Source organism: Nannobrachium achirus (assembly GCF_963921795.1).
Source record: "Nannobrachium achirus genome assembly, chromosome: 10".
Lineage (NCBI taxonomy): Eukaryota > Metazoa > Chordata > Actinopteri > Myctophiformes > Myctophidae > Nannobrachium > Nannobrachium achirus.
The window spans coordinates 16,603,655-16,730,157 of NC_137819.1; the positions used below are offsets into that span (position 1 = coordinate 16,603,655).

The 126,503-nt window shown below is 42.2% G+C and overlaps 3 protein-coding genes across 3 annotated transcripts; 2 read left to right on the forward strand and 1 right to left on the reverse strand.

The window, feature by feature from the left end:
• Positions 1-35,440: 35,440 nt before the first annotated feature.
• Positions 35,441-36,163, forward strand: LOC308292859 (CD81 antigen-like; the record flags this gene model as incomplete). Its single annotated transcript, XM_080735283.1, has 1 exon — positions 35,441-36,163. The coding sequence occupies one exon, from the start codon at positions 35,441-35,443 to the stop codon at positions 36,161-36,163; it is 723 nt and encodes a 240-aa protein (XP_080591409.1).
• Positions 36,164-64,611: 28,448 nt separating this feature from the next.
• LOC308292722 (terminal nucleotidyltransferase 5A-like) lies at positions 64,612-85,162 on the forward strand (the record flags this gene model as incomplete). The annotated part of the gene is made up of 3 exons (XM_080735134.1): positions 64,612-64,788; positions 83,558-83,830; positions 84,410-85,162. The coding sequence occupies 3 exons, from the start codon at positions 64,612-64,614 to the stop codon at positions 85,160-85,162; spliced, it is 1,203 nt and encodes a 400-aa protein (XP_080591260.1).
• A 14,366-nt stretch (positions 85,163-99,528) lies between these two features.
• LOC308292860 (small COPII coat GTPase SAR1A-like) lies at positions 99,529-100,152 on the reverse strand (the record flags this gene model as incomplete). The annotated part of the gene is made up of 1 exon (XM_080735284.1): positions 99,529-100,152. The coding sequence occupies one exon, from the start codon at positions 100,150-100,152 to the stop codon at positions 99,529-99,531; it is 624 nt and encodes a 207-aa protein (XP_080591410.1).
• Between the last annotated feature and the right edge of the window lie 26,351 nt (positions 100,153-126,503).

Here is a 126,503-nt window from a genome sequence, read left to right on the forward strand (position 1 = left end):
TGGACCGATATCTAAAGATCTGTCAGATCGGATTTTTTTTAAATTGAAACATGCTTTTTTAATAAATTAAATCAATATTGCAGTTTTATGCAAATTATTCTTCTGCCTCTAAATCATCTATGCAAAGTAACATATTCATGTCATTTGGCAAAGATGTAGAGTGTTATTCCAAATATCACTAAAACCAATCTTACCCCAATTGGCCAAAGGGGGGGGCGCTATATCATTTTGAGCAGTTTGTGAAATGCTTAAACCCGTTAAGATTTTTTTTAGCAATTTGCATGAAACATTCTACACACAATCTAAGGACCTTTATCTAATATGCCTATGAAGTGCATAGCTGCAAGCAGCGATAAAGTGGCCAAGGCTAAAAACACCTCAAATCATGAACACAGCCTGCAATGTGCGTGAAATCATGCAAGCACATTCCCAGTAGGTCAAGGAACAGATACCACCCTTCTTACATCGGCCTGTTATAGCGCCACCAGCGGGTCAACTTTTGCACAACACATTTTTGGAACAAAATGGACCAATCTTTGACGTCAGTAACGTCAAAGAGAGCACTGCCTGCGATCTTGACATTTTGTACTTTTATAGCCATTGTTTTCTGGCTTGAAGCGAGCCCACAATTGTTTCGAAGGAACAATATTTTTCTAGTTTATTTATTTATTTATTTATATACTATATCAAGTTTTCCTCAATACTTTGGCACCTTTCTACTCCTACATACTTAGTGAGAAAATGAAAATAAAAACATCAATGTGTTCAGCTTACAGTGGCGACGTGTGCTATTACTTTATACAGCAATCGGCCAAATGGTGGCGCTGTAGGAAGCCTTCGAAAGTGCGATCTTTGAACAGGTATAGCTCATGCTCTGTTATACGTACAGCCATGAAACCTGTATACACTTATGCGTCTCCTCATGCCGAACAACTTTTACCCTCTAACTTTTGACCTCTGACCTTTAGGTCTCCCACAATTCGGAATTATATGAAAAACAGTAAAAATCTATCTCCTCCTGGGATTTTCGCGTCAAGTGCACAAAACGTTTTTCACATGAACTTTGGACCGATACGGTCAAACTAATCTCGGCGGATTTCTTTTAAAGTGAAATATAATTTTTTAATAATTCAATCAATATTGCAGTTTTATGCAAATTATTCTTCGGCCTCTAAATCATACATGCAAAGTTACACGTTCATGGCATTTGGCAAAGATGTGGAGGGTTAGTCAAAGTATCACTGAAACCAATTTTATTCCAATCGGCCAAAGGGGGGCGCTATACGAAGCGTTTGAAAATTCAAACTTCAAACGGGCATAAGTCATGACTCGTTTTGTTTGAAGACATGCAACTTGTTACACGCGTGCTTTGACTCGAGCGGAAGACATCTGTGTCGTTGTTAAGTAAGCTCCGCCCTTCGATTTTCCGCCATATTGAGCAGTTTGTAAAACGCGTAAACCCGCTTTTATTCTGGAATTTTCGCTCCACGTGCACAAAACTTTTTTTACGTGAACTTTGGACCGATATCTAAAGATCTGTCAGATCGGATTTCTTTAAAATTAAAACATGCTTTTTTAAATAAATTCAATGAATATTGCAGTTTTATGCAAATTATTCTTCTGCCTCTAAATCATACATGCAAAGTAACATGTTCATGGCATTTGGCAAAGATGTAGAGTGTTAGTCCAAATATCACTAAAACCAATCTTACCCCAATTGGCCAAAGGGGGGCGCTCTATCATTTTGAGCAGTTTGTGAAACGCTTAAACCCGTTAGGATTTTTTTTTTGCAATTTGCATGAAACATTCTACACACAATCTAAGGACCTTTATCTAATATGCCTATGAAGTGCACACACACAAAAAAATTATAATAATGAATATAGCTGCAAGCAGCGATAAAGTGTCCAAAGCCAAAAACACCTCAAATCATGAACACAGCCTGCAATGTGCGTGAAATCTTGCAAGCACATTCCCAATAGGTCAAGGAACAGATACCACCCTTCTTACATTGGCCTGTTATAGCGCCACCAGCGGGTCAACTTTTGCACAACACATTTTTGGAACAAAATGGACCAATCGTTGACGTCAGTAACGTCAAAGAGAGCACTGCCTGCGATCTTGACATTTTGTGCTTTTATAGCCATTGTTTTCCGGCTTGAAGCGAGCCCACAATTGTTTCGAAGGAACAATATTTTTCTAGTTGTGGGCTCGCCTATAAGGCGAGCACACTTTAGATATTGTCATTATTTCTATACTAGGCAGGCAGTCAGTGCAAGTATCAAAAAACTTCGGTTCCTTTCTACTCCTACATACTTAGTGAGAAAATGAAAATAAAAACATCAATGTGTTCAGCTTACTGTGGTGACGTGTGCTATTACTTTTTACAGCAATCGGCCAAATGGTGGCGCTGTAGGAAGCCTTCGAAAGTGCGAACTTTGAACAGGTATAGCTCATGCTGTGTTTGAGGTAAAGCCATGAAACCTGTATACACGTATGCGTCTCCTCATGCCGAACAACTTTTACGCTCTGACTTTTGACCTTTGACCTTTAGATCTCCCACAATTTGGAATTATATGAAAAACGGTAAAAATCTATCTCCTCCTGGGTTTTATTCGTTACGCGCACGAAACTTTTTTCACATGAACTTTGGACCAATACGGTGAGATTGATCAACCAGATTTCTTTTAAAGTGAAATATAATTTTTTAATAATTCAATCAATATTGCGGTTTTATGCAAATTATTCTTCGGCCTCTAAATCATACATGCACAGTTACACGTTCATGGCATTTGGCAAAGATGTAGAGGGTTAGTCAAAGTATCACTGAAACCAATTTTATTCCAATCGGCCAAAGGGGGGCGCTATACGAAGCGTTTGAAAATTCAAACTTCAAACGGGCATAAGTCATGACTCGTTTCGTTTTAAGACATGCAACTTGCTTACACGCGTGCTTTGACTCGAGCGGAAGACATCTGTGTCTTTGTTAAGTAAGCTCCGCCCTTCGATTTTCCGCCATTTTGAGCAGTTTGTAAAACGCGTAAACCCGCTTTTATTCTGGAATTTTCGCGTCACGTGCACAAAACTTTTTTTGCGTGAACTTTCGACCAATATCTAAAGATCTGTCAGATCGGATTTCTTTAAAATTGAAACATGCTTTTTTAAATAATTCAATGAATATTGCAGTTTTATGCAAATTATTCTTCTGCCTCTAAATCATACATGCAAAGTAACATGTTCATGGCATTTGGCAAAGATGTGGAGTGTTAGTCCAAATATCACTAAAACCAATCTTACTCCAATTGGCCAAAGGGGGGCGCTATATCATTTTGAGCAGTTTGTGAAACGCTTAAACCTGTTAGGATTTTTTTGGCAATTTGCATGAAACATTCTACACACAATCTAAGGACCTTTATCTAATATGCCTATGAAGTGCACACACACAAAAAAATAATAATAATAATAAATATAGCTGCAAGCAGCGATAAAGTGGCCAAAGCCAAAAACACCTCAAATCATGAACACAGCCTGCAATGTGCGTGAAATCTTGCAAGCACATTCCCAATAGGTCAAGGAACAGATACCACCCTTCTTACATTGGCCTGTTATAGCGCCACCAGCGGGTCAACTTTTGCACAACACATTTTTGGAACAAAATGGACCAATCTTTGACGTCAGTAACGTCAAAGAGAGCACTGCCTGCGATCTTGACATTTTGTACTTTTATAGCCATTGTTTTCTGGCTTGAAGCGAGCCCACAATTGTTTCGAAGGAACAATATTTTCTAGTTGTGGGCTCGCCTGTAAGGCGAGCACACTTTAGATATTGTCATTATTTCTATACTAGGCAGGCAGTCAGTGCAAGTATCAAAAAACTTCGGTTCCTTTCTACTCCTACATACTTAGTGAGAAAATGAAAATAAAAACATCAATGTGTTCATCTTACAGTGGCGACGTGTGCTATTACTTTATACAGCAATCGGCCAAATGGTGGCGCTGTAGGAAGCCTTCGAAAGTGCGAACTTTGAACAGGTATAGCTCATGCTGTGTTTGAGGTACAGCCATGAAACCTGTATACACGTATGCGTCTCCTCATGCCGAACAACTTTTACGCTCTGACTTTTGACCTCTGACCTTTAGGTCTCCCACAATTTGGAATTATATGAAAAACAGTAAAAATCTATCTCCTCCTGGGATTTTCGCGTTAAGCGCACAAAACTTTTTTCACATGAACTTTGGACCAATACGGTCAGATTGATCAACCAGATTCTTTTTAAAGTGAAACATTATTTTTTAATAATTCACTCAATATTGCAGTTTTATGCCAATAATTCTTTTGCCTCTAAATCATACATACAAAGTCACACGTTCATGGCATTTGGCAAAGATGTAGAGGGTTAGTCAAAATATCACTGAAACCAATTTTATTCCAATCGGCCAAAGGGGGGCGCTATACGAAGCGTTTGAAAATTCAAACTTCAAACGGGCATAAGTCATGACTCGTTTCGTTTGAAGACATGCAACTTGTTACACGCGTGCTTTGACTCAAGCGGAAGACATCTGTGTCGTTGTTAAGTAAGCTCCGCCCTTCGATTTTCCGCCATTTTGAGCAGTTTGTAAAACGCGTAAACCTGCTTTTATTCTGGAATTTTCGCTCCACGTGCACAAAACCTTTTTTACGTGAACTTTGGACCGATATCTAAAGATCTGTCAGATCGGATTTCTTTAAAATTGAAACATGCTTTTTAAAATAAATTCAATGAATATTGCAGTTTTATGCAAATTATTCTTCTGCCTCTAAATCATACATGCAAAGTAACATGTTCATGGCATTTGGCAAAGATGTAGAGTGTTAGTCCAAATATCACTAAAACCAATCTTACCCCAATTGGCCAAAGGGGGGCGCTATATCATTTTGAGCAGTTTGTGAAACGCTTAAACCTGTTAGGATTTTTTTTTGCAATTTGCATGAAACATTCTACACACAATCTAAGGACCTTTATCTAATATGCCTATGAAGTGCACACACACACACAAAAAAAAAATAATGAATATAGCTGCAAGCAGCGATAAAGTGGCCAAAGCCAAAAACACCTCAAATCATGAACACAGCCTGCAATGTGCGTGAAATCTTGCAAGCACATTTCCAATAGGTCAAGGAACAGATACCACCCTTCTTACATTGGCCTGTTATAGCGCCACCAGCGGGTCAACTTTTGCACAACACATTTTTGGAACAAAATGGACCAATCTTTGACGTCAGTAACGTCAAAGAGAGCACTGCCTGCGATCTTGACATTTTGTACTTTTATAGCCATTGTTTTCCGGCTTGAAGCGAGCCCACAATTGTTTCGAAGGAACAATATTTTTCTAGTGACAATATCTAACCGTCATATCAAGTTCTCCTCAAAACTTCGGTTCCTTTCTACTCCTACATACTTAGTGAGAAAATGAAAATAAAAACATCAATGTGTTCAGCTTACAGTGGCGAAGTGTGCTATTATTTTATACAGCAATCGGCCAAATGGTGGCGCTGTAGGAAGCCTTCGAAAGTGCGATCTTTGAACAGGTATAGCTCATGCTGTGTTATACGTACAGCCATGAAACCTGTATACACTTATGCGTCTCCTCATGCCGAACAACTTTTAGCCTCTAACTTTTGACCTCTGACCTTTAGGTCTCCCACAATTCGGAATAATATGAAAAACAGTAAAAATCTATCTCCTCCTGGGATTTTTGCATAACGCGCACAAAACTTTTTTCACATGAACTTTGGACCAATACGGTCAAACTAGTCTCGGCGGATTTCTTTTAAAGTGAAATATATTTTTTTAATAATTCAATCAATATTGCGGTTTTATGCAAATTATTCTTCGGCCTCTAAATCATACATGCAAAGTTACACGTTCATGGCATTTGGCAAAGATGTGGAGGGTTAGTCAAAGTATCACTGAAACCAATTTTATTCCAATCGGCCAAAGGGGGGCGCTATACGAAGCGTTTGAAAATTCAAACTTCAAACGGGCATAAGTCATGACTCGTTTTGTTTGAAGACATACAACTTGTTACACGCGTGCTTTGACTCGAGCGGAAGACATCTGTGTCGTTGTTAAGTAAGCTCCGCCCTTCGATTTTCCGCCATATTGAGCAGTTTGTAAAACGCGTAAACCCGCTTTTATTCTGGAATTTTCGCTCCACGTGCACAAAACTTTTTTTACGTGAACTTTGGACCGATATCTAAAGATCTGTCAGATCGGATTTCTTTAAAATTGAAACATGCTTTTTTAAATAAATTCAATGAATATTGCAGTTTTATGCAAATTATTCTTCTGCCTCTAAATCATACATGCAAAGTAACATGTTCATGGCATTTGGCAAAGATGTAGAGTGTTAGTCCAAATATCACTAAAACCAATCTTACCCCAATTGGCCAAAGGGGGGCGCTATATCATTTTGAGCAGTTTGTGAAACGCTTAAACCCGTTAGGATTTTTTTTTTGCAATTTGCATGAAACATTCTACACACAATCTAAGGACCTTTATCTAATATGCCTATGAAGTGCACACACACAAAAAAAATAAATAATGAATATAGCTGCAAGCAGCGATAAAGTGGCCAAAGCCAAAAACACCTCAAATCATGAACACAGCCTGCAATGTGCGTGAAATCTTGCAAGCACATTCCCAATAGGTCAAGGAACAGATACCACCCTTCTTACATTGGCCTGTTATAGCGCCACCAACGGGTCAACTTTTGCACAACACATTTTTGGAACAAAATGGACCAATCTTTGACGTCAGTAACGTCAAAGAGAGCACTGCCTGCGATCTTGACATTTTGTACATTTATAGCCATTGTTTTCTGGCTTGAAGCGAGCCCACAATTGTTTCGAAGGAACAATATTTTCTAGTGACAATATCTAACCGTCATATCAAGTTCTCCTCAAAACTTCGGTTCCTTTCTACTCCTACATACTTAGACAGAAAATGAAAATAAAAACATCAATGTGTTCAGCTTACAGTGGCGAAGTGTGCTATTATTTTTTACAGCAATCGGCCAAATGGTGGCGCTGTAGGAAGCCTTCGAAAGTGCGAACTTTGAACAGGTATAGCTCATGCTCTGATATACGTACAGCCATGAAACCTGTATACACGTATGCGTCTCCTCATGCCGAACAACTTTTACGCTCTGACTTTTGACCTTTGACCTTTAGATCTCCCACAATTTGGAATTATATGAAAAACAGTAAAAATCTATCTCCTCCTGGGATTTTCGCGTTACGCTCACAAAACCTTTTTCACATGAACTTTGGACCAATACGGTCAAACTAGTCTCGGCGGATTTCTTTTAAAGTGAAATATATTTTTTTAATAATTCAATCCATATTGCGGTTTTATGCAAATTATTCTTCGGCCTCTAAATCAAACATGCAAAGTTACACATTCATGGCATTTGGCAAAGATGTAGAGGGTTAGTCAAAGTATCACTGAAACCAATTTTATTCCAATCGGCCAAAGGGGGGCGCTATACAAAGCGTTTGAAAATTCAAACTTTAAACGGGTATAAGTCATGCCTCGTTTCGTTTGAAGACATGCAACTTGCTTACACGCGTGCTTTGACTCAAGCAGAAGACATCTGTGTCTTTTTTAAGTAAGCTCCGCCCTTAGATTTTCCGCCATATTGAGCAGTTTGTAAAACGCTTAAACCCGCTTTTAATCTGGAATTTTCGCGTCACGTCCACAAAACCTTTTTTTACATGAACTTTGGACCAATATCTAAAGATCTGTCAGATCGGATTTAAAAGAAAAATTGAAACATGCTTTTTTAATAATTCAATGAATATTGCAGTTTTATGCAAATTATTCTTCTGCCTCTAAATCATACATGCAAAGTAACATGTTCATGGCATTTGGCAAAGATGTAGAGTGTTAGTCCAAATATCACTAAAACCAATCTTACCCCAATTGGCCAAAGGGGGGCGCTATATCATTTTGAGCAGTTTGTGAAACGCTTAAACCCGTTAGGATTTTTTTTTGCAATTTGCATGAAACATTCTACACACAATCTAAGGACCTTTATCTAATATGCCTATGAAGTGCACACACACAAAAAAAATATAATAATAATGAATATAGCTGCAAGCAGCGATAAAGTGTCCAAAGCCAAAAACACCTCAAATCATGAACACAGCCTGCAATGTGCGTGAAATCTTGCAAACACATTCCCAATAGGTCAAGGAGCAGATACCACCCTTCTCACATTGGCCTGTTATAGCGCCACCAGCGGGTCAACTTTTGCACAACACATTTTTGGAACAAAATGGACCAATCTTTGACGTCAGTAACGTCAAAGAGAGCACTGCCTGCGATCTTGACATTTTGTACATTTATAGCTATTGTTTTCCGGCTTGAAGCGAGCCCACAATTGTTTCGAAGGAACAATATTTTCTAGTGACAATATCTAACCGTCATATCAAGTTCTCCTCAAAACTTCGGTTCCTTTCTACTCCTACATACTTAGTGAGAAAATGAAAATAAAAACATCAATGTGTTCAGCTTACTGTGGCGACGTGTGCTATTACTTTTTACAGCAATCGGCCAAATGGTGGCGCTGTAGGAAGCCTTCGAAAGTGCGAACTTTGAACAGGTATAGCTCATGCTCTGTTATACGTACAGTCATGAAACCTGTATACACATATGCGTCTCCTCATGCCGAACAACTTTTACCCTCTAACTTTTGACCTCTGACCTTTAGATCCCCCAGAATTTTGAATTATATAAAAAACAGTAAAAATCTATCTCCTCCTGGGATTTTTGCGTTACGCGCACAAAACTTTTTTCACATGAACTTTGGACCAATACGGTCAAACTAGTCTGGTCGGATTTCTTTTAAAGTGAAATATAATTTTTTTAATAATTCAATAAATATTGCGGTTTTATGCAAATTATTCTTCGGCCTCTAAATCATACATGCAAAGTTACACGTTCATGGCATTTGGCAAAGATGTGGAGGGTTAGTCAAAGTATCACTGAAACCAATTTTATTCCAATCGGCCAAAGGGGGGCGCTATACGAAGCGTCTGAAAATTCAAACTTCAAACGGGCATAAGTCATGACTCGTTTTGTTTGAAGACATGCAACTTGTTACACGCGTGCTTTGACTCAAGCGGAAGACATCTGTGTCATTGTTAAGTAAGCTCCGCCCTTCAATTTTCCGCCATTTTGAGCAGTTTGTAAAACGCGTAAACCCGCTTTTATTCTGGAATTTTCGCGTCACGTGCACAAAACTTTTTTTACGTGAACTTTGGACCGATATCTAAAGATCTGTCAGATCGGATTTCTTTAACATTGAAACATGCTTTTTTTAAATAATTCAAACAATATTGCATTTTTATGCAAATTATTCTTCTGCCTCTAAAACAGTATGCAAAGTCACATTTTCATGACAAAATAGTGTAGAGGGTTAGTTCAAATATCACTGAAACCAATCTTACCCCAAATGGCCAAAGGGGGGCGCTATATCATTTTGAGCAGTTTGTAAAACGCTTAAACCCGTTTTTATTCTAGGATTTTTTTTGCAATTTGCATGAAACATTCTACACGCAATCTAACCACCTTTATCTAACATGCCTATGAAGTGCACACAAAAAAATTATAAAATAATAATAATAAATATAGCTGCAAGCAGCGATAAAGTGGCCAAAGCCAAAAACACCTCAAATCATGAACACAGCCTGGGATGTGCGTGAAATCTTGCAAGCACATTCCCAATAGGTCAAGGAACAGATACCAACCTTCTCACATTGGCCTGTTATAGCGCCACCAGCGGGTCAACTTTTGCACAACACATTTTTGGAACAAAATGGACCAATCTTTGACGTCAGTAACGTCAAAGAGAGCACTGCCTGCGATCTTGACATTTTGTGCTTTTATAGCCATTGTTTTCTGGCTTGAAGCGAGCCCACAATTGTTTCGAAGGAACAATATTTTTCTAGTTATAATTTATATCATATCAATTATGGTTTTATATAAAGGCAAGCAAAGCTCAGAGCTTTGAGAATCAATGTCGGGGAATTTCCATTTGGAGCGCAACACTGCATGGAGAGCTGGTAGATGGCTATTTTCAAATGCCAACGTTTCAATATTTACAGATTTAATATTGACACAATACAGTCATTTGGTCATGCTGTGCTTTCCAAGGAACGAGGAGAATTTTTTTGTTTTGTTTAAATCGCTTCATGACCAACTTACTTGACCAAGAAGCCATGATTGAATAGACGGTATTGCTCCCTATGCGTAATGCACGGCGCGCCACACACACACACACACACACACACACACACACACACACACACACACACACACACACACACACACACACACACACACACACACACACACACACACACACACACACACACACACACACACACACAAAAAAACAGAGTTACAAGATATCAACGCATTGCGTCATGGCGTGTCGACAGCTTATACATCTGTTATTTTGGACACGTGGAGAGATTTGGAGACGGCAGCGCATCAACCCGACATTTCGGTGACTCCAGAACGCAAGTAGATTGCGGTTAATAATACCTATAGAATAAGGCTAAACACTTCATAGACCATTTGATTTATTTCTGAGCTAGTAAGACACTTCATAGATGTTTCCTGAATCTAAAGAACAATTAGGCAACGCAACAAATGCAAATGATCACGCATGGTTTAACCATATCCTATAAAATAGCCAAACATTTCATTATGAAATGTAACAGTAGGTAAAGAAAAATATAAGCTGACAATAAAAAAATATATAAAGGTGGGTTGGAGGTTAATGTTGATCGCCCGAGCTGCTTCAATTCCCAGACCCTATATGGTCATTTCTCAAACAAATTTGTATTTATTCTGTTGAACTCTCTACTTATTTTCTTGTATGACATGTGTTAGTAGGACGGGACCTATCTCCCTTTCTAAATGCTATCAATTAAACATCGCGCCTATGTGGCTGTGGACCCCGATTGCAATAACAGTGGTCAGTAGACCTACATGCAGGCTATAGTGTTGTCTGTCAAAATATCTTTTATTTCAAGACTATAAAAAGCTTAGGCTATATTGGTCACTGCATATCCTATACATGATTATGTGCCTATTCATATATTTTCAAACAAGCAAACACATCTAAGAAATTACATATAAAAAGAATAATAAGAAGTAGGCTAGGCCTAGTGAAAATAGCCAATCTACAAGCTCACAGCAAGTCGAGACGCGTTGTGAGCTTGTAGATCTGCTATTTTCACTAGTTTGGGGGGAAAATTTGTGTCGGATATAAATTGCGTCTGCTATCACGGTAACCGGACAATATTTAGGTGGTTGTCAGAAAGAAACATTCATGCACGCACCGTGGCGCATGCACTGTAGGTCACCCAGATACATCTCTTGTTCTTTTGATTGAATACTTTAATAGCAGTTTGCATATAAAAATCACAGGGACAGGGCAGTATTATGTGCACGTTCATGTTAATGTGTTATGGTTACGTTATGGTATAAAGGCTCTGTCTGGACTCGATCTTGATGTCCGGTGTGTGTGGTTTACTATGATTGGCGGAGCGTATCATTTTCTGTTGCTGCGACCTCGACAAACACGCGATCGCCTTGGCGCAGTTGGTAGCGCTGTCGCCTCACAGCTAGAAGGTCCTTGCTTCAATTCATGCCGGGCGACGTTGTGGGCGCTGGGGGCATGTTCTCTCCTCTGTGGGGAGTTTGCATGTTCTCCCTGTGTATCGTAGGGTAGGTACCATCAGAAGAAAACAAAAACAAAAAAACATGCATTAACCTGGTCTCTATAAAGTAACTGGTTGGAATAATGTGTTCCTTCCAACTGGACGTGCTACCTCCAGCAAGGAAACTCCCCCCTGTCAGATGAAAAGAAGTGGCTTGGAATCCACATGCATAGAAGGAAGCACAAGGTCAGTCTGTTGCTCTCGCCAGGTTGGCAGAGGGAGTGTAGCGCCCAGGACAACTTTAGACAATTGACACCGGGTGAAAAAAACAGGTTAAAACAATTGTGTGATTACATTTCAAGAAAAATAATAAGAAAGGCTCACAGGGAAGTTTCTGAAGTCACAATCCAACAGGCCATGTAATTGTTCCTCCTCAGACCTGTCGTCATCTAACTGTCCACCATACAGGGCCGGAAATCATGTACACCCACCCAGGCCACATTTGCTTGCCAGGCCACATTTGCTCGAGGGCGTGACAGTGTGCGCGAGCGAAGTTTGTTATTCCATATAGATTGACAGTCACACGACAGCACTCTTAAACTGAGTCACACAATAACACTATTAAAATGACAGTCACACAACAACACTATTACATGTAAACAACCACCATGACGACAGACTGCCCCACACAGTCCTACATTCCAGTACTTTTCTGTTCTCTAATCATTCTCTACCCTCACCATAGTGTGTCCTTCTGTCCTATATTCTGTCCTAACAATGTCCATGAATTGAATACCAAGGACCTCCGACGTAAACACGACTGTAAAAGGACTTATTTGGGGTGTTTTTAGAATGATAACATCCAGACTATAATACCTGAAGTGGCAGTCTCAAAGCTTTTGAGGCTGCCTACAAGGCTGCAACCCACCTGTGGAGGTATTTTTGGCCAGACCAACCAAATATGTTGTGCAGTAAGATTAGCAATACATTCTCATTACCAGTAAAAAAACAAAGGTTAAATCATTAGTTGATTAACTTCTCTATTAATTTTGGTCAGAGGTCATCAATAGTATTTCCCTTTACAGTCTACAGTCAAACATGCATAAATGAAACAGGAAAGGCAGGTCAACAAAACAATAATTAACACACAATCACAGCTTCAATAACATGCACATTGTAATAAAAATAATACAAAATAAAATGCAACGGTATGCACACACACACACACACACACACACACACACACACACACACACACACACACACACACACACACACACACACACACACACACACACATTTAACCCTAACAACAAGCTTATAAACAGCTGCAATCACTAAAACCACACACGTTGAGCGATTGTGTACAGTATATATTACTATTAGTGTGCAGAGTAGGCTTAGCCTATGGCAGCACCATCATGTAACAATTGTCATTAAAGTAGCAGCAGCACATGACATGATATATTTTATCTAGGCCTAGATAGTAGCTTAACTGGCTTTTATGATTGTTTGGACTGAGTGGTGACACAACTACAAAGACCACAGCACTGCAATATACTATACTCTGTTACAAGTAAAGGTCTGTAATTCAAAATGTACTGGAGTGTACTTAAAGTATCAAAAGTAAAAGTACAAAATGTTTGAAAATAGCAGATCTACAAGCTCACAGTGCTCACTCACACTGCCATCAAAAATTGTACTTAAAGGTGTAGTTCACCACTTTTCAACCTGTCTTCATATAATAGGTCCTCACCAATGTTCATAATAAAATAGCACAATTTTTTTCAATTCAGTCGGGGTCTCATAGGAGAGCTGTCAAATCCTTCCTACCGGTGACATCATCGTTTGACAAAAAAAATTAAATTATATTTTTGAAAAGAATATTTAGATTTTTATTATCACGAGAACAATGGCTTCCACTTTAACATTGCAACTTTTTCAGGAATAGAAAGCCTGCAGTTTCTATTAGCTTGCATTTCCCATTTATGATGTCACCGGTAGGAAGTATTTGACCCACCCACAGCTCTCCTATGAGACCCAAAACTGAGTAGAAATAAATTGTGATATTTTATCATGAACATTAGTGAGGACCTATTATATGAATATAGGTTGAAAAGTGGTGGAGTGCCCCTTTAAGTACTGTACTTGAGTACATCTACTTGGTTACTTTACACCAATATTGGAAAGGAAATGTCTAACTAACTGTGTGTAGAGGGTACAACATGGAACAAAGTGTTCTAATGTAACTGTGGTCATAGTCATCAATCCACATGTAGGCTATGTAGAGAACCTCGAGTTATTAAGTACTGTACTTGAGAAATCTACTTGGTTACTTTACACCACTATTGGAAAGGAAAAGGTCTCACTCTGGGTACAACATGGAACAAAGTGTTCTACTGTGGTCATGGCTCATGGTGGTCATCAATCCACATGTATGTAGAAAAACTTGAGTTGAGAACCAACCAGCAGTGTGTGTTTAAACAACAACTTACATACTTACATACTAATCAAGGGCCAAACATTAAAAAAAAAAGAAAAAAAAAAAACTTCAAAATCGGCCGTCGCTGACGTCAGCAACGGCAGCAAATCTGGACAGCCTGTTTTGAGAACCCGTGGGATGCTTTTAACCTCCGCCTTCCCAAAACCAGAGAAAGACACAATTGTCAGAAATGGGACTTTGTGAGGATAGGAGGTGCTAGTGGGACCCCAAAAAAAGGTTTTAAAATAGGAAAAGTGAAATTTCATGGTGTATCACCTTTAAGCAAGAACGTCATTCTGGAGAAGGTGGTTCCTGTTTGGTTCTGCAGCGAACAGCGATAGGTGCCCTCCTCTGCCATGCTCAAATTATTCAGCAACATATAGGAGTGATTGCTCATCGTCAGATGTTCAAAGTCGCTGTCAACTGGCTCATTCTGTTCAGGAGTCCACTCATAGAGGTACTGCGTGGGCCACTCAGGAATCATCAGGCTGTGCCAAGGCAAAGAACAGTTTAACAATGCATTACCACTCTCATTTGCCGATATGTTGAAATGCCCACAGTTCAACTGATGAGACGGGCAGTTGTAAAGTTCAGAGAGTTCGCAGGAGCGGCAATTTACCACATACTGGTACAATAAGCCACAATTGTTTGGACAAAGCCCATCATGAAAATGTTTTTTGAGATTCTGAATGCAACTTCTCATTAACTGTTCGAACCTTGAAACAACATCTCCTGTGTGCAACGTCTCCTTTAATTCGTCAAACCCTGTCTGGAATTGGCTGAACCACTTTGACAGGGTGCTCTGAACCATTATACCTCTGTGGTCTTCAACAAACTTTTTCATTTCGGATTCCGCTGTGCTAAGTATGTCATACATCAGATTTCCATCTTGCAGGCTAAAACCGGAATTATCGATGAAGTGATTAATTTGGGCCTTGAACCTGGTACACAGATTGCAGCCGCTGACCCCATGGATGCAGAAGAGTAGTGTCAGGAACAACCAAACATTTGGATGGACTCGCATCTTGAACAGTCCTCTACTTGACCTCTGTTCTTGCTTGTTCATCAGTGTTACCAAACTAATGATGATGGACCATGGATGAAGGATGTAACGGCCACAGAGATCATAATAGTCTTTCATCTTTGACTTGGTCATGCCCTGGGAATGGCGGTTTGCCAGACTCTCCTCTTTCGTGGCTTCCATTCCCAAGAGGGTTTCCTTCTTGCCATTTGGCCATTCTGCTCCTCCTCTCTGCTTCTGAGACTTGTCCCCTCCAGCCATCTTGTACTTTTGGTGCTTCGAGGCTGGAAGGGTATTCCCCACCTCGTCCACTTGGTCCTTGGAAGCCTGTTTTAGTCTCCTCACCAGCTCAACCTGTTGACTCACCTGAGAAAACATCCGGGCCGGAGGAGATAGACCAGAATGGTTAAGTGTGGGAGTTGACTGGCCAGGGCTGAGTGCAGCTTGGACTTGAAGTCCAGGTGTGCAGTCTTGCCCTCTAAGCTGCTTCGATTCTGCTTGGAGAGCAGGAGACTCTTTCGCTGCCACCTCAATGTGCTCCTCAAGGGCCTTCTCTGACTTCAGTCTCATCTTGCTCTTGTCACTGGAGCTGGCCATAGGCATCTGTCCACCTGGGATACAAAGCAGCACAGACAGACCCCCCTTAGGGCTGGTTGGCGCATAGGATTGGTCGCAAATGTAGAAGCCCAGTCTCTGCACCTGGATGATATCACTTTCCTTCACAAACGTCAGGCAGGGATCTCCATTGTTGTAGTCTTTGCAATCTTCATTTCCCTCCAGTAAAGGCATGGAGATGGTATGAATCTTGGTGGTTTTACAGTCCTTGTTGTCCAGGTTGAGACAAGACTCCATGGACAGCATTCCTTCTTCTTCTCTGGACCTTACGTTGGGGAAACGTAAGGTCCCTCTGTTCAGCTGTTGCTCAGACTAGTGAACTGCTTGAAAATGTTTCACACTGATGAAAACAAACTACAGTACAAAATATCTACTGATACTAACTTAACTGGACTATAGAACTTACTACAATGTTACATGATGTACCACTTGAAGTGATGACATCATTACGTAGAATAAACACTGCCTTATTCAAACTGACTGGCACTCTCTACCATCACATGATTTTGAAATATTTTCATAATTACATGCGTAAGTACTGCATTCAGTTGCATATCTGTCTCGTATCTGTTTGTGTTTTCGCCCGTAGCCAATCAGGGACCAGCATTCCAGGTGATGTCACCATCAACAGCCAATGAGGGACCAGCATTCTTGGTGACGTCACCATCAACAAGTCCGACCTGATATAAATAACGAGACGCGCTCTGCTGGGGCACAAGTAGGCCATACATGGCCACAAGTGTGCAAGTGCAAGTTGGCACCTCGACAGAGTGCAGTCTAGTTGTGTTTGTGTATATTGTATATAGTAGCTTTTAGGAGGCGAGTTGTCTGTCTGTCTCTCTGTAATCTCACAAACAAAACCAATCTGTGCCAGTTTATAGGCACTGTAGGCCGAGGAAGTAAATTATCCTACACCGCAGCCAGCTAGTGCAGTGCTTTTCAACTATTTTCACAATAGCCGGGGAGCCACTGTGCCAAAATGAGAGAAGACCTGTGATGTCATGACATACTCCAAATTTTAGTTTTTCCTATTCATTTGGTCAATAAGGTACACAGAATGAGATGCCTGCTCTGCCGGAAACACTGCGAAAACAAGTTTCCCATTGACTTCACTATACTGGAAAAAAAAAACACCAAAAAAAGTAGCATGTGAGGGGTCAAACTAAGGGTTCTTCATGATTCTGAATCCATTGCAAGCATTTGTTTTGCATGAAAAACATTCCTTAGGCTAGATTTCAGCCTCTCAAACCTGTGAAAAGTGATGAGTCATCACTTTTCACCGTTATTTTGGTCCGTTTTCTAGCCCGAGGAATGTTTTTCATGCAAAACAAATGCTTGCAATGGATTCAGAATCATGAAGAACCCCTAGTTTGACCCCTCGCATGCTACTTAAAGCAGATTTCTTTCTTTTTTTAATATTTTTCTTTTCCTGTGTAGTCACAGTGTAGTGGAGTCAATGGGACACTGAATATACAAATGGCGATAACTTTCTTTTGCGATTTTTCTGGTAGAGCAGGCCTCTCATTCTGTGGACCTTAATGACCAATCTAATAGATAAAACTGAAATAAAAAGTACGGCAGAAAATCACAGGTCATCTCACATCCTGTAGGGGTGGGTTCCTGACTAATGTCAATTTAAAGCATTAGAGTTGTATTATTAGCATGGTTGCAATAGGCAACCAGCCTATGTTTTATGTCACTTAAAGTAAACCATGTTTTCATTTAACTTGTATGTCACCTAAAGTACACCTCTTTTCATTCAACCTTTCTGTAATCCCAAATGTCCATTGATGGACATTAAATCCTTCAATTGACATTTTTGTAAACCTTTCTGTAACTCCAAAACCCCAGAGTTTAATTGACCTTTTCTGACCCTTTTCTGATTGGACACTAATGTCCAATTAGACAGGTTTGGTTCACTTCACTTCACATCACAATATCAAATACAAATGGTAAGAAGGAATTAATTTCCAGGGTCAGAGCAACCACACTTGCAATTTCCCAGAATTGCACCTTTCTAGTTACTGGCACCAGCAGAGCGCGCAAGTACTGCGTTCGGCTGCGTAGGTAGGTACCCCCTAAACATTTTTCGGTCTATTAGACGTCTAATATATACGTCTAAAAGGCTTGTCTAAAATATGTCTAATATACGTCTAGATTTGAAAGATTTTAATAGTTTTTTAGACGTCTAAGCTTAGACTAGACGTTGATTAGACGTCTAATAGGCGTCTATATATAGACAGTCTATATTTTAAATGTCTAATAGACCGTGCACTGGGGTGGCATTTTCCTTTTTTTCCCCAACAGAACTCATACTCGAGGCGAGTAGCCCTGCGTGTTCATGACTTGAGCCCCAGCACGTTCATAGCGGCAGTGTAGTTCATGACTTGAGCTGCAGCGTGTCCATTAACAAACTCGATGAGTCACTTAGGCCCTAGTCTGGGAAACCCAGGCTTATTTTGACGATCAGAAGAAAAATAAGCCTGAGCGATCAGGTTAAAATCACTGTTGGAGGAAGTATAATTTCCCTAACCAATCAGTGCAGATGGGCTGACGTCATGACGCAGCAGCGTTCTCTGACACAGATATATGAGCAGAGCAGGGTGGGGGGAGGAGAACACATGCTATTGGCCGGAGACTCCCGGAAATTTTTAAAATATGAACATATTTGAAATGTTATGCTATGACTGGGTAGATGGATAGATAAATGGACAATTAGAGAGAGAGAGAGAGAGAGAGAGAGAGAGAGACCCTCTAAAACAACATTACAGATATGCCACCAAGTGTGATGCTGTAGCCTAATGCAGCTGTAAGACCTGTTGTTTGTATTGTGCGGCAGTGTGCGGGTCTATCTGTATCTATTTACTCGTCAGATCTTCTAAATGTTTTGTTACCCACGCACCTGCTAGAGAGGAAGTGGGTGTGCGAAAGCCTTCTCTAAGTCTGCCAAAATGCTTAGTTTTCTATGCATTTTGGGTGTTTTAGGGGGTTTGTCCCCTATTGTTTTCCTGCCGTCACCCCTGTCATTTCTTCTTTCCCCACCTAGTGCTAAAGGCTTACTGTATACACAGCTTGTATACACAGATTTTAGGGCAAAATCTGTAGGAGCGGTGTCCAAAAATGTGTTTGAAAAAATTGGCCTGATGGTGGTGCTAAATGGGACAGGTTCATGTTGATGCCCCAGGACTCTAGACATTAGTACCGCTTCCTGTGATTTTAGAGCAAAATCTGTAGGAGCAGTGTCCAAAAAATGTGTTTTGCAAGAATCGGCCTCATGGTGGCGCTAGAAGAGAGTGAGAAATGAGGGTGGAGGCTGTGGTTTGGCAGCTAAGGAGTGTGTGTGCAAAGTGTGGTATGGATAGGGGCAACGGTGGCAGAGATATGAGTAGGGGAAAAGTGTGACATGTGACGTGTGACAGACAGACAGACAGACAGACAGACAGACAGACAGACAGACTGACAGACAGAAAGCAGGTGGAGGTTTCGATAGTAACTGCGACCTGGCAGTCGCAATCAATGTGACTGCTGCTTGCTAAGTCCAGCAGGTGGCATTAGTGCAGGATTATGGTTGAAAACCAAGGGGGAAGGAGAAGAAGAAGATGTTCCAGCAAAAACAAAAAAAAAATGTGTTTTTAAAAAATCGTCCAGATGGTGGCGCTAGATGGGACATATGTGTTTTTATTACATGACTGTAGAGATACTGTGTACCGGTTTGCGTGATTTTCGGGCAAAATATGTAGGAGCAGTGTCCAAAAATGTGTCTTGCTAGAATCGGCCTCATGGTGGTGCTAGATGGGACAGATGCATTTTAATGACATGACTGTGTAGAGATACTGCGTACCGGTTTGCGTGATTTTAGGGCAAAATCTGTAGGAGCTGGGTCCAAAAATGTGTCTTGCAAGAATCGGCCTCATGGTGGTGCTAGAAGAGGGCCATGTGAGAAATGAGGGGTTGTGCTTTGGCAGCCAAGGAGTGTGTGTGTGCAAAGTTTGGCATGGATCGGGGCAATGGTGGCGGAGATATGAGATGGGGAAAAGTGTGACGTGTGGCGTGACGTGACGGAGGGACTGACAGCCGGTGGAGGTTTACAGGCTAATATGAGAACTGACTGGGAAGGGAAAATGAAGGAATCTGAATTGACAATGATTATTCTGATAGCCTATTGTTGAACTTCCTAACAGCGGAGCTAGCTCATCAGACAAAGTAGAAGTGGAAAGACTATTGTTTACATACATTTGTTCTCTTAAAAATGTTATTAAAAGTGGTTTTCTGAATAGTATTTTCCTCTTCCTGGTTAATGACATCGCATTGGGAGAGCTTAGGGTAACCGGTAACATGTAACATGTAATCAATGCTAAAAAAGTAATAAAAAAGTACTTTTTTTTAACTCATAGAGTAGTTCTTAAATAGGCTACTTTACTTACTTACTTACTTACTTTACTTTACTCTTACTTTGAGTGATTCCCGGGACTAGTACTTTTACTTGTACTTTGAGTACTTTCACTCAAGTAACAGTACTACTTACTTTGAGTAGGATTTCCACCTCTAGTGATTTGTGAGATTATTATAGACAGACAGACAGAGCTATATACTATATATTTTATATAATAATAATATAATAATAATAACACAAACACAACTAGACTGCACTCTGTCGAGGTGCCAACTTATGCCTTGCACACTCGTGGCCATGTATGGCCTACTTGTGCACCAGCAGAGCGTGTCTTGTTATTTATATCAGGTCGCACTTGTTGACTGTGACGTCACCAAGAATGCTGGTCCTTCATTGGATGTTGATGGAATGCTGGTCCCTGATTGGCTATGGGCGGAAACACAAACAGATACGCAACAGATATGCAACCGAACGCGGTACTTGCGCACTCTGCTGGCACAAGTAATTATGAAAATCTTTCAAAATCATGCGATTGTAGAGATTGCCTGTCAGTTTGAATAAGGCAGTGTTTACGTAATGATGTCTTCAATGTGACGACATCATGTGCATAAAAAACAATCAGCCATCAAAATATTTTGTATATCAGTTACAATCTTCAGGTGTATTTGTGATGTACTTAGTTTAGTAATATGTCCTAGTAATTACTGTTTGTCGATATTTTATATTGTAGACTGCTGTGGGCATCAGGTGTAGCAAGGGAAGAGGCATTCCTGCCTCCAAGGACCAAAAGTACAAGATGCTGGCTGGAGGGGACAAGTTTCAGAAGCAGAGACGAGGAGCCGAATGTCCCAATGGCAAGAAGGTGCCCAAGGAGGAAACCCTATTGGGAATGGAAGCCAAGAGAGATGAAAGTCTGGCAAACCGTCAATTCGAGGGGATGTACAAGTCAAAGATGAAAGGATTCAAGAACAGGACCCTGTGCATTGTGACGGCCATCTTTTTCCTCGCATATGCCGCTTTCAAAGTGGATGTGTACCAAATTCAAGGCACTTTGAACAACCAAATTAGCCATCTGGTGAATTCCCTCATAAAGGGATTTTTGAGATTTGTTCAGCCCAATGATTTTCCAAAAAACTTGCTGATGAAAGTGGTCAATGACGCGACAGGTGTCCTGTCAGATGGAGCTACAATGAAGGAACTGGTATGGTATGAGGCTGGATTTCTGATGATAACAGGATTAGGTGTTCTGTACATCGTCCTATTGCCCTTTTTTGCTTTTGTGGTAAACTGCCACTACTATGGGAAACTGAACGCAAGTAGAGGCTTTAAGAAGAGGGCTCTCTGTGTTGTGACGGCTATGATCTTCGTCGCAAACATTGCAATGTTTGTGAGAAATGCAGCTTTCAAAGTGGATAAGGATGAAATTCAAGGTACTTTGATCAGTCTCAGTAGTTACCTAACTGCTGTACCGGAGCAGATTAGACATCTGGTGAATGAAAGCTACAAGGTGGTCGACGAGCTGACCGAAGACCTTAACGCTATTGGCCCCAAGCTTGGTAGGGAGATTCAGAAAAGCGTTGAGAGCGGAGTGGGTCCAGCCCTGCACTCGGCTGGAATTATGACCAATTTAAGTCATGACAACTTCACAAAATACCTGAATGAATTAAGTAGGACTCTGGTTCAACTGGCCTTACCAAGTAAACATTTCGGAAAAAAGATACAAGATGCTGCAGAGAGCATACAAACTGCCTTAGGGACGAGTGAGTGCCCCGACCAAACATGCAAGGATGTGTTGGATGAGTGTCTCAAAGAACTACAGTCAATCAATGTGAACATATTAGAGTTTGGGTATATTAGGGAGAGTCTTTGTAACTTCCAGACTGCAGTAAAGGCAGTTAAGTGGGACACTATTGTCAAGGGCTATTTGGAGAGAATTCCACACAATGTCACCAGTAACATCGAGGACGTGGTCCAGGACATGGAGAGCAATCTGGAGGACACCAAAACACAGATCTCCCAATTAACCAGTCAGGTTCCCATCTCTGTCTCAACCAACGTGATAGACACTTTTCAACAGCTACAGGCACACGTCAACACGATCACTCCAAAGGTTAACAGAGCAGAGCACATCACCAGGGCAGTAGGAGTGGTCCTGTGCTGTATGATTCTCCTGGTGGTTATATGTAATATCCTGGGTCTGGTTCTGGGGCCTAAAGTGGACCCCAAAGATAGGTCTTCCAGTACACACTATGGCAGAAACTTCCTGTTGATGGGTGCAGGTTTCATCTTCCTGTTCTCCTGGCTGCTCATGGCGGTGGCATTAATGCTGTTTGTACCAGCAGGGAACATGTATGCACTAGTGTGTAAGCCCTGGCACGACAGAGAGCTGTTAAACCTTATTGACTCTCCAAAACTGATTGGTTTTGATTTAGGTACGATGCTAGGACTGAAAAGCAACCTTACGCTCACTGATGTTTACAATGACTGCCATAATAACAAGTCTCTGTGGTCGGCACTGCATTTGCATGACCTTGTAAACCTGGAGGAACAGCTCAATGTGTCCCAATACACAGATATGATCCTGAGTAACGTTAACATTACTCCCATTAATTTCCTGAGCCACGTTGAAGACCATATCAGCACTCTCCATGAGCAGGCCAACAATATTAACTTCACTGCGTTTACACTGCAAATGGACATGATCCTAGAGCTCAAGGTCAACCTCAGAAATGTCAAACGTAACCTTCAAATATATGCAAATGATGAAAGACATATAATCCGAGCGGCTTCCATTGCCATGGGATATGCCATTGGCTGGTTTAGACATCTGGGCAGATATCTAAACGAGCTAAATTTGACAACAGAGAAACTTAAATCCAACGTGATTGAAATCAATGGAAATGTCAGTGAGGTGTTGAGCAAAATGGGAACAGCACAAGACTTCCTCAACAACTACACAATGCAGATCATTGAGACTGAAAACAGAGACTTTGTTGACCGTCAGTTGGGAAATGTCACTGTCACATATGCTGAGTGGGCTAAACAGACACAGCAAGTGGGCCGCTGTGGGCCGGTGGCTACAGCTGTCGACTCAGTGGAGAACATCATCTGTGTAGACATAGTGGGGTATCTGAACACTTTCTGGTTCAGTCTGGGCTTGTGTCTGATCTTTTTCATTCCCAGCATCATATTTTCTATCAACCTGGCCAAGGATACAGGACAATGGATGAATGGGATAGGGCTGCCGATGACTTAACCCATTTAGGCCTGACCTACGTTTTCTGAAAAACATCAAATATTATTAAATGTTGTTTTTAAACATACTGTACATGTACTGTATGTACTACACTAAAATGTGTTCCCGGCCTGAATCAGTTGATGATATACCTTGACATTCTGTTATAGTGATACATTATCACTATGATGAATCTGTTGTCTGCTCATCTCTTTATTAAATCACCCTGTCAGGTTGTCAGGTGTGAATTTGTAGTCGGGGGCGTTAGGGATATTTCACGCTATTCAGTCTAAGTGCAACATTTTGCACAGATGTAGCTCAGGGCATGCTCTAATGATAGCTAGGGCGCCTGAGTCGGCGACCTTCAGTGTCGCCACAGCGGCCAAATCAAGTTGGGCTCCCATTGACTTTCTATACAGGAGGAAAATACCCACAAAAAAAACATTTTTTTCTGGGTATTTAAGTAGGATCTGAGGGGTCTAACTAGGGGTTTGTCATGATGCTGAATCCATTGCAAGCATTTGTTTTGCACAAAAAACATTCCATGGGCTATAAATGGCCTCAGAAAACGATGCATGTATGGGTGTGCATTCATGTTAGTCGGAGGCTAATCAGTCTAAAAGCACCACATTTTGCACAGATGTAGCCCAGGGCATGCTCTAATGATTTAACTAGGGCGCCCAAGTTGACGACCTTCGGGGTCACCACAGCTCCAGAAAACACCCACAAAACTCTGAAAAGTGATGACTCATCACTTTTCATCACTAAACCATCGTTTTCTGGGGCCATTTAGAGCCCAAGGAATGTTTTTTTTGTGCAAAACAAATGCTTGCAATGGATTCAGCATCATGACCAACCCCTAGTTAGACCCCTCACATCCTACTTAAATACCCATTTAATTTTCCTTCTGTATTGAAAGTCAATGGGAGCCCAACTTGATTTGGCCGCTGTGGCGACCCCGAATGTCGCAGACTCGGGCGCCCTAGCTAAATCATTAGAGCATAGCCTACCCTGGGCAACATCTGTGCAACATTTTTAGACTAATTAGCACGAAATGACCATCTCCCTAACACCCCCGATTATTGGGGGTTATTTTGAATCGATTCATGCCCCTGCACGTGAGAGACTGAGACTGGTCAGAAAAAGATATGGGGCGGGCGCTTACGCACGTGACCGGACCATTGCATCACTGGTGGTAAGGTTGTGTCCTTACCTGTCCACATGTGGAGCAGGCAAGGAAGAAGGCAAAACTACTGTCTGGGCCTGGTTTCATCTATTTAATCAGGACAGGAGAGAGTGACAGCAACAGAGATGAGGAACAGAGGTCCAGGAAATCAGCTCTATTTAACCACAGAGAAACCTAAATGTGAATTAAATAAATGGAGAAGTCAGAGAGGTGTGAGCAACATGGGGACAGCACAAGACTTCCTCAGCAACTACACAAGTAAGAGACTTTAAGGCGAGAAGCGACTGCAGGTCGCGGGAATCAACAGACTTAAAAACATCAGTCAGTGTGAATCACACACACATAAATACACAGATACTAGGGCTGTCTTATATTCAGGATGATGCACCCAGGCAGAGGTCACAGCTGAGTGAAATCAGAGACTGTGTGTGTGTGTGTGTGTGTGTGTGTGTGTGTGTGTGTGTGTGTGTGTGTGTGTGTGTGTGTGTGTGTGTGTGTGTGTGTGTGTGCGTCTGTCCATGTGTGTGTAAGGGTCGCAGATGAGTACAATTAGTGTGGAGCAGGGAAAACGAGACTGTGTGTGTGTGTGTGTGTGTGTGTGTGCGTGTGCGTGTGCGCCGTTACAGGTAACAGCTCCCACAAGCGGTCGCAATAACGCAGATCATGAAGTCATTCCGTGCCAGGAACGTCTTTTGGACGTCTTTTTTTTTGTTTGAGCCAAAGACGTGTTTTTTTTCTTTTTTCCTAGTGAGCAGCTCTAAAACAAACTCAGTCCCACAGGAAACAGAATGTGACGTGATTCACCAGCTTCCTGTTTAATCTTTTCACAGAAACGCCCTTTTCTCCACTTCCTGTCTTTTGCTGCGTCTTTATCTTTTTTCCCCCATGAAGCACAGAGGCTGTGACCGATCAGGGGATCAATTGAAAAATATTCTGTGAATACTAAGGTTAAGACACTTTCTTTGTTTATTCTGAGTTTACTGTACTGATCTAGGCTTATGTGTAGCACATAGTTGCGACCGAAGGTTGCAGTATACCACGAGAAATGTTGCAGCTTGTCCGTATCGGTCGCAGTATACCATGAGAAATGTTGCAGCTTCTCCGTATCGGTCGCAGTATACCATGAGAAATGTTGCAGCTTGTCCGTACAGGAAGTTTGTCCGTACAGGAAGTGATGTCACCTCATCGATGTCTCTGTGACATCACAGGTGATCAAAGGTGACTTCACCTATATAAAAGTCCATATATCCCTTTTATGCCCATATATGAAGATCCCTGATGTCATCGATATATATTACTGGCCAGATGGCAAAGGCATGGCCCATATCTGTGTGGCTGGTTCAGATAGGGTCCGGGATCTCCATGTATGGGCATAAAATATATTGTATGTCTATGGATACATATTATTATTAATAAAGGATAAAATAAAATAAAAAGTCCATATATGGTCATTCCCAGAAACAAAAACAATCCCTCTTATGCCCATATAAGGAGACTTCTGATGTCATCAATCCCAGGCCCAAGAGCCTGCTTTACTCTGACTAAGACACAAAGTATCAATTCAAGTGCGCCCAAAGCGCATTTATTGGGGGGATTACAATATTGGGGTAGGGGAGAAAAGCAGCTTTACTCTGATTTACTCCCTACCTTCCTAGTCTGAAATGACGGTTCCTGGGTACCCAAAAATAATATTTACGTCTAGACGCACCAGTACAAAAAGATAAAAAAAAGACCAAAAAAAAAAAAAGGCAGCAATCCGTTCAAATAAAGGCTTCTCAAAGACGCATTTGACTATCCGTCAGGACCAGTCCCCGGTTCCCAAGGCTAAACTAACAAGAGTTACATGACAACTTGTATTACTCCAATACACACAAGCACACACACGTCACCGAGCTGTGTTCTTTTGTCAAGATTTCCAGACAGTGGTCGATTTCTTAATCTCTTCAGAATAAGAGTATCCCTGAAGACATTAAAATATGATTTCATTTGCATCATTCATTAAAACTGTAAATTAAAAATTTAAATTAAATTGAAACAAATTATGTTTTTGTGTAAAAACTAAACCATTTTGGAACCGAAATAGGGAACCGTTAGGAACCGGAACCGGACTCATAAAAATCCAAACGATACCCATCCCTAATCACAAGGCTCTCCACCAGGGGTGGGTCACCAGGGCTGATCAACAAGCTATGGGTGAGGCGCAGGAGTGTGGCTACCTGGGGCGGAGGTGGGAGCGTTGTTTGGATGGTCCAGTTGTGAAAGTGTTTTGCTCTCGCAGGTAGGCTGTACCCCTGGCTGGCGAGGATGGTAGCTTTCAGTCATCTAAAGTCTTGAACCTCCTAGGAGCCCTGGTAGCATTACGATTCGCGTCTTGGTCATCTTGCATTTTCTCAACAAGCTTTTGGACAGCCTGCTGTAAGTCAGTCTGGCTATGTTAGAGAGAGTTCAAGGCCGGGGCTTGGTCCATGTTAGTGTTGGTGCGGTTCAGGAACTGAACCACACTAAGACACAAAGAAGCAATTCAAGTGCGCCCAAAGCACATTTATTGGGGGATTAAACACATTATTGGGGTAGGGGAGAAAAGCAGCAAATAATAATGATGTTCAGGCATATAAACGTAACATAAATTCTTCCCAGGTTTTGGGCATCACACATCTGTCTCTTTCTCTTCACAGGTATGCAGTGTGTGGGGTCACTTACTTGAATGCGGACGTGAGTATTGCTCTCCTTTTTCAGGGGTAGGTGAGTATTGTTCATTTCTTTCCACAAGGACAGATAAGTACGAGTTCCACTCTTCCGCTCTTCTATTTTCCGTCCACAGGTTCCAGCAGTTGAGTATTAAAGCTCTTCCCGGAATCCAGGTAGATATGGTAAGTACGTCTCCATTTATTATAGTATTTGGGCTATTCAAGCCCGTAGGTTGCCTAAAAGGACAAATAGAACAAGTGTCACTATAAGGTTCAGTTTCACACAATACAATGTGGAATGGGAAATGTGGCAAAATCACTTACCGCCCAGCAGCCCGTTGTTCACATAGCAGATTCCCAGCAACGGACAGAGAGCGAGGTGGAATATTTATCCTACTTGGTTTGGAGGCTGGCACAGGTGTGAAGACTTCCAGTTTATGAAGCAGGTAGGATGGCACATATCTTCTGCTGATTACCTGGCCCAGCCTCCTCCCCTACTCTGCCGGGCCTCGCTCTGCAGTCAAGGGTGCGTTTCCCTGCTGCGCTGGGCCTACTGCGCGGGCGGTGCAGGCGATGTTTAAGCGAGATGCCACAGTATGCTTTCACCATCTTGTTCTTAAATAATTTGTAATTATGTTTGCTTGATGAAAGTTGATTTAATTATTCTGAGACTCTGCAAGTGTGCAGGACCACTTATTTTCTTCTCTACATCGGTACTCCTATTGTGAGTAGGTGTGCAAAAGGAGTTGATCAGAAAAGGGAAAGTTTAGGGAGCACGGTGGCGCAGTTGGTAGCGCTGTCGCCTCACAGCTAGAAGGTCCTGGGTTCAATTCATGCCGGGCGACGTTGTGGGCGCTGGGGGCATATTCTCTCCTCTGTGGGGAGTTTGCATGTTCTCCCTGTGTATCGTAGGGTAGGTACCATCAGAAGAAAACAAAAACAAAAAAACATCTGACCGGGAATCATATACACCCACCCAGGCCACATTTGCTTGCCAGGCCACATTTGCTCGAGGGCGTGACGGTGTGCGCGAGCGAAGTTTGTTATTCCATATAGATTGACAGTCACACGACAGCACTCTTAAACTGAGTCACACAATAACACTATTAAAATGACAGTCACACAACAACACTATTCAAATGACAGTCACACAACAACACTATTAAAATGACAGTCACACAACAACACTCTATTAAACAACCACCTGCCCCACACAGTCCTACATTCCAGTACTTTTCTGTTCTCTAATCATTCTCTACCCTCACTATAGTGTCTCCTTCTGTCCTATATTCTGTCCTAACAATGTCCATGAATTGAATACCAAGGACCTCCAACGTAAACACGACTGTAAAAAGACTTATTTGGGGTGTTTTTAGAATGATAACATCCAGACTATAATACCTGAAGTGGCAGTCTCAAAGCTTTTGAGGCTGCCTACAAGGCTGCAACCCACCTGTGGAGGTATTTTTGGCCAGACCAACCAAATATGTTGTGCAGTAAGATTAGCAATACATTCTCATTACCAGTAAAAACAAAGGTTAAATCATTAGTTGATTAACTTCTCTATTAATTTTGGTCAGAGGTCATCAATAGTATTTCCCTTTACAGTCTACAGTCAAACATGCATAAATGAAACAGGAAAGGCAGGTCAACAAAACAATAATTAACACACAATCACAGCTTCAATAACATGCACATAGGGGCACGGTGGCGCAGTGGTTAGTGCTTCGCCTCACAGCTAGAAGGTCCTGGGTTCGATTCCCGCCGGGGGATGCTGTGGGTGCTGGGGGGCGTGTTTCTCCCTCCGCGTCATCAGCGCCCACACCCTAGGTGGGGTCGGCGATGGGGCCTTTCTGTGTGGAGTTTGCATGTTCTCCCCGTGTCTCCTAGGGTTGATACCCTCACAAAAACATGCAGTAATCCTGGTCTCAATAATGCCTCCCCCTGGCCAGCCGGGGCGCTTGATGGAGGGGAAAGGAACTGGTTGGAATCACGTGTTCCTTCCACGCGCTACGTCCATCCCGGGGAAAATCCCCCCTGTCAGGTGAAAAGTAACAACTTGGACTACTCATGCATTGAAGGAAGCATGAGGTCAGTCCGTTGTCTCCCCAGGCGTGGCAGAGGGAGAGCAGAGCCCAGGATTACATAGGCAATTGGCACTGGGTGAAATGGGTTGCAAAAATCATGGGATAAAAATTATAAAAAAAAAAAAAAAAATGCACATTGTAATAGAAATAATACAAAATAAAATGCAAAGGTATGCAATGCAAAGGTATGCACACACACACACACACACACACACATTTAACCCTAACAACAAGCATATAAACAGCTGCAATCACTAAAACCACACACGTTGAGCGATTGTGTACATTATATATTACTATATATACAGTATATATTACTTGCCATAGGCTTAGCCTATGGCAGCACCATCATGTAACAATTGTCATTAAAGTAGCAGCAGCACATGACATGATATATTTTATCTAGGCCTAGATAGTAGCTTAACTGTTTTTTATGATTGTTTGGACTGAGTGGTGACACAACTACAAAGACCACAGCACTGCAATATACATACTCTGTTACAAGTAAAGGTCTGTAATTCAAAATGTACTGGAGTGTACTTAAAGTATCAAAAGTAAAAGTACAAAATGTTTGAAAATAGCAGATCTACAAGCTCACAGTGCTCACTCACACTGCCATCAAAAATTGTACTTAAGTACTGTACTTGAGTAAATCTACTTGGTTACTTTACACCACTATTGGAAAGGAAATGTCTAACTAACTGTGTGTAGAGGGTACAACATGGAACAAAGTGTTCTAATGTAACTGTGGTCATAGCCATCAATCCACATGTAGGCTATGTAGAGTAGTGTTGTCACGATACTGGATTTTCAACTTCGATACGATATTTAAAAAAAAATCGATACTCGATACCATTTTCGATACCACGCAACCACGGAGAATTTAGTGCAGAAAATTTATTTTTATTTAAAGAAAAATAAAAAAATAAAAAAATGAACTGTCTGGAAGAAATAACAACACTTTCTTTCACAGTAATATTTTTCTTTCACAGTAACAGTGAGTGCATGGCATGCATTGCAATTGTAAAGTAAATATTGAGGTAGTGTGCATATTCAAAAGCCTCAGATGTAAAGGCCAGGGCTCCAGACTAACTTTTTTCACCAACGTCCCAGGACCGCCCCCAAATAAATGTAATCTGTCCCCAAAAAGTATATTTAAAAAATATATAAATTCATGAATTAATATATTATTGTTATAATATGTATTATTATTATTATTTAACTATTATTATTATCATTATTATTGTTATTAATATGCTGGTGAAATTGGTTTGGCAATCCTTTCTGTTTTTATACTGTCATCAGTATCAACAAGCAACCCCCCTAGTTGCTTGTTTCTCTCTCAAAAACAAAACCTGGCAACATTGGGTGATCAGATTCAGAGATGTGTTTATCTTAGCACAGGACGCTAAACAAGCAGGCTACAGTGGACACACATGCAGCTCATGATTACATGCATTTATGTAGTGCAATATTGTGGATATGTGTGGCTGGCTACCAACAGGGAGGAAACATCGGAAAAGCACTGTTGATGACACGGAAAATAGACGCTTCATACGGAAAATAAAATAGACGCTTCACAGACATTTTTAGCGCTTCTTCAGCAGCCTTTGATATAGATTTCATCACTTTTGCGGGAATAGCATGGTCATGGTGCCCTGTCCTTCAGCACGTAACGCGTGTGCATTAATCAGGCCATTCTTTGGCACGATGTGAGTTTGTACGCCTTTTAGATTAGCTTTTTTCGACTAAACTCACGCAGCCACCACAAGCTGCAGTTTGTTGTGTGTGTGTGAGAGTCAGAGTGTGTGTGGAGGGATGAGGGAGGGAGGGACGGGAAGAGAGAGAGCGAGAGAGATAGACGGAACGCCCCGTTCTGCTCGCATCGTTGTTTTTGTTCAGATGAACTGTAATGAGATGGAGTTATTTATTTGAGCGAGCGGACCTGTTGTTGTCGAGAGTTAATTAAAAGAAAGATAAAATAAGCCGCCACAGCTCAGGAACGCTCCAGCTTGCAAGGCCGTACTGAACTGTAAAACGTAGTATCGATACTACCGATACTACGGAAAAGTCGTATTGTACCGAATGGATTTTTTCAGTATCGATATTTATCGATATACCGATATTTTTGACAACACTAATGTAGAGAACCTCGAGTTATTAAGTACTGTACTTGAGTAAAATCTACTTGGTTACTTTACACCACTATTGGAAAGGAAAAGGTCTCACTCTGGGTACAACATGGAACAAAGTGTTCTACTGTGGTCATGGTGGTCATCAATCCACATGTATGTCGAAAAACTTGAGTTGAGAACCAACCAGCAGTGTGTGTTTAAACAACAACTTACATACGTACATACTCCTCAAGGGCCAAAACTTAAAAAAAAGAAAAGAAAAAAAAAACTTCAAAAACGGCCGTCGCTGATGTCAGCAACGGCAGCAAATCTGGACAGCCTGTTTTGAGAACCCGTGGGATGCTTTTAACCTCCGCCTTCCCAAAACCAGAGAAAGACACAATTGTCAGAAATGGGACTTTGTGAGGATAGAAGGTGCTAGTGGGACCCCAAAAAAAGGTTTTAAAATAGGAAAAGTGAAATGTCATGGTGTATCACCTTTAAACAAGAACGTCATTCTGGAGAAGGTGGTTCCTGTTTGGTTCTGCAGCGAACAGCGATAGGTGCCCTCCTCTGCCATGCTCAAATTATTCAGCAACATATAGGAGTGATTGCTCATCGTCAGACGTTCAAAGTCGCTGTCAGCTGGCTCATTCTGTTCAGGAGTCCACTCATAGAGGTACTGCGTGGGCCACTCAGGAATCATCAGGCTGTGCCAAGGCAAAGAACAGTTTAACAATGCATTACCACTCTCATTTGCCGATATGTTGAAATGCCCACAGTTCAACTGATGAGACGGGGCGGAGCAGTTGTAAAGTTCAGAGAGTTTGCAGGAGCGGCAATTTACCACATACTGGTACAATAAGCCACAATTGTTTGGACAAAGCCCATCATCAAAATGTGTGTTGAGATTCTGACTGAAACTCCTCATTAACCGTTCGAACCTTGAAACAACATCTCCTGTGTGCAACGTCTCCTTTAATTCGTCTAACCCTGTCTGGCATTGGGTGAACCACCTTGACAGGGTGCTCTGAACCATTACGCCTCTGTGGTTTTCAATGATCTTTTTGATTTCGGATTCTGCTGTGTCAAGTATGTCATACATCAGATGTTCATCACTAATGCTAGAACCGGAATTTCCGATGAAGCCAATAATTTGGGTCTTTAAACTGGTACACCGATAGCAGCCACTGACCCCATGGATGCAGAAGAGTAGTGTCAGGAACAACCAAACATTTGGATGGACTCGCATCTTGAACAGTCCTCTACTTGACCTCTGTTCTTGCTTGTTCATCAGCGTTACCAAACTAATGATGATGGACCATGGATGAAGGATGTAACGGCCACATAATTCATAATACTCTTCCATCTTTGACTTGGACATCCCCTGGGTTTGGCGGTTTGCCAGACTCTCCTCTTTCTTGGCTTCCATTCCCAAGAGGGTTTCCTTCTTGCCATTTGGCCATTCTGCTCCTCCTCTCTGCTTCTGAGACTTGTCCCCTCCAGCCATCTTGTACTTTTGGCGCTTCGAGGCTGGAAGGGTATTCCCCACCTCGTCCACTTGGTCCTTGGAAGCCTGTTTTAGTCTCCTCACCAGCTCAACCTGTTGACTCACCTGAGAAAACATCTGGGCCGGAGGAGATGAACCAGAATGGGTAAGTGTGGGAGTTGACTGGCCAGGGCTGAGTGCAGCTTGGACTTGAAGTCCAGGTTTGCAGTCTTGCCCTCTAAGCTGCTTGGATTCTGCTTGGAAAGCAGGAGACTCTTTCGCTGCCACCTCAATGTGCTCCTCAAGGGCCTTCTCTGACTTCAGTCTCATCTTGCTCTTGTCACTGGAGCTGGCCATAGGCATCTGTCCACCTGAGATACAAAGCAGCACAGACAGACCCCCCTTAGGGCTGGTTGGCGCATAGGGTTGGTCACAAATGTAGAAGCCCAGTCTCTGCACCTGGATGATATCACCTTTCTTCACGAACGTCAGGCAGGGATCTCCATTGTTGTAGTCTTTGCAATCTTCATTTCCCTCCAGTACAGGGATGGAGATGGTAGGAATCTTGGTGGTTTTACAGTCCATGTTGTCCAGGTTGAGACAAGACTCCATGGACAGCATTCCCCTCTTCTTCCCTGGACCTTACGTTGGGGAAACGTAAGGTCCCTCTGTTCAGCTGTTGCTCAGGCTAGTGAACTGCTTGAAAATGCTTCACACTGATGAAAACTACAGTACAAAATATCTACTGATACTAACGTAACTAGACTATAGAACTTACTACAATGTTACATGATGTACCACTTGAAGTGATGACATCATTACGTAGAATAAACACTGCCTTATTCAAACTGACTGGCACTCTCTACCATCACATGATTTTGAAATATTTTCATAATTACTTGCGTAAGTACTGCATTCAGTTGCATATCTGTCTCGTATCTGTTTGTGTTTTCGCCCGTAGCCAATCAGGGACCAGCATTCCTGGTGATGTCACCATCAACAGCCAATGAGGGACCAGCATTCTTGGTGACATCACCATCAACAAGTGCGACCTGATATAAATAACAATACACGCTCTGCTGGTGCACAAGTAGGCCATACATGGTCACGAGTGTGCAAGGCACAAGTTGGCACCTCGACAGAGTGCAGTCTAGTTGTGTTTGTGTATATTGTATATGTTAGCTCTGAGGGGGCCAGTTGTCTGTCTGTCTGTCTGTCTGTCTGTCTGTATCTCAAGTCACTGTACCGACCTGTGACAGTTTTCTTATGGGCACTGTTAGCCAAGGAAGTAAATTATCCTACACTGTGTGTGTAAGTCTTCCCCATATGTGAATGGAAATTCTCAATCTTTTGCTTTGCAAATTTTTAAGCATTAGAGTTGTATTAGTGTGGTTGCAATAGGCAACCAGACTATTGTGAACTTTTATGTCACCTAATGTAAACCTGTTTTCATTTAACTTTCTTCTGTAAATGTTTATGTGTAAAGCTCTTTTCATTCAACTTTTCTGTAATCCCAAAAGTCCACTAAGTTCAATGGACATTTTGTTGTAACCTTTACTGTTACCACCTCAGTCCTGATAAAACCATGGGCATGCATGTACAAAGCTCACACAATGAGAAAGCCAAACAAAAACTTTTAAGTCTGCCCCCTCGTTATGTGTGAAGAAGGGGTTCAAGTTTAACATTGTGCACAAGTCCTTGTTAAGCTAACCACCTTTTTGAATGACCTCCTGGGTGACTATGCCTATTAATCCTACTCAGAGAGGAAATATGCTTTCATGTCTGTATAGGGCAGGCCATATTTAATGGACCCTAAATTTTAATGGACACCTGTGCGCATTCCATGCATGTACACACATCAAGTACCATGAATGTCAACATGGCATTGTTCTCTAAGTCTAGTTTAACTATCCCAAGCCAGGGGTTGACATGCACCCTATTGGTCCCTGGCTGGTGACATCATCACGTTACATCACAGACAGTTCTATTAACAACTCACCAAAGCCATATATTGTAGAGCTGTTGTGACAAGAGCATATATTGTAGAGCTGTTGTGACAAACGCCCGAAGACTCCGTTGCTTCTGTGATTTTGAACCAACGCTTTCTCGCTATTCGGCAATAGAAGTACAACGAGAGCTAGGAACGCAGTACAGGTACAGACAGAGTCAGAGAGACGGACAGAGTCAGAGACGCATCTAGATTTGCCCACTGTCTATTTTTCAAAAACATAATTAATTGTTACAGGTTTAAACAGGTGTGTAAAACAGTGGGTGGAATAAGTTTTTCTGCCATCTCCATCGTTTGGTTATTCCCTTACAAAGAGAAAGGGAAGATAAGGGGGCAAAGGCAAAGAACAGAGGGGATGAGATGACGAGAGAGAGAGAAGAAACAGCCAGAACCTGAAACATTTGAGCCATGGCCCTCGTCGGCGTTGGCCCCAGGATCCTCAAGCGCACTGTTTTTGCCTTCAACCTACTGCTGTGTGTGTGGGGACTTGTCCTTGCATCAGTCATGGGCTTCCTCGCTCTAGACAGCTTCCTCATCGGCTCCGACAGAGTGAGCGGTCCCAGCTCAGTCCTCATCTTTCTGGTCGTCATCGCCGCGGCCATGATGTTCCTGGGGGGTCTGGGCTGTTTTGGCTCCTTCTGGGAATCGGAGGCTTTACTGCTGACCTTCGTCGCCTGTTTGCTCGTTCTATTCGTGTGCGAGGTGACCACCTGCGGCTGGGTCTGTCGCAACGGAAGATCTCTGATAAAGGAGACGAAGGCGTTCTACGACTCTGTGTACGACATGGCCGAGGACCAGAGCGCTGTCGCTTCCCACGTGCGCTGGGTTTTCCACGAGGCGCTGAACTGCTACGGTAAAAGCCCAAGCGCTAATCTGACCGGTGCTAATCTGATCAGTGACACCTTCCCTCAAACGGAGAGCTTGCGCACCGTGAGCTGTCACGACCGCGTCAAAGGCCTTGTCCACGACCCGTCACATATCCTGGTTTGTTATTCGGTCGTGTTTGGCGTCATACTCTTTGAGATGATGTGCGGCCTCCACCTGTGCTTGTTGTGCACAACGGAGGGACAGCCAGCAGTCAGACAACGTGGGGATGAGACCGGGCCTGGGCCCAGGCCCAGGGACGTTTGAGAACTGCGGTTGGTTCTGAAACCCGACAGTAAAGTACAAATTAGGGATCCTTAGATTGGTCAACATATTGCAGGTAAGTCCACACCCCTCATCGTCAACCTAGCCTGGCATTTCCAAGGGACAGATTGGTATCCCACAACTTCGGCAGCAGCAAAATCCAATCACAACCGAGCAGGGCCAGACCAGAATTTTCGGTTTTCATTTGCACTGGCAGATTCATCTGGTTTCCAGGCTACCATGGCGAGCTCTGCCTGCGCACAAGTTGGCCATGTGTGCCTACTTGCGCAAGTTGGCACCTCGACAGAGTGCAGTCCTGGCATTCCTGTTCTAGCACTGTGGTGCTGTCACTGGCATCACCAGTTGTGAGTGCACCTCATGGCGCGCTCTGCTGGCACACAAGTGGGCTGTATTTTGATTGTCTTAGGTACCAGCTCTTAACAGCTAATGAGGCCAGCAGGGAACACCTCGTGGCACGCTCTGCTTGCGCACAAGTTGGCCATGTGTGCAAGTGTGGCCTACTTGTGTGTCAAGCGCAAGTTGGAACCTCGAGACCAGTATGTTATACCAAAACTTTATAGACCAAAGTTATTCTCCTGAAAAAAACTACCGACAGTACAAAGGCAGGGCCCTTAGCCAATGAGGAGCAGCGTTCTTGGTGACATCACCACCAACAAGTGTGACCTGATATACATAACAACAACACGTGGGCTCACTGAAAGGCAAGACCGGTATGTTATATACCAAAACTTTATAGACCAAGGTTATTCTCCTAAAGAATCTGACCGTACAAAGGCAGGGCCTTTAGCCTATGAGGAGCAGCGTTCTTGGTGACATCACCACCAACGAGTGCCTGATATAAATAACAACGAGTATGTTCTCCCAAATCTTTAGATACTAATATAAGGTACATAAAATGTAGGGGTCTCAGAAGTTATATTGGAACAATCTTTCTGCCCATACACGGTGTTCCATGCGAGCCCACACTGTTTCATAGGAACAGTATTTCTAGTTGTGGGCTCGCCGTAGGCGAGACTACTATGTTATCCTCATTATTTATAGAGTGAGTTCCGCCACATATTTCCGCCGCAGACAGTAGAAAGGCAGAGCCACTAGCCAATGAGGTGGCTATGTTATCCTCCACTAGCCAATGAGGTGGCTATGTTATCCTCCACTAGCCAATGAGGTGGCTATGTTATCCTCCACTAGCCAATGAGATGGCTATGTTATCGGCGAGTTCCGCCGCCGCAGACAGTACAAAGGCAGGGCCCTTAGCCAATGAGGCAGAATTGGTGGAAAAAAATCTGGGAGCTGGAGTATTCGTTGAGCTTCACATGACAGTTAGCACGCTGCAGAATATAGTCACGTTGGCAAACATAAGAAATGAAGAACAATGTATTTGATTAAGAGTTTTTATTTTTAGTTATTGGTGTGGGCCTGAAAGGCGAGAACACTGTTATCTTGATTATTTATATATAGTTGAGTTCCGTCGCAGATAGTACAAAGGCAGGGCCCTTAGCCAATGAGGTGTGGAGGTAACACCAAATCTGGGAGTGGTGTTAGCTGGAGTATTGGTTGAGCTTCACATGACAGTTAGCACGGTGCAGAATATAGTCACGAGCGAGCCCACACTGTTTCGTAGGAACAGTATCTCTAGTTACATTATGAGTTGCTACAGGGTGACATCACCCTTTCCCCGCGGGGAAAATCGACTGATTGGGTGAAGGGTCAGATTCTTCTTATGTTTTTCACGTCTGTCATTATGAGTGTTCTTCAGTATACTGTAGTACCTACTGGTATGGATGCTTGTCTGCAGCCCTTAAGTCACAACTGCTGCAACAACTGAACATTTGTTCAAAGATAGTTGGACAACCACTTCAGAGGCTATATACGACTACGTATGATAACAGCATTCTAAGGTTGGCAAGAAATATTGCCTCTAATAGTAGCCATGTGTTGCGTAGAGAATATAGGTTGCTGCCTTCAGGAAGGAGATACGGTGTTCCAGCATACAATAAGGTCAGACTAAAAAGGTCCTTTGTCCATCAGTCAACATTAAGGCTTAATCAGGAGTTTGACCATAGGTAGGCTTAGCGGTGGACACTGCTCTTGTCTATATTATCCTTATGTATGTAAACCTGTCTTGTTTTTGTTCCCTGTGTCAAATGTTTGTATAGGCCTATATGTTTCGCATACATGGCTGCTGTGTTGCAAGACACATTTCAGTGTGAACTTACAATAAAGTACTATCATATCATGTATCATATCACATTTCACAAAGCGGAAGAAGGGCTGAAATGGCCTCATGCGCTGGGTGACCAACTCAATGCAAGTGGACGGGTGAGGATATCTGGTGCTCTCTCTATTTATGTTATAACTCCATAGTATCAGACGTGATGATGTCAGACATCAAATCCATATCTTCTGGGAAAAGCGTATTTTTAATTAAAGTCAATGGAGAATATTAATTCACGAATAAATGTATATAAATTAAACTATAGGCTATAATGTTTCTCTTAGCAAAATAGCATGCATGCGTGTCCCGATGAAGCCGGTCAATGTGACATATGGCCCAAGTGTTTATGGCCCAATTTTGTCCAATCTCTCTCGGTAATTTTCTTCATCTCTTAGTGACAACGTTGTCGTTGTTGAATCTGCGGTCATTTCAGAAGAATGTAATGAAGGTTCTACCGTTGGCTCCATCTGCAGCAGCTGGGGGGGCGAGAGAGAGAGAGAGAGAGAGAGAGAGAGAGAGAGAGAGAGAGAGAGAGAGAGAGAGAGAGAGAGAGAGAGAGAGAGAGAGATAGCATTAGCAACAGCCAATAAATGTATTGGCCTTATGTGTAAGGATGAGTTCCCACAAACCTCTCTGTGGTTTAGGGAACTAACCTCCTGTAATCCTCCTAGGAATACAGGATACAGGAGGTTGCTCCTGTAGGAATACAGGAGGCTGGTTTGACCGCAGGGTCACACCAGATTATGGTTGCCGGCTGATACTCTTTTTGTGCTCAGCCGAATGCTTTTCGCAGCCAGTGGATTCTCCCAATAACCAATGACAACCACTTGTCACTTCCTCAGTCTTGGGCCGGTCCGCCTTCGACTCTCACCCGATTGGACAGAGGGGGAAAACAGTGCTTCAAGCATAAACGCAAGGTCTGCGCAAGACCATACAGTACATTTTGAAATCCGGACTTGTTCTTGTAACAGTATTTCTATATTGCAGTATGGATACTTTTACTGAAGTAAAATATGTGAGTACTTTTTTTCCACCACTGCAGTGAGGCTGGTCACACAAGGTGTGAGATCCAGATACGAGCCATGCCTTTTCCATATATTTCTTTTATATTATATCCAGACACATAATAGGCTATTCAAAGATCACAACTGTGACATTTATACTGATAAATGCTGAATATTATAACGTTTAATTATAGTTTTTGGTTGTTTAGTTTTTAGTCTATTTGTAGTTCTCTCATACTTACCAAGCTCATGAGCTGATTCCATTCTTCTCTTGTTATACTCTGCTTTCCATTTGCTGTCGAGGTAATCTGTAGCCCAGACTTGAACCACACAAATGTGTTCATCAAAATGACATAGGCCAATTACTGACTTGACACAATATATTTGATATTCCCAAATAAACAGTGGTGGAAAGTACATTTAATCAAGTAATGTACCTTTTGAACTATTCTTACTTTACTGGAGTATTTCCAATTTTCAATACTTTGATTTCTACTCCACGTTTCTTTTTTTTCTTCTTTTTTTCATTAATCTTTTTAAATATTTTATTGTATTTTTATTTTATTTTTTGTTTTCATTTTCTAAAAATATATGGAAAAAAAGGAAAACATGGCCCCCTCACATATTAGAGGGCAGTATGAGTCGCCAGAAACATGGGTGTATTCGATGAATCTATCATGGTTAAAATGGTGTTTGAAGTTACAATGACTTTGTATAGGAAGGGGGCGTGTCTGATGATCAAATTAATTATCAAATATCTAAATGCTGAATCAAGCAGCTTAAAAATAGTCTGAGGTGTTCTGTTCACAACAGCCTGAGTAGACGATAAGATGACCCAAAACTAAAACTAAAAATATCCCTTTAAGTAAAACACATTGAGTATTTTCCCACCACTACAAAGAACGTATGTACGGAGTAGAATGTGATACTCACTCCCTATACGCCATGTTCCCATTCATGTTCATGGTCCATAAAAAAGACATAACACATTTATGATTAGAACACTCACATACACAAAGATGACTCAGTAAAAATAAGTAAATCACCTGGAATATAGAATGAAATAACTTAATACATGGGATGCTAAGATGTCCACAGGTGTCTTACATATAAGTTGTTTTGATCATTCATTTCCTTATCAACCTTTATAATGAGTGTCATGAAGAATTATAAGTGCATTGTAATGCATTATAAATGTCATTATAATGCATTATAGACCCAACCCTGAATGCTACCTAATGTTCTGTATTCTGCTGAGCTTAATAATGCATTATGACCAGCATCTATAATATGTCATGACTTTGTTATAAGTTGTATATCGTCGTTGTCGGGTGGAAAACCTCGTATCTCCAAGTTTCAAATGTGTACGTTCTTTTGCAAAGCAAAGCCCTGCTTCATCGTACAAGGCCATCGCACAAAAGTAGTGAAAACAGCAGATCTACAAGCACACAACGCCTCGCGGTGTGAGGCGTTGTGTGCTTGTAGATCGGCTGTTTTCACTAGTTTAAATCATTTTTAAAATGATAAATGCAAGACGAACGGCTTTGGGCATACAAGGTTTTCACCCGACAACGACGATTATGTGAGTTGATAAAATGTCATCTTTGAGACACAATCTATAATTAAGGCTGCAAGCAGCTTGTATAAGTAATACCATGATTGGATAAAAAAAATGTTCATAAATAAAGTTACGCTTCAAAGTCATGTAAGATCCATTACATTTGTGTTGTGTTCTTGTGAGGGCATGCATAAAACATGTTTGATACTCACACAATAAGTCAGCTTCCCGTTCAGGTTCATACATCATGAGGAAATAATTTATCATTAGAAAATTGATATTTAACGTGCAAAGAGATGACACATCATTTAGCCTATGAATTGTAAAATAGCCTTCAATGTGGAATGTAACAATTAAAAAAACTGAAATTACCTATATTATTGAATTAAATTACATCATGCTGCTCCCATAGAGTGTAAGCTTGCATGCTTCTACTTCATGCACAAGGATATAATTTGGTAGAAAAGTGTTCTGTGTCTTTTGATTTCCCCCACTTAAATAGGACTGGGCCTCACGGCCAAGCAAGTTGTTATTAAAGGTGATACCATGCCCTAATACCATACCATGCCGACTGATTGGTTTAATTATGCCCAGAACACACCCGTGACTAATTCAGCGTAGCACTAACACTGTGCGCCCACGACTTTTTAGGGACAGAATAACACCAACAAAGGTTAGAAAAACCTTTGTGTCGGAATTCTCCTTTAAAATATGGCCTTGGTTGTCAGTCACTGTTGCGTACAGTGCCATATATGATAGAGTGCAATGCAGTCAGTATTGTTTGAAGCCATTTTGATTTTACATCAATCATAAATAAACAATAGCCTACTAATCCCAGTATGCGAGAGTGGTAAGCAAATTACACGACCTCATGCAACGTTATGTAAATATGAAAACACATTGAACAACATGAAGTGTTTGATACTCACGGTCTCCACCTTCACCATTCATGTTCATAATTCATAAAATGACAAAACACATTCATGATTAGAGGACTGATACTTCACACGCAGAAAGATAACTCATCATTCACACATTTAATTTCACATCTATCTATAGCATATACTGTATGTCAAACTCAAGGCCCGTGGGCCAAATCAATCACGCATGTGAATGAATTATCCTTCTGACAACTTTTTCTTTATCTAGGTCCAGGTTCAATATGTGCAATCATTTCAATACGTTTTAAATAAACACTGTGCAATTGAGTTTGACATCCATGATCCATCTATTTCCTGTCTTATCTATCTATCTATCTATCTATCTATCTATCTATCTATCTATCTATCTATCTATCTATCTATCTACATGACGAGATCAACATGATCACATCATTGTACACGGCGACATACCGGTACTCTGACGGCAGATCACTTACCGTATTCACCAACAGTCCCTAATCCCACAGCAGCCTCCGCCTCCTGCTCTCCATGTTTCACCTCACAGACATAAATCCCGCTATCTGACTTCCATCCGCCGTCTCTGTAGCCTCTCAGTGTCAGAGACACGTTGCCTCGCTCCAGCTCCTGGGTGTTCATGGTCAGTCTGTCCTTAAAGCCCTTCCCCACAATTGCCTGGCCATTCTTGTACAGGTAAATGCACGTTGAATATCTAAACCACCTGACTGTCATGGGAACTGTGCTGGTCTCAGGTGATACGTGGCACGGGAGGGTGACGTCTTCACCACTCCTGCACTTTGCATCTCTCCTGCCCAATGCAAACCCTTCAGTGATGAGCTTGAAGTCAAGAAAATAAGTAGACATGATGGAACAACTGCTCTCAATTGAAGCATTTCCATAATCAAGAAGACACGCGATGATGCGCCCCAACACACGCAAGCATGCATGCATGCACACACACACATCTACAGATATACAGAACTGAATTTCTTACTAACTCAAAATCGGACCCCCTCAGTTCAAAATTGCTCTCTGTCCCCCTACAATAAGCTTTACGTCCCATTAACCCTTAAGTTCTGTTCAGATTCACTACGCCTTCGTTCTGTTCGGGTCATTTTGACCCGGGGGGTATTTGGTTTAAAAAAAACAACACTAATATAAATTTTAACTTAACAAATCATCATGATACATTGACTTTGACTCAATACCAAACAATTCATATGATATATATGGTAAATGTTTGCATTCTTGCTTTGCTATATCACATTAAACACTGAAAGAGCTAGGCGTTTTTAATGATTTAGCTGAAATTCATGTAAAAAAACTAATATATTTAATACTGGGCAATATTGCTCATGCTTATAGGACAAAATGAAAATCAGACAATATTTTTATGAACAACATGCCCATTAATTGAATACTTGTGGTTCAACAGGACATCATTCTCACATAGAGCTGAACACACATGTGAACACACATGAACGTCACATATGAATATACACTTGAACGTATACACTAGGACAGAGGTTTTCAAACACTTTGGTCTCAGGGCACCCCTGTAAACAACATATTCATCCACAGCACCCCTGAAATACAGTGTTACTTTACAGCACATTGTGTTTATGTAAAATAATGTAAAATTTCCCCTAAGATACAGTACAGTCACAAGGAAAACTTCAGATAAGTGAGGGGTGAGGAGGGGAGGGGTGAGGGGTGAGGAGGGGAGGGGTGAGGAGGCGAGGGGGTGAGGAGGGGAGGGGTGAGGAGGAGAGGGGGTGAAGGGTGTGGGGGGGTGAGGGCGATAGGAGGGGGGAGGGGGGAAGAAGGTGACTGTGTGTCTGTGTTAGTATACATGCTTTCTTTTATTTCTGTGCATCTGGGGTGGCTGGGGGGGGGGGTGTGGGAGGGAGGTGGGGGGGGGGGGGTTGGGTTGGGGGGTTTGGAGGGGAGGGGGTAAGGGCAAGGTGAGGGGGGTTGGAGGGGTGGAAGGGGTTAGGGGGTGATTGTGTATCTGTGTTTGTACATGATTCCTTGCATTTCTGTGCATCAGGGGTTAAGTGTGGGGAGGGGGGGGGGGGTGCGGAAAGGGGGGGGGGGGGTTCGGAATGGGGCTTCGGAAGGGGGGTGTTAGAAGTGGGGGTGACAAGTGGGGGTGACTGTGTGTCTCTGTTTTGGCATAATACTGTGTATTTCTGTGCATCTGTGCTTCCGGGTCAAAATGACCCGAACAGCACTTAAGGTTCAAAAAATATGAGGGGGGTGTAGCATGGGTGTAGTGCAAAAATATTTTTTTTACATGTTCATCTCAGAAGAATCTTTAAGGCCAGTGAGTTTCAGGTGGAAACAATTTAAACTTCTACCTTTTTTTTCCAAATGAAAATGTAAAACGGGTCAAAATGACCCGAACAGCACTTAAGGGTTAACAGCAATCCAGCTGCGTAATATGTAATTGGTATTGCTTCAAAATGACTCTTAATTTGAAGTCAAACCTGATTGATTCCTCCATCATCAGTTCTAACTCCCTGGTCTGTCTTGTCTGTGTGGTAACGATAATTACATTATATTTAATATATATGATGAAATATGGACCACCCCCATAACAGCCGAAAAGTAACAAACACTGTACGCACCATCAACTCTGGACTCTGCCATGTCTCCTCTTCTGTATAAAGAAACAAAATAGAACAATTCAACACAAATAACATTCATTACATTTATCTACACATCTCTATACAATCTTCTTTTTGCATGGAGATTGCGTCGAGCATAAAACGCCTAGCATCGCGAGACATTGTGTGCTTGTAGATCGGCTGTTTTCACCAGTTTTGTGCGGCAGTCTTGTATGATGAATAATGATGCTTATGTTGCGAGGAACACGTTGAGATAATAGCCATTTTCTTTTTTAATTGAGTGAAAATAACTTTGTACTTCAAGTTTAAAATGATACTAAATATTTTTTCAAGTGTCCAAATAAATTCCAAATATTATCAAAATATCTCGCGGCACCCCTGGGCTGCCGCCACGATACCCCAGGGTGCCCCGTCACCCACTTTGAAAACCCCTGTTCTAGACACTTCAATTGCTTCACTTTGGTCGCGTTGCTCAGCGCTGGAAAACAATTATGTCCCGTCGGAATCAAGGCGAAAATCCTGGAAAAAAGGGAGTCCAAAAACCAAACAGCAAACATTTCTCCAAACAACTTCAACGCTGATTGGCTGTCAGGACGTGATGGGTGGAGTCGGGGTTCCCGCCGTGCCCTGTCGCGTGTCATCTCGTCTTTGCATTCACTTTGTATGTAATCACGCACTTTCCACAAAGGATCGATGGAAAAGTACCATTATACTTTTATCCAGGTTGTATTTTCTCGGTCTGCGCAGGTGCACAGTGATAATCACACGTTGCAAATTGAGTCAGTCCTGCAGCTACATTCTGCACATCAATAAACCCAGGAAACATCCAGTCGATAGATTTCAAGAAAATCTCTTACCTTTGACCGATTGTGAGCTAGACGTGAAAAGCTAATTCATACAAAGCTGCGAGCACATTACTGACTCCCCTTTACGACGATGACATGTCATAATCAATGGCTTCAAATTAATCAATGTCCGAGCCTCTTCAGTATATAGTTAATAATTATGTTTCGAGGCATTCAAGTGGCAAAGTGACTGAATGTGAAAGTTCACTGCTCCATTCAGAGTCATCATAAAACACTAAATGGTGCTAATGATTTACAGTATATGTGGCCAGAGGCTAAATGTGATCCACATTTATTTGTGTGTGTGTGTGTGTGTGTGTGTGTGTGTGTGTGTGTGTGTGTGTGTGTGTGTGTGTGTGTGTGTGTGTGTGTGTGTGTGTGTGTATGTGTGTGTGTGTGTGTGTGTGTGTGTGCACACACACACACACTGTGCCACATTCTAGACAGTCAATGAGGCCTGGCAGGACACACACACACACACACACACACACACACACACACACACACACACACACACACACACACACACACACACACACACACACACACACACACGCCAACTACTACGCGCGCACACTACGCGTGTGTGCGCGCGTGCGTGCGTGCGTGCGTGCGTGCGTGCGTGTGTGTCAATGTTCTAAATCCTAAGAGTTCTGAAAAAAACGTAGGCTATATATACTGTGTATACACACACACGCACGCACGCACGCACGCACACGCACACGCACACGCACACACACACACATATACATACATACAGTACATACAGGCCTTCACAAGTACAGTAGTACAAGATCACACCCCACACGTGCATGCACGCAAGTTGAAAACACATGCCCATGCAGTCACGGTATGGGCAATAATTAACACTTACAAAGTAAGGACTCACCTTGATGTGTTGTTGTTGAATGACATTGTTGATGGCTGAATAGAAACATTACATAATGCTGCTCAACCTGCCATTGAACGCTCACCTGTGTGCCTCCTCAATGATTCAAATGAAGTGAACGCTCACCTGATGAGTGCCTCCACAATGATATAAATGGCCCAGCACCAGTGGTGGAACAAAGTACTCACATTTCTTACTTGAGTAAAAGCATCAATAGTGCAATGTAGAAATACCCTGTTAGGGTGCCCTCACACCAAAATACCTAGAGTGGAATCCGTCAATGCATTTCAATGAGAATGGAGCGTTTTTTTGCCAGTAGAGGATTTCTGCAAAAAAAAAAAAAAAAAACGCAAAAAAAAAAAAAAAAAAAAAACGCTCCATTCTCATTGAAATGCATTGGCGGATTCCACTCTAGGTATTTTGGTGTGAGGGCACCCTTAGGGTGCACACACACCAAAATACCTATGAGAGTGGAATCTGCATTCCGCCAATGCATTTCAATGAGAATTTAGCGTTTTTCTTTTGCCGAAATCCTCTACTGGCATGAAACCGCCCCATTCTCATTGAAATGCATTGGCGTAATGCGGATTCCACTCTCATAGGTATTTGTGTGTGTGTGCACCCTTAGGGTGCCCTCAGACCAAACTATGGTCGGCAGTGGATAAACTCTTCTGGTGCACGGCTGGCTAAAAACGCCGAGAGCGTATTCCGTCCCAAAGCCAGTGACGTGCCTGTCACTCACTTCCCGCACCGCCCTTCCTCCCTGTAGCCTGTAGACTAGCGTAGCGATCCTTTGTCTGCAGAGGTGCGTTAGCCAGGTTACGTTGCGACTTGCGAGGTTATCAATTTAATAGGCTTTATTATCATCATCTTGTACATGTCAACTCTATAATGGACAGGCGAGGGTACTCGCCCTTGCTTTATTGGGAGGGGAGATGCAACAAGCTAAAAAGAGAAGAGTTTGGGTGCATGAGACTCTTCAAAACAAAACATCTCCCAGTCCCATTCTCAGAATGTTACGCCTTCGACTCACCCGATTGGACAGAGGGGGGAAACCAGAATCTGTGTGGAGAATTTCTTTGCTCCTGCATAAACGCAAGGTCTGCGCGGAGCGCAGAAATCCTCCACTGACATGAAACCGCCCCCTTCTCATTGAAATGCATTGGCGGAACGCAGATTCCACTCTCATAGGTATTTTGGTCTGAGGGCACCCTTACTAGTAAAAGTCCAGAATTCAAAATGTACTTGAGAAAAAGTATCGCGACTCGACGCGTTGTGAGCTTGTATAATAGCCTAGGTATAAAATAGGGCTAAAGTGGTTAATGTATGTTTTATAATATTATAATTTATATCTACAAAGTAACTAGTAACTAAAGTTTTCAAATAAATGTAGTGGAGTAAAAGTACAATATTTGGATCTGATATGTAGTGGAGTAGAAGTTAAAGTATTGGAAATGGGAAATACTGAAGTAAAGTGCAAATACCTCAAAATTGTACTGTACAGTACAGTACTTAAGTAAATGTACTTATTCACACCACTGCCCAGCACACGAAGTACATTTAGCTAGAGTACTGCACTTAAGTAAATGTTTTGAGTATCTGTACTTTACTTGAGTATACTATTTTTTAGGCTTTTGTTTTGTATTTATACATATACATTTCTACAAAGGGAGGGGAAAAGGTGTATTATGAATTAACCAGCTGTAGGCCTATAAGCTCACAATTACGTTGCATCGCAAATGTTTCTTTTGCGCAAAAAAACAGCAATGTGTTTATATTTAAAACAATATTAACATAAATAACACTTTGTAGCCTTATTTTTAAATAATAGTTATTTATATAATAATGAGTATTGTATGTAGTCGAGTCATATTTCACAAGGAATATTTATGGTTTGACTCAAGAATGGAGCTTGCTGTATAGGCCTATAGACACTCTCCGCTGTTGTGAATTACATAACAAATGTTGAGTTATTGTGTTTATTACCGTGCTAAAGGTCAGAGAGAAGGGCGAGGGAGATAGGCGCTCTGCTTTGACTCTCATCGTTCCGTGCCTGAAGCTTTAGCCATAACCACTTGAACCCGATACGCAGTATTAATTTTGTTGTCTGAAATTATTATAGCCGATCTACAAGCTCACAACACGGCGCAGCAGTGAGCTTGCACATCGACTATTTCAGCATGCAACCAAGTGTAAAATCAGCAATGCTATACGATAAAATGATCAATACTAGAAGCAGTGCTCTTCCGAGCACAGGTCTCCACCAGGCCAGGCGGCCTGTTTTAGCGCCACCATGAGGCTGATTTGAAAAGTTTGAAGTGGCATTTCTTCCTCGGACTAGTAGGAACGTGCGTGCAAAATTTCACAAAAATTGCACTCTGTGTTCGTGATTTGAGGCATTTTGTTCAAAACTGACCAATCTTACAAACTTTGAAAGCCAATCTCAGCCAATCAGGATGGAATATGGACAATCAGACAGATCCATGTCGATCACATGACTGTAGAGATACTGTCTACCGATTTGCGTGATTTTTGGACAAAATCTGTAGGAGTACTGGCCAAAAAGGTAGTTTTGCACAAATTGGCCTCCTGGTGGCGCTAGAACAGGCCCATGTGGAAAATGGTTCTGAATTGGCATCCAGGGAGTGTGTGTGCTCCGGAGATTAGCTGGTAACAAACTTTGTGGACACACACACACACACACACACACACACACACACACACACACACACACACACACACACACACACACACACACACACAACACGGACGGACGGACGGATGGACGGAGGCGAAAACATAGTCTCTCCCTGCCTTTGGCTGGTGGAGACAATAAAAAGTAAAATGCCTTCATTCAAAGTCATTCTTGACTTGAGTAAAAGTACTTAAGTATTGGCCTCAACATATCGTCACTATCGCAGAAACCTCGCATCTCCAAGTTTCAAATTTGTAAGTTTTTTTCGTGAAGTAAAGCCCTGCTTCATCAGACAAGGCTGTTGCACAAAAGTAGTGAAAACAGCCGATCTACAAGCACACAAACGCCTCGCACCTGTTTTCACTAGTTTAGTTAATTTTTTTTATGATAAAAACGAACGGTTTTGGACATACAAGGTTTCCACCCGACAACGGCGATATACTCACAGTACCAAAGTAAAAGTAAATAGCCAATCGGCAAGCTCGCGATATGACGTGTTGTGATCAGCAACAAAGTATAACATACTGTAGGTCTGGTTCATGTATGGCAGGGGTGCCCAAAAGGTAGATCGTGATCTACCAGTAGATCACCAAGGGGGTGCAGGTAGACCACATGACATGCCTCTAAAATATATAATTAAAATATAAAAAGAATATGTCAATATGACATCAAGAAGGGCCTGTCAGCTCACTTCATGCCATGGCTTCTAAAGTAGGCAAACCTCCAATGCAATACTTTGTTCAAGAGTCAGTAGCATTACAAAGAACCCCAAAACCAACCACTTCCATACAGAATACAGTATTTCCCATTTATTTCCCCCTTACAGTAAGTGTGTTTGTCAAAAATGTAACGCCAGTGCTGCTATTCCAAAGCCCCCCTCAGGCCCTCAGCTAAAACATTTTGAATGGGTAGATCATATTGAGCTAGTCATTTTAAAAGTAGATCTCACGTCAAAAAAGTGTGGGCACCCGTGATGTATGGTTTGAAATAATAATCAACAGTAAATCTGCAAACTAGCTTGTAACTAAAGTTTTCAAATAAGTGTAATAGAGTAAATAAAGTATAAAGTAGTATAGTAGCCTATAATATTTGCATTTTAGATGTGAAGGAGTAATAACACATCAAACAAAAACAAATACTCAAGCACAATTGTACTGAAGTGCAGTACTTGAGTACAGTAGATGTACTTAATTACTTTCCACCACTGTCCTTGCGTGACTTCAGCATATATAGCCTTAAGCACCATGACTCTCAGCAGTGTTAATAGCTGCTTAATAGCCAGACATTCACCAAGCAATAGATTTATAACTCCTTCAAAGGTTACCTGTTGTTGTAACTTTGACATTCATGACCTTTCTCTCTGCAAGGCAGTGGTTCTCAGGGCAGTGTCTGTTGTAGATCTGCTGGTTATTTACAGGGTTCCCACACATTTTTACTAAGGCTGGGACTTTAACTGATTAATTGCGATTAATTAATTACAGAAAATTAACGCGATTAAATAAATTAACGCATTTTAATCGCACTTAGTTTTTGCACCACAGAACCTTCAATTTCGGGCATACCGATCATAGCGATGCACCAACCAAGAAGAGACAACAAACGCAAAGGGAGAAGTAGCCGATCAGAGCGCTTTGCTTGGCCCAGTGGATGCGAAATTTAGATTAAAAAAACTCACTCGTTGATTCACTAGTACAACAAAATGTGTTTTACTTGAAAAAAAATGCTTCTCAGGTCAAATATCGATGTGCGATTAAAATGCGATTAATTGCGATTAATTAATCACAGAGCCTGTAATTAATTAGATTAAATGTTTTAATCGCATCCCAGCCCTAATTTTTACCAATTTATTTCCAAAACTTTTCCAAATCTTTTCAAGAAGATTTAACCCAATTTCCAGGACTATATCAAACATATAATTTTCCGAATGTCTGTCCGTCCGTCTGTCTGAGTGTCTGTCTGTAACAGCGTTTCTCCTCAGTGGCTGGAGCAATTGATCTGAAATCGCATCACCATTAGCATATGAACACACCTGACATAACTGTGAAGCCCGTTTGTCACTTTCACAAATCGTATGCTGTATATTAGCATTTTTCTGGTGTATCTACTATCTATTCTGCATCTAGCATGAGGCATATCTATTCTGCATCTAGCATGAGGCAACATGTTTAACCAGCTGTGTGTGTGTGTGTGTGTGTGTGTGTGTGTGTGTGCGTGCGTGCGTGCGTGCGTGCGTGCGTGTGTGTGCAGGTGGGTGTGGAGGCGGGTGGGCGGGCGGGCGGGGGGTTGTCTGGCCCTGTTACAGATGTTGTCCAAAAATCATGCAGATCAGTACACAGTATCTCTATAGCCATTAAACGAAACGGGTATTTCTTACATTGATGCTCCTACATATTATCATGCAAGCACCAGTTAAAGTTACTTTCCATCCCTCATATACTGGGTGCACAGTGCACATCCCATAACCCACACACTGCACATCATTTTGGAGCTCATATCTTTGAACGGGTAAGGGCTTGTAACAATAATTCAGCTCAATAACGAGTCACTTACTCCTATGCACAGTGACCAAAGACAGGTAGTGTATGCCAGTGGTTCTCAACCTTTTCAGACCGTGACCCCCGAAATCATATTTGAACTGGGGACCCGGCACCCTGACGAGCACTAAGAGTTGAGGAATTTTGTATAACACGGTTTTATTGTGAAAATAGACGATCTACATGCTCACAAGTTGTGAGCATGTAGATCTGCTATTTTCACAATGTCTGCCTCTAATATTTGACAATATGGCCAATGTTTCATTTGTCATTTCAGAGGTATTAACAAAATCAATAACCAAAGACAATGCATAGCTATTTTTTCCAGGACCTTCCAGGACCCTTGATCAATTCCAAAACTTTTCCAGTACTGGAAGAATATTTTTCTAATTTCAAAATATTTCCAGGAATTTCATGACCGTGGGAACTCTGTATTTATGTATTTGTTTGTTTTGTTTGCAAAGATAAATGGAATTTACAATAGAAAGGTCAGGGGGAGGTAAGTTATAGGCTAGGTTTAGCTGTTACCAGTTACAAGTAGCAGCCGCCTAAGGGGCTTTTGTTTTCAGTGCCGTTTTAAAGGAAAGTAGGGCTTTACACGTTACATAATATGGAGGTGGAGTCATCATACGGTAGGGGGCCTTCGGTAGGGGGCGTTCCACATTTTCACCGTATAGCAGGAGAACGAATTTGACCCTTTGTTTGAGTCGAATCCTGGTTGAACGTGATCTGTGAAGCTGCCTCTGGTGATGTAATTATGGACATCCTTGACATTTTGGAAGTATTTTGTCAGGTACATCATGGGTGTCTTATAGTAGTGTCACACGCTGCCTATTCCTGACAATCAGTCAACGTGCCACTCACAGCGTTTAATGTGTCTTGCTGGGTGGCTGAGGATCTTTTAAAACCATCAGCCATTAGCATGGAAAGGGATTTCTTTCCCCTGGGTAGGCGGCGTCGTGCCATGGCTCCGTGGTTAACTCATTATGTCTGAAGTAATCGCGCGCCCCGTCGAGGTTATTGCATCGATCACAATTAAGAGCGAGGTGGTTCAGTGCAGTGGTTATGATTTTGGTTATGTAACGGTGGAGTCATATTTTTGTGTTGAATCCAACACTTGTGCCAGGGTGGGAATTTAGTGTCTCCCTCAAAACTGGCATTGCGTTTCTAACCAAGTAGATTTACTTAAGTACTGTCGTTTTTTTTTTTTTTACTCCACTACATTTATTTGAAAACTTAGTTAGGCCTACTAGTTCATTTGTAGATTTTGATTATCGTGACAAAACATACTGTGCATTAACCACTTCAGTCCTGTATAACTACATTTCGTCCCTTTGAAAATAGCCGATCCACAAGCTTGTAGATCGGCTATTATCAAAAGATTTGTATAAATTTGAAAGTTTGAAATGGGACATTCTGCATAACGAACACTTTCTTCTTTTGGTAGCAATTACATTTTGATGCCAATACTTTTGTACTTTCACTCAAGTTCATTTTGACTTCCGGACTGTAACAGAGTGTTTCTACATTGCAGTATTGATACTTTTATTTAAAGGACAACTTTTTTTTACAACAAGGGTTCATATTTTAGATTGTAATTAGAGAAAAGAAAAGATGAGTGTGAAAATGTTTTCATTCACTGCTTTCTATTGTTTTAGCGATTTTAGTATTTTGATTTCAGTGGGTGGGGGCATGTGTACAAGTGTCTAAATATGTCTTTTTTAGACACAAAGCCGGCAAATAATTGTGTTACTATTTACACCAGCCACCATAAGTGACATCTGCCCATAAAAGATTACGGTGCATCTTGGGAATGGGCTTATTGTGTCTAAAAATACATATTTAGCCACTTGCAAGCATGCCCCCAACCTAGGGGCATTCATGCAAATCAAAATCGTTAAAATCCCTAAAACGATCGAAAGAAGTAAATGAAAACATTTTAACCCTCATCTTTACTTTTCTCTAATGACTATCTAAAATATGAACCCTGAAAAAAAACAAAGTTGTCCTTTAAGTATAACATTTGAGTAGGCCTACCTTTTCCACCACTGGGAATTTAGTGTCTCTCTCAAAATGGCATTACATTTCTAACCTTGAATGTCCTCCCGTATTGAGAGCAGGAAGGAAAACGGGCTCCGTAACGCCTGATGGTGGCATTATTTCTTGACACACTTTGTTATTATTTTGTCTGTTAAAAAAACGTGATGTGATTCATCATGGCATGGTGGCCCATTTGGTCTCCTCGTTATGTTGCTGAAACCATCCTTCCATCAGTGACTATTAGACGTCAATGGGAAAGTATTTATGCTAATGCTTTATAGACCAGAACTTTAAATACAGTCGTGCCATGACACATTTGAACGATTATTCATATGCAGTCAAGTAATTGAGTGTTTCAACAATGTCTGTTGTTCTGGGCGCGGCTAGGGGTCCCCAGCAAAATTAGTTCATAATAGTGTCACAATTGCTTTAACCATTTTAACCATACTTTATACTTTAGCTACTAAAAAATAGCAAATCCTCAAACTCACGTCATTGCACAAAGTCTGGCATTTTTTTCTTCCTCTTTTACACACATACATTTTTATCCCACAATTTGGTAAACATTTTTCACCCAGTGCCATTTGCCTAAACTGTAATCCTGGGCGCCGCTGCTCTCCCTCTGCCAACCTGGGGAGGGCCCAGAACTGAGCTCATGCTTCCTTCGGTGCATGAGGATTGAGCAGGCTGCTTCTTATCACCTGACAGGGTGAAGCTGCCTTCCCCGGTTGGACGTAGTGCGTGGAAGGAAAACGTTATTCCAACCAGTTCCTTTACCCTCCGGCTGGCCAGGGGGAAGGATTATGGGAGAGTATTTTTTGCAGGTCGTTCAGTCCGTTCAGTATCAAAAAAGCAACTGGGGTTAAGCACCAGTTTAACATTCACCAGCTTAGCATTCACCAGTGTCGGCAGGTTAGCATTTCACCAGGTTAGCATTCACCAGCGTCGGCAGGTTAGCATTTCACCAGGTTAGCATTCACCAGCGTCGGCAGGTTAGCATTTCACCAGGTTAGCATTCACCAGCGTCGGCAGGTTAGCATTTCACCCGGTTAGCATTCACCATCGTTAGTTTTACTGAGGTTAGGGTTAGGGTTAAGGTTTAGGTTTAGGTGTATCTCCGTCCCCCAGACTTTCGTCACCTCCGCGCAGCCAATCACAAGCTTCCGCTGCCTTAACCCAGTTGCTTTTTTGATACTGAACGGACTGAACGAACGACCTGCAAAAAACACTCTCCAGGGACATTATAGTGACTAGGATTAATGCATGTTTTTTTTTTTTTTTTGTGAGGGTACCTTCCCGAGGGGACACAGGGAGAACATACAAACTCCTCACAGAAAGACCCTTTCGCCAACCCCACCTAGTGAGGGTGGGGTTGGCGAAACCACTGAAAGGTTTGGGAACCCTTGCCCTATGCTATGCCACAGTAGTGCCAAGCTTTTTAAGCTGCTGTTCACCATACTGTGGTGTCGGGGGAGTTGCCGCGGCGATGTCAGCGAACACACAGGCGGGCGGGTTGTTTGCGTAACAGAGCATGGAGAACTGGAGTGACGCAGACTGTCACACATGAAAGCTTCTGGAAGACACCGACGTAACACACACACACACACACACACACACACACACACACACACACACACACACACACACACACCCACACACACACACACACACACACACGCACACGCACACGCACACGCGCATGCATGCACGCACGGACGGACGGACGGACGGACGCACGCGTACACGCGTACACACACACACCCACACACCCACACACCCACACCTATACAGTTACTTTACATGACTCACTCACACTGGTGGATTTGTTTTTATTATTGTAGAAATACAAATAAAAAAAGTCAAAGGCCGTAGGCTATGCAAAATCTTACTTACGTAAAAGTACAAAATGATATGCATTAAAAACGGGCGGCTGTGGCATGATCAGTGGGTCGGCGGTTTGAATCTCCTGTCCACGTGTCGAAGTGTCCTTGGGCAAGACACTGAACCCCACATTGCCTCCAATGAGACTGTCAGTCTTAGCTTGCCACCATTGTTGTGTGAATATGGGAAGTAAGAACGCTGGTGTCAACTGATCGTCGCTTCACCTCCCAATGTGTGAATGAATGAACCAGTGTAAAGTACTTAGAAATGTAGAGCGCTTTTCTATGGGAGAAATTATAGAAGTGTTTTCTATATTATGTGGAACCGCAAAATGGCTTCTGTTACGGATAAGAGGAAGGAGTAAAAGATAGTAGTGCCATTTGGGTGGGGATCTGTATTGTGTTATGTGTTGTCTTGTGCGCGCGCCTGTCTTGTCCTTGTCTGCAGATTCCTGCTGCCGCTACGAGTGGAGGAGCAGGGCTCCTGTCAATCTGCCACCTCCAGCCAATCCACGCTCTGTCCACCTGGTCTGCCCACCTTTAAAAGCTGCATGAAGAAGGCACTCATGGACGCTGTCACTCTGTCACACAACTGCGAGGGTAGTGTAGCGACAGCGTGCCCACCGAGCAGCGTAGCATTAGCCACCTATTGTTTGTACAGGTTGCTTGTTATCTCAGTCCATCTATAATCATTCTTATGTGGTGAGCAGGGTAAGGTTTAGTAAGTATTTTCGCTACTATAGTTCTATTCACTCAGTCACTCAGGTAGGGGCAGGTAATCTCACTCTTTTGTTTTGTGTTTGGTTAGGCGAAGGTAGAGTGGCCAGGTAGGGAGGTGTCCATTCTTTGAAGTTAGTGAGTTTGGGGGTTGACTTTAGGTTAGGGATCAGTACTCTGTATTTTTGTTTTGTTCTTCTCTATAGGTGCCTGCCCAGGCCCTGTCTCACGTTTGAAACACCTTATTGTCAAGCAACCTAATTTGCATAACCTGTAAAAGTTCACTAAGTTTGTAATAAAAATACTTCACCACCTTGCCTTTGTTACAAACACCCCTAGGCCCAGGCCATTTGCATGTTATCCTTTTAAAAAATGCATTACATACTGTTATAATGACATGCGGCCCAAAATAGGGATGCCGGCGGGAATGTGAATACTTCTCTTTGACAGTGTACGCCTACATTACTTCAACACAACTAGTGTGTGTGTGTGTGTGTGTGTGTGTGTGTGTGTGTGTGTGTGTGTGTGTGTGTGTGTGTGTGTGTGTGTGTGTGTGCCACACCCGCTCCAAAATGCTCCAGTGAGAATTAATTAACGTCACCTTTGACATGACTGGTTATGTAAAATGATCATTCCACTCTATTCTATATTCTATTCACGACATTGCTGTCGGGTGGAAACCTTGTATGTCCAAAACCCTTCCAATTTATACTACCATTTGTGAAGATCTACAAGCTTGAGCTCGTTTATCTGCTATTTCCACTACTTTTGTGCGACACACTTGTATGATGACGTAGGGCATTCACTTACGAACAAAAACATACACATTTAAAACATGGAGAAACAAGGTTTCTGCCCGACAGCGACGATGAACGTGGAACACGTGTGAAAGCATATTGCAGTGTGTGCATACGTACGTACAGGTGAGAGGGTGCACCCAGTGGCGTCAGTTCAGCAAAAGCTAGGGTATGGCAAAGATGGCAGTCCCCATGGAAAAGAGGCATTACATTTTGTATAACACTGTTCTATTGTGAAAATAGCAGATCTACATGCTCACAACGCCTCGCGCTGCGAGGCGTTGTGAGCATGTAGATCGGCTATTTTCACAATGTCTGAAAAAAAAGTATAGTTTTTTCAGTTTTTTACACAGGTTTCTACGGTTTCTTGGGCTGGATATGGCAGCCTGGAACCTAATGGTTGTTAGTAAGCGTGCCACAATTAACAATAATGCATTGCACCTGTGCAGCTGACCTGTAGAACCTGGGAATATACCATTTTGTCAAGCTGGGGAGAATACAAGAGTGGAGAATATAATTCTAATACCTTGTTAAAGTGACCATTTTGTAAAATTTTGCATTTGTTGTTATTTTACTGTAATTTAACAACATAATAACCAACGCAGATAGACAAAGAGACATTCATGGATTTATATTTAAAAGTAGCTTTTATTTTCCACCCTGGACCCAGGGTATGTATGGCAGCTGCATACCCCTGCCATACCCAATTGACGCCCCTGGGTGCAACGCCTGTGTTGCACAAGAGAGGCTTCCTCCAATTAGACAAAGACCAGTTGAATATGTCATTGTTTAACCTGTCAGTGCTAAACTGTGTGTGCGTGTGTGGGTGTGGGTGTATGTGTGTGCGTGTGCGTGACGACGCATAATTAACTGTTAATAAGTGCACTATAAATTATTTATTAATGGAGGATCTGTTAACATTAATAAGACGAACGTCTTATTAAACTAAATCTTTGTGTATTTCTGCACTGTCTGCACAAAGTGATCTCAGTACGTAGACATACAAACGATGCAACTTCTTTAATATGGAAATGTGCTGCTATTCGTCCCCAAAGGTTTTATACAAAGTGAATGCAAAGCACTGACACACTACCATAGGCGATTCTAGCCTCTTCCAGCAGGGGGTGCACGACCTCTATTACCTCATGCACGCGCGCGCAGTGCGCATGCACGACGTTCGCGTGCGCGCGGATATTAGCGGTTTTGTAATGTTGTTTTAGCGGATTTCTGCAGTTAATTTTGTACCCAAATGTAACACAATATAAACAAAAAAAAGTGTAAAACAGGTGCTTCTTTTTCTAGACACCATATGTATATCTATAGGATTTATTTACTTATTTTGCAGACAGAGGCAGCACAGCCAGGACATATAAAGCCAAACATCAAGTTAATCATCATTCATCAAGCAATCAAGCAGTCATTTACATTGGTGGTGTGGCACAACCACACCACCAAAGATCCATAACCAGCAGCTACCAATATTTACAAGCAAGTGAAGCAAGCATGCGCGCTCGCTCGCGCGCGCACGCACACACACACACACACACACACACACACACACACACACACACACACACACACACACACACACACGGAGGAGAAGAAAACAGGCTGGCTAACTCCACAGTGAACAGATAGTTAAATAAAGCCATGTCTTACCTTAAGAAAATGACAAGAAAATATCCAATGTTATATTGAGGTGCCCAGAAGAAAGTGTTATTCCTTGGAGGCACAGAACACATCGTGTAATCCAGCCTCGTTGAGCAGCGCCGAAAACTTTAGTTCACGTATGGTAAATGTAAAAGCTATCCACATGTCCTATGGATGTCTGTAGTTAACCCCAGGTAGCATATTCCACTGTGAAACAACTGTTTAATTCTGTTATTTAGATAAATCTGCAGGTGTCATCATCTGCCGTTTGTTTTTCAGCTGTGCTGTCAGAGACGTTCAGACAGTCACTGTGATTGGTTGAGAAACCAGTAGTCCTATTACCTCCCGCCCCCCATTTGCTGTGATTGGTTTAGAAGTCATGCTATGGGTGCTTCAAAGGGTCAAAAAAGGCGAATTTGAGATGTTCTTCTTCTGCGTGTATATTGCGTGTTTATTATGATCAAAAAAATCAAAATGGCCGCCTGGCGGCCAGGGGGTGCACGTGCACCCTAGGACACCCCTTAAAATCGCCTATGCACACTACTATTGTTTGTTTCAAACATGTATCAATGGTGTAAAGTAACCATGGACATTTAAGTACTTAAGTACAATTGTGAGGTATTTGCATTTAACTTGAGTATTTCCAATTTTCTTCTACTCCATGACATCTCAGATCCAAATATTGTACCTTTACTCCACTACAATTATTTGAAAACTTTAGTTGCTCCTTGCAAGTTACATTGCAGATATATATTTTAATATTATAAAACATACATTAACCACTTTCTTTAGCCCTATTTTATACCTTGGCTATTTGAGAATAGTAGAGCTTGCAGATCGTCTATTTTCAAACTTTTTGTACTTTTAATTTTGGTACTTTAAGTACATTTTGATGCCAAAACGTTCATACTTTTACTCAAGTGTACATTTTGAATTACAGACTTTTACTTGTAACAGACTATTTCTTCATTGCAATATTGATACTTTTACTAAAACATGTTAGTACTTTGCCCACCACTGCCCCAATCTAACCCTTGATGCTGAGTACCAAGCAGGGAAGCATTGTGTGCCATTCTTACTTTCCCAGGCTGGTCTTTGCCATGACCGGCCTGGGAACCCAACCCCGACCTCTGAATCTCAGGGTGAATGCTCCAACCACAGGGCCACTGAGCTGGTTGCTGTGACGCGCTCGCACAGTAAACTGTTTAATCCTTAATCTAACTGAATCGAATAAACCCAAGCATATTTTGCGGTGCCCTATATAATGAAAGACTGGACCATTCTCTTCCTCTCAATTCTGAAGTCAGTCAAAAGACTGTGGTTTTCTGTTCAAATGATCATATATGTATACAGGAAACCAACAACAATAGATTGAAACAAAGCTCTAATGCATGTCAGTTTAATTGAAGGCTTGAGGTATGTTCACGTCTGTTATAAAGAAGGAAAAAATGCATGGCCCTGACACTTTTTTTTCTGTTGGAAACAAATAAGAGGGAAAATAGGGGTGGTCGCATGATTGACCAGAACATTATAAGTAAGTATAAGTAGTAAAAGGTAAATGGTGCATTTATATAGGGTTATATCCAGGGTGATTTACATAGATTGTGCATTACATTCACTCACACATTCATACGCAGATGGTGGAGGAAACCATGCAAGGCACCAACCTGCTCACCGGGTTCAGAGTCTTGCTCAAGGACTCTTCGACACTAACTCTGGGGGGGCCCAGGATCGAACCGGGAAGCCTTTTGGGAACCCTCTGCAACTCTACCCCTGAGCCTCTGCAGCCCCAGTATGTTGTAGGCTGCTATACGTTCATGGCTTATTGTTGGTAAATCGCAGAACAGAAATTAGAAGTTTCACCAGGACCCTAACCAGTGAAAATGTCATCTGGTAAAACGGTGCCACGTCAATGCTACGGCATACATGGGCAACTGGCGGCCCAGGGGCGACATGCGGCCCCCACCTTCACTTAATGCAGCCCACAGGTTAATACCGGAATACTGATATATTATTGATTTCAGCTGTTACAATTCCAAACATGACCTGCTTTAATTCCGTCAGTCTATATTAATAGCTTAATGACTAGTATAGTTGTATTAAAATGTATTTTTTTATGTCCGATGTATTTGTATTTAGGTTCATAAAGTTAACATGAGTATATAAAATGCGTTTGAAATTAAATCATTTCAGGATTCCAATTAAGAAATAAGTACAACAAATAATTCAGAATTCCAATTCAAAAGAAGCAAAAATAGCCGATCTACTGCGATGCGTTTTGAGCTTGTAGATCTGCTATTTTTGCTTCTATTGTATGCAATACTAGAATGACAAATGTGGCCCTCTGGAGGGAAGGTGGAAATATAGTGGCCCTCACCATCATCAATGTTGCCCACCCCTGTGCTACGGTATTTACATATTCTTGCCCATGCAGCTCTGGCTGACAGTGCTGTCTTCAGAGGAGAGGGGAGATGGTGAGATTATGCCCATGCAGGCCATGTATAGCTGAATGGGTAGAGTAGAGCGGTGGTTCTTCTCAAAGTGGATTCCAGGGACTCTGTGTTCCTTTATGGGGGTAGTCTGTAACTCTGACAGTGTACAAATGGAACCAAATGAACCCGGGACACCTTGACATTTGAAAGTTTGAGAAACACTGGGGTAGAGAGCCCACTTTGGGAAGCGGACGGTGCTATAGATTTGATCCCCGGCCCCATCATCAATATGTTGATGTGTCCCAGCTATAGAGCAAGACCCTGCGCTCCCACTGTGGGTAGCAATCAGCTGGGTGAGGATGAAAATAACACTAATTATTGCATGAATGCATGCACGCACACCGCACACACACACACAATGTAGCCCCCAGGTAATGTCTGTCACACACGCAGTATTACTTAACTCTATCTTTTGTTTGTGCGTCAGCTGTTATGTAAGGAGACATCAGCGTGACAAATTGTGTTTCTAAAATTAGCACAAAGAACTGTTATTGTTATTATTACTTCACTTGCACTGTTTGAACTAAAATTCTCAAAAGCAGTGGTGTAAACCAGTGGCGTCAGTTCAGGTCACCAGTCATGTTGCCATACCTTAGCAACAGGCATGATGATTACTATCAGCCACTGCTGCTAATTAACAAGTGTTGTGGAGAATATACATAATACCTGGTATTGTAGTTAGTTTAAGGTGATTTAATAACAGATTAACCCTTAAGTGCTGTTCGGGTCATTTTGACCCGTTTTACATTTTCATTTGGAAAAAAAAGGTAGAAGTTTAATTTTTTTCCACCTGAAACTCACTGGCCTTAAAGATTCTTCTGAGATGAACATGTAAAAAAATATTTTTGCACTACACCCATGCTACACCCCCCTCATATTTTTTGAACCTTTAGTGCTGTTCGGGTCATTTTGACCCGGAAGCACAGATACACAGAAATACACAGTATTATGCCAAAACACAGACACACAGTCACCCCCACTTCTAACACCCCCCTTCCGAAGCCCCATTCCGAACCCCCCCCCCCCCCCTCCCCACAACCAACCCCCCCTCCCCTGATGCACAGAAATACAAGTAATCATGTACAAACACAGATACACAATCACCCACCCCTAACCCCTTCCACCCCTCCCCCCTCCAACCCCCCTCACCTCACCCTTACCCCCTCCCCTCTAAACCCCCCAACCCAACCCCACCTTGATTTGTTTGGTATTGAGTCAAAGTCAATGTATCATGATGATTTGTTAAGTTAAAATTTATATTAGTGTTGTTTTTTTTAAACCAAATATCCCCCGGGTCAAAATGACCCGAACAGAACGAAGGTGTAGTGAATCTGAACAGAATTTAAGGGATAATCAACGCAGATGGTCATAGAGTCCATCGTGAATTTAATTTATTAAGTAGCCTAGTACATTTAATTATTTTCACCTGAAGCCAAGGTATGGCAGCTGCCATACCTTGCCATACCCAATTGACACCTCTGATGTAACGTGACTAAGCACATTTACTGAAGTATTCCATATCGATGCAATTTGCAGGTACTGTTACATAATATCTTCAATACTTTATGTAGGCTTTTAAATCTCAGAGTTAAATATCGTACTTTTTTACTCCACTACTGTTGTTTGAAAATTAGTTTGTAGTTAGTTTGTAGATTTTCATTACTAATACAAAACATTAACCAATTAATGATCCCTATTTTATAATGGCTACAAGCTCACAATGTGACACGTTGGGAGCTTGTAGATCAGCTATTTTCAAAGACATGGACACATACCGGGAAAAAATGCATGTAGGCCTATTTCTTCTTTTTTAAATGGGACATTCTGCATATATAGTTACTTTTAAGTATAATTTGATGCCACTACTTTAGTAGGATTTACTCAAGTAACATTTTTAATGGCCTTTTACTTGAAACTTTTACTTGAGTATTTTTTTTAATTGTAGTATTAATACTTTTACTTAGTAGTACAATCTGAGTAGCCTACTCCCAAGTTCACATTAGCCACACCTCTCTGTGTACTGTACACGCCCACTGTACCCGTCTGAGCCAATGACAGCAGGGCTGACCGTGCTTGAGGTGGGCTCGTCTGTGCGCATGCTGACTGTCAGTCTTTTACTCTAGTCTGTAGCCTACTGTCGCTGTAAGGAAAGTAGGAAACAACCTCGTATCTCCGTATTTCAACTTATGCTTATAGTTATAGTCACTGTCAGGCAGAAACCTCGCAAGTTTAAAATCTGTACGCTTTTTCGCAAAGTAAGCCCAGCTTCATCATACAGTTTACAGTTTATACAAGTAGTAGAGGCCTACAACATACTGTAGGCCTACACGACTGTTGCACAAAACTAGTGAAAATAGCAGATCTACATCTACAAGCACACAACACCTCGTGACATGAGCCGTTAATTGTGTAGGCCTACGTGTAGATTTGGCTATTTTAAATCACTTTCAAAATGATAAATACAAAACGAACAGTTTTGGACAGGTTTCCACCCAACAACAATGTTATGTTTTCTTTTTCGTGATGTAGTGGGCCTAGGCCTAGTATGCCCCAGTTCGTCATCATATAGTCTACTCTACAGTGTCGCACAAAAGCAGCTTGCAAATCATGCAATGAGCATTTTCTTTCTTTTTTCCCCTTTTTTTAAGGCCTAAAATAATATAGCAATGTAGACCTAGGCCTACTAGTGCACCTGTGTTTTATACATATAGACCTATAGGCAACTGAACCAAAAGGCTAAACAATAACTAAATTGCGTATCTTTTCAACATTCCTGAAGAGTAACTAAGTCATTTTTGAACATACGAGGCTTCCGCCCGACACACGCGCGTGTGTCAAATTATTCATGAGGGCCGGCGCGTGCGGCAGCCAATCGGAGACGCCGTATGCAAATCCGGTCGCGGTAAAAAGCAGGCTGCACCTCGCAGCGCGCAGCGTCTGGAAGAGAGAGAACTCAGAGAAGTGTGTATGACTGGTGGAGTGACAGACACACGCTCACACACACTGACTGACTGACTGGACAGAGGACCATGTCCCACCTTCACCACCTCTCATCCATGACTTCTGGCTGGCTGTAAGGAGAAATAGCTGGGGAGTTCTTCTTGCATGCATGCGCGAGGAATTATTATAAGCACACATCCAGAACAGATTAGGCTGTAACCGGTGGATTGGAAGAAAAAACAAAAAGGGGAAAGATCTCAAATTTGAATACAATCATTTTTGGGAGATCGATTTTGTAATAAGAAGTTCTGACAAGTTCCAAAAAAGGAGCGACTGTCACTGCATCAGAACTTTGCTATAGGCTACTGCGTGGATTATAATAGGTCCATTTATAGGCGACCAAGAAAAGAAGAAGAATAAAAAAGAAGACAAGAAATAAGACCATAATCATTTGGAGATCGATTTCTTGAAGTTCTACAGGGCGGAGGAGTTCCAATACACAGAGCTAACAGTCCAGCTGCACCACCACTGGATTCCTGTATGATCCATAAGAAAAAATAACACAAGATCATAATAATTTGGAGATCTTTTTTTCTTTTTTTCCCCTTTTTTTTCCCGTGCGTGTGCGGGTCGCCAAAACTCGCCATGTCCTCCGGTGATGCCGGCTCGTCATGTGATGAGCAGCCTGCAGAGGGTCGGAGGTTCCGCGTGCTGTCGTGGGATCAGGTCCGGAGGCTGGACTCGATCCTCGGGGAGAGCGTGCCGATCCACGGCCGGGGGAACTTCCCCACGCTGTCCATGCAGCCCAGGCAGATCGTGCAGGTGAGATCACGCGGTATTATATAGGCCAGGGGGGTCTTCAATAGGGCGTCCGGGACCCCTAAAGGGGTCTTCAGAGGGGGTCCTCCAAATCTTTGTGTGATAGGGAAAAAAAAGTTCTCCTTTTTTTATATCTACCACTTGAACCCTAGCATCCATATTCGGAGAACTTTAGACAAAAATAGCAGATCTACAATCTCACTCCAGAGTTGTGAGCTTGTAGATCGGCTATTTTTGGCTTTGTGTAGAGGGGGAAAAGAGCAAACTCAGTACAGAGTGAAAGGTCAAGTTTATACTGACGGTTCAAGAATCCAAAATACACTGATGATTGTGCTGTCAAAAGATGAACATATGGAATCTATTGACAGGGGGGTCCCTGCTTCACCTCTCTCTCAGCAAAGGGGTCCTTGGCCTGAAAACGTTGGTTGAAGATCCCTGTATTAGGCTATCTGTCAGTGGTGGAAAAAGTAATCGCTTATTTTTTCTCAAGTAAAAAAATAAGTAGGCTATCAATAGACTTCAATAAAAATGGCCTACTCTGTTACAAGTAAAAGTCTGGAATTCAACATGTACTTGAGTAAAAGTATGAAAGTGTTTGCATCAAATTGTACTTAAAGTACCAAAAGTAAAAGTACAAAATGTTTGAAAATAGCAGATCTACAAGCTCACAACGTGTCATGATGCAAGCGTTGTGAGCTTGTAGATCTTCTATTTTCAAACAGCTTAGGTATAAAAAGGCTAAAGTGGTTAATGTATGTTTTATAATGTACTTACAGTAAGTTACTTTACACCGCTGATTATCTGGTCGATAATCGATCAATCTTAATTTGAATCCATACTGTACAGATGGTGTCGATTCATCGCCAAAAAAAAAAAAAAAAATCTAGTCTAGAACACACCACTGAGTGGTGGAAAGTAATTAAGTACATGTACTCGAGTACTGTAGCTTCTTAAAGGGGCGCTCCACCACTTTTCAACCTATGTTCATATAATTGGTCCTCACTCAAAAATTGCTTTTTTCTTTTTTTTCCCCCCAGAGGAGTGCTGTGGGCAGGTCAGAAACCTGGTGGAAGCCATTGTAAAGTGGAAGCCATTGTTCTCGCGATAATAAAAATCTAAATATTTTTTTTTTCAAAAATATTGATACATTTCTTTTTTTGAAAATGATGATGTCACAAGACAATGGATTCTGAACTTCCACACAGCTCTCCTAGGAGACTTGGACTGAGTAGAAAAAAATTGTGATATTTTATCATGAACCTATTATATGAAGACAGGTTGAAAAGTGGTGAACTACTCCTTTAAGTGTTTTTCTTTTTCTTATTTTTTCTTATTTTCTTTTTACTCTAATGACTATTATTTCCAAATTTTACGATAATTTCTACTCCACTACATCTCAGAGGCAAATATTTGCTCCACTACAATTATTTAAAAACTTTTGTTACTAGTTCCTTTTTTTTTTACAAAACAAACATTAACCACTTCAGCCTTATTTCAACTTGAGCTATCGGAGCTTATTTTCAAAAGATTTATATACATTTTATATACATGTGGAAACCTGTGAAATGGGACATTCTGCACAATGAGTACTTTTACTTTTGGTAGCCTACTTTAAGTATGTTGATGCCAATGCTTTTGTACTTGTCTTTAACACAAGTGCATTTTGAAGACCAGCCTTTTTACTCCTATAGGCCTATGTCTACATTGCAGTATTGATCATTTTACTTGAAAAATTCAAGTACATTTTGGCGGTCCTTGACATAATGAAAGGGTTTGAGAAGCGCCGGTTTAATAAACATGTGCTGTTGGATTATGGTATAACATTGGTGTTTTTTTGGGGGAAAAAGCATCATCTCATAGTGATTTTATTGTTGAAATGATCTTTGATCACACAGCAGTGATCTAAAAAAAAAAAAAGAAAAAAAAAGAAAAACACTGTTTCCCTTCCCAAACTGTGGGTCGGGACCCATTTTGTGGGTTGCAGATGCATTTTCATGGGCCGCTCGTGCACTACTACTACTACTACTACTACTACTCCTCTGTATATCATTTTATTTCCCACCTTTTGTTTTTAATTATTATTAGGATTTTTCAAAATGTTTCGTTACTTGCATACATACATCCATACATACTGTAAAAATAGCCGATCTACAATCGCAATGGGACACGCAATTGTAAATTGTCTATTTTCACTAGTTTGTGATTCCGGGGGAGGCATCGAATTTGTCTTTCGGGTCTCGAGCTAAAACAGCTTGGGAACCACTGATGTTAACACACTGACGACACTTTCCCACTCTGTTACTTATAATGCTTTCTGCTACAGTATAGGCTACCAACCATCTGACCCACTGCTGTCAACATGTATGACTGAACCAATACGTTTAGAATGGAGGCTACACTGATGACCACCAGTACCATGTTTACATGAGGCCTACACTTTAAGACAGTCAGGCAGGTAGGCAGGCAGGCAGATTGAAAATAGCACAAATAATGCAGCTTGTAGATCTGCTATTTCTATTTCCACTATTTTTTTAAACTTTTGAAAATATATGAACATTTTTCAATATGGAAACGATTAGGACGATTATGACAAAATAATTGAGATTGTCAAATACCTGTCATTTCCACCCACAGTCCATCCGGTCTATGGGACTGCAACCACAACAACAACAGATGCCATTGCCTGTGACGCTAATAATAACGCTATTCAGCATAGATTTGGGAAAAATGAAAAATCGCCTTTGTTACTCTCTTCATAGTTTTGCGTGGCCAGACTGTTGCCTAACGCGATTTGCAAATGCTCCCGGCATACAGTCTGGGGCACGGAAATAGAAACGATGAGTGCGAGATAAAGCGGATGTGACGCAACCGCTCCCTTGGTGCAGTAGCAATAACAAGTCCTACTGGAAGCGTACATTCAATATTTTTCTCCTTCCAATATTTTTTGGGACATTATTTCGTCTTCCTCTAGTGTTGTTTGTTTTACTTCCATGATGTTTTCAAATATTGTCTTAAACTATACGCCCATAACAAGAATATGCCGCCCGAATGTCTGTGCGAGTGTGCTTCTGTTATGTTTCCGTGTAGCAGTGGCTACTTCCGATACTCGCCGTTCGGGAGCTGCCGTTCCAGACTCTATATAGCATTCAGAGATTGTGGAATAGTTGTCTGGCTACGCGAGACTACTCTCTTCATAATGCCAATGGTCAAGTTCAGATCAAATTGTCAACCCACAGTGAAGAAAAACGCAAATCTGTCAGAATGATAGGCTGAGGTTTCTTATTTTCTCCCCAGACCGACGGCATGGGGAGACTATGTTTTGCCTCCTGTCTGTCCGTCCGTCCGTCCGTCCGTCCGTCCGTGCATATGTCTTCTATCCTGCGTGTGTGTTCAGTGTTTTATCCTGATTGGCTAACATTGGATTTCAACGTTTGCAGGATGGGGAAATCTCGCTCTTTCGAACGACCATCATTTCGACAACGGAGCGTCGGTTTGGGTGTCGAAAAGATTACACACAGAAACAGCGAAATGCCCCCTTGCAGGATTGGTCCATTTTGAACAAAATGCCTCAAATCATGAACGCAGCCTGTGATTTGCTTGAAATTCTGCACGCACATTCCCACTATAGGTCAGGGAACAAATGCCACCCTTTTAACATTGGCCTGTTATAGCGCCACCAGACGGTCAACCTGCAGCATGCAGCGTCGGATTTCCATTAAAGGCCCAAGAATACATGTCACCCTTTTTCACATTGGCCTATTATAGCACCACCAGGAGGCTACAATAACCTGGTGGAGACCTGTGCTCGGAAGAGCACTGGTTCTAGTTTTATAATAGGATGCATACATAGTAGGATAGTAGGATTAGCCTACAACATTATAACAATTTTAAAATGCAAAAAAAATAAAATAAAGAACATTAACCCATTTAGAACGGGTACACATTATTGCGTATCATTATTTTATGCTTTAACTATTGAAAAAATAGCAGATATACAAGCTCACAGCGTGGCACCGAGTGCCGCGCTGCGAGCTTGTAGATCTGCTATTTTTCACTGGTTAAAGCATTCAATAATTTGTGGCCTAAAAGTGAACCGTTTCGGACATGCAAGGTTTTCACCCGTCGCCGACCACTTCCTCTCCTCGCGTCGTCCCGCTGGAAAACAGAGGGCCCCAAACACTTTCTTTCCATTAAGCAGAGAGAGAGAGAGAGAGAGAGAGAGAGAGAGAGAGAGAGAGAGAGAGAGAGAGAGAGAGAGTCCTTTCCTTCTGGAGGGCCCCCTGCCTCCCCCCTGAATGGGGGTGTTTGTTTTAAAGGTTAACATTTAAATAACATCTGCTTGTGGTATGGGCTGAGAGCAGGGCTCTGACCAGGGGAGAGGAGAGGAGAGGAGAGGAGAGGAGAGGAGAGGAGAGGAGAGGAGAGGAGAGGAGAGGAGAGGGCTTGTGGTATGGCTCAAACCGTGTCCTACAGGGAACAGGAGAGGAGAGGGTCTCACTGCATCCTCTGTTCCGTCTGTAATCCCCCCCCCCCCAACCCGCCAATGTTTGTGTGTCTGTCTGAGAAATATGGATATTTGGATGGATGGATGGATGGATGGATGGATGGATAGATGGATAGATGGATAGATGGATAGATAGATGGATAGATAGATATGTAAATACGTGTACATACGTGTATGTATGTGCCATTTCAAAATTCACACGTGCTGCGCCATTGGCAAGACAGTAGATTTCCAGTGGATTGGCAGAACATTGAGCTTGCAGATCAGCTATGCAGTGGAGTAGAAGCAAAAGCATTGGAAACACTCAAGTAAAGTACAAATAACTCAACAGTGTACTACAGTACTTTATTTTTTAAGATTAGTTTTTGGGCTTTTATGCCTTTATTGATAGGACAGTAGACTGACAGGAAATGGGGGGAGAGATGGGGAGTGACACACGGCAATGGTCGTCCGGATCGGGAATGGAACGGGCGACGACGCCAGGCATCCATGCCTATGCGGCAATGCCTAAGTGTTATGCGCCTGGACCAGTAGGCCAAGGGGCTTACCTACTTAAGTAAATGAACATTGTTACTTTACACCACTGTCGGTTATGATATACAGTAGACGTTATACTAAGCTAATAGAAACTGCAGGCTTTCTCTTCCTGGAAAGTTAGCATTATACAATATTACACAATGTTGGACATAGTGGTGCTTTAAGTTATCACTGGGGGGGTTTCATAGAGGGCCCGGCGTGTTTGTGTTGGACGCAGAAAAGACTTCTTGTTGATCTTGTTCCAACTCACGCTACAGAGCCATGAAACCTGCACACACACAGAGAGCAAAGCTGTTGTGTCTACAATACTGCGTGTGCGTGCATGTGGTGTACGTGTGTGCGTGTGTGTATTGGCTTTGGAATGCGACAAAACCCCCAAAATCACAAATTCAAGTCTACATGCGGTGAGTAATCAATAGAAGAAAAGAAAAAAGTCATTTAAGAAAGATGTTTAGACTTTAGGCTTTACCTTTAGGAAAGGATTGGGGTTCAGGGGTCAGGATTAGACCTGAGGTTAGGATTAGGGTTCAGGATTAGAGTTACAAGTACTGTAGTGTATATGCCTGAATTATTCTTAGTTGCAAGCCAGGGTCACACTTGGGTGTGAGCTTGAAGATCGCCTTTCTTCAGGGCTATTTTCCAGCTATTGTTGGGAATGTCAATGTTGTCCTATTATTATGTTATTATGCTCTCACAAGAATAGTAATACAAACGTAAGTGTATGTGTTGTGTCTACACTTCTAGTGTGTGTTTTCTGCGTTTCTGGTTTCACCATTGTGTGAGTTTACTGGAAGCCGGGCTTAGCTCTGCCAGACCAGTGGTCATACCTGAAAAAAACTGGGCGTCTTGCTCACTTCCTTCTCAGGGTTATCAATGATTCCAAGGCAGGCTCTGTTTCATTTACACAGTGTAATCTGACCAATAAAGGAAGGAGATTTTGTTTACAAACTCAAATCCTAACCGGGGCCGACAATCACGATTTAGTGATGGTGTGAAAAAGAGCGTCTCTCACCCTTTTCGGCATTATTTGCACCTTATTCAGAGATACAGCCCTTTTTATGTTTCAGCATAGGAGTCAATGGAGCTCCGTTATGCTTTCTTGCGCGTTGCGTCATGACGTATGCACCAGCGTCTTTCACAAGCACCCGCAGCAAGCGGCTGTTTACCTTGGTAACCATGGCAACGCTAACCTGGCTACAGCCCTGGTAAGGCGGCGGAAGTATTAACATGGCGCAACCGTTGTTGTTAAAGCGCAGATCTTTGAACGCACGTTTGGAATCTCACTGCCACTGATTTTCAAGATTGAACTATGTCATACCTTAGAGCTGGTGTGTGGAAATAAGAAAAGATCCCCCCCCCCCACCCTTCTGTGTTGCCTAGGATTGATTGTGGGGTCATGTGATCATTGACATCATGAAGATGTACTCTTTGGCTTGCAGAGTACACCTTCATGATGTATTCAAGGTATATTAAAGACATTGTTCAATCTTGAAAACGAGTGGTACTCCCCTTTACCAGGGTCATTACTGCATGTACGATAGACGTATGTAAAAGAAAAAAATATATCGAGAGAAAGCGTATTAACAATATAACCAAACTCTCTTGTTTGAAGCCATGTTTGGGTAGGAAGAAAGGACATCTGGGTTACTATTTTTGGGAGAATAGAATGCGAACTAAAGGTAAAATAACCTTTTAGGCTGAAATCAGCACTGTGACTCTGACACAGAGCCGTAATTAGTATCTTTGTTAAGATCTGGGAAGGAAGTAAGGAATGGGTACAATTTTCTAGTCTTAGTCTAGTCTTAGCTGACTACATATCAAAATATCCTTAGCCTTAGGCTTTTCTTAGTCGACAAAATTAACGCTAAAGCTGAAGCCTGGCCTGCGCTTGGTGCCAGGACTGTAAATGGAGCCCTGAGGCATGCCATTGTTGGGCCTGCAGTAATGCGATGACACCTGTACACCTCTAGCCCAGGCTCAGGAGATAAACGCTCTGGGTTCATCCAGTTTAGTCTGGCTCATTAACGCCATGTTGATTCCTCCCAATTCCTTCACATTATCTTTTAAAGCTGCACTACTGTATGTTCCTTTCCTGTTCTGCCCCGGATTTGAACCCACGGGTGTCCTGCTGCACAAAGTGCTGATTTTATTTACCCACTGAGCTAACAGAGTCTGCATGCCTGCCTGCTCTGGGGGAGGACTAGTCACTAGTAACATGTCAAAACCAGAAACAGGATCGTGTTGAAGTTTGTTTACAACCGAGACACAAGATCTAAATGCCAAATACAACCACCCTGATTGTATATGTTGCGGTATATTGCATTAACATACTCCACCATGCAATTTGGACAGAATTAGAAACATTCAGAGGATTAAGAGCGTCTGCTAAATGCCAAAATTGTAGCAAGTTCCTCTGTTAGTTCCCACAAAGACTGAGCTCAGATCGGTAAATGGTGCATTTATATAGGGCCTTTATCCAAGACGCTTTACAGAGATTGTGCATTACACACACACATTCATACACCGATGGCAGAGGAAACCATGCAAGGCACCAACCAGCTCACCGGGAGCAACTAAGGGGTTCCGAGTCTTGCTCAAGGACTCTTCGACACTAACTCTGGGGGAGCCCGAGATCGAACTGGGAATCCTTCGGGAACCCTCCGTGCTCTAAGACGGCAACTCTACCCCTGAGCCACTGCCGCCCCTATCGGTAAATGTCCATAATCCCCTCTTATGTCTCGTGTAGGGACACACTGGTATGGACTGTTCGCTTTTCATACCCGTCTCACATTGACACATTCGCTGCTCAGAAGCAAGAGACAATAGGAGTGATAACAGTGAAACCATCACAGCGATAACAATTATACAAGTGGTAGCAAGCGACAGCAGTAGTGAGAGCTATGACAGCAATAACATAACAGTAATAGCAGGTACGTTACCGAGCCATTGTCAACACCAGACTGTCTGCTCAGTTTGACACTTTTTTCTGTTGCGTTTTCATTATTTTTTTACAAGGCCCTCGCACCATGTCACAGGAAGTGTCCCCCCCCACACACACACACACGCCAACAGGAAGTGTTTCCCCCTACGCTCTGCTCCAACAGCAGCTGGTGCGTCATGAGGGGACGCTAGTAATTGGGGGGGGGGGGGGGGGGGGGGGGGAGCAATGCAATGCTTCCGAACGGACACGTCCCCTCCCCCAAGCGTGAGCACATTATGGCGTGTTGTTAAAACGTTAAACACAACCAAATGTTGGTCCCTTCCAGGCAGAGAAAAAAAATGAAACACGTGGAACTGCCACAGGGGAAACCCCCCCACATAAAACGTACCTTCAAAGAGGAGTTTCCGTCACAATAAAAGTGTGTGAAGTCAAAGTTTCAAAGGGTTTATTTTTTATTTTATTTTATTTTTTTTTTTCAGCACATGCTCATACACGTGCTGTGTAGGCAGGGTAGAAGGCAGATTAGAGTAGCAATGTTCCAACATATATTAACACCGAGGTACCAATGTTTCTGGTTGACATTGGCACATTTCACTCAGGTTTTTTCATCTCACTCATGTCACTTTGTCTGCTGACCTCACTCAGCAACGAAATAAAAATAAAATAAACAAAAATAAAACAATTCACAGGAGGCAAGCAGTGATCACCCCATGATGTGCACTGCAATATAGTTTCAAATGCACTACATTGCAGGCGTTTTTCTTTTTTTTTTTAGTAAAAAACTAAAAAATTAGAAGAAGCCACGTGTGACATGCATGATCTGGGCAGATTGCCCCAGGAAATGTGCCAATCTCAACCCAAAACAACGGTCAAATACAAGCAGTAACAAATTACATTTACTGTGTACTCTAGCCAAGTAAAAGGTGGAGTTTATTTTCTTTATTTTTTTTCTTTTGATATCATATCTCTGTGACCCCAATCTACAGTTAAATGTAACTCAGGGTGCACAAATGAAACCATATTTTGTAGAGGCCCTACCAGTGGTCCGCGGAGAACCATTGTGTTAGGGTCAGGGCCAGGGGTCTTCCCACATTTTTACAACATAGCGGAGATATTATGAAGCAGGGACCCCCCCAACTACAGGTTTTATTAAATTGTTTTGCAGATTACACTTTATCATAGGTGGTTGTCACTTGTCAGCATGGTGTAAATTCATGTTTTAGTCGGTCCGCTTGTTTACACAATTTAACCTCTGAAACACTTGTGATACTCAAATCTGACCATTGGCTCCTATCAGGCCTCTACACTAAATCTCATTAGCGAAAATATCAGATCTACAAGCTCACAAGGTGTCGTCGTCCCCCCCCCCTCCCCGTCCCCCAGAAGAGGGATGCTATAGGGTTCAAGTTCATGAAGAAAAACTAATATTAAATCTAAATAATAATAATAAATTTGGCAGCCCCTTGTAGTACCTAAGATGACCCCTAGGGGTCTGACCCCCTGTAGAAGACCCCTGTTCTTGGGTTATTTCCTCCTCGGACACCATCTGTTGTCGCTTTGCAGTGCAGTGGGTGTGTGGGGGTAAAGTTACCACCTTTTTTTAATTCAAAGTGCTGGGAACCCCCCCATTTTTTGTAGGGAAATGGGAATCCCTGTCCCTGCCATAACAGGATCCCTTTCAAAAGATGATGTTTATACATCCTGACCTTTTAAGGTTTTAACATTTGAACCTTTTTATCGGTTCTTTTCTTTTTAAACAGGAGTGTCCCTTTTCATTGTGTCCTTTAAGCTGGTCTGTACTCCGCAGTCTGTTTCCACTATAGGCTTTTTATGTGCGTGAACAAAAGGCGAGGGGCCTTTCTTTTCCGACAACAAAGCTAAAGGGTTTAAGATGAAGAGCAAAACGTTGTGTAACGCTGGACGTTAATCGTGCCGCGCCGCCTCCGGGGATCCCACCTTCCCATTGCTGTTCCTCCTTTACGCAAACGAGCTGTTTTCAACCTATGTCCAACAGTCTTCAACAGGGGGTCCTGGACCCCTAGGGGTCCTCAGAGTTACTATAGGGGGTCCTCCAAATCTTTGTGTTATAGAAACTTTTTTCTCCTTTTTTATATTAACCACTTGAACCCTAGTGTTGTTATTCTGAGAACTTTAGCCAAAAATAGCACATTTACAAGCTCACAACGCTTCGCGCTGTGAGGCGGCGTGAGCTTGTATATCGGCTATTTTTAGCAAAGAGGTTTGGTGTAGACTGGGGTAAAAGAGCAGACTAAGCACAGAGTGAACGGTCAACTTTATTAAGTATTGACGGTTCAAGTGGTTAAATATCTGAAAACACAAATTGACGTGAATCCAAAATACACTGATGATTGTGCTGTTAAACAATGACAATAGCAAACAGAAACTGACCAAATTGCACAACTACACAACTAGTGGGACACATGGGAGGGTCAAGTGCAATTAAAAGCCAGAGAGAATATATATATATATATTTTTTTTTGTAGGGGATCTGAAAGCCTCGATGGACTGAGCAGTTGGGATGGGGAGAGGCAGGTCATTCCAGAGCCTGGGGGCGGCGGCAGCGAAAGCACGGTCACCCCTTGTCCTTTTTGTCAGTGTTATAAGTTATTGTTAACCCATTTAGGCCTAGAATTATTGAATGCTTTAACCAGTGAAAAATAGCAGATATACAAGCTCACAGCGCGGCACCGAGTGCCGCGCTGCGAGCTTGTAGATCTGCTATTTTTGAAAGTCGTGAAAATGTGAGCAAATCTTTGAATATATGTATTTTCAAAGCGAACTCAAATTTTGCTTCTGGGTGGTCCCTGGAACTAGATATTTTGAAATGGGGGTCCTTGGCCAAATACATATCATTTTGGGGGTCCTTCACATGAAAAGGTTTGAGCACCACTGACATAGTGGTCTCTCAAGAACAGACTAACTGAGCTCCAGTTAAGTGGAAAGGACCTTAATTTTCTTTGACGATGGCTGGCCAGATTGCTGACATAGAAACAGGTTTTTTCCAAAAATCTTTGAAGGATTCAAAAGACACTTATAGAATCGGGTCAAAATTCTAATTTTCACAACTTTTCAAAAATAGCAGATCTACAAGCTGTGAGCTTTTATATCTGCTATTTTTTTTTAATAATTAAAGCATACAATATTGCGTCATAATGTGTTCTTAATGATGATTGGTCGGCAGACCTCGGAGCTCTGACTGGGGTGTATGGTTGCAGGAGCTCCTTCCTGAACTTGAATGCAGCATCTTATGTTGAAAGAATTTCCTTCTCTGTGTAGAAATCCATGCCGTTATGCCACATCTCCAGTATTGACTTGATTATGCTTAGTTCAGTGTGGTATCAAGCATTTCTATTAGCGTGGAATTCCCATAGATCAGTGGTTCTCAACCTTTTCAGGCAACCTAACCCTGACCCTGACGAGCACTACTTGGAGTTGGAAGAGTTGAGGCATTACAATTTGTCCTATTGTGAAAATAGCAGATCTACATGCTCACAGCCCTGTGAGCATGTAGATCTGCTATTTTCACAATTTCTGCCTCTAATATTTGACACTTTGGCCAGAGATTAATTTTTCATTTTAGAGGTATTAGAAAGGGTCTTAAAAGTCCTTAAATTGTCACTTTAGAAATGGGCAGATACCCTCTATACACTTAAACTTTATGTTGGTTTGTTTACTGTTGAGTGAGAAAACAATGTTGCACATTAAGTTAATCATCTGGGGCCCCCCGAAAATAATGGGTTCCTTTGTACTCAATTCATCAAATGCACGGCCTTCATTGTTTACTTGAGATCCATAGTTTTTCGAGGCACAACACTGTCTCTCTGCATTATGTTTGTGATTATTTATGCAGAATGGCCAATTTCACAACTAGCTACTATAGCATTCACTATATAACATTCATAACTGTTGTGTAGTAAAAAAGTACAATATTTGCATCTTAAGTGTCATAAAGTATTGAAAATGGAAATAATCCATTCGAGTTTTGTCACGGTGAGACTCAGATATGGGACCCAAAATACAGAACAGGCTCTTCAGAGGCAGAGCAGGTTGAATGAACGAGGATTTACTCTCCAAACACACATAAAAGGACTGGAACATGACACCATAACAACCTCTATAATCTGGCAAGGGAACACTGGTAAGTGAGGGTTTAAATAGACACAGGACTAACACATGATTGGCTACAGCTAAACAAGACACAGGTGAACACAGTTGTAAATCACAGGACAGGTGAGACAAGACAGGTAGTGGCAACAAGGCAAAACAGGAAACACTGGGATAACACTACACAATAAAGGTACACACCAGACAGTCCATGACAAGTTTTTCTTTTCTTTTATTTCTTTTTAATTTTTTTCCCCCTTTCTCACTCCTTGTAATTGACATCATACATGCGTCTTATCCCGGGGCCCTCAACCCCTTTTATGTTATTATAATCATTACAGTTACATACAGGTATTTTCAGTTTCTATATAGTGGAGCAGTTTTTTTGTTGTGCTGTTGTTTTGTCTAGTTGTTGTGAGTGTTGAAAGTGTAACGGTGCACAATGGAAACAAGCGTCCGGGCTTTTCGTGTCTCATCCATAACTCGTACCACCTTTGAACGTTGTCAATAAAATATGAAATCAATCAAAGCTCCCAAGCCAATGGTATGAGGTCAGTAGACATTACAGCACTGCTCAAATATTAGCTGTCGGGCAGAAACCTCATATCGCCATATTTCAACTTTATTTAATATAATAAAGTGTATTTGTTTCATAAATTGATGACCTACTTCATACAAATGGTGGACATATTTTATATAAAAATATATATAAAGATTATATCATTTTTTTATCATTTTCTAAATGTTTTTAAAATAATAATCATAAAAATTAACGGTTTTGGACATCCGACAGCAACAAACGCCTTTATTTATTCAATCCCTTCAAAACAAACTAAACCCATCAGATTCCTGGTTTGAATTAAAACAACAACATTATTCTTTCGCTCTGAGTCACAGATATTGGCGTTGGCCGTCTGTGTATTGCCGAGTACATCCTTCATTATAATCTCCTCGGATTAGATGATCATTAAAAAGGAATTTGGTGACATTGTGAAATCATCCTCTACATGATCGCCTGGCTGGCTCTGCTCAGTCCTAAGCAGTCGGTGGACAGTCTGTAACTAAGTAAATTTACTAGAGTACCTTTGGAGTATTTGTTTTCTTTGCAAGCATGTGCCTTTTGACTCCACTGCATGTCTAGGAAGGGAGTCCTTTAATTGAATTAATGACTTATGACTTAAAAAAGAAAAGAAAGAAAGCTAGCTACGTGCTAACAATGCGTCGCTCTTTGTGTGCAGAACTGCTTCATTATTATTATTATTATTATTATTATTTAGCATATTTGTCTACCTACTTGACTATATTTGTCCTCCACTGTAACAATTGATTCTAGGAAAAAAAAAGAAAAAAAAAAAGGTTTGCAAGCTGCATCTCTCACAATCTAGTCCGTCGTTGTCTGATGAACAGACAAATCTGCCATTGCAAAAAAATGAAATATATATTTTTTTAAAAGGGGAATGTGATTGGATTTCATTCCTCTGAAGTAGTGAGGGAGCAATCAGGGCCCAGTATGATTCCAGGCTAATATCTCTACGATATAGAGTCTGATCATTCCAGGATATGTTTGGGGGGCTTGAGGAGGAACTGGCCTTTGGAAAGCAAACTTTAAGCGCATCCTGAAGTATCTACAACTTCTACTCTACTACATCTCAAGAGGCAATTAGCACGCTTCTTACTCCCCTACGCTTTGAGCACTTGAGTTAGGAAAACCATTTAGTTATCTTGTGATTGTTTTAACTGCCAACATCTCACAACAGTGCAGGGTCTGTGTTGTATTATTATTATTGTGGGTTCGGTGAAAGCGAGAACACTATGTTATCTTCATTATTTATACATTAAGTTCTCCTCTAAAATGACGTAATTTATCAGTCAAGTTCTCCTCAAAAATGACATAACCTATTACGTAACCTATTCTTCGACAGTACAAAGGCATTATAGTCAAGTTCTCCTCGACAGTACAAAGACAGTACAGTACAAAAGACAGTATAAAAGATGAGGTGCAACCAAAGGGTAGATCTTTATGCCCATACATGGTGTTACATGTGAGCCCACACTGTTTCGCAGGAACAGTATGTCTAGTTATTATTATTATTTTGCAGACTAGGCCTGCAACACAATTATTACATAATCACTTAGTTGCAATTATTTGAGATAATCACATGTATTCTGCATAATCAATCGCCTCCTTGTTGAAAAATAGTGGAAATAGCAGATCACAACGCATTGTGATGTAACGCATTGTGAGCTTGCAGATCTGCTTTTTCAACAATGTTTAAACAAATTCAGAGTATGAAAGTATTAGTATTTTTGGCCATTGCACGTTAGCTACTCACTTAGATCAGTGGTATCAGTCATTGTGAGCCTTTTCTTTTTCATATTTCAGTTACTTTTTGCGACCGTAGGTTAACTATGAGAACCGTCACATCTTGTCTGTACGTCCTTCCGTCCTGTAACGCCTCAATAGCTGTTGTCGCTTTTCGCCCTTAGGTGTCTTACTGGTATTAACTTATATGTATGATATTAGTGACCAACATTTAACAGAAGTGCAGTATGTGTGTGTGTGTTGCGTTTTGTTTGCCAGGGGAGTTTAGACAGGAGAAGATGTACTCAGTCTGGGCAGGAAAAGGAGTTGAAAAGTTCAGCGCTATATGCCTGCAGCTGCCGTGCCAGTCCCTGTCTGTCTGTCTGTCTGTCTGTCTTGTTTCTTCTACATGCCAGTCACTGTCTGCATGCCAGATATCGTCGCTGTCGGGCGAAAACCTTGTATATCCCAAAAAAGTGCTCCTTTTTTAAATGTTATTTCCAAAACGGTGAAAATAGGCGATGTACAGGCTCACAACGCGCCGCGAAGCGACGTGTTGAGCCTGTACATCGCCTACTTTTCACTGCCTTTGAGGGACACGCTTCTATGACGAAGTGGAACTTTCGTTTACGGATAAACGTTAGCGTTTGAAACATGGAGATTTGAGGTTTCTCCCAGACAGTAGCGGGACTTGGACTTTCTCCAGACGAAATAGTTCGGGGCCTAAAAAAAAAAGAAAAGAAAAAAAAAAGAGAAAGTTAGAGAGACAGGCTCTGACTCGTCATTTTCCATAACATATCTGTCTGTCAGTCTGTCAGTCTAGACCCGATGACATTTCACACAATATGGACAGAGATTAAACAAAATAAAAATAAAGATCAACAAAGTAACTTGATCAACAAAGTAACTCAAGCTATCAAATAATTGCAGTGGAGTAGTACGACATCTGCCTCTGAGTTGTAGTGGAGTAGCAGTATCAAGAAATGGAAGTACCTAAGCAAAGTACTTGATTACAAGTAGTTTGTTACTTTCGGGCATGCTTTGTTGGAGTTGTTTGACCCCCTTTATTACATTATCACTCTGGTAGAGAGATGATCATCAAACAAAGTGAAATCCTGCGACATCCACTGGGTTTTACCGTGAAGTTTTGCTTGAATGCATCAACGTTGTTGCAAATTGTCTGCTTGCAATAATAATACTCCAAGGTGAGAGGGAAATATGTGCCATATGCAAAGAATGTCAGAGTTATGAGAGCAATTATGACTTCATGGAGTGTTTAATTACAGTGTTCTAAATTGCTTTGCAGCCTACTTCATAGCCTACACATTAAAAATATGGTACACAAATGCACCCTTATTGGTCCATTTGGTTACATTTTGTACACTCTCTCTAACACTGAGGAGTTGAGGACTACATGCTATGACCATATGACAACTGCTGGCCAGATGTATTACTTTGCTCTGCAAAATGTTAAGAATATCATATTGGAGAGTATCAGGGGTGGACTGGGCATCTGGCATACCGGGCATATGCCTAGTGGGCCGACTATACAAGTGGGCCCAGGATCTGTTTGCCCAATCACAGGCTACTGTGGCCCAGGAGTCCCATCCAAACATTTAACATCATTCAAGCCCACAAAGCATCGACACACGTTGCGGGCCAAGATGCCTGGGCCAAGATGCCTGGGCCGAATTTATGTCTCAGTCCAGCCCTGGAGAGTATTTCTATTACTAAGTGTGGTGAGGGGCCGGTTCCCGCTTCATCTCTGTCTCAGCTAAGGGGTCGAAGACCTGACAATAAATTGATGAATGAAAAATAAACACTCTTTACTCATTTATTTACTTTCCTTTGTCACAACTGAACAAAGATGTATTAGCACGGCATTGTAACGTGTACTTCCAGGGCAGGCCTTGTATGAAGTTAAAAACAACAACAGCTGCAGTCCAGTATCTTCAGATGTTTGCCGTGATTGCAGATAAAAAAAAAAGTGGATGAAAGAAGAACGTTTTCTTTGTTACACTTCCAATCCACCTCTCTCTCTCTCTCTCTCTCTCTCTCTCTCTCTCTCTCTCTCTCGCTCTCTCTCTCTCTCTCTCTCTCTCTCTCTCTCTCTCTCTCTCTCTCTCTCTGCTTTTATCTCATGTTCAAGTCAAGGGGTGCAATGGGAGCATAGGGAACAGTAGGAGACATTGGCTGCTAATGTCTCAGGTAAGACGGGAGATTTCCCCTTTGATATGCTAATGCTTAGCATATCAAAGGGAAAACCTCACGTTTTACCTGTGCTGACTGTACTGTACTTGCATGTGCTGGGCCGCGTTTTCCACGTTAGCGAGTTCCTCTGATCATCGTGTTTGCAATTAAAGATCAGAGCCAGACTGATACGTATATATCCATCAGGCCGATATATCGGACATTATTACACGTCTTGGTTGAATGCTTGATTCTGATTGGTCAATCGCTGAAATCAGCTCCGCTCTATAACAGGCCGATGCCTAATCAGAGGCTCAGAACACCTGCTGCACTCAGGCTGCACTCCGTGAATTTAGTGCCGTATCCAACATGAAATACATGCAAACAAACACACAGTGTCATTCATAACCAAACGTTGCTCTCAAGAATGTGTTTTAAAAATATTGTGGACTGAGAAATAGATGATGCAGTATCATACAATGGATTCTATTTGATCAACACTTCCTTGTTTTCCAAGGCGGCGTGTTGCGCTGGGGGGACGCCCAGCGCAACACTTACTTTATCACAACACCTTCACTACTGTAAGCAAGGAATTACTTTGTTTTGTTTTTAGTTTTTGGTCAAATAATAATTTATTTATTAAGTAGCCGTGTAATAAGTGGGATAAAGTCTGGCTCAGCGCTGTCAGCGGTCATTATCCAGTGATAAAATCCCGACAGGCTGATATGGCACCGACACGATAGCTTTATCCCTTACTTATTTGACCTTTTTAGGTACGTCGGCATTGGCATTCATGCACTTAAACCGCAGCATCCATATTGTGGGGAAGGCTTTCGCAGAAAGATTGCTTAGCTTCATTGATCGGCTATTTTCAGCGAAAGCCTTCTCCACAATAACAGAAAAGAGAAAAGACACTAGTATAGAGCCCTGAACTCTGGCATCTCAGTTTGAGCATGTTATAAAGTTGAACAGTGTTGCGATGCACTGCGAGGGTTGTGAGATAATTTCTAATTTTCCGTGGCCAAATACATATCATTTTGGAGGTCCTTGACATGGGAAAAAGTTTGAGCACCACTGACATAGAAACATTTTCAGAAACCTGAAGAAAAAAGTATTAGGATAGCAGATCTACATCTATATTAAAAAATAGCAGATCTACAAGCTCGCAGTGTGAGCTTGTATATCTGCTATTTTCTTAATAGTTAAAGCATAAAATAATGGTTAAAGAGGTGGTGCCATAGTTTTGCACTTTTTCTGTTTTGTATGTGTCTATGGAGTTAAAGCTATACTGTGTAAGTTGCTCAACTAGTGGTCAGTAGCTGTATAGCAAACCACGTCGCGTCTGCTTTTTTCGGCCGTTTTTCGCCACGGACCGGGCCTCAGACCACCGCGTCTGCATGCACCTTGCCGAGATCTATCTTTAGAGGGGTCCCTGGTTCCCGTGCGTGCAGGCATTCCGGAGAAACGCACTCCTTCACCCGAGTATATGCTGTTGTTATGTTGAGGCAAGCTACTTCCTGAGAAGTCAGCAAGATGTGCTGTGATTGGCCGGCAGTGTATAATCGACGCTGTGATTGGCCGGTAGAGTATGATGACGTAATTTTGTCGCAAAATCCAGACCCCGGCCAGGATCATAGAAAACATATTTACAGAAGGCTTTAGGGGCTGAAATTAACGGAGTGGGTGTTCTAAAACTTTAGCGATTTAATAGTTAGGACAACTTTAAGATTTGTTTTATAACAAAAGTTACATGGTATAACTTTAACATTAACTCTAATAGACCCCCGGGTGTGGTTATGATATTCAAATATGTCTTCCATGTGTATTTTTGGTTACTTCCTAAAAGTCAAAAAGCCCAACTGAAAAAAACTGAGTTAATGACATCATACAATCAGCCCCTCCCCTTTTTACCACACACCTAACACTGTGGGTGTGGCTAACTTCAGCTTGGTCACCACCCACCTGACAACCAGGCATACTTCATGAACTGGTGGGTGTGGCTACCTAAAAACATAATTTTAACACTTTCTACACTTTCTTTTTCAGGTATAATCATAATACCTGATCACCGTGTTTAAGGGGGGAAAAGAATCATGGCACCTCATCTTTAAAGTAATAATGCGTTCCAGGTCACAGATCATTCATGGTTTTCTCTCTCTCTCTCTTTCTCCAGGTGGTCAGGGCTCGGCTGGAGGAGCGCGGCGTGGCGGTGCGCGACGTGAAGCTGAACGGCTCGGCGGCCAGCCACGTGCTGCACCAGGACAACGGCCTGGGCTACAAGGACCTGGACCTGATCTTCGGCCTGAGCCTGGCCGACGACCGCGCCTTCCGGCTGGTGCGCGACGTGGTGCTGGACAGCCTGGTGGGCTTCCTGCCCGAGGGCGTGTGCCGCGAGCGCATCACGCCGCTCGCCCTGCGCGAGGCCTACGTCCAGAAGCTGGTCAAGGTGTGTGCAAAATGATGATGTTTCGGTATTTTGGTGATGCCTTAAAGCAGGGGTCGTTTTCAGGCCAAGGAGGACCCCTTAGTTGAGAGAGAGGTGAAGCAGGGACCCCCACAACCTTTTCATGGTAGATTCCATATAGTTTCATTGTTTGGCAGCATGAATCTTCAAGTGGTTAAATATCAGAAAACACAAATTGACATGAATCCAAAATACACAAATGATCTTGCTGTCAAACGATGAAATGATACGGAATCTATGAAAAGGTTGTGGGGGTCCCTGCTTCATCACTCTCTCAACTAAGGGGTTCTTGGCTCGCATCAAAACAAACACAAACACGTCGAAGACCCCTGCCTTAAAGTATTCTTTATTTGTGTAAAACATCAAGAGATTCTGAGTCTGTCTTTATGGAGGGGTTCTAAGGAACTCGCACAGATAAGATCTCTTTGAAAGTTGTAAATGTAATGCATAATCTATGTAAAGCGCCTTTGATAAAGGCGCTATACAAATAAACCATTTACCATTTACAATATTCTTGAATCAAAAGTTGACGAGTGTCTCCTCTCCCTCTCTCTCTTCAAGGTGTGCACCGACACGGACCGCTGGTCGCTCATCTCGCTCTCCAACAACACCGGCAAGAACGTGGAGCTCAAGTTCGTGGACACGCTGCGGCGGCAGTTCGAGTTCAGCGTCGACTCTTTCCAGATCGCGCTCGACTCGCTGCTGCTCTTCGACCGCTGCTCGCCCGACGCCGCGCCCATGTCGGAGGCCTTCCACCCCACGGTGACGGGCGAGAGCGTCTACGGCGACTTCGAGGAGTCGCTGGGCCACCTGCGCACGCGAACCATCGCCACGCGCAGCCCCGAGGAGATCCGCGGCGGCGGCCTGCTCAAGTACTGCCACCTGCTGGCGCGCGGCTTCCGGCCGGTGCACGAGGCGCGCATGAAGCGGCTGCAGCGCTACATGTGCTCGCGCTTCTTCATCGACTTCCCCGACATCGGCGAGCAGCGCCGCAAGCTGGAGGCCTACCTGCAGAGCCACTTCGCCGGCATGGAGCACAAGCGCTACGAGTGCCTGGCCACGCTGCGCCGCGTGGTCGACGAGAGCACCGTGTGCCTCATGGGCCACGAGCGGCGGCAGACGCTGGCGCTCATCTCGGCGCTGGCGCTGCGCGCCGCCGCCGAGCAGAACGCCATCCCGGCGCTGGCGGGCGTCACCTGCTACTACCAGCCGGCCGCCTACGTCAGGGACCTCAACTTCAGCAACTACTACGTGGCGCGGGTCCAGTCGCCGCCGTGCAGTAACTCTTACCGGACCTGGTTGCCTTGTAGCTGAGGTTGTTTTTAGTTCCGGTGGGGATTTGTGTTTTTTTTTCTCTCGCTAGGATGTGTTTTCAAAGCTTTTTTTTTGTGTTTGTTTTGATGCGAGCCGAGCGGTTCGGTTAGGGGCGTTGGTTCTCGATGTGGGGGGACGTGGGGACCGCCAACGTTCCCAAATGGGACAATTAGGGGTCTGTAGAGTCAGGTACAAGTGGAACCACAAGTGTACAAATGGACCCACAATTTTGTGAGTTTGAAAAATGGAACCAAAACTGACCAATAAGGGTTCATTTTGGTTCCATTTGTACGCGCTCATCAACACTGAGGATGTTACAGAGCAGATTGAGGCTCCAGTAAAGTTGAGTGATTCTCAAACCTTTTTAACGTCAAGGACCCCGGGTGGTCGCCAGACCACACGTTGAGCACCAGTTGAGTAGAGCGCTCGCTCCCTGTAGCAATGTGGCGTTTTTAAAGTTGTGTTTCTTCCTGGAAGGGCCACCATGGACAAAAATGAATACATGTAGTCTGTATTTTTTCTTCTTTCTGTTTTCTTATTATAATATTTTTTTTTGCCAAATCTGACTTTCCACTAAGTTATATTGATTGATACTGCTGTAAAATTGTATTGGAGCCATTGTTGTTATCATTTGTTTTGTTTGTTTGTTTACTTAACGAAGGCCGAGTGTTTGCCACTGAAAATGACTGGCTGAAGTCGACGGTGCGGTCACAACCAGGGACGTGCTGGCCATTGGGAAAAGCGGGACAACTCCCGAAAGGGCGGTTCATTCCCGGGCCGGTCCAGGCCGGCCATTAGGGGAAAAAATCAAATAAAATGTCGCCCTTTGTTCCATTTTGGGGGCTGGGCGGCCAACAAAGTAACTCGTCACTGTCGGGCAGAAACCTTGTATCTCTAAGTTTCAAATTTGTAAATTTTTTCGCAAAGCAAAGCCCTGCTTCATTATACAAGGCCGTCGCACAAAAGTAGTGAAAACAGCAGATCTACAAGCAAACAACCGTTGTGTGCTTGTAGATCTGCTGTTTTCACTAGTTTAAATCATTTTGAAAATGATATATACAAAACAAACGGTTTTGGACATACAAGGTTTCCACCCGACAACGACGAAATATAACTCATGTAATTGGCCCACTGGCTTGTCACTTTGTCACAAATCTTTGAGTAGCAGCAGCGCTATAGAGAGAGATCTCTCTCTATAGCACGCAATGAGGGCCTCTCCAACTCTTTTTCCCGGGCTGAATCAGGGGCCCAGCATGTCCCTGGTCACAACTGAGCTGTTTAAAATCAAGGACATTTTAGAAAGAAAAAAAAAATAATAATGATACGGAGGTTTTTGACATTCTTTAGTGTTTGACTGGACTGGGGTTAGCTTTTCATGCTAGCGTAATCTTTCTACGAAAGCTTCAATCCAAAGGGGTCAGAGCAGAGCGCAGAAAGCACATTTTAATCAAACGATGCCTTGCTTCAGTGGTTCTCAAAGTTTTCTTTAAAAAAAAAAGAAAAAAAAAACTCTGAAAGTTACTGTACATATCTGTAAGGGGTCTGTAACCTGCTCAAGGAGCCTTTTGAGAACCACTGCCTTGCTCCAAGAGTTGGGGGGGGGGGGGGGGGGGTCCGTTTCTGGAACTAGGCTGACGATTTTGTTGGCGACTCCACTAATGACACTTGAAAACCAGGGGGGTGGTTAAGGTTGAAATTCAAAAATTTATTTTATTTTTTGGTCTTCCCTGTGTCTCTTCCAGCCCACGCAAAAAACCCATTCATTAACTCTAAGCCTTGCCTTTCATTTCAGTGATTTTCTGAATGAGCGTGTCTGAACGGTACTCTTTTGAAATCGGGCCCTTGTTTATGTCACAGGCCCTTGTTTGTGTCACAAAGGGGCTCATTTCCAATTGGGCCCCCTAGAGAAGGGGGCGGTACTTTTTGGGCGGCTATATTATATTGAGACTATATGAGGTGGAACCTAAGTGGTACTAAAACTGGCTTGAATGGATTGACTCTACATCGTTCTCTTCGTGGTACCATGCTAGTCTTCTCTGTATCGTTCCAATTTCAGCCCAAAGACAGCGCTCCGCAGCTCCCCCCGCAATACCAAAGGGCATTTTGGTATTGCGGGGGGGGGGGGGGGGGGGGGGGGGGCGGGGGGAGAGAGACAGTAGGATAGAGAGTAGTGGTGGAAAAGGTACTCAAACGTTTTGCTTAAAGGGGCACTCCACCACTTTTCAACCTATGTTCATATAATTGGTCCTCACTCAAAAATAGCTTTTTTTGTGGGCAGGTCAGAATTCCATCGTCTTGTGACATCATCGATTGCCAATCCAGTTTATAGAAACTGCAGGCTTTCTATTCCTGAAAAGTTGCAATTTTAAAGTGGAAGCCATTGTTCTCGCGATAATAAAAATCGAAATGTTTTTTTCAAAAATATTGATTAATTTTTTCTTTTGGAAAATGATGATGTCACAAGACGATGGATTCTGAACTTCCCACAGCTCTCCTAGGAGACTTGGACTGAGTAGAAAAGAATTGTGATATTTTATCATGAACATTAGTGAGGAACTATTATATGAAGACAGGTTGAAAAGTGGTGAACTACTCCTTTAAGTAAAAGTATCAATACTGAAATATAGAACAACTCTTGTTACAAGTAAAAGGCCGGAATTCGAAATGTCCTTGAGTAAAAGTATGAAAGTGTTGGCATCAAAATGTACTTAAAATACCAAAAGGTAAAGCACAACATGTTTGAAAATAGCAGATCTACAAGCTTGCAACGGCGCCGCGATGCCACACGTTGTGAGCTTGCAGATCAGCTATTTTCAAATAGCCTAGCCCTAGGTATAAAATAGGGCTAAAGTGGTTAATGTATGTTTTATAATACTATAACTTATTTCTGCAAAGTAACTAGTAACTAAAGTTTTCAAATAATTATAGTGGAGTAAAAGTACAATATTATGTGGATCCCAGATGTAGTGGAGTAAAACAGAAATTGGAAATACTCAAGTAAGGTGCAAATACCTCAATATTATAAAGTACTGTAAGTAATTGTACTTAGTTACTTTACACCACTGTCCACTGATAGAGAGACAGAAGAAGAGAGGGAGAAACAGAGGGAGAGAAAGAGATATATTATTGAATTTGTTAATATTCTTTCTTTATCTGAGTTCTGTTGAAAAAGTCTTGCCAAATCACTCCCCTAATATGATTTGCCTGGGGGGTTTACTTTCAAACCAGCAAACCTGTGTGAGCGTGGATGGATGGAGGAGGACATGAATGGTTTTGTCAAAAAAAAGTAGAAAAGACAGGTTTGCCCACCTCTGCCTTATACGGTTAACTCTATACAAACCACACTGGTAGCCTAAGCTATGTTAAGGTTCCAGTTACTAACCCCCCCCCCCCCCCCCCCCCTCCCAAAATGAAGCACTTAAAATGCCAAGAAAAACAGAAAAAGGTGTAAAAAAACATATATATTGTAATAACTGAGTGTGATTTTAGTGACGAACACAGCCTTATTCAGAAGCATAATGTGTGGATGACAGTATGGAATAGAATGAAGGGTCATTATGTTGTGTGATTGAGGAACATTTTAAAGTTAGGGTAAGTTTTTGTTGTGTAGAAAAAGTCAAAGCTCTTTAAGGACTTCCAACGTAAACAAGACATTAAAAGGACTTCAGGGGGTTCCACACTAGCCGCGGTCACCGCCTCCTAGCAATTCATTTTCAATGGGAGGCGGGCGGCTTTTTCAGCCGCGCAGCAAAGTTTTGGGGCGGCGAGGAGAGCGGGCGCGGTCCCGTGAAATCCCCGCGAGCGTGCTGGTTTGTGCATGCGTACGCGGGCGGTGAGAGATGGATTGTTTTCATCTTTGTGAAATACCGCGTGGCGTTTACTCACTGAGCGAGTGTGTTTGTGTCTCACCGCGGCGCGGCCACCGCTGATCCTAGCGGCAGCCCCGACGGCAACCGCCTGTAGTGTGTAGAGCACCTTATTTGGGATGCTCCTTTTAGGCAGGGTGTTTAACTGTACTTGTACTCTACTACATTTTTTATTGTTTTGACTATACTTGTACTGTTCTCCATTTTTGTCTAATAAAATATTCAATCAATTCAATCAATCAATTGTGCCACAGTATAGGAACCTTTGCTATAGGGTGTCTTGCTGTCTCTCCAGCTCTTTAATAAACTTAAAATACATTTTGCAGGCGGGTTGTCGATTTCAGCCAATCAGGAGAGAGTACCCATTTATCATGCTTCAATTTGATTGTGTTCTGGATCCAATGGTGTCTGTTGTCCCCAGGCACGTGCACACATAGGCATTAAAGGGGGCTCGAGCCCCTGCCCTTTTCTCTAAAAAGTGCCCTCTCCAGACCATGAATGCAGCATTTACTATGGTGAAAGAAATGCAAATGCTCTCGTTCCATGCCATACCCGAAGGCAGCATTCAAGACAATTGCGTTGTCCAAACTCTCTTGCACATGAATGCAGCATCTTATATTATAACAAATGTGTAGAAATACATGCTGGCTGCCACATCTCCAGTATTCACTTGATTATGGTTTGTTCAGTGAGGTATCAAGCACCGAAAATAGCCGACTATTTTCGATATTTTCACCAAAAGGCCCTTTTAGAAATTTCAGCCCCTGCCTCTCTAACATTCTCTGCACGTCCCTGGTTGTCCCCCCCAGTTTCACATGTTTATCCTATATGAGTTCTCTCTCCTGATTGGATAAGATTGTGCTCCCGAACCAATCAGAATGTAGAGACATGTAGGGATGGGATGATACGCAATATTATCGTTCATCATGATAAAAAACACTCGCAATCATGGAGATTTAATTTATTGTGATATCGTCCTCCATCATGCACTGGGATCAATTCACCTTTTATTTGCCGAGCTGCATATCCGGCACCACTTAAACCTTCTATAATTGGTAAAAGGTATATAACACATACTTGATACAGTCTTTTTTTTTCACTCTAACAAATCTTTTTGTCAAAAAATTGCCGATCTACAAGCTCACAACGCGTCGCAAAATTTTCCGGCCCAGGATAATGGATTTTGATTATCGCGATAATATCGTAAATCGCATTTTCTTTTCTCACAATAATCGTGATATGACATTTTCACCACCCCAAGAGACATTTAACACTTGTTTTAACAAAAGAATATCACTTACCCTACCTTTAATCCACCTGCCTAGTGGAGATATGTATGGACGTCTGTATGGAAATGGAAATAGGCTACGTTTTAAGACATCGAAAACAACATATACTATTCTGTTCTATCTGTGGTTGCAACTGAACCTTCTTTTTTTTCTTCTTCTTTTTTTTTCTTTGACACAAAAAAGGGACCAAAGAATGACTTTGTTGTGTCGTGTGATTAAACACAAGTGCCTGATGCCAACCAAGACATTTTTTTCGTAGAAGCTGCCATGTAAAAAAGAAAAAAAACAAAGAAAAAAGAATAATCAAAAAACAAGAAAAAAATAAATGTATTTTTTATTGTGTGGAAACATTTTCTATCCTGGTTGCTGTACAGTTCTCTATCCAGGGTCAGGGCATGTCTTGTTTTGAAATCATTAAAAAAAACATGTCAAAAATGTGAAGTTATGGTACAATGGTCTTTATTTCCCCTCCCAGACTTGTGCTGTGTTGAAACTGTGGCTGTCGGCTGGACTCGTTGTAAGCAAGTCAGTAGAGTAGGGATGGGATGATAAGCGATATTATCGTTTATCGTGATAAAAACCACACACGATAATCGTATCGCAGAGATTTAATTTATCGTGATATCGTCCTCCGTCATGCACTGGGATCAATTCACCTTTTATTTGCCGAGCTGCATATCCGGCACCACTTAAAACCCTCTATAATTGGTAAAAGGTACTTATAATATCCGTCTTTTTTTTCACTCTCTATCTAATGTCTTTGCCAAAAAATAGATGATCTACAAGCTCACAACGTGTCGTGTTGTGACGTGTTGTGAGCTGCAATTTTTTTGGCAAATGTTCCGCCCCAGGATACTGGATTTTGATTATTGCGATATCGTAAATCACGATTTCTTTTGTCACAATAATCGTGATATGAAATGTTCATATCGTCTCATCCCTACAGTAGATTTAGCAAGGCTAATTAGTGGAGGGAAAAAATGCACTTTCAGAAAACTTTGAGGAAAAGATAAGTTGGAATGTCCCAAAATGAAAATTTTCAGTAAACAGAAAAAAGTACCTGTGTCTAGTTATTATTTAGTTACACCTTATTGTTAATAGTTTTCATTGATTCAATAGTTAAATGCACAGATACCGCTTGAACACGTCACTTGCAAAATAGCTGATCGACAAAGTTGCAGCTCGTCTTGTTGCGATCACCTATAATTATTCACTGCTTTTGCACGAGGCTCTCGTACCTTCTCAGCTGGGTGGAAATGTCCAAATGTGTTACTTTTCAGCCAGGATTCAAATTCAAAAACAGCAAAAGTAGCAGATCTACAAGCTCAAATCGTGGCGTTTTTTGAACTTGCAGATCTGCTGCTTTTGATGCTTTTGTGTGACGCTTCAGTATGATCAAGTAGGGTGTTAATTTTATAATTTACGGATAGACAGATGAAGAATGATTTGTGAGAGTCAACCACATTAACCCACCCATCCATCTTCAACCGCTTATCCGGAATCGGGTCACGGGGGTAACAGAGTTCCCTATTCTGAGCAACCTCTTCCACTCCATCCGGTAGTATACCATTTCGGCCGCTTGTATCCCGCGACCTTATACTTTTGGTCATGACCCACACTTCATGACCATAGGTGAGAGTATAGGAACGAACCCATGTTGTCCATATTTCGGTGTTAATAGACGACACTTTCTAAACTTTGTCAAAATCCTCCAAGACTTTTCTAAATCCGATACGACGGATCGAAGACCACAATGTTGAGCTTGCAGGTCTGTTATATTTTCATTCGTTTATTTAGTTTTTTAAGTGGACAATATAAAACAGGGCTTAAGTGGTTAATCAGAGTGAGGGGATGTGATGGAGTCATTCGGTTTCTTAGCTTCTCTCTCTCTCTCTCTCTCTCTCTCGCTCTCTCTCTCTCTCTCTCTCTCTCTCTCTCTCTCATCTAAGCCAGACTCTCAGTGCGTACACGCACACACAGACACACAGACGGAGGTTTGTTCTGTGTCAGAGTGCTTAGCCGGGTAATGGAATCCCTCCCCTGTGTGCTTGGTGGTGGGGGGGAGGGGGGGGGGGGGTCTATACATTAGCCGCTGAATTTGGCAGCACTGTGCCGTGCAACGAGGGGCTTCCTCCTGCCTGACCCGTACCGGACCCTCCACACACACACACACACACACACACACACACACACACACACACACACACACACACACACACACACACACACATTTGTATCACCGTACTAGTGAGGACCTGCAAGCTAAAAGCTTGTGCAGAGAATTTGCTTTCCAAAGCTTTCATTGATTGATTGATTGAGTGATCGATTGCATAGGAAAAAGAACAGTTCACCGGTACAAGGTCAACTAAAAGGAAAAACACAGCAAGAAAGCATTTGGCTTGTTTCTTTTGGGGTCCTTTTTTAACACGTAAGATGGAATGACAGACAAATAAAACACAGTAGGCCTACCATGCAGAAAACATAATGAAAACAGTCATAAAAAATAAGAAAAAAAGGTATTAGAAAGGTCAGTTGATTGGTTATTCTAGGGGTCCTTGACACTAAACTAGACCAGGTCAACCTGGTTGTGCCAGACCCCCTGTCTGTCATCATCATTTATGACATCATGCCTTTTGTAGACATGTCATCATCATGTCATCATCATATATACCCTTTATATAGAAAACCCGGACAGACCGACATTTGCTTATGTAGGCCTACCCATTTCATGGGTCTGGCAAAAATTAGCACCACATATAAAGAAGCATGTTTTTTCAGAAAATCGTATTAGGATTTAGAAGACATTTGTAGGTATTTTTCAATGAGTCAAAGCAAGGGTTCTCAAACCTTTTTAGGCTGTGACCCCCAAAATAATCATATTTGAACTGGGGACCCCCACCCTGACAAGCACTTGGAATTGTAGGTATTATTTTAATGTGACTCAGTTCTAGAGATAAATATTGTGAAAGTAGCCGATCTACATGCTTCATGTGACCATGTAGATCGGCTATTTTCACAATGTTGAAAGTCCTTAAATTGTCACTTTATAAATGTGCAGATACCCTGTGTACACTTATACTGTGTGTTGGTTTGTTTACCGTTGAGTAAAAGATACATTAAGCTAATCATCTGGGGACCCACAGAATAATTTGGGGACCCTCACTTGGGGTCCCGACCCAAAGTTTGAGAACTACAGAGTTGAAGGAACGTTGGCTGTTGGAAACCGGCGTCAGCGTCTGGATGCGCGGTTCATCTGTATACGAGTTCATTTGGAGGCGTCTGATCTGTCGGAGAGATTAAGAAGGCAAGATAAAAATGTGACGACGAGGGGAATTAAAACTTGTCCTCACTGGAATACTCTGTTACATGCAGTCCGGAACTCAAACTGAAAAAAAGTATTGGAATCAAAATATATACTTAAAGTACCAAAAGTAGAATGTACTCGTTATGCAGAAAGTCCCATTTGAAGGTTTCAAATGTATAAAAAATCTTTTGAAAATAGCAGATCTACAAGCTCACAATGTGTCTCATGCGTTGTGATCTTGTAGAATATATTTTCAAATGGCTGAAATGTATATAGGGCATGAATTTCTTCATTCAGTATTTAGATATTTGATATAAATTATCCCCATTTTCCCCATTTTGCCCCCTTCCAGGACCTTCCAGGACCCATTATAACTTCAAACTCCATTTTAACCATGATAGATTCAATGAAAACAACTGTCCTTTTTTTCTGGTGACTCCTGACACCCTCAGAATACGTGAGCAGGCCATGTTTTTTCAATAACCCTTTTCATTTATTTTTTATCTTTTATTGTATTTAATAATTTTCATTTTTCCAAAAAATGTTTAGAAATCAATGAAAAATTATATAGAAAAAACACGGCCTGCTCATGTATTCGGAGGGTGTCAGGAGTCACCAGAAAAAAGGACAGGTGTTTTAATTGAATCTATCATGGTTAAAATGGATTTTGAAGTTGTAATGGGTTTGTATAGGAAGGTCCTGGAAGGGGGCAAAATGGGGAAAATGAATATCAAATATCTAAATACTGAATGAAGAAATTCAAAAACTGTCCTGGGTGTTCCCAAAAGCCTGATTAGAAGATAAAATGACAAAAAGTTTGTTTTTAAAGTGGAATATCCCTTTAATGTTTTGCTTTGCTATATCACATTAAACACTGAAAGAGCTAGGCGTTTTTACTGATTTAGCTGAAATCCATGTAAAAAAAACGACTTCATTTAATACTGGGCAATATTGCTCATGCTTATAGGAAGGGGGGGAGGGTTCGGAATGGGGCTTCGGAAGGGGGGTGTTAGAAGTGGGGGTGACTGTGTGTCTGTGTTTTGGCATAATACTGTGTATTTCTGTGCTTCCGGGTCAAAATGACCCGAACAGCACTTAAGGTTCAAAAAATATGAGGGGGGTGTAGCATGGGTGTAGTGCAAAAATATTTTTTTTACATGTTCATCTCAGAAGAATCTTTAAGGCCAGTGAGTTTCAGGTGGAAACATTTTTAACTTCTACCTTTTTTTTCGAAATGAAAATGTAAAACGGGTCAAAATGACCCGAACAGCACTTAAGGGTTAAGTAAAATGTGCTACAGTGCTGTCCCACACAAACAAAAATACATCACACAAATTCACTGGGGGGGGAAAAAAACACAAAACATCCCCCAAAACACCCCGAAGGAGATTTCCACTGGAATAAACAACATGCACAGTGGAATCCTTGTGTGTTTAGTTAAACGGACTGAGGATTTAAGTGTGTGTACACATTGAAGGAATGAATAGTTTTGTCTCGCGCGTTATGTGAAGTGTAGGCCTACTTTATATCAGTGGTCATTTTGACATTCAATTTTGATTTAGTTTTAGTCATAGTATTTTGAATACAATTCCATTTAGTTTAAATCATCGAGATTTCAGACCACGTGATCTGCAATTGTTTTAGTCGACTAAAGGTTATTGTGGTATGCCTTGATATTGTCATAATGCCTAATTTGTGTGCCCGAAAATAGCCGATCTACAAGCTCACGGTTATCACCTGCATTTAATGACTTGTCTATAGTTTGTAGTTGTAGACAAAATTGTCAGTATATTTAGTTTTTATAGCCGACATTCAGTGCATTAATCAGCATAGTCAACAACATTAACACTGCTATTATTCTAGGGAAATGTGGAATAGTATTTAGTGCAACATGGCGAGACCTGTCATCCCCATGTCTTACACTGTTAGTTTAACCTCCCGACAGCTCGGCCATAAACACGCGTTGTCATTTGCAGGGATGAGGTCATTTCAGGAGTGATTTGTGACAGGAGGGGTGCTGGCAAAAAGACGAGAAGATGTAATAAGATGGCAGCGAGACCGGCCTCACAGCGGCCTGGAAACGGTGGCACTGACGGAAGGACAAGAGGCACAGCTGCAGGTGGCAGAATCGAGGATGCTACGATTCAAATTAGGGGTGACAAAGGGATGACAGGAACAGACATTACTAGATTGGAGCAGTGGTTCTCAACCTTTTCAGGCTAAAATAATCATATTTGACTGTCTGGGGACCTCCCACCCTGACGAGCAATACTTGGAGTTGGAAGCCATTACATTTTGTTAAACACGGCTCTATTGTGAAAATACGTTATCAAGATATAAATTATCAAGTGTTGTCAGTGGCGTAATGCATATCAAACTGGGGATCCTTGAAATTCAAAAGGTTGAGAATCAGAGAAATACATGACGTGGACATAATGTCAATTTAAGTTCAATAGGAGTTTTACTTGACCTGTAGATGAACTGATTGCACTCACATCGGACAGGTTCAACGAACGGCTCCATTTCAAGTTGCCAAAGATTTTCACTTTTATTCGATGCCGCATATGGGCTGGATGTTTAAACACTTAAAGCCCTGTGTTATACTTGGCCGTACAATGGTGCCTTGCCACGGAAATAGCTATTTCTGAACAGCTGTGATATTGACTCTCTTAGTGTATTCAGTTCTTGAAAACGTATAATGACATAACATAGGGGCAATACGTTTTGAGAGTGGTTTAACTGTTAGACCACTCTTAACTTATTGAGAGTGGTCCTTGAGGGGGTTCAAGGTGGTCCCCAACTAAATGGAGAATTGGTAACCAAATGGGCCATTTCATTTTACGCTCTCAAGAGTTAAATTATTGTTAAACTTCAGCATTACTTACCAAAAGTCTAATTACAGAAGAATAATTGTTATTTTATTGACCTGTTAGTTATCTCTCCTATGGTACCAAATCAATACAGCATGGACTTGTAGACAGAATCGTGCCTTTTAAAGGGTGGCTCAGGGGTAGATAAACTGTCATTAGAACACGGAGGGTTCCTGAAGGGTTCCCAGTTCGATCCCAGGCTCCCCCAGAGTTAGTGTCGAAGAGTCCTTGAACAAGACTCTGAACCCCTAGTTTCTCCTGACGAGCAGGTTGGTGCCTTGCATGGTTTCCTCCACCATCAATGGGTGAATGTAATGCACAATCTCTGTAAAGCGCCTTGGATAAAGGTGCTATGTAAATGCACCATTTATCCAAGGACAACAAAATATTCGACGTTTTGGGTCTGAGAGACCTTATCAAATGGCGGTCCCTGGCTCAAATGCCCAATAAATAATTGTCCTTGAAATGAAAAAGATTGAAAACCGATGTCCAACATACTGTGGAAGGGGCTTTTACTCCTTATCCTCTCCGGAGTATGAGGTAGTTGTTGGTTTGATTCCCATGGAATTCAGAAACCACCTCCTCAAGAGACTTGGCTTGGATCTGAACCCGTTATATTTGGCGTTAGGGAACCCTTTGCGACCACATGTCCTCGCTAACACCGACCCCAGGCAGGACATTAGGACGGCCCTGTCATGCTGGAGAGTGTCCAGCATCATTTCATTGTTCATCTTTCATTCACGTCTGTAGTTCATGCATCTCAAACAGTCCTACTGACAGACTTCAAACTTGGCAAGCCCTGGCGTTGAGCACGCCGGCTAGGTTCTTCATATTTGTGCATACGGTACCTGACATGGAACTCCATATATGGGACAGACACATGTAGACAGACACAGAACTCCCCCCCCATAATGGGCATAAAAGAGGAAACAGACGGTACAACAGGTATTGCATAATGGGTGGCGGCATGCATTTCCAACCTTTGTCGTTCCCGAGTAGGCTGGTCTAGTATAACGACAAAGTTAGGAGGTACATATAATTGTCTCTTAGAAAAAAGGTCAGAGTTTTGAGTGGTGCAAACCGCTCCTATAAGTGGCTGTGCGTGTCCGTAGCCTTTTTCCTCAGCGTTTTGCCATAGTAAAATGTGTGTGCGTAGCATCATGTTTGTCTAGTGATGTCATATGTTGTATGTCTGTAGCCTTTTTCCCCAGCATTTTGCCATTGCAAAATGTGTGTGTGTCCGTAGCTGTGCGTATGTCTGTAGCCTTTTTCCTCAGCGTTTTGCCATAGCAAAACGTGTGTGTGTAGCATAGCCTGTACATCCTAGACTTAAATCCTAGTCTGAAGATGTTATGCAAGCACGACCACCGCTCACTTCACACTGGGTGTGAGTTTTTATATCGGCATAGCGTATAAACCTGGAGTGGTTGGCTGGTTCAGATGAAGGAGTTCAGAGGTGGAATAGGCTAACGTCGATACCGGGGGAATTAGCAGGGAACTGCTGATACTGGATTGAAATCTATGTGTCTATGCATTCTTCTCTTGTTTTCCCGGGAACCAAGCTCCATTGAACTATCTCTATGGAACGGTCCAATTCCTCTTTCTCAGATCTTTGGAGACCCTGTGTTTCAAAGCGATCGGTATGTGGATCGCTGCAAAGAACAACATTCTAAGATTTTTCAAAGGTTAGTGAAAAAGACAAGACGAGCAGCTAACATTAAAGGGCCACTTCACCTCTGGGACAACCCTATCTTATTGTATTGTTGTTTGGGACACGATCAACACAATCCTGAGTTATTTTTTGTGTTCAATCTGTTTTTTGAGATATTTTAGTATTTCAGCAGTGATGTGTTTTGCATCATCACTGATGATGCTAAAATACTAAAATATCTAAAAACACAGATTGAACACAAAAAATAACTCAGGATTGTGTTGATCGGGTCCCAAACAACAATAAAATAAGATAGGGTTGTCCCAGAGGTGAAGTGGCCCTTTAACAAATGACCATATGACTACAGTATGGAAATGTTCCTGTACAGTCAAAACATTTCCCTGAACAAGGTCAGATCCGATATGCCCACAGTAATGATGTAAATTTATGTAGGCTTACCATTGGCACAACATTGCCAGCCTTCAAAAACAACCTGCATCTGCATTGACTTGCCCCCATCTAAAAAAAAAGGAACCAAGGAAAAAAAAGGTAAAAAAAATAATTATTCATTATTACCAATGAATGTTCGAAGCCTGGCATTCGAGCCAGCGCTTAAAAAAAGTCTGACTTGGCCTCCAAGTATCTTTTGTGCCTGTTTCAGCTGTGCAAAGAACTGGGGCAATGCAGGACCGGTTCTCGCGTGCAAAGACAAAATGGCAAATCACTCAACCTAGAGTCCGGGGGATGAGTGATGGATGGGTTCCGAATGGATCCATGACGGTTTTTCATTTTACGGTGCAAATTGATGTCCCAGAGATGGAAAAAAAGAATCGTGGCCTAATCCCTATCAAACGGAGGAGGGGGAGTAGAGAACACGGCAAATACACCTAATCAATCAGATCAATCACCCAATCGATCAGTCGATTGTCATCTTTATTGAACACGAGCAGGGAGGTGCAGAGAATGTTTGAGAAGCAGGTGATGAAATCTCTAAAAAGGCTTTTTGATGAAAATATCGAAAATAGCCAACCTCCAAGCTCACAACGGGTCGTCTATTTTCGGAGCTTGATACCATACTGAACTAAGCATGATCAAGTCAATACTGGAGATGTGGTGTAACGGCATGGATTTCTACACAGAGAGGGCAATTCTTTCAACATAAGATGCTGCATGCAAGTTCAGGAGAGTTTGGACAAGTCAATTCCCTTAAAAGCTGCCTTCAGGTATGGCTTGGAAAGGAGGCATTTGCATTTCTTTCACCATAGTAAAAACTGCATTCATGGTCTGGAGAGAGGGCACTTTTTACAGATGGATAAAAGGGCAGGGGCTCAAGCCCCCTTTGATATCTATGTGTGCACGTGCCTGAACACGGGCAACATACCACGATCAAAAGGACAGCCCCAGATAAGCCAGCACCCTGTTCTCCTTGCTGATGTACTGGGAGAGCCAGCGGAAGCCGTCCCCGTAGCCCTGCTGCTTGACGATGCTGCACATGAACACCTCCATGGGCCGGAGGCTGAGCTCCTCGGGCGGCACCTTGCCCTTGCCCGTGGTGTAGCCGTACAGGCCCAGCGCCTTCCGCAGCGTGTCCTCGCTCACCGCCTCCTGCCGGTCGATCTTGTTGCCCAGCACCAGGATGGGCACGGCGGCGGCCGCCTCGTCGGCGAGCACGGCGTCCAGCACCACCTTGGCCTCGGCGAGGCGCGCGTGGTCGGCGCAGTCCACCAGGTAGACGATGCCGTCCAGGTCCAGCAGGTGCTTGCGCCAGTTCTTCTGGCCCTCGGCGTGGCCGCCCAGGTCCACCGTGCGGAAGGTCATGCCGGCCATGCGCAGCTCCTCGTGGGTGGGGTGCTGCGTGGGCTGCGGCTGGATCAGCTTGCCGCACTTGAGCAGGTGCAGCAGCGTGGTCTTGCCGGCGTTGTCGAGGCCGAGGAACGCCAGCTTGCCGCTCTTCCTGTACAGCCCGAGCTCCTGCAGGAGGCTGTAGAGCCAATCTATTACTGCAGACATCTCTTTGTTCGTTTGTGTCTACCAACAAAGACTTTGGGGTTTTGTCGATGCCGGATAACGAAGACGAGTCATTTGGGTCGTGGCTTTGCCCGCTGGTATAAAGGCACAGCGTCTTATGAAGGACGTTGGGGCCGATGTCACCGCAACGTCACCGGCCATGCCCATAATATGGCGCCAGCCCTGGCTTGGAGAGTGTTGCCATGGTGATGAAAGGAGCTCATCCTACCTCGCCCCCCCCCCCCCAAATCTGGCTCAAACATAGGAAAAATAATGATAATTAGAAAAAGCAGGTTCACTTTGCTGGCAAAAAGGTCTCTAGAACAATAAATAGTGTTGTATATACCGGTAGCAACCACACCAATAATAACTAGACTAGAAACTAGACAATTTGCAATTTGTGAAATTGCTAGTGTGGTTGCCCTGTGTTTCAAATCATATTTGAGTTTTTGGAAGTGAATTTCCATTATTTTGGGGGCTATGTTTGTTCACCAGTAAGTAAATGCATCTTGTGCATTGTAATCCACATATATGAGTATAAGGGGGTACCCTAACAGGGCATCTATAAACTCTATAATATTAACGTTTTGGGGGGGAATGCCCATATATGGACATATAATTATGGTCTCATGTGGTCTATGATGTCAGTCATCTCCATATTTGGGAAAAGTTAATATTAACCACTGACTTTGGGGAAGATTAATTCACTAATAAATTAATATCAATTAAACAATATATACAACTTTTCTCTTGGAAAATTGCTGATGAAGCCAGTCGATTTGACATATGGCGCGAGTGTGTGGCGCGAAAACTGTGGGAGGAGTAGGGGTTAAACTTTTAGTTACTCTAGAAACAGAGAAGTTTCCCCAGAACTATAGCCTGGTTGCCCTGCTGGGCAACCACACTAAATATGCAATTGGAAATTGCAACTGTCATCTGAAGCTCCACCAATATTCAAGCTAGCACCACTCCTTAAATGTGTTTCCTTCGATTTCCAATTGCATCTGATATCCATCAATTTCCAAATGGCTGCGGAAAGGTTTATCTAGTGAAAGGAAAGTTTCCCCAGAACTACAGTGTGTTGCCCTTCGGGCAACCACACTAACTAGAAAGATGCAATTGGAAATTGCAAGTGTGGTTGCCGACGTGACTATATTCTGCAGCAAGCTAACTGTCATGTGAAGCTCGACCAATACTCGAGCTATCACCATCTCCCATTTATTCCCTGTTGATTCCCTATCAAGGTAAAAACCCATTCACAAGAATAAAGTTTCCCCAGGACTACAGTGTGTTGCCCTGTTGTTCAACTAACTGGAAAAGATGTAATTGGAAATTGCAAGTTGCCTATTTATTGCCTGGATAGCCAGAACGTCATGTGAAGCTCGACCAATCCTCGCTAGCACCCCACTCAACAACAATCAGAATCAATGACATCACTGATGACATCAGATTGTGTATCGTGGAAACTATGAACAATGGGCTAGAACAGTAGTCTGGCAAACCACACTAATCTATCTATAAATGAGGGAATTCTATGTCTGTGTGTGCGTGAGTGTCTGCACTGACATCATCCAATGAGAAAACCCTTGAAAAAACAGAGAGTGACGTCATCAATCGGGTGATGACGTCATCATCACCATAAAAGCAAATGAGGTACCAGCAGTCTTGGTGACGTCACCATCAATAAGTGCGACCTGATATAAACTTAGAGGGTGATGTCATGATATTAAGGCATACGGTATATAAGGGCCATGAGAGGGGCTGTCTATGCCCGTAGCATAGCATATGCCAGATGGGCATAGATGGGCATAAACGGGCATACTGGTATGTCCGATGGGATCCAATAGGAAAACCCTTGGGAAAACACACCGTGACCATTGGTGGATTGATGAGCTTCACAATGACACTTTGACCAGACAATAAGTGATTGGTCAGGTTTCACTTTCACTAAAATGGGCGAAGCGGGCACAAACCTCTAGTAATTAATAACTATACTAGAAAGATGCAATTGGAAATTGTGAGTGTCGTTGCTGACGGTTGCTGACTATATTCTACAGTAAGCTAACTGTAATATGAAGCTCGACCAATTGATTCCCTACTGATTCCCTCTCCCATTGATTCCCTATTGATTTCCTATCCCTGCCATTTCCAATGGCAGCGGAAAAGTTACCCTAGTAATCAATACAGTTTCCGATTCCCTATCCCTGCCATTTCCAATGGCAGCAGAAAGGTTACCCTAGTAATAGATAAAGTTTCCCCGGGACTATAATGTGTTGCCCTGTTGGGCAACCACACTGACTAGAAAGATGCAATTGGAAATTGCAAGTGTGGTTGCTGACTTGACCATATTCTGCAGCTAACTGTCATGTGAAGCTCGACCAATACTCAAGCTAGCACCACTCCCAAATGTCTCTATGAGTTTCCTATTGCCTAATTGATTCAAGGTAAAAAACATTCACAAATAAAGTTTATCTTGAATAACCCAGCAAGCACGGTCAGGACCTGGACCAATCAGTGACGTCTCGATTGGGGCCAGATCACAGCCCATATGGGGATGATCTTGACGGCATTACCAGGACGTCATATGGACTTTTTTGTTTGACAAGATTATTGTTATTGTTTGTAATGTTAGTTGAAATATGAGCATAAAAATGTTATATTCTGGGACATATCTAACTAGTTATGATATTTATCTGGCCTAGAATATCACCTGATTTCAACCAACATAAATCCTGTCCATATGACGTCCTGGTAATGACGTCAAGATCATCCACCCCATATGGGCTGTGATCTGGCCCCAATCAAGACGTCACTGATTGGTCCAGGTCCTGACCGTGCTTGCTGGGAAGGTTTCCCCAGGACTACAGTGTGTTGCCCTGTTGGGCAACCACACCAACTAGCAATGCAGTTCCTGCTAAAACTGCATGGGCTCTCTGAAAACACGCACAAAGTATAATATGTATTGTAGAACATGTACACAACAATCCTCCTCAGTCTAAAAAGGTTTCAGGAAAAGGTCCATTGAACTCAATGGAGTTTTGGAAGAAGATCTGATAGCGTAGATTGGGGTCCCAGCCATACAAATGGGGGACCGTGGCCTAATGTATCAAACTGGACGACCTTGACATGTAAATTGATTGAGAATCACTGGTACACTACAGTATGTGTGTGTGTGACAGTGTGACACAGCAATATTATCGTCCTTTGAGCAATAGTATAATATCGTCACTGTCAGGCAGAAACCAGGTTTCAAATGTGTATGTTCCTTTTGTAAAGTAAAGCCCTGCTTCATCATACAGGACACAACCAGGGCAGGAATTTCATGGAGGCCATGAAGGCCATGGCCGCCGTTGCCCCTCAGTTTGGCCTTGTGCCCCTACAAATAATGGCATGACCTGAGGCCACAGTGGCCTTAATGCCCCAGCTGACTGTACCACTTTCTCCTCTGTCTCTTTCTTGTCAATATGTAGACAGTAGACACCAGTGTCTCTTTCTTGTCATGTAGACACCAGTGTCTCTTTCTTGTCATGTATACACCAGTGTCTTTTGTTGAGATGCTTAAATCTTCACTGAGTCCCCATCTTTAAACCGATCCAGTGACTTTGAGAGGCTGAGCATGGATCAGAAATACCATCATTTATCTATTTCACTGCAGATTAGGTTATCATCCATAACCCTTAAATTCAACAAATTCTTTCAATGGACTAAAATCTAGTTTTATTTGATGGCCTTCCTGCCCTGGCATTTGGCCTTTGTGGCCTCAAACAATGGCCAAAGGCCAAGTGGCCTTGCCCCTAAAATGACGAAATTCCAGGCCTGGACACAACACTAGTGAAAATAGCCGATCTACAAGCACACAATGCCTAACGGGTGTGTGTACAAAACCAACGGTTTTGGACATACAAGGTTTCCACACGACAACAACAAATAAACATTTGTGCTGTTTTTGAACCACTTAAACCCTCTTGAAATCACATTCTCCGCGTCTGATGTCATGTGATTTAAGTCTTGTTTTCCCACAAACAATCTGCAAAAATCCGGATGATGTGAAATGGTTTGAATTAAGGTTGGCACATTTTTTTTTAACGTGGATTTATCACGGAACGGATCACGCAGATCATGTTGACACATGGTGAACCCCAGCGGTCTTGTAAGCGTCAGCAAGTTTCATAGGTCGCTTGCTGGGGGAAAAGGGGTGTGTGAGAATTATGGGCATCCAGGGACGTGCAGAGAATGTTAGAGAGGCAGGGGATGACATTTCTAAACGGAAAATAGCAGACCTCCAAGCTCACAATGCAGAATGTCCCGTTTCACAAGTTTTCAAATGCATAAATTGTATAAAGATCTTTGGAAATATAGCCGATCTACGGTCAGTGAGCTTGTAGGTCTGCTATTTTCAAATGGCCGAAATGTATACTGTATGGCTGAAGTGGTTACTGTATGTTATGTAATAACTAGACCTTACCCGTGAGAATATGTGGGAGCATCATAATGTAAGGAGCAGCTCATGGAGGAGTGTATATTTATGATGCAAATAACAGTAAATTTAGGTGAATAGAAGTATGAATGCGCTTAGTTTGCATAGTTTGTTCATACCCGTTGGAAGATGAGACACACATCAAACGCACCTGGTAAAAGCGAGAGAGAGAGAGAGAGAGAGAGAGAGAGAGAGAGAGAGAGAGAGAGAGAAAGAGAGAGAGAGAGAATGCACATTCCTAACTGTGAGAGAGGGGTGTGTGTGTGGGGCTACAGATCCCATGGCCTGGAGGAACGGACCGTAACCATGACAACAGGCAAAGAAAACGCTAATAAACAGCTTTCATTTGGGAGAAATGAAATTCGGGCTCCGTCAGCGTTGGTATAATGCTAATGGCCAATACCATGTGAACTTTGGGATCAGTTGCTGAAGCGAGTGAATAGATAAACGTAGATAAGCGTGAGTGTTAGAGCGTTAGAGCGTGAGTGTGTGAGTGAGTGAGTGAGTTGTTTGGTGGTTTATCTGATAGATAATCAAAATCTACTAGTAACACGTTTTCAAAGAACTGTCGTGCAGTATACCAATATTTGACTCTGAGATGTGGAGTAGAAGTAAAAGTACTGAAAATTTGAAATACTCTGGTAGTAAGTAAAGTAAAATACCTCAAAATGGTACTAAATGCAGTACTTAAGTAGCTGTACCTAGTTACTTTTCAGCACTGCACTTGGGTGGTCTCTTCCAGCCAATGGCAGCGAGGACAGCAGTGTGCTCCCACCAAACTACTTTGGAGTTGATACATACTGTACTGTATGACCCCCATTATACTGTATTTTTCCCCCTCTATGAGTCATCTGATGTGGAAAGTGACAGATTCCCATGAGACTGCCTGTCTGCAATGTCTGCAATGTCTGTCTGTCTGTCTGTCTGTCTGTCTGTCTGTCTGTCTGTCTGTCTGTCTGTCTGTCTGTCTGTCTGTCTGTCTGGTCTGTTCCTTACTTCTTTTTTTTAATAATTATTTAAAAACATTGTATTGGCTCATATCTTTGATATACAAGCTCTTTTTATATAAACTCTCATACAATTCACATGAGTAAAATGTTTCGAGAGAATAGCACCGAAAATTCCAGGAGGAGATAGATTTCAACTGTTTTTCATATCATTCAAAATGGTGGGAGATCTAAAGGTTAGAGGTCACAGTTCAAAGTGACACATTAACATGAGGAGACGCATACAGTATATGTGTATAAGTGTGTCATGCTGTAGGTGAAACAGGGCATGAGTTATACCTGTTTAAAGGTTGGATTTTCAATTGAGTGCTATAGCGGCGCCCTTTGGCCAATGATTGTGAATGTCTTCGCCGTTTGACATAGCCCTGTCAGCTCCCTTTGTGGCTTCTAGGTAAACCCCCAAGGCAATGCTTTGTTTTGACCCCCTCAGGTCATTTTTTGGAGGGTAGGTAGATCATGTTGAGCTGGTCATTTTAAAAGTAGCTCTCAAGTCCAAAAAGTGTGGGCAACCCTGATCTACATCAACATGTTGTGAGCTTGTAGATCAGCTATTCAAAATAGTAAAAAATGCCAGTCATTGTTTTCTCTCTCAACAGTAAACAAACCAGCATTAAGTTTAAGTGTAGGCCTATAGCTCATTTCTAAAGTGACAATTTAAGGACTTTTTAACCGAAATGACAAATTAAACATTGGCCAAATTGTCAAATATTAGAGGCAGAAATTGTTAAAATAGCCGATCTACATGCTCACATGAGGCGTTGTGAGCATGTAGATTTGGCTATTTTGACAATAGAACCGTGTTATACCGGTACAAAATGTAATTCCTTTACTCTTAGTGCTCGTCAGGGTGGGGGGTCCCCAGTTAAAATATGATTATTTTGGGGGTCGCGGCCTGAAAAGGTTGAGAACCACTGGGTTAGAGTAAGGGGTAAGGCATGGAGCGAAAATAGGGCCCTCAGGGAGCGAAGGCCCTACGGCCTTGGCCCCTTAAGCACACCAGTCATTTTTATAGGCTGAACCTAGTCAGACAAAATCCAATGCTTCAACAACTAGAATTCCAAGTGCTTGTCAGAGTTTAGAATCGCTGCATCTTCACATAATCCTTAAACAAACAAATCGCTCAGAGATTGAAGGCTTCGTAATGCGTCTGGATGACAGCTAACACACAGGGAGTGTGCTGTAACGGCTGGCGGGGGAGTTGTGCAGATTATGTATTGTGTGTGTAATATGCTGGTTGTAATAACACGCGCAATGCCTGTGTGTTATTCTAGGGCAGTGGTTCTCAACCTGCGGGTCAGGACCGACAGGAGGGTCCTCACATGATTTTCTCTTCAAAATAATAATTAATACTATAAAAACTGGTGAAACATTGGCCAAATTGTCAATTAAAATGAATAATGTGGAGTAGACGCAAACATTATGCAAATAGAGATCTTCTATTTTCACAATATCTATCTGTGGAAAGTTATTCCCCAGCTTTTACCAAGTGCTTTATCGGGTGTGTGTGTGTGTGTGTGTGTGTGTGTGTGTGTGTGTGTGTATGTGTGTGTGTGTGTGTGTGTGTGTGTGTGTGTGTGTGTGTGTGTGTGTGTGTATTCTGAGAACATTAGCCAAAAATAGCAGATCTACAAGCTCACAACGCCTCGCGCTGGCGTTGTCAGCTTGTAGATCAGCTATTTTTCGGCAAAGAGGTTTAGTGTAGAGGGGTATAAGAGCAGACAGAGTGAAAGGTCAAGTGGTTAAATATCTGAAAATACAAATTGGCATGAATCCAAAATACACTGATGATTGGAATCTCAAAAAAGGTTGTGGGTTGTCAGTCAGTGCTATGCGTCGGTGTCTTTTCCTCTAAATATTCCTTTATGGGAATGTGAGTGCTCATTGGTCCAGGAGATTAGCTGCTCACAGACTACACAGCCACACACACACACACACACACACACACACACACACACACACACACACACACACACACACACACACACACACACACACACACTATGGCGGAAAGGGGCAAAAATATCATCTCCGCCTCCCGGCCGTTCGGGCCTGCATGGCGTAGGTCAGTCACAATTATCACATAATAATCGCCCAAACCCAATAATTTGTTTTCACGATCGTCATAAATATTTTCCAATATTAATTCCAATTTGTGTGAAAATATCCGATCAACAAGCTCAAAGAGTGTCATGATGATGAGAGGCCTTTTGAGCTTGTACTGTATTAGAACCGCTATAGTTCCACTGTCCATGTTTTTCTTCGTACAAAGTTATTAAATCATGTAAAGTTATTCGTCATATCTTCCCTTTGCAACTTTTGTTGAAGCCTAAAAGCCAAAGAGAAAAGTCATGTCTATGCATAATGTTCTAACGTTCTTAAAATGTCATAATGATGACAGCTTGGCGGAGATAAAACAATTTATGTTCCACGGTGATTGAATGAGATTGGCGTTTATGTCCGTCTTTACGGCTGAAGGGTGGAGGAAGTGCTACAACTCCTGGAGATTTCCCATAAACCTTTCCTTTTTTTCCTTGTTTCTTCACTGGAGCCAGTGGCAGGGCCTCATCCATCACCATGTCGTTAGCACGCACGCAACCACCAGGAGCTCCCAGACCTGCTATTTACAGCGCCGGGAAGCGGTGGAAAGTAACTAAGTATCGTTTACTTAAGTTCTGTACTTACAGTAAGCACCGTTTTGAGGTACTTGTACAATTTCCGATATTTTTCACTTATAATCTACTACATCTCGGATCCAAATATTGTACTTTAGTTACTAGATACTTTGCAGATATAAATTATAATATTATAAAACATACATTAATCACTTCTTTAGCCCTATTTTATACCTAAGCTATTTTCAAGAAAAAAAATGCTTTTACTGTTGGTACTTTAAGTACACTTAAGTACACGCCGTAAGGGGCGAGGAGTGACCGTTAGGTCGCCTGTGCCTGTACGTGTGTGTGTGTGTGTGTGTGTGTGTGTGTGTGTGTGTGTGTGTGTGTGTGTGTGTGTGTGTGTGTGTGTGTGTGTGTGTGTGTGTGTGCGTGTGTGTGTGCGTGCGCGCGTGTGCGCGCCCGTGTGTGTGTGTGCGTGCATGCGTGTGTGCGTGTGCTACTAATACAAACGCGCTGATTGGGGTGCTACTAGCGTGACACACTCACTCACTCACTCACTCATTCACTTACTCACTCACTCACTCACTCACTCACTCACTCACTCACTCACTCACTCACTCACTCACGGAGCTGCAGGTTTTCATAAAAAGGCGCCACTGCACTGTGCGATGCGTTGTGAGTTTATTGAAAGACTTGCACATTTTGTGTGAAATGGGTTGTTGTTTTGCATGTATTTTGATGCCGATGCCTTTTTGCCTTGTACTTGTCACAGAGTAGGCCTACTTCAATATTGCTATTTTTTGTACTTTGTATTAATTTAAACAAAGTTAAACGTGAGTACGTGTTAAAGCGCTGCTCACAGGCTTGCTATTTGCAGTTTCAGCTTCCATGGTGATGTTTATTTGTTGACCCGTAGCACTGTGTCTCCTCGCCTCTCTCTCGGCCAGGAGTGATGAGTCACACACCGAGTCATCATTTTCATATAAAGTTTGAACCGACACCTATAATTGCTCCAGCCGTTCCAACTTTATTCCCCCTAAAAATAGGTCAAACCCAGAGGTCTCTGGTAATGTATTCAAACCAACGTTCCGACCAGTGGTAAAGCAAACCAAGCACGTTTTAGTCAAGTACTGTATTTAGGTCAAATTCTGAGGTTACTTTATTATGACTATGTCCATTTTTTGAAATACTTTATACTTCTACTGCACTACTTATCAGATGAAAATGAGTTGATCGTTGACAAATGAAACCGTGCCTGTGTACCTGTACTGTACTGTTACAATGACAATAAACTCTAATCTAATCTAATCTAATCTAATCTAATGTTGTCTTTTTAACTTGTAACATTTATAAAAGTTTTGTTACATAACATATATTGACCAATTACGCCTGGTTTTATTTGATTGATTGATTGATTGATTAATAATTTATTGCGACCATAGGTCGCAGTTTAGTATGTGAACGGTCACAGCTTGTTCCATTGGGTTTTTTTGCACTGAATCCATCTGCCATTCAAAAATAGCCGCTCTACAAGCTCACACAGTGTCACGATGCGACATGTTTTGTGTTCATGGATCTGCTAATTTTGAAAGATTTCCACTCATTCTTTAAACAATAATTTGAAACAATAATACATTTACTTTTGGTATTTTTTGATGTAGTAACATTTTGAATACTGGATTATATATATCTAACTGTGTATTTCTAGATTGTGGTATATTGCTACTTGCCCTTAAGCCAAACTCTTACTTCTCCCATGACTGCTGGTAATACATTCAAACCAAACCGTTCCCTATACACAAGCTGTTCTTTGACAAATTAAGCGAGGAGGGAAACGCTATAATTTCCAGACGGCATCATAATAGAGTCTGAATGGAAGGGCTTCACCAAAGTCTGTGTTTTCATGACAAACATGGGAGCTGGAGGAGGAGGAGGAGGAGGAGGAGGAGGAGGAGGAGAGACACAGACACAGACACGGGGCCAGGCCGGGCCCGGGCCGGGCCGGACAACCCCCCGACAACAGTAGAATTCTGTTGAGTCACTTCCAGCGCCCAGACAGAAAATAATAAAGTGTATTTTTAAGAGTGCCAGGCATGGCAGGCAGGCAGGCAGGCAGGCAGACCGTGGAGGGTGTAGTCCATAAACAAAAGGAGACAGAGTGCACGAACGTGGGGACGCTTTTGGGAAAGGCGTTTTTCAGTCAATGGAAATGTCACGTTTTCTTACTGAGAGTCAGTCTCCCACACACAAGCTGTCTCTGTCCCTGTCGTCCAAAACGGTTGTTTTGTTTAGGAAAAGGAAGGGGGTTGGGGGGGAGAACTAGTGTTCAGATGGATCCAATGTAGTTGTTACTATACTACTCGTTGGAACGAACATGATAAAGACTTTTATGTTTTGTAAAAACAGCATGTCATGAGAACTTTAACAGGTTAGTTCACCCCTCAAATTGCCATAGGGATGGCGGTATTATCGTTTATCGTGATAAGAAAACACTCATGATAATCGTATCGCGGAGATTTAATTTATCGTGAAATCCTCAATTCACCTTTTATTTGCCGAGCTGCATATCCGGTACCACTTCAAGGACAACTTAGATTTTTTACAACAAGGTTTCATATTTTAGATAGTCATTGGAGAAAAGAAATGATGCGTGTTAAAATGGCAAATTCATTTACTTCTTTCTATCATTTTTGTGATTTTAAAGATTTTGATTTGCATGCATGCCCCCTGGGTTGGGGGCATGCATGCAAGTGGCTAAATATGACTTTTTAGACACAATAAGCCCATTCCCAAGATGCACCGCAATCTTTCATGGACAGATGTGACTTATGGAGGCTGTTGTAAATAGTAACAAAGAAATTGCCGGATTATTGTGTCTAAAAAGACATTTTTAGCCACTTGTCCGCATGCCCCCACCCACTGAAATCAAAATACAACAAGGGTTCATATTTTAGATTGTAATTAGAGAAAAGAAATGATGAGTGTTAAAATGTTTTCATTTACGGCTTTCTACTTTTTTTTTGCAATTTTAGTATTTTGATTTCAGTTGTTGGGGGCATGTGTACAAGTGATTAAATATGTATTTTTAGACACATTAAGCCTGCAATTTCTTTGTTACTATTTACACCAGCCCCCATAAGTCACAGCTGGTCATGAAAGATTGCGGTGCATCTTGGTAATGGGCTCATTTCGTGTCTAAAAAGATGAAAAGTCGAAAAAAATCTAAATAGTTAAAATCACTAAAATGATAGAAAGAATTAACTGAAAACATTTGAACACTCACCTTTTCTTTTCTCTAATGAATATCTAAAATATGAATCCTTGTTGTAAAAAAAGTTGTCCTCTAAAGATCCAAATGGCCCAGTGGCCCGCTGCCCCCAAACGTCGAAAAGGAAGAGACCCCTGCCCTCCTCCTCGTTCCTGTGATGTGAAAAACCCCCGTCCGCCCTGTTGAACATAGTTTGTATCTATGAGAGGGAGAGCACCACGCAGGGATGGGACGATAAGCGGAATTATCGTTTATCGTGATAAAAACACTCGATAATCATATTGCGGAGACTTAATTTATCGTGATATATCGTCCTCCGTCATGCACTGGGATCAATTCACCTTTTATTTTCTGAGCTGCATATCGAGTACCATTTGAACCAATAATTGGTAAAAGGTAATATACGTACTTGATACAGTCTTTTTTTATTTAAAATAGCCAATCTTCAAGCTCACAGCGCGTTGTGAGCTAACGATAATCGCGATAATATCGTAAGTCGCGATTTCTTTTGTCAAAATAATCGTGATATGCAATTTTCATATCGTCCCATCCCTAGTAGCCCCCCCCCCCCCCCCCCCCCCTGTTGGGTGACAAACAGTGTGACCTTTCAGAGGGGGCCGCTGTGTTTACTGTGTGTGTGTGTGTGTGTGTGTGTGTGTGTGTGTGTGTGTGTGTGTGTGTGTGTGTGTGTGTGTCAGGAAGCGGGGATGGACAGGGCCGCTACTCCCCCTCCCCCCCCCCCCCCCCCCCCCCCCATAACCTAAATGAAAGCCCGCTGCTGTTTGCTCTCAGCAGATGTTCAACCGCTGCTCCTTACCATAACATTCACTTTTTTCTTACCCTTTTGATGATGCACGGACAGACAGACACTGGCTGAGCCTGTACTGTATGTCAGCCTGTAAATACAGTAGGCGCAGCCAGGCACGGGCACACATAGACATCAATGGGGGCTTGAGCCCCTGCCCTTGAATACCAGAAGAGTCGCCGGAAAGAAACTCGCCTGGGCTGATGGTTTATGCCTTTTGATTGATTGATTGATTGATTGATTGATTGATTGATTGATTGAGGAGGTATTTATTAGAAGTTTTGGGATGGAAAAGGTACAGTTTCATGACAGTACAGTTCACTGATACAATGTCAACTAAAAGGAAACTTGGGTAAGGCAAGATCCTTAATTTCTTTATACCTCTGTAAACTATGCCTAAACGGTTAAACCTAACCTTAACCTCAGTAAAACGGTGCCAAAACCTAACCCTATTCATAATCTTAACCTCAGAAAGATATGCGTAATCCTAAAGTTATTGTGGGCTCACCTGAAAGGTGAGAACACTATGTTATCTTCATTATTTATAGAGTTCCGCCGCGTGAGTACCGTCGCAGAGAGTACCATGGCAGGGCCCTTAGCCAATGAGGCGCTATTGAGGTGTGGAAAATCTGGGAGTGGTGTTAGCTGGAGTATTGTTTGAGCTTCACATGACAGTTAGCACGCTGTAGAATATAGTCACGAGCGAGCCCACACTGTTTCGTAGGAACAGTATCTCTAGTTTCTAACCTTATTCTCAGTAAAACAAATACAAGAATAAATATTTCTGTTTCTTTCCGGCGACTCTACCGGTTACCCTGCCCTTTTATCCATCTGTAAAAAATGCCCTCTCCAGACCATGAATGTAGTTTTTACTATGGTGAAAGAAATGCAAATGCCTCCTTTCCAAGCCATACCTGAAGGCAGTATTCAAAAGAATTGACTTGTCCAAACTCTCCTGAACTTGAATGCAGCATCTTATGTTAAAAGAATTGCGCTCTCTGTGTAGAAATGCATGCCGTATACCACATCTCCAGTATTATATTGACTTGATTAGGATTAGTTCAGTATGGTATCAAGCTCCGAAAATAGCTCAGAAAATAGCTGTGTGACGCGTTGTGAGCTTGGAGGTCTGCTATTTTCGATATTTTCATCAGAAATCAAACCTCGGTTCGAAGTGAAGCGGTGTATTTTTATTCTATGTGTTCTAGAGTTATGAAATCTGTGTTCTAGATCTATACATTCTGTGTTCTAGATCTAGATCTATACTTTCTATGTGCTTTAGTTCTATATTTTTATGAATTCTGAATGAATGAATGATTTTGTCTGGAGGGCCAAATTGGCATGTGAAGCTTGACCAATTCTCAATTGGTCAAGCATGCACGGGACATGTACGGGACAGACAAAATTGACCAATCAGATGGCCCACATGTATGGGACATGTACGGGACAGACAAAGCCACACCTTGGAAGCGGCTTTCACCGCTTCAAAAAAAACATTTAGAGATTTCAGCCCCTGCCTCTCTAACATTCTCTGCACGTCCCTCTGCTCAGCCATCCAGCTCGCAGCTATGCACACTGAGTACATTTATTCAAGTACCGTGGACCATGTATATTGAGGACATCAGGGATCTTCGATATGGGCATAAAATGGATTCTGGGGAATACCCATATATGGACTTTTACATAAGTGATGTCCCCTGTGATATCACCCGATGTCACAGTGATGTGTCAAGGGAACCACTTCAGACAGACAAACAGAGATACGCGGACAAGATGTGCCGGTTTTCATAGTAAACTTGCGACATACGGTCGCAATTACATACACATGTACATATAGACCAGTGAAGGAAGAAAGGGAAGAGCCCAATTTCTCCCCAATATGGCCACTGTGCATATAGGGCCTACTGTTGTGGAACTTCTCCGAACGCAGTGAACGGAGAACCTGTCCCTCTTCTCTCTCTCTCTCTCTCTCTCTCTCTCTCTCTCTCTCTCTCTCTCTCTCTCTCTCTCTCTCTCTCTCTCTGGCTCTCGCCGGGGCTCTTGGACGCCGAAGCGAAACCGTAAAACACAAGCGCTCGACCGCATACGTACACCTGAATAACCACCGGCAGTAAATTCTATCCAAAGTTGATTGATTTTCCTGCTGGTTCCTCCAAAATACTCGTGGACGCGCAACCCGCGGAGTCCCCGCGCTCATACACTACTGTACACCGGACCGGGCCTTGTTTATCGGTGCGGCCAGGCTTATGTAACCGCATTACATAACCAAATGCAAGCCAAGCCAGGCCAAGGCATGTGTCTTAATATTTCAATATTAACACACGTCCCCATGCCGCCCCCTCAAAGGCCTTTTTGCACATCTGGTTTACCCACTGAAGAAGGGGAAGAAAGCACGCCCGCTCCATCGCACATGCACGGGAGCCAGTTTGGGGCAAAAAAATTACAAAAAGAGGAGCATTATTTGGTTCCAAGACTATCAAAGGGTCAGTGAGCTGAAAAAATAAATCGGAGGGGGGAAACTTTTGAAGGAATTCCATGTCGTTTGGATCGTAGCGAGAGAGAGAGTTCTCCCAGGATTTCATTGGAAGTAGGAGGCTGGCTGAGCGTGAGGTATGCTCTCGCCTCCCAAACCAGCCCCAATGAAGGAGAGGTTATTGATACAGGTTATGATTCAGAAAATCCATTCTGCACGTAGATAAGTCTGCTGTCATTCTTCTGTATTACAGCCGTCTTTTGCCTAACTGCGCTCCGCGCCCTGCCAAGAGCACAACCAGATGCTTAGCCCTGCAAGACCCGAATTAATTTCTACTGGCCAATTAAAAAAAAAAAAAAAATCAGATGGTGTTGTAGGAGTCCTAATCACAGGAAAATGTAATGTTAAAAAATGTATAATGTTTTGGTAAGATTGTATAGCCATAAATCATAAATCATAAATCATGCTCTAATTTGCATTTTGGGGATATTTTTCACAATAATAAAAAACATAATATGTTCTAGACATTCTAATGATCACGAAAAAGAATATTACAGGCATTTCTACCACTTTTTCGAGTCACGTGTTCAAATACTGGATTCTGATTGGCTAAATTCCGGAGGTTATGAGAGGACAACTGCCGCAAAGTTGTGTGCGGACTTGTCCGAGATCAATGCGCCTCAGTGTACATCCGGGGACTTCAGGAGGTAGTCGGAACACCTTTCCCCCAACCAACAAATGAAGGTCGCAGCGGTCCTATGTTTACTAACGTGCGTACTATCGTCGCCGATTTATTTGGATCCAATGCAATCCGCCAACTTTAAAGCCCCTTTTCTCTGAACCTATGCCTTTCTGGAAGCGAACAGCCTCTATTTACGGCCGGAACGGTGCTTTTAACTGACGTTAGCTTAGCTGTAAGCTAGACGCATGGATTAGTATGGAGTTGGCGCCATCTGTTGGTGAGTAGAAGATGTTGTTTGTGGAACTATCTGCTGTCTCGCGGAAGTTTTATAGGCAATAATGATTGTAACTTAAGATCCTTGCAAGTTACAACTATGTGTTTTCTTTCATGTATACGGGAAAAGGTGGTAGAAAAGCTATTTACCACTCGGGGTCGGACATTATGCTCTCATAATGTCCTGAGTGAGGGTGTTATCGGACTCGGCTGCGCCTCGTCCGATAACACCCTCACTGCGGACATTATGAGAGCATAATGTCCTCTCACTCGGGGTAAATTGCTTACTTTACCTATGTTTTAGTGAGGAATAGCTTCAGTTAAAAAGTGAGATGTTGTTCGTCCAGACGCTGGAATTTCAACTTCTCTGGGAGGTGTGAATGTCAGCCTCTGTGGTAGGTATTTATATGCAAATATCGTGGCCAATGGCATTATAATACTAAACAATAGGATTTAATGGTGATGTTAATGTGAAAAAATTACAGGAAAACTAATTATACATTTTTTTTAAAATGATTTAAAGAATGTTGCCAAAAAGCAACGCTGGGCCTTGCAGGGTTAGAGTGTTATTTTGACAAATCTTCTCTGGGTATTATTTCCACATGCCACGGCTCCTATCCTTGCAAAGCGCTGCGACTCTGAATGAATTATGAGTTATTATGTTACATGGCTGCTAAGAGGAGGAGGAGGTGAGACAACCAGCGTCTTTGTTGATGTTTCCTTATAAAATATGGCTCGGTAGGCGGCCGCACGGCGGGACTACACACCCAGGAGAGAGGAGCCCGCATTGAGAAGAGAGGAGCGCACGGGGTGTCGCACCAAATTCTGGGCCCTGGGTTCAAGGATTCACTGCGGGCCCCCCATGAATGTTCTTCATATGGGGAGGGGGTTTAACCCATTTAAACTGGGAACGCATTATTACGCATTATTTTGTGCTTTAACTATTGAAAGATAGCAGATATAGATCTGCTATTTGGACACGGACCACCCAGGAACAAAATTCGAGTTACAAATGTTCGCCTAAAAAATACACATATTCAAAGATTTGCACACATTTTCACGACTTAAAAAAAAAACAGATCTATAAGCTCACAGCGCGGCACTCGGAGGAATGGAGGAAAGAAGCGGCCAATCAGCGTTGATGTTAGGGCCTACTGACTGCACGTTCTTTCTTCTCATCTACTTGGATACAAGCTAAAACAAGGCTTTAAAATGTGTCCTTTGACACCTTTATGAACATTTTCTGTCTTTCACTGTGAAAAAAACCAAACAAAACTATATGCTATATGTTATCCACCTATGCTTTCCACTGCTTTCCTCCTTGGTGGAAAGCATAGGTGGAAATCCTCTGCGCTGTGCCATTTCCTCAGGAGGAAAATTTGGCGGATTTTTTTCAACTTTCAACGTTTCTTTTTCTTTTCTTTTTTTAAATAAATCTTTATTCAAAAGTCATGACATACAAGACAATACAAAACAGACAGTGAAAGACAGAAAATACTTTCACTGGTCTTGAACCACCAAACTTTGGTCCTAAAGGCAAAGCTCTTAGATATTTATAGATATTTATCAAGGTTATATGATTCAGAAGCCTAAGCCTTCTTTTCATAATTTTAAAGTTTTTTTCCCCCCATTTAGGTGAACAGTGAAAGACAGAACATTTTCATAAAGGTGTTTTTTCTATATAAAAAAAAGAAGAAAAAAAAGCTTGGCCAAAATGAAAAAAATCCACCAAATGTTTCTCCTCTGAGGAAATGGCACAGCGCAGAGGCTTTCCACCTATGCTTTCCACTGAGGAGGAAAGCGGTGGAAAGCATAGGTGGAAAGCCTCTGCGCTGTGCCATTTCTTCAGAGGAGGAAAATTTGGTGGATTTTTTTCAACTTGGTCAAGTGTTTTCTTTTTTTTTTCCTTCTTTTTAATAGATCTTTATTCAAAAGTCATGACATACAAGACAATACAAAACATAAAAACATAAAACACATTTTAAAGCCTTGTTTTAGCTTGTATCCAAGTAGATCAGAAGAAAGAACGTCAGTAGGCCCTAACATCAACGCAGGCCGATTCTTTCATCCATTCCTCCATTCCTCCTTGGTGGAATTTCCACAGAGGAGGAATGGATGGATTTTTTTCTGTATTGATGTATTGATAACTTGTCTTTTGTGTTTGTGTTGTTCTGTACTGTATTGTCTTGTATGTCATGACCTTTGAATAAAGTTTTATTTAAAAAATAATAATTGACCAAGTTGAAAAAATCCACCAAATTTCTCTCCTCTGAGGAAATGGCACAGCGCAGAGGCTTTCCACGGTTGGGGAATGACATGTGGCAAAGGTTGTCCAGATCGATCGGGAATCGAACCGGCGACACCAGCAGGCACCTAGTACTGTATGTGGTATGCTGCCTGGACCGCTAGGCCTGCGGGCTACCCCCTGATCTGCTATTTTTTTTAAAGCTTTATCCACAATACGGATGCTGGGGCTTAAGTGGTTGAGCCTTATTTTATAGTCCATATAGTACGACAGTGTCACGCAACCAAACAAGCAGATCTACAAGCTCACACCGTGCCGTCAAGCTCGTAGATCTGCTATTGTTGTAATAGGAGTAAGGAGTTAGGGAAGAAGCACGGAAAATATGTCATCCTATAATGATCAGTAGTGAAGGTAGTAGCCTAAGGTTGAAAATGGATTAAGTGTTCGTTTAAGCCCTTCTTGTCACTATGCCATGCGATGGTTTTGAGCAGTGAAAATAGCAGAACTATAAGCTCAATGCGCGACGCGGCGCCACAAGCTGTGAGCTTGTACATCGGCTATTTTTGGTCCTCCGGCGAGACGTCATCATTGCAATAATAACAGCGTCAGGAGTTAAGTGCAGCCTGCATAAACATCCCAAATCACAGACATTCCAGTCGGAGGGGCCAGGCGGGAGAGAGAGCGGAGAAGCAGGTCAAAAGGTTAGCACGTTAGCACGTTAACATGCTGTGTGACACACACACACACACACACACACACACACACACACACACACACACACACACACACACACACACACACACACACACACACACGCAAATCCCTCGAGTATAGAGCACACTATATGAGTCACCCAGATCATGCTGAGTCATAATCCCTTCTCTGCACCAACGGTTCTCAATGTGCGGTCCGGGGACCCCCGAGGGGACCCCTGAGGGGGTTCCGGGGGGGTCCCCAGTAACATGAGTTCCTGGGGACTCTGTTTAAACCACTTTAATCCTTTACACATTGGCCTTTTGGAAATAGCAGATGTACGAGCTTGTAGATCAGCAATTGAGAAGAAAAAGAAAGAAAACGAAAAACACGTGGAATACATGGAAAACTGCAGGCCAAGTCTCCCTGCATGGCACAAAACATTTACAAAAGGGGGGTCCACTGCCAAATTCATTATAGTTTGGGGGTCCTCAATCTGGGAACCCATTTGGTAAAAGAAAAATCATTACCCAGTGAGAAGTGAGTGGTGCCTTTTTTTCCACAGAGCGTCCCGCGAAGTTTGGTCAATTGTGGGATGGGTATACATACAAACATACATACAAGCATACATACAAGCATACATACAAGCATACAAGCATACATACATACAAACAAACACACAAACAAACAAACAAACAAACAAACAAACAAACAAACAAACAAACAAACATACATACATACATACATACATACATACATACATACATACATTAGATTTAAATCGATCCGGTTTTAATCAATGAAGCTCCACTGCTGACAGCAAGGCAACGTCGGACGCTCAAGCAGGAAGGCTCACTCACTCACTCACTCACTCACTCACAGCTGCCAGCGTGCCTCAAAGCAGGAGCAGAGCTCCGCGATTTTGATCGACAAAGAGAGCAGTTAGTTGAGTGCTGTGTCATTACTTTACTTTGCTGCTACAGAGCACTAATCAATGCTAAGGGCTAACAACAACAATGCTATGCACAGATGCATGTCTCTGCTACTGGTTAGCCTGGTGGGCGAGGTTACTGGCAAATGCATTTTTTTTCCACAGGTGTCTTTCCCTGTTTTGCCTTTCTAATTTCTATGGAGAATGGAGCGTATTTTTGTAGAAACTCGCAAATGGCAAGACACCACTCCATTCCCATTGAAAACCAGAATCCAGCTCCATAGTTAGATTTCAGAGAATGTCATAAGAATAGCAAAAAATAGCTGATCTACAAAGCTCAATGTTCTGCAAATCCCCTGAAATTCTACTGTCTTGCCAACGGTAGGACGTATGAAGTTTTGAAATGGCACAACTGACATAGATACATACCGGTACATGTACATACAAAGCCAGATGTGGTTAGCACCCACCTAGAAGAGAGGGGAAAAGATTTAGTTTTAGCCTCTGCACAACCTCCTTTCTTTGTCAGGAGCTCCTTGAGCCGTACACTATGAGTCAGCCAGATTAGCAGAGACTTGACAGTACAGTAATCCCTTATGTACACTGTTTGAAGGAATGATCTCCCTGATATCCCTCATATCCAAACACTCCGCGTTGTGACTCATCTGTTGCTATCCATGCCAGACACGTCTCTTTATCAGTGGTGGAAGGGAGTAGGCTACTCACATGTTGGACTCAACCACTTAAACCAGTGGTTTAAGGTCGTTGCACACTGCTGCGTTTTTTCGGACGAATACAGGGGCGAATTTTGGAGCACATACATAAAGAAATCAACCTCACGTTATGTCAATCACGTTTGCACACTGCCACCCGTTTCATATTTATTTTCCGACCACTGGGTCCCTTGCTCTCTCTATCTCTCTCTCTCTCCTTGCCCTAAGGGAAAGATTTTGCAACGAAAAAACGCAGCAGTGTGCAACCAGCTTAACCATTTTCAGCAGTGAATGAGCTTTACTTACTTTACATGTGTGACTCATCTTGCCACAGACTGTCTTCCCTCTTATTTTGTGGTTTATTTTGCGGTTTTCCTCCTCGCTGCTTGAGGATACCTTTTTCCTTTCCCCTTTCTCTGTTCTGACACATGCTGTCAGAATGATGAATGATCTTCAATCAGCATTTTTTTGGGGGGGCGAATATGTTGCGTATGCAAGTGTTCCATAAGGGCTCCAGGTGGATAGGATTTCCACATTCATCACAAAGTGTGGGAAACTTGAACATGAAATAGTTTTTTTGGATATGGATCTCATCCATAGAGAAAGAAAATACGTACATTTACCCCAGGGTTGTCAACATTGGACTGTCAGAATCCAGGAGATTTATTTTTGGGGGGTGCGCGGAACTCCCCAACCGGGGTCTGGGGGGTCCTCTCCCCAAAACTTATGAATAGATATATTTTCCTGTGTTCTGTTGAATTTTGTGCATGTTTGATACATTTATCAGGCTTACTTTACTAGCATGTGTACAATTTCAGCCTAATGCCAAATGTAGGAGTACAGATCTGATGACAGAAGCAAAAGGACATCTTTAATAATGATTTCTCATCTTTAAGTCATTACTTAAGTAATGACTTTAATAAGTCATGATTTCTCATCTTTAAGTCATTACTTAAGTGAATATCTGTATGATCTTTCTTGCATGTATTGCCCCCACCCCTAAAGCGGGGGGTCTGGGGGTCCTCCCCCAGAAAAATGTTAACAAAGTAGATGTAATTTCCTGTGTTCTGGTGAATTTTGGGAGTTTGATACAAAATCCAGGAGAAATCCAGGAGATATGCCAATCCAGGAGACTCCCAGGAGAGGGGTTCAAAATCCAGGAGACTCCTGGGAGATCCAGGAGAGTTGACAAGCCTGATTTACCCGCTGGGGTGGAAAACTGTTACCTTTCAAATTCAAAGTAGCTGATCGACAAGCTCTCGAGCTTGCACATCTGTTACTTTTGATACTTTTGTTTGGGGTATGATCAAGTAGGGCATTAATTCACAAAACAAAAACAAAAAAGGGCACTAGTGTGAAATGAGCGGTGCTATTTATGAGTTCATTTCATCAAGCATCCCGCAGGCCAATCACAGCGTCCTGCGAAGCTTGGCCATGGGACCCTCAGAAACACAAAAACATAAGAGGTTTCTGACCGACAAATTTATCGTCACTGTCGGGCAGAAACCTCGTATCTGCAAGTTTCAAATTTGTAATTTTTTTTTTGTAAAGTAAAGCCTTGCTTCATCGTACAAGGCTGTCGCACAAAACTAGTGAAAATAGCCGATCTACAGTACAAGCACACTTGCTTGTAGATCGGCTATTTTCACTACTTTAAAATAACAAAAAGGGAAGGTTTTGGACATACAAGGTTTCTACCCGACAACGACGACATATAGAGAGATACTGAATACATTTCTTTCAGCTGTACACATCTGACTGTATGCTCTCTCTCTCTCTCTCTCTCTCTCTCTCTCTCTCTCTCTCTCTCTCTCTCTCCCCTCCTCCACCAACATCCGTAGTATGCATCTCTCTCTCTCTCTTCGTCGTAATTGATCAAATATTTGCCGTTCTCGGGGCCCGCCGCCGGCCGCAGCTCATGTTTGTTTTCTGGAGTGTGTTCTCCGCGGCTGTGGTGGCTTCAACAGTAGCGTCTCAGACTCAGACAGTGCAGTGTTTGGCTTATATAGCGGCTGCATGGGGAGTGCAGGGCCGGACCGGGGCCGATCCGGGGCCGGACGGGCTCTGCAATAGCACTCTGGGCTGGACTGCTCCACTGGTGCATATCATAACTAGAAAGATGCAATTGGAAATTATACAAGTGTGGTTGTAAGATAGTTAAGATATCTGGCCTTAAACCAGATAACTTAAGTTAAAATGTTAACAAAAAAACAGGTTCACTTTAGTTGGCATAAAAGTTCTCGGATCTGGAACAATAGTGTGTTGCCTATATATTGTAGCAATCACACTAACTAAGTGCATCTACCCTAAGTTCTTAATATACTTACGTATATGTTTGTGAGCTGTGCTAAGTGCTCCAACATCTGGCTTTGTCTCTATGTATGTATGTCCGTCCCACACTTGGCTCATTGGCCAAGCTTCGCGGGACACTTAGTGAAATGATCTACAAGCTCACAATACTTGTAGATCACAAGTTTGTAGCTCACAAACTTGTAAAGAAGCACCTTCTACTTGTGGTACTTGAAGTACATTTTGATATCAATTTGTACTTTAAGTAAATTAAGAATTCTGGGCTTTTACTTGTACCAGAGTATTTCTACATTGCAGTATTGATACTCTTACTTCTTAGGTACCTACACACAGGCTACAGGACTATGGAATGTGCCCGAAAGCGACAAATACTCTTTGACTCTGGAAGTGAGGTTGAGTACTCTGTGCACCGCTGGCTGCAAGCGCTCTAGCCAGGCAGGACCGCTGGCCACACTCCCTGCACGCACACGCACACACACACACACACACACACACACACACACACACACACACACACACACACACACACACACACACACACAGTGCACCCATTCACTGCACCCACTCACTTGCATAGAGTTGGGATTGTTAGCTAGCCAATGGCAATGCCAGGAATGCCGAGACCTAGTTCCTCTCCGGGACCAAAAAAAGAAGAAAAAAAAAGAAAGCGAGGTATTCGGTTCTCTCTCTCTCTCTCTCTCTCTCTCTCTCTCTCTCTCTCTCTCTCTCTCTCTCTCTCTCTCTCTCTTTGATCAGCTATGGCAGCAGAGGAGATCAGTAGGTACATTAGTGGACCTATTTCCTCTTCTGGGCAGAATCCCAGTGCAGTAGCAGAGTGAGAGAGAGAAAGAGAGAGGCCCCTAGGGGCCCCCTCCCTCCCAGCCGGGGGCCTCATCCCCAGCCAGGGGCTGCTAAGGAGGGCCACTGCCCACCGCAATGGTATTTCCTGACTCGGCGAGTCCCACAAGCCCAGTCGCCCATTCACAGATATGGAGGGTGAAAGGAAAATAAATAAAATGACAGCTATGCGGAGAGACAGACACGCCAGTGACTCTTACCCAGGGTGTGTGTGTGTGTGTAGTGCTACTTTTAGAAGCATCTGCATTTTAACAGGGTCGGCTGTGTATGGGCGGGATTTGGGCTGTATTTGTTGTAGAAAGAATTACCTTATTTTCTTTTCTTGTGTTAATTTCTGTGAATGTAATAATAATTTAAAAAAAATACTTTGAAAAGAAAGATAGAAGTGGGGGAGCGCATCTATACCGCATTTTCCCCCCTAAACTTCTTTTTTGTCTTAAAAAAAAGAAGGAAAAAGATGTTTCTCCCTATTCATGGTTTTCATTTGCAGTCCCACACCAGCCTTTGGATGGAGACCCAAATGCATTTGGGTCTCCACCCGGAATCAATTTGGGGTATTTATTATAATCAAATTATTGGCTCAAGTCTCCATGGGGTGAGTAATCGATAGGGGGAAAAAAAAGTAATTTTGGGGGCAAAATACTCCTTTAACAATGTTTCCATATAGGTACAGTAAACCCCAGTAAACCAGTGGTACAGTGAACCACTGTTCATGCCGTTGTAATTGATCCAATGCCTGCTGGATCACGAAGGCTGTATTTGTCACTAAGTTTACCGTCTCTGTCGGGTGGAAACCCGTCCAAAAGTTTTCAGGATTGAAATTCAAAATGACAGCAAAGGTAGCAGATCTACAAGCTCAAAGGTTTTGAGCTTGTGGATCTGATATTTTGTATATGATCAAATAGGGGCATTAATTTAAGAAAAAAATACAACTAAAAGTTAGAATATGCATGAGGTTAAGAGGTTTCTGCCAGACAGCATGTTATACTGTACAAGTTCCAAGCATACAACATGTAAGAGGGAACATAAAAGATCCATGTACAGTTCTGACAGATCATATTAGGATTATTTTAAACTCCTTCAATGCCAGGCATCAAGGGAGCTAGTGGAGGAGACTATGAGCGAAAGTACTGTAACTTCACAAACCTTTCAGGCTGTGACCCCCACAATAATCACATTTGAACCCTGACAAGCACTTTATACTTTATACCGATCTACAAGCTCACAACGCCTCGCTTTGCGTAACTTTTTTACGTATATTATGTTGGCTAATGTTGACCATATAGTTTATTAGCCTACTTTTTATCCAGTAAAGGTCTTTTTACTTTCTTTCTTTTTGAGGCCTTGAAAAGGTCTGAAAAGTCCTAAAATTGGCACTTCATTTTCATCTGTCTGGGAATCATGTGTGGGCCACAGGTTGAGAACCACTGCTGTAACTGAAGTGAAACTGTTGCTTTTATCAGCCTTAGTTTTGGCTCCAAAGGAAAAACGAGTGGGTTTGATGGTATCTTTCAGGCTATGTTATTCCTCAGTGTGCTAGTGTCACTGTCTTGTGAAATTGCCTACACACGTTGTCCGAGTTTTTTTCCAGATCTCGATCTTTCTCGTTCCTCTGGAAGAGTGATTTTTCCCCAACTATTTCAGATTTGATATGAATTTGGCCACGGATCCAGTGGTGGAAGAATTCACAGTTTTACTCAAGTAAAAATATCAATACCACCATTTAGAAACAGGCTACTCCGTTATAACAAGTAAAAATCTGGTATTGCACTTTGTGTAAATGTACAAACGTTTTGGTTGGCATCAAAATATACTTAAAGTACCAAAAATAAATGTATCGCTCATTATGCAGAATGTCACATTTCTCAAGTTTCCAAATGTATTTGAAAATAGCAGATCTATAAGCTTGTATATTGGCTATTTTCAAATAGCCAAATGATATGGGGCTGAAGTGATTAGTGTATGTTCATTGTTTTGTAATAATAATCTCAAAAGTATATATGTTTTGCCTCTGAGATGTAGTGGAGAAGAAGTATTGAAAATTGCAGACCTCCATGTGAAAAACCTTTGCACCAGGGACCCAGGGATGTCAACATGTTTCAACATCCTTCAAAAATATCCGATATATAAAAGAAAAGGAAAAGAAAAGGCTGGTTAATGTATGTTTATGCATACTCTTGCAAACGCGACCTCTTATTTTAATGTGTACTTCTCTCCGGATAAGAGCGCCTGCTGAATGCCTTCATTGTAATTGTTTTCAACTATTGTGAGAATTTGGGCGGTAGATCATTCCAGTACATAATCTGACCATAAACGCAGAAGGAGAAATAAAGCTCTCGCATTCAAAGGCGAAACTCGACGGTGTTGAGTCTTTGTGCTGTGATATAAAATGCACTGTTTATGCACAAAACACTGTCATTACGCTCCCAAACCCCATGCTTAACCGACTGGATGAGATGTTTGTACGCCAGCAGAACACTGGCCCCCGTGCGCTTAACCCCAAAGACATACAAACAACAACGAGACACAGAGTTTGTCCCACCAGCACAGACTATATTATGTGATTTCTTTTAGTATGGAAACATTCTGAATATTTCCAGGTTATCAAAAATATAACAATAAAACGCTTTGGTTTCCGCATTTTGGGAGACCAACCCGCATTCTAGGCTTAAAGGAGTAGTTCACCCCCAAAATGACATATTTTCTATTGATTACTCACACTCAAAATGTGATTACAATACATTTACCCCATTGATTCCGGATGGGGACCCAAATGCACCATCCGGAATCAATGGGGGTAAATTTACTTTTTAACTTTTTTTGTCTAATATGCGACCAAAATCCAAAGATATTGAACTCAAGTCTCCATGGCGTGAGTAATCAGTAGAATAAAAAAGTCATTTTGGGGGTGAACTACTCCATTAAGTCATGGTACACAGTGCATATAGGGTCAAGTCATAGTCTGCAGTGCATGCTAGGGTTAACTCATGGTGCACACTGCAGT